General features: G+C 42.0%; 1 protein-coding gene across 7 annotated transcripts; it reads left to right on the forward strand.

The window, feature by feature from the left end:
* Positions 1–22,903: 22,903 nt before the first annotated feature.
* Positions 22,904–72,933, forward strand: ELAVL4 (ELAV like RNA binding protein 4). Of its 7 annotated transcripts, XM_075616301.1 has the most exons (9): positions 27,677–27,809; positions 28,284–28,496; positions 54,843–55,083; positions 60,573–60,659; positions 64,533–64,636; positions 65,594–65,747; positions 66,803–67,028; positions 70,201–70,239; positions 71,961–72,933. In XM_075616301.1, exons 2-9 carry the CDS (start codon positions 28,473–28,475, stop codon positions 72,286–72,288), a joined length of 1,203 nt encoding a protein of 400 aa, XP_075472416.1. In that variant the 5' UTR covers positions 27,677–27,809; positions 28,284–28,472; the 3' UTR covers positions 72,289–72,933. The 7 variants fall into 7 exon arrangements, with proteins under 7 accessions (XP_075472415.1, XP_075472419.1, XP_075472421.1 ...); XM_075616300.1 differs by lacking the exons at positions 27,677–27,809; positions 28,284–28,496 and adding an exon at positions 22,904–23,166; XM_075616303.1 differs by lacking the exon at positions 28,284–28,496 and having other exon boundaries at positions 27,652–27,809.
* Positions 72,934–124,705: the final 51,772 nt, after the last annotated feature.

Genomic DNA, 124,705 nt, shown 5'->3' on the forward strand with positions numbered 1-124,705 from the left:
TAAAGGCGTTTTGCATCTCTGGCTATCTTATATATTGGAGGATTTTTTACACCCCTTTTTTAATCATCATAATAATTTTGTGTCTGACTTTGGACCCACATTTTTAAAGCCACTGTGAAAGAAACATTAGTGAGTTTGTGTAAATGTCCACACACAAAATCTTGGTATCTACAGTTTAAACTCAATATTACACTACGTAAAAGAGACCCTTGAAACATTTTTTGTGGCAAGAGACGATAAAACTTGTAGTTCTGGGGACAAGGTCAATGTATGTAAACTACTGTAGAATGAGGAAGACTCCCATGGACTCCAAGTACTGTACATAAAAACCATATCCAGATCGAGAGTGGCTTCCCATGGTTGCAACTGCACAGCTAAATAGACTATACCAGTGTTTTTGAACCTTTTTGTAATTGAGGAAACCTACAATTAGATTGTAAAATTCTTAGGAACCCCAACCCTCTGTAATAGCATGTCTGAGATCAGATGCATTGTAAGGAACCCCAACCCTCTCTAATAGCGTATCTGAGATCAGATGTATTGTAAGGAACCCCAACCCTCTCTAATAGCGTATCTGAGATCAGATGTATTGTAAATTCTTCTGTATTTGGTACAATTTTCAAATTGCTCGGAACCCTTTAGGGATGCCTGGGGAACTCACAGGTTCTTAGGAACCCCTGTTGAAAAACACTGGACTATATTAATATATGAAATCTCCTATGACCAAGATAATGGAGGAAAGTGACAAATATTGTCTATGTCTGCATATGAGTAAGAACCTACAGTATGAGCAGGGAGAAGGAAAATAGATGTTTTTTCAGAGTTTCATGAAATGTCCCAGATAATTAGGAGTGTTGGTCAATATGACAGGTTCCAATATAATGCACACAGGAAATCATATCTCCAGAAAGTGTCCCTACTGTATTTAATTGAAGACTTTGTAATTATTTTAAGTATATAAATCATATCTTTATAGTTTGGTCAATGACACTAGTTCAAACTCCAAAAAATAGATTTTCTGCAGTAGTTGCCAATTAGACCTGTTGGTTTTTCAGGATTACTGACTATAAATCAGTGTTTTTGATCTTAAGAGGATTTTCACTACTCAGTTCTCCTAGAAAGAATTTAAGTGTTTTTAAAGCTGATTTAAACCACGATAATTTAAACTAATTAAATACCAAGATGGTTTGGACAGATTTGTTTTTTTTTAAATGTATCCCTTGGTTTAAAACATTATCTTAAAAACAACCTTAATCATGGTATTTATAATGTTTGTTTCTTTCTTTGAAAATCAGAGTTTTCTTGCCTGTTTTGCAAATTTGAGAAAGTGTAAACAATAGGAAGTTTTCAAAATATCTGCCCCCTGAATCCAGATCCTCAATAAAGATACTGTGAAACCCTTGAATAGTTGGTATGCTAAAATCATTGATTGATGATGCCAGCCGAAATGATTGTAAGTCCCTGCTTTGGAATAAAATAAAACGTATTAAGTATGACATTATAGGGAAGTTTTTTATTTCCATATACAGGATTAAAATGTATTAGGAGGGACTACAGTAAGTTATTTTACGGAAAATACATGTTTTGTGCAAAGAAAAATTCTTAAGGATATCCACCAAGCTTATTTTAGGAGTGTGTTCTATATACATTCTAGGGAAGCAGTAAGTTGGTTTTCCATCTCAAGAATGGCAAACACACAAGCAGACCTGTGTAAGGGTTACAACAAACAGAGAAAGAGATGTGCACTCTAGCAGAGTTTGTGAGGATCAGCTGTCCAGCCTAAAGATGACCAGGCATATAGGGGCACTCCCTCCTAGGACCAAAGTGAACTCGTGGCAGGTTTAGTAGAATAAATGTAAGGGATTTGTGCCTTTTAAATTTTTTTATAATAAGTCTAAGTATTTTAAAACATTGTTTAATGTTTCCATGGTACAAAAGAATGCTGTAAATGATTTTTACAACCTGTATCTAATCTCTTGGTGATAAAACTGTTTGTCAGTCCTACAATCTATAGGTCAATAGTTTGTTTCTCTTCTGTAAAGTAACAATGATGTCATCCTTAGTCAAACAGATACAAATGAAGAGCAAGAAGTATGTGACAATTTCTGTGCAGCCAAAGAAAAGGAAAAATATAAAATTTCACCCGGCATAAATAAGTAAAACTTTAGTTTTAAGAGAGTCAATCACACTGAAAAGTTGTTTCTTGTATTTGGCACTGTGACTCACCCTTTAAATACTAGTAACTAAGCCACTAATTGAGCCCCCTGTGCTGAAGCAGGAATATAATGAAAATCTGACTTGTTTAAGGTGGGGGGGAGGGGGGTGGGCGGGGGTCTTGAGGACTGGAGTTGAGAACCCCTGCATTAGTCAATCAGGAGTAGAATCCAGGGGCCAGTGAGACAGAGATACAGCTTTACGCTGTCCAATGTACTGAAAAGGCTTTCTGAAGAGAACTTATCATGTTACCTTCTCCAAACCATTCTTAAAATATAATATGTTGATAATAACTACTAACATTTTGCATATTCTACTTGAAATGATGTTGCTTGTTAACCTTTTTCCTTCTCAAAAAAGGCCAGAAGAAATAAACTAAAATATTTGCTCAGTGCAGGCAACTCTAAGGCAGGGGGTGCTCAACGCCAGTCCACAAGCCCCCCCCCCCCCCCCCCCCAATCCCCCAAACTGGTCAATTTTTCAGGATTTCCCTGCTTCAGCAAAGGTGGCTCAGAGGCTCAGTCGAAGATATCCTAAAAATTTGACCTGTTGGGGGGTGCGATAGGGGGGGGCCTGGGGGCCAGAGTTGAGCACTCCTGCGGTAAGGTACATTTCAATAATCTCCCAAGTGGCTGATCTGACCATGATAGGCCAAACACTCCCATTGACTTCAGTTTGGGGTTTTCTACTGATAACAGTATGTCTGGTAACAGTGAAAAAAAAAACTCCCTAAGGGCTAACATTTCAGGAGGCCTCACAGTTCAGGTTCATGTGGGCTTTCGGCTTGAACCTAATTAACTTACTTACCCACAACACAAAATAATTTAATAAAAGTAACTTATTTGCACAAACATGCCAATATTTCAAAACTTTTCCTGGATTTACATTTTTTTCATTAATTAAGAAGTAAGAATGCAAGAAGCAAATTGTCTGTTTGTTTTATTTAATGACCCCAGGAGATGATGTAAAGTTTATGTGGCTGCAATAGCCAAGTCAATTAAAGTCGGCATTAGGGGTGCGTGGCTTAGAGCTGGAGTTCTAAAAATGTTTATTGCATATTTACTATTTGCATTGTTGCACTGTTACTGAATGATTAATTCCTATGCCGTCCTGACTTTGCTCTTGTTGAACATCTCTGGTCTAGCTCACTTCATGTCTCCTTTATCATGTATTTATCATTTACTTGGCTTTTTGATTTAAGCCGATCTGTAAAGCTAACCCCTTTTGTTTTCCCTATGTCCCCTACACCATCTAATCCAGTTGTAAATCTAAGCGGTCTCACAATGGTTATGTTACATCACTTGCAGGAACACAAGTGTATTTACACTCGTAGAGGAGGGCGCTGCTATTGCCCTAGGACAAAGATGACCAGGGCTAATTTTAACATTTATGCTGTTCACAGCGATATTATAATAATAGCATGTTCTTGTATAGCGCTGCTAGTTTTACGTAGCGCTTTACAGCGACATTTTGCAGGCACAAGTCCCTGCCCCATGCAGCATACAATCTATGTTTTTGGTGCCTGAGACACAGGGAGATAAGGTTACTTGCCCAAGGTCACAAGGAGTCGACACTGGGAATTGAACCAGGCTCCCCTGCTTCAAACTCTCAGTGATATTAAGATAATCTTACGAGTTTATACATTTTATCAAATAATACCAAATGGTTTAAACAGCTCACAAAATCACAGATCAGCATTAATTGATTACAAAAAACAAGAAGCAGACATAGTCTTACTCCAAGAGACCCACTTTTCCAGAAAAGTAGCTCCAAAATACTGGGATGAACGTTACCCGCAAGTGTACTTATCTTCAAACCCTATGAAAAAAAGAGGAATTGCTATCCTCATAAGTAAACAAGTATATTTTATTGCTGATCGAGTAAAGCATGACAAGGAGGGTCCCTTCCTTAAAATCAGAGGTAGAATAACTAATTTAGAGATCACCCTAGCCAATGTGTACTCTTCGAAGGATCATAGTTCTGCTTTCTTCGAACACGTCTTCAATGTCCTGATGGAAACACAGAAAGGGAACATAATATTAGGGGGAGATTTTAATTTGACACTTGACCCTAATTTGGATAATTCCAAACTGAATAAGACCAATGCAGCTAGATCCAAAGCTACACAAACGTTACAGAGCAGACTGAGAGAATTAGGATTTATAGATGTTTGGAGGATGCAAAATCCCACTAGCAAAGATTGCACCTTTTATTCTACACCCCATAAATTTTACTCGTGGATAGTGGATAGATCTATTATTGACTGACCCCCATACAGCCTCCTCAGTACATGTTACAAAAATCTACAATATAATTTGGTTAGACCTAGTCATAATTGAGATTCAGATAACTCTCTCACTTTTGCTCCTTGTAAGCAAACATCAGGAAGACTGAATGATTCCCTGCTGATTATTCCTGAGATAATGGCAGATTATTTCACCCTAAACAAGTCCTTAACCTCTTCAACTTCTATTTTATGGGCAGCTCAGAAAGTGGTAATATAGGGATATCTAAGGAAAGTAGCTTCCTTTGGAAAGAGGCGACTGGAAAAATGTAAGGATCTTACTTCCCAATTAGAGAAGCTGGAACCCCAACGCAAGGCAAACCCCAAAAATAAACTGCTCACAGAGATTAATAGGTTTAGCGGGGAAATTAGACTCTGTATATATGACAAAACAGAGAAGGCGATGAAATGAACAAAGCAAATGTTTTTTGAAAAAGGCAACAACAATATCCAGTCTGTTCGCCAGAAATCTGGTTATTTGACAAAACCAATTTTCAAAACCAATTTTCAAGGAATTCCATGACTACTACTTCTCTCTGTACGATGGCCTTAATACCACAAACACCAATCTATGTGGACATCTCCATTTCTGAGGACGAGCAGTCTGCCCTCCATTTCCAAAACAGAATTAGATAAACTAAACGAGCCCATTACGACAGGGCGGTAATAGAGGTGATCAAATCTCTAAAAGCCTTAAAAAAAAAAACAGAACCCGACGGGTTTGCTAACCTATATTATAAAAAATGTAAAGAAATCCACTTATTTAGCTAAAATGTTTAATGCCATTTTAGAAGGGAAACTAATCTTAACAGAAATGCTCTAGACAAAAATAGCTCTGATACAGAAACCAGACATGGACCCAACACTGTTACAGGCCAATATCCTAAGTCAACACAGATATTAAGCTCTTCACAAAGATACTGGCGAACAGACTGAATGGGCTTTTACCTGACCTGATTCATCCGGATCAGGTGTGATTTATACCGCATAGACAAGTACCCGATAATATATGAAGGACTATCAACATAATCCATAATGCTAAGGTCAGCCATAACCCTCTCATGGTACTTACGCTCAACGCTGAGAAAACATTTGAAAGGGTAGACTGTCAATACTTAAAGCTCACCCTAGAAACATTTGGCTGTGGTGGCAACTTCATGAAAGCAATAGACGCTCTATTTAAAGACCCCCCAAGCCAGAATATGTAGCAGGGGGTACATGTCAGACTTGGTGCAAGTTAAAAACGGCACTACATAGGGATGCTTGTTATTTCCGCTTCTTTTTGGTCTGTGCATTGAGCCACTAGCCAATGCCCTCAGACGTAACACAAACATACCAAGGGAAAAAAGGATCATTATCTTATTTGCCAATGATATCCTCCTTTCTCTAACTAAACCAATTATCTTTCTACCACATTTGGGGACTATCAGGGTTCAAAAGGAACAATTCTGAGTCCGAAGCATTAAGTATAAATATACCACAGCTAGTGACTAAACTAATCTCCCTCAATTTTGATCTCTCCTGGCAAAGACACTCTTTACCATACTTAGGAGTAAAATTGAGGAGTAAAATTTAGCAAAGCGGTAGACCCTTTGTACAAATACAACTATCCCTCATTATTAAGAACCCTGCGGGAGGATCTAATCAAGTGGGCTATGTACCCAATCTCTTGGATAGGCAGGATGCACTCGGTTAAAATTAACTTGCTTCCTAGACTGCTATATTTGTATCATTCTCTCCCAATCCCAATCAATTCAAAGAACTGGAAAATCTCCAGAAGAGAATATCAGTCTTTATCTCGGAAAATAAAAAACCTTGAATTAAAAGGACCACTCTATACAGGCATACCCCGGTTTAAGGACACTCACTTTAAATACACTCGCGAGTAGGGACATATTTTCAATAGCACCATACCTCTATGTCCATATGCTCGCTTCGTGAGTACGGACATTTATTCTGCCCTACAGACCACCATAGTAGTGACGCGCTGATTCCCCTCGCTCAATAGGCAAACAGCAGCTTGCGCATGCGCCTGTCAGCATGTTCTGAACAGCAATACCTGCTCCCTACCTGTACGCAGCATCGATAAGTGGGAAAAGGTAGCGCTTCACTGTAATTACATTTTCGCTTTACATACATGCTCTGGACTCATTGCGTACGTTAATGCGGGGTATGCCTGTATAGATCAATATCTGCTGGAGGACTGGCACTACCAAACCTTCTAGCTTATGATAGGGGTGCCAGAATTAGCCAACTCACTCTATGGCATTTATCTGACAAAAAATACAGATGGGTAGAAATAAAAGTCAAGGAGGTAAAACCCCAGACCATGAAATGCTTATTCTGGTTACTCCCTGAACACAGACTACCAATTATCAAAGTACACCCTATATTGACATAGTCTCTGGGATACACTCAAATGTAAATAGAAGTTGACCACAAAGGAAACAAATATGAACTCCTGTGACAGTCATGGACTCTGTATGTTAGCAAGTTGCATTATGCAGGCTTTTCCAGGGTTCTGGATGTTAATTTCTCTGGAGAGGCAGTCTGCAGGTCCACCCAATTCAGAGTGAACTCCTGATTGCTCTAAGGTCTGCTGTACGCAGGGCCTCCTGGGACCGCCTGGGACCCACACAGCCTGCTGAAGTAGCAGAGCTGCCTTTTCTGCATGGTGTCAGTTCCAGAGGAATTTCCTGGAGACCCCTGGGATGGATTCCCAGCACCACATTTAAGGACTTTTGTATTGTGGTTTCCTGATATTTAAGGTATAATGTTTAGACTGTAACTAGCCTAGCTAGCCAGTCAATTAGGTAGATTCTGGTACTGTATGTCTCGTAAGCCACCCTAATGTGGAATAGGCTTTTGCTTTATAATTTGATTTCGCCTGAAAGGGACAGTGTGCCTATATTATCTGATGTTGACGTGAAGAAATAAACCAACCAAAAGTTTTTTAAAACCTAAAATGCTCTGTGTGGACTCTTTCTGACCCTACTGCCATACCCTCTTATCCAAGCACCCAGCCTTTAAACCAGGAATGACAGACCTCGTGGTGGAAAGAAAGGAGGCTCGCAAGAATAGGAGACCTACATGTACATTTGCAGAAAACATATAGCACCTAGAAGAGATACTTTCAACTAAAGCACGTTGCCCCCTCCTACTTCTTGGGCTCCTCCAAACACATACTTTGCAATCATATGTAATTCTGACCCATATGTGAAAGGTATGATCTCAACCCTATACCAAACTTTTCTATTAACAGAGCTAGACAACAAACTGTTCTATATAAGACAGTGAGAGGAGTTGCTGGGAGAGTCTCTGGAGAGGGAGAACTGGGAAGAAATATGGGAATCCATCCAAATGGTCTCTTTGCGCTAGGAAAATAGCTATAAGGTTCTCTTTCACTGGTATCTTACCCCGGCAAAGCTAAACAAGATGTACCAGACCTCCTCCCCGCTGTATTTCAGAAAGTGTGGAGAGGTGGGGGGCATGTTGCACACACGGTGGGAATGCGAGAAGATTTAAAAAAAAAAATCTATGGACCCAAATCTATACCATCATAAACAGAATTTTAGGACCGAGTCTAGCCCCGGACCTCTGGGAAGCACTGCTGAATAGACCAATCCTGGGAATTTCTAAATGCCAAGGAAAAAATGAAAAAATCACTTGTGAGCAGATTCACATCTCAGACATATCTGCAACCCTGTTTTTCACCGTTATCTCATAGCATACAATGCTTCCACTGCAGAATGTTGTGAAAATTGTAGTATATAACAGGTTATGTGACTTTTATTACTTGATGAACTGTTTGCAATATTTTCTGTGAAAAAGGTGCACATTTCATCTGGCTTCAGAACTTCACAGAAATTGTGCACATCTCTAATGAGAACTCAGTTGCTGTGATATAAGAATGCATTTACTGAAGTTAATGATGCACCTGCTGGAAGGAGATGTCGGGTTTATCCACTCAATGCATCAACATTGATCTGAGAAGATACTGCATCTCACCAGTGCCAGAGCAAAGCAGAGGTCAGTGGGGAAAGGTAAACTATTTATGCATAATATCTACCATCACATGAAACATTTTCCAAGGGGAAACTGCAACAAGCACCCTCAAGCAGAACTGAAAAACCAGGACCAGATGATTCTGACCCTAGTAATCTGGAAGTCGATGGTTACCTCATCCACTCCAACTTTCAGGTAGTATAAATGGAAGAAAATGAATAAAACACAATATATTACAATTTCTGATTGGAAGAGAAGTAGGTTTCTATAGATACTTTAATTTAAAAAAAGAAAGATAATGCATGGTTGTTTTCTACTTCTGACTAATAAAGTATTAAGTTCATCATGAAATGGCATAAACCCATAATTGGTTTTATGGCTTATTTGCTGCAAACAGTCTATTAAGACAAAGATAGAAAGGCGCCCAAGGAGATTTTTGCATAGATTGGTAGCTCCATTAAAGGAGCCAAATAAGACATTAAGAAAGTTACCAGTGAACGCCTGCGAGATTCATTCTAGCAAAACAAAATAAATGACTCTTGGGAAGCTAAAAAAAATTATTTTGCTTTGGTTGAGTGAGCTGCGATTTGTATTTTCCTGTCAATCATCACATGTTTATATCTAAAGGGTTGTGTCCAAGTGTTAAAATGTAATGCGTAATTTCAAACTTGTGGCATGAGCAGATAGTGACAATCACATGACCCTGGAGACAAAATAACTGTGGTACTTTGTGTCACATACTATGTGAAGAATACGTTGTTAGTTCAACGTGATTTTAACCTCCATTGGCTTGGCCCTAAAAACAATAAAATCTGGACTCAATTCAAGTCATTAAATTCAACCCAACTAATTCCCCAACCCACACGGGCAAACCTAAAAGCTGGCAGCCATTCCTAGCTAGATTAGATCCTATCTTATTGTCCCAACAGAATCCAAACCTCTGCCCTAAAGCTCTCTACTCTCTAGAACATTTAGAAACTTTAACTGACAATGATTTCTGTCTGATCTTACCAACTGCAATATTTTCTAGCCTTCTAGCCATCAACAACTATCTAATATCAAAAAGGATGGTACTACTCTGACAAAACAGAGTAACATTGCAAACGCATTCAATGAATACTTTGCAGGGTGTGCTACTTTCCTACTATCAAAGTGCAACCCTAACTACATTCATGAAGCCCTACCTGTGAGAGCCCCTATATTTCCACCCCTCCCAACAGTGCTCACAATTTTCAATTTGTCCCAGAATCTGAAGAGGAGATTACACACGTGCTCCTAATATTACAATTAAACAGCCAATGTGGGCCTGAACTAGTGTAATCAACGTTCCAATGAGTCGGTGCCCCAGCCATTGCCAAGCCACTTACCTCCCTAATAAACTCTATTTTGTCTTCAGGCCATATCCCACAGACCTGGAAAACTGCTAGAGTTGTCCCAGTCTGCAAAAGTGGAGACAAACAAATGGTCTCCAACTGCGGACCAACCTCTCTTCTCCCAATACTATCCAAAGTCATGGAAAAATGTGTCCCAATTAACTATTACTGTACCAGGAAAAATTTCCTTAGCCAACTTCAATCTGGCTTTTGCCCAAACCACTCCACAGTAACAACCCTCTTAAAAGTTGGCAGTGAGATTCAGTGTGGAATGGAACTTGGACAACTAACTGGTGCAATATTCCTAGATTTTGCAAAGGCTTTTGATACTGTTGACAATGTTATTGTGTCAAAAAGCTTCAGTGCTCTGGAATAAGGGAACACACCTTATTTCACTCCTATCTAATCGGGTAGACCCCAGTATGTGTCTATCTCGGGCTCTAACTCCAACCCATTGAATATCACCTGTGGGGTCTCCCAAGGCTCTGTTCTGGGGCCTCTACTCTTTTCAATCTTCATTAATTATTCAAGACTGGATTTCCCAAAACAATCTCTTTTTAAACACTGACTAAATTGTAATGATGGTATTTGGGACTAAGGCTATATTTCTAAAGCTACCAATAACAGGGCTTCAGATCAGAACCAACTCTAGCACCTTTCTGGCCCGGTCTTTCTATTACCATAGACTGGAACAACCTACCAAAGACTCTCAAAGCAGCCTCCAGTTTAAGTTCTTTCAAAACTTCAGCTGTCACACATTTTAATCTGGTCTGTAACTGTTAATTGTCTATTAAATATGCCCATAACCTAACTCCATGAAATGTCTGTAAATATAACGTGTAACGATATATTGTTATTATAAGTGCCCAGGACATACTTGAAACTGGGAGGTAACTCTCAATGTATTATTTCATGGTAAAACATTTTATAAATTAAATACTAGACATGTTGGATATTAAAGGGTTACATTTTTTTTGGTGTGATTTTCAAAACATTTTCAGCTAGGATTCTAAATAAAAGTTCCATCTGTTCCACGCTCAGGTGATTTTGCATTTTGCTTGGCCCCCATAATTGCATTGTTTCAATCAGTTACCATCCCCTTTTCCTGTCAGAGACGCAAACAGGAGAATGAGAAGGAGTTGGCGTTTCACTTGGGAAGGGCAGGTCCTGTTGTGACACAACATACGTAGCATTTGCCAAACGTGTTCATGTCATCCCGGGATTCAATTCTGTTCCTGGGTTTCCATGTCTCCATTTTTTCATAGGAATGCAGCACTGTGGGGAATAAAAAAGCTTTATAGAGACATATGTTTACACTCTCACAATGATAAAGGGGCTCCATGTTCTTAATACTGCTGAATAGTATGAAACATTGAGCAATACAGCAAGTTTCCTAACTTTTTTCAGTCAGAATCAGCCACCAAGAAGGAACCCGGTAAACATATTACTGCCATTGCACTGGTACTAACATACATGCCAACTAACTCCAGGTCAGCATCGGGATCCAGTCTTGATTTTGTATTTCCACTTACTGATTGGTTTATTAGCACCTTTGGTATAATAGCGTAAGATGTGATAATAAAAAAACCTGGCCTGGGTCATCATTGTATAGTATGTCTTTATTTATATAGTGCCAAAAGTGTACTCAGCGCTTCACAAAGAATACAGTACAGAGAATTATAATAATACAATAAGTGCAGCAAAATCAGACAATAGGAAAGGAAATCCCTGCACCGAAGAGCTTACAATCTAAGATGTTTGATGGGAGACTTACAGAGACAGCAGGTGAGGGAATAAGTGCTGTGTATGGCAGTGCTTGGCCACAATGGGTGGTAGGAGTGGCCGAGTGTGGGGTAGTAACCATGAGTGCAGGCTGTTGGGATGCTTAACTAGTGGGGTCATTACACTGTGACCCGGAGTGAGTTGCTATGCTGGACTTGGACCTTTACCAAGTTTAGAAATACTGCATAGCCTTTACCGTAATTACGGTCTCATTGGTGATTTTTTACATCTGCGTATAACACGACTCTTGTTATTTGCAGACAGTCAAGAAGTCCCAGGTACAGAGTCAAGCAAAACCGGCAACTGAGCGTGAAAAATAACAACAACTGCGTTTAAACACCCGCACATTTTTAGACTCTTTGCCTAACGTTTAGTATTAGCACGAGAGTTTTATTGTTGGGAGTATTCCATGTAATGTATAAGCCATGATTCTAATGCATGTCATTATAAATAAAATAAAAAAACAATCACAAAACTACTTTTCTAATCTTGACAGTCACTCAATAAAGGAACCTACCCTGTATAATCAGAATTTTATACCACCCGCCTATAATTTATAAAGTGTCTCCAGGCATAAAGGGCCCATAATTTGCTTTTGAGCAATAATTGCATAATTAAAATGTATTTGTGTCTGAGATGCATGTTTTGTAAACCATTCACCTCCTGCATTTTATAATTGAATAGCAATTCTCACTCGTTGGTGGGTGGAAATCTTTCTGTCTTCAAAATGTTCCACTGATCAGGTTTAATATGGGCAAGTCTCGTTAGTAATTAGTCCTCCTGTGAAGAAATGTGGTTGTTTTCCCCAGGGAGTATATTGTTTATGCATAAAGGATATTTAGCAGTAGTAAATATAAGGTGAAAGAGGTAAGATTTTGATAGATTGCAGTTAACCCTCTCAGTGCAGGAAGTTTCTGGAAGGCATCTAGCGGAGTTAAAACCACATGTGCCGAAGAAGTCTACCCGGCATTGCAACATTGTCTTATCAAGTGTATTAACTTGATTTCCTGGGTCTTCATCTTAATTGCTGAACTAGGTGAATATATATATACAGTGGTTGACAAATCACAAAAAAATCTACTCGCCACCTAGTACCAAACGTGTGCTGCTTGGGCCAATATTTACTCGCCCGGGGGTTAAATCCACTCGCCCGGGGCGAGCAAATGTATAGGTTTGTCGAACACTGTATATATATATATATATATATATATATATATATATATATATATGTGTATATATATATATATATATACATTCGTTCATTTATGGCCTTTATTATGGACATTTTCAATTATCACTGTATTGCACAGTTTATGAATGTTTGTCACATCTAAATTGCTACATTCACTAGTTCATTTAAAGTTTTTTATTTTTATGTTTATATTTTTGTTCACATTATAACACCATTGATATTCCTTACGTCACATTTCACTTTTATTCACTAAATATCACTTTTTTAGTCCCTATTGGTATTCATTAACAAGAGCTAACTTATTTTGTTCTTATAGATATATACATACACATTTTAAGTTATGGTGGGTGAAAAAGGCGACAAAAAAAACCTCCACCGTTAGCATATAGCCAATAAAGAATATCACTTGTGAGCACATTCACATATCTTAGACAGGTCTGCAACCCAGCCTTTCACTATTATCACTTAGCACAAGGGAGCGCAATCTTTTTCCCCTGCGCCCACCTGCCGGCTGTCCTGCTTTCCGCGCGCCCCCCTCCCTCCCTCCTCCTTACCGTGTTTCCTGATATCTGGGCGTCACGGCACAAGACCCCGCAGCATCATTTGACGCTGCGTTGCCATGGTGATGCATCTCCGGATGCCGGCTGAACCACGGTAAATAAGGTTTATGAGGCCTTTGCCGCTTCCCCAGCACTTCATTTATGTGCCTTCGGGAAGCGCTCGTGGCCTCTGTAAACACCGCGCCCCCTGCAGTTAATCTGCAGCAAGGGATTCTGGGACATGACATACAAATGAGCACACAATGTGTAACCTTTTGCCTGAAATCCATTTTTACATGGAACCCTTATAAGCAGATGCTCTGCTGTTCATACAGTTTTTAAACACAGCATGGGATTAGATGCAAAGCCAGTCAAACCACTCACAGACACCTTTAAAAAAAATGTATTCCCTCCCCTGTGAACTCAAGTCGCTTCAGCGGCTTTGGTGCTCTTGCTTGAGACTGTCCTCCTGAAGTCAAACAAGTCCTGTTATTGCTCCAAAGGATCTTCAGCCTGATGGCCAGGAAGTTCTGAGGGTTTCTTGACGACATTCTCTTCTTCTTTTCTTTGGCCAGAAGGCCCGCAAGAAAGTCCAAGTCTTTGGTTTTCGTCCGGAGCCTACTCACCCAGGTCGTTTTCTCTCCGAAGAGAGATGGTGACTAACCGTGCATCACTGCATCTCCTCCACACACACAAACGCAAAGTGCTATGTGTAAAGTGGGTGCTACAGCGACCATAGCAGGACACTGAGTGCTGCATATCTGTGCCGGAGCACCCCAGCTCTTATGGGCCGGGCGGGTTAAAAAATGTCGTCCCCCTTAGCTAGAAGACACAGAAACAACATGAATGAGGGAAGTAAATCTGTAGAATCCAAGGTCTGATGCTGGGAACTGTTCAACGCACCAGTGTGTCACTGCAGAAGGGCATAACCTTGCCCACAGTGAGCTTCACACAGACTGTTCTCTACTAAGAACCCCCCTCCCCCCTCGGAATTTCTCCTGCCAGGGTGCATGGACCCAAGAAATCTTGGGCTCATCCCACCTCTCAACCAGGCCAGAGGACCAAATGTGTGCCACTATCCATCCTACTCCTGCCATAGGTAGGATAGTCACTACACTTTACCTTAGCCAAAAAGCCAAGAGACCACTCAGCTGTTTTGACCTTTATGGGTCTCATCAGTGTGAGGTTGGTTGTACTGGCTTTGCAATTTTCAAGGCTGGGTAGGTTTACCATATACATTTTAAGTTATGGTGGGTGAAAAAGACGACAAAAAACCTCCACCGTTAGCATGTAGCCAATAAATAATATCACTTGTGAGCACATTCACATGTCTTAGACAAGTCTGCAACTCTGCCTTTCACCATTATCACCTAGCATACAGTGCTTTCACTCCAGCAAGGGATTCTGGGAAATGACATGCAAATGGCCACATATCGTTGTCACCTTTTGCCTGAAATCCATTTTTATATTGAACCATTTCACATTATTATATATAATACAACTAATGTTTACTATAAATAGGTGTGCCTTCAAACAATGAAATAACAAACAGCACAATTGTAGAATTGTTATCATGAGAAATCCTGTCTATTTTACACAACATGCTTAGTTGTAATTTTGAATCCACACATTTCGTTTTTATCAAGTTTGACAGCACCACCGCACCTCTGCATCATTTGACCGCACCTGGAGCAGTCACATGAGCCAACTGGTGCCCGGATGGCGTCAATGGAAGTGGAAGGGGCCTCAATTGTTGGATTGCCCTGGAAGCTCTGTCAGATCTGCCACTAGAAAACCTTGCCTTACCTGGCTGGCAGGTGATTAGGCGAAGGTTGCTGATCCTTTTCAATACACCTTTGTATTTTGCTCTACAGTATTTGCGGTTTTCCTGCCAAATATTTTTTTATTGTGTAATATTGGCTCAGCGCAGAAAAAAAAAGACAAGATTGGATGGATTGACCCTTTCTGGTCACAGCTGTCAGAGAGGCAAGCAGCATATTCACAATCTACTGTAATCTACTGAATTACTGATGTATATAGTCCTGCATGTAGCATAACATTAAGACATGATGAAGATATTGTTCTCTTCCTGTTTTAGTGCATGAGCAATGACAAACTCCTGTGTGCCAAACGCACACAACATATGCCTGACTTCATATTCTTAATCACATCACTGAGCTATCTGCTAATGTAATTCAATAACAGATTATGAGGCCAGGCTAATAAGATTATTTTTTTGAATTCACATGCATTAGGTAAAAAACAGAAAAATCGCTTGAAATTAGCTGCGGTTCACAAGGATTTCTGAGGTTTGCGAAGCGCTTTTTTTGTGCTAACCGTGAAGCTGGAATTAAAAAATAAATAAACACACATTTTAAATCTTGGTTTGTTGTGTAAAGGGATTCTTATGTATCAATTTCCCATAGTGACACTTGCTGCCGCATTAAAAAAATATTTGAAACCAGTGATTTCAAATATTTTACAGAGGGTTAGTGTGTAATCCCAACACTGACTCATAAGAGCAGAACAATCAATATATTCGAGCAGTCAAAAACAATATGAGGTGCATACACAGAACATGATTTAGGCTTACAGAATACATCTTATTATCATGCAGTACCTATTACACTGGCAATTCTACCATTTAAAAAAACTGAATAGAAAATTAAATGAAAGCAACAAAGAAACCAGAACAATAGTAATATCTCTCCTGGGGACTGCCCCAGGACTGGCAGTGGACACCACCATGAAAATGTTTGAGTCCTCTATTCCTCTCTTAAAGCTGCAGACCAATCAATATCCTACATTTTTTTATTTAAACAAATCAGTTCTGTACTAAGAGAATATACTTGTAGCATTTTTTTTAAAAAACAATTCAATTAAATGTTTAATGTATTATAATTTAACAAGCATTTTTTGTTTCTATAGCAACCATTTAGAAACTTACATCCCCTTCCTCTTCTGAAACAAGCTATGACACACCCCTTTTTGAGCCCTTCTCTCTCTCTAGCAGTGCACCAATTGTATCTAGTGACTGCCCGGTCACATGATCTTCCCCACAGAACTTTGCATCTTTGGTCCTCTTCTGTTGCACTGACAGCCATTTAGTGAACCCCCGAGCCGAATCATCATCAATCGGTCACAGGAGAACAGATTAGTCGGAAATTTGGCTAATTACTTATCATTGTGTGGATTGTATTGATGCACGTATTAAAGGATTTTTTTTTTTAAATACGACAGCTTGAACTGCTGCTTTAAAAAGAAGGTTTAGAAAGAAGCTTTCAGGTACCCTGAAGTGAGTTAAAATTAGTCAAGAACTTTCTCCTGGATGTATGAAGCTTGTTAATATATTGTCCCCACTTAAGTTCTAATTTTTGTATATGTCCAATCGCATCTGCCATTCATTTGTACAATTCTGCCTGTAAGCAAAATAGTTGGAAGAGTCCTCTTCTATAGCCCAAGAATCAGAAGATTATTTTTGAGCAACTTAAGTGACTTCAAATAATGTATTCTTTTATTATAAAAGCATAAAACATCCACGACTGAGACACTGATTGAGCCACCTGTGCTGAAGCAGGGATATCCTGAAAACCTGACCTGTTGGTGGCCCTTGAGGACTAGAGTGGGCCACCCCTAGAACATTTATTTTCCTTTTTTTCACCAGGACTCCGCGTTCTTCCATCCAGGCTGATATTGTAACCCTACGGAATATCACCTACCTACAAATATGTAGTCAGATGTATAGCACAGTTAATATTAGAAGTGACACATTATTTCCTTTGTTTCCCCATACAGCTGAGATCCATTCTGGGTAAAAACAAAAAAACATGTCCCATGTGTATTGGGAATGAGATAGAAAGTGCAGCTATTTATTCTAATTTGTTGGAGAGAAGGCTATTGACTTCCTTGTTACAACACAGATACGCTGTTATTATCATGCACAAGGTACACCGTCAACATTACCCCTGCAGAGCCACCAGTGGAAGATGAGTCCAGGAAAGCGGTTAACTCCATTATAATGATACATTGCGGCTATTGTGATAAAAAGTTCACCAAGTCTACAAATACTGGAGCTAATACACAAAAGTTAGGCAAAATTCTTCTTATGATGCTAGTCAAATATTATTCATCAGTGATGTAATTTTATACATGTGATCTGCACTCAGCGCTGGAGGCTTTTTAATGCTATGCAAATTAAAATGAGGCATGTTTTATGCAGATCTGGGGATCCCCCCGGACCGGCAATTAAAAATTAAGGCATTGTACATGAAGTAAGAGATTTGCCTTGGTTTTTTTTTAGAAGGATATGTTGGTAAAAGCTCATTCTGATCAATCTGTCCAGCTACTGTACAAAAATGGGCAAAATATGGCATTAGATGAATCAAAGAAGATTTTAATAAATAGCCACATCCATGAAAAAGTCTATTTGTGAAAGTCCCCCAGATGCTCAGATTTTCTTTTAAAAGGAATCCACTGAGATCAATGGAATTCTGTCCCTATGATAATTTTGGCGCAGTTTTTCATGCACTGGTATTGACGCAGTTTTGCACACAAGGAGACTTTTAAGAAATAGACTCACGAATTCTTAGCAAAAGAAGGGTAAGTGCAACTTTCAATCCTACATTTTAAATGCTAATAAGCACTTTATATTCTGAAACAAACATTAGAACAGTTGTAGTCATGTACTAAAGGAAGACATGGCGTAAAGGAAAATATGAATTGAAGTTTCCCCATCGTGATGGACTTCCCAAAAGATGCGTTTTGCACATTTGGAGATCTAGATCCAAGGTAACAAATAACAAAAATGTATAAGACCAATGGGATTCCAGTAGTTTGATAACGGGGGTGCCATGGATTTGCCCCGTCTTTTTTAGACAGGAGATATCTGACACCCTTTATTATACCTCAAAATATTAAATGGTCTTAAAAGCAGCACAGGCTTCTCAAGTTGCTTTAATTTGCCCTCAAAATTGAAAAACAATAATAAAAAAAGAAAGAAAGAAAGAAAGAAAAGAAAAGGGGGGGGGGGCTTTCTGTAACTGGAACATTAGTCAATGATCCCCACTGTCAGTGGAAGGAATCCTTTCAGTCTGATGAACCTTTAGTACACTTTGCTAAGTGGGGCTGTGGCTTTAAGAGGCTGAGAAAAGTCTCTTTACAACAGTTCTGTTGCACTTAGCACTGCAGCGAGGCAGATGGTGCAATGTCAAAGGGGAATTGTTATTATTGATCAGCTAAAGCATCCTGAGAGCGGATGGGTGAGGAGTAGTGGAATAGATTCGTTTTCGTGGCTTCCTTGTGTCCTTGGCCTCCACTGATACATTAACCCCTTTGCTACCATAGAGGAGACTAATGCATTGTGCTACAAAGTGTCACAGGCACCGCTGCTCTGTCATCAAAGAGCTTCAACTGGGTAGAATAAATTTAATTACGTTTTACTCCCACAAAGGGAGATAGGTGGTGACCACACGCTACTTCTTTAAATCATTTCCATTTTTAACATGGGCAAAACATTTGCTTTGTAGTTTTTAATAAAATAATTTGGTGCCCCCATCGCTTCCTCTGCCTCTCCCTAGTAACTGTGAAAGAGACAGACTTTCTATTACTGAGAGTCTCACTATCAATGGGAAAGGGTCTAAAAGAGGTGGGCAATTCCAGTCGTCAAAGGGCCACCAACAGGTCAGGTTTTCACGTTATCCTTGCTTCAGCACAGGTGGCTCAATCAGTGACTCAGTCTTTGGCCGAGCCACTAATTGAGCCACCTGTGCTGAAGCAGGGATATCCTGAAAACTTGATCTGTTGGTGGCCCTTGAGGACTGGAGTTCCCCATCCCTGGTCTAAAAGGTGGTGTTGCAAGGAACATGTCCGCCTCTGCCATTCCCAGACTGGTTCTTTACTAACTGTATAAGTTGAAGCTCCCTCTTCTGAGCCTTTTATTCATAGCGCAGATGGAACAATACAGTATGTATTTATAGGCGATAAGTGAAATCCCATTGGAATTTTGGAGGCTGTATACTGTACCAAGCTCCAGAATGGCACATCTTGATGCGTATTAAACGTTTATTATTGTTTCTCAAATGTAGGAAATGTATTTCATATCTCTCTGATACAGATCTGTTTACAAGAGACATTTATGCCACCTTAGACCTGGTGGGGAAGAAAGATGTAAACCTCAACATATCTCACTATGATATTCCTTCTAGTGCTCCATATAACCTCTCACTATAATTCTTCCTTCATATAACTGCTCCCTATAACTCCCCCTATTGCTCCATATAACTGTTCCCTAAATTCCTCCTATTACACCATATAATAGCTCCCAATAACTCCTCCTTTTACCCCATGTAACTGCTCCTTATAACATCCTATTACCCATATAACTGCTCCTTATAACTCCTCCTATTCCTCCATATAACTGCTCCCTATAACTCCATAACTCCTCCTTTTACACCTTATAACCACTCCCTATAACCCCTCCTTTTGCTCCATATAACCGCTCCCTATAACTCCTCCTTTTACGCCTTATAACTCCTCCTTTTGCTCCATATAACCACTCCCTATAATTCTTCCGGTTGCTTCACATACCACTCCTCAAAGTGTTTACCAATGTGATCAGAATAAGATCACATTACCTGGGTATTTCCGTGCTGGGAGAGCTGCGCCTTGCCTTTTAGTATTAAATAATCCCTGTGTTTTTATTTTCATACATCGCCCCTGTAGTGCTAACTAAACCTGAACAAAACCTGCGCTGCTGCTTTCCAAGCAGCAGCGTTACGCTGGTGATGGCGTCCTCTGCATGTACCCACGAACCCGTGACTTGTTCTATAACCAACTTCGTTTCCTGTAGGAAAACCTGCATGTTTTCCTAAGCACACTTACAGGATTTATCTTTCAATTAACTGTTCCATTAAAGTGAAGTGGTAAAATATATGGTTTCATCTCTGAGCTTTGTTTATTCCCTTTGTGATACAAACTTGGTATTTTTTGAGCATCATTTTGAAGGAGCACTTCAACTGTTTCACTAAACATTGCCGCAGAATGCGTTACAGGCCCCTCTGGCTAAGTCGGGGTTTTATAGTAATATCTGTATATATGTAACATTGCATCTATACAGCACCGATCCATGGGGTAGATCCTCAGGAGTTTGTTAATTTTTTACTAATGAAGATAATTACCTAAATAGGTAACGTCCGTTATTTTTCATAAGTTTACCGGGCATCCTCAGAGATAATGCTATGCAAAAGATAACGTTCGTCAGCATAAGTACTGTAACAGCGTTATGTTAGCAGCGTTAAGAGTGATTTGTTTTCATTGTGGAGAGACCCAAGACCCCCCAACAGGTCAGGTTTGAAGGATATCCCAGCTTTAGCATGGGGGGCTCAAATGAAGAAGCAGGAACATCATAAGTTTCATAACTTTATTTCATATATCGCTTTTCTCCCAATGGGACATAAGCGCTTCACCATTACAGTATAGCGCGCGGTATGCAGCACATAGGATTATTACAGCCCCTGAACTTACAATCTATGTTTTTGGTTTTTAGGAAGATAAAGTGACTTGTCCAAGGTCACGAGGAGCTGACACCGGGATTTGAACCAGGGTCCCCTGATTCAAACTCAGGACTGGAGTGGGGAACCCCTGAATTAACTAATACACTGCGCGTGCGCATTGGCAAAACTTTAACGTGCATTGCAATTACCGCATGTGTTAAAGACATGTTACGCTTGTGCGTTACCTGAAGCTAATGCAATTATTGTTATGATAGGGATCATTTTGAAAAATCTCAAACTTTTTAACTTTTTTCATTATTTATAGTTTCCTTCATTTATTTTCATTGTACATTATTAAAAGTGAATTATTAATTATTATTGTAGCGGTTCATCAAGAGTGCTTATAACAGGGATTCTTTTGTATCCCAGTTTTTTTTATATGGACAAACATTATTGTACATACATACATACATTAAAGATTATAAACCACATTAGGTCACACAAGCATATCCTACACTCACTTTAATCACTAAAAACCATACTATAGTTTATGATGTGTTTCAGACATTTATACGATCCATAATATATATTTTTGTCTGACACAACTTTGTTTAAAGAGAAGGTTAAGTCCTATGCTCAGTACAGTCAGGTCCGGACCCAGACAGTACCGTGCCCTGGGCAAGCTAAAAATGTGCCGCCCCTCCTCCTGCCATGACAACATAATATCACACGATGACCTGTTAACATGGAAACACGTTGCCACGTGACATTGGGACGCTCTGACCCCAGCGCCATCTTTAAATGTCTAAGTCCTGCGCAGCCTCGTCACTATCAAGGGACCTTTAAAAATGGTGTGTTGGAGCAGCGGGTGCGGGCACTCCGTCAGTGTCCCACGTGGCCATGCGCCCTTATTGCTGATGCCATTCCGAGTCCAGGACGTGCCCGCCACTTTGAAGCTCCATCTTTAAATGTCCTTTGACATTGATGAGGTTGAGCAGGACTTGGACATTTAAAGATGGCGTCGGGTTGGGAGCGCACTGTTCCCCTTTTCTGTTGGCACCCCGGGCAGGTGCCCAGCCAGCCTGTCCCTTAATCCGGCCCTGAGTACATTGCTTGTAGGCTATTCGCAGAAATAACCCTATGATAATCATGGATCGGGATGTGAGTAACGGCAGGTTTTGATGTGACCTAATTATCGTAACGTTATTTCCTTGCGCTAGCATGGATGGATGTTTGAGGATATGCAATGTTAGGTTAACAGCTCCCTAGGTTACGATTTGCTTGCGCGTAAGCCAGATGCCCATTAACATTTACGAACGCGATATTTTTCACGTTAACGCGCGGCATCGTAATGCAAAACACCTTTGTGGACTTGTGTTACGGGTATCGATACTCTAAGTGGTGGAAACATAGCGATAAAACATTTAACGGACTGCTGACTCATCTATGTGAGCAGCAAAGGCAGGGAGCTCCAGTACAACAGCTTCATCACACCACAATGTACACGCTAATAAAATTAATCCCTGCTCCGAAGAGCTTACAATCTAAGAGCTGTATTGGGAAACTTCCTGCGACATTGTGTTTTTTTTTTGTAGGCTAGCTAAAGGGCCACAATGGCTATGGTGTAAATGGGGCGTGAGGCGGGTGTAGCAGGACTTGATGTCTCCGGCAGTGGGGCAAGTTGCGAGACTACGGCTGCCCCAGTGCGGGAGGAAGCATGGACTCCCCTCCACAGCGATGTTGTGGCAGCACTGTCTCCTGAGCTGCAACATTTTGCTTTTTCAGCTGCAGCTCTGGAGTCCTGCTTCGTCTGGCTGCTGTACAGATGTTTGCAGGACTCCGGAGCCGCAGCTGAAAAAGCAAAGAAGGCCAGGCTATTAATACACCTGTTTCAGCACATCCCACCAACAAACTCCAGGTCTTCTTCTGCTCAAGGTTATTTGCATCTGTGCGCACCGAGCACCTGGTGGTGACGCTTTGAATTGTTACTTTGAAAGAATACTTTTAATACCAGCCATGTTTGTGGCAGTGTAGCCTTGCAAGAGAGCAGTCCGTGCTGCTGGTTCCATCCCTACTCTGTGTGTGTCTGATCAGGGAGAAAATCGAGTGCACTGAATAGATGCTCTAATGTGTGAACTCTAGGGAAACCTCGTATTGACTATCTCGGAAAGAAACAGTCGGGCAGACCCTTTTGCAGACGGAGCTTAGCAAAGGCTCCTTTTTGTTTCTCTCTGGCAAGATGTTTGAAATCACCAGGACCCTTAATGCTGCTTTATTAAATAACGAGGTAACATTTTACTTTTTACGCGAGCCTAACATTTTTGCTGCTGTTCAATTTACTGTCGTATTGAAGAATCCTTTTCATATTTTTCCCACGGAAGACCAAATAACCTGGTATTTATATTTAAATTGTTTATTTTCATTTTTCATGCTTTTGGGGAAAATCAAGATATATATATATATTTTTTTTGCTTTCATGCGCTTTTAACCCTTTCGATGCCAGAGGGGCCAGCAACGTATTCTGTAATTGCCCCCTCTGGCAACAAAGGGATTGATGAGTGTTTCAACCAACTGCTGTTGCCTATGATGGTACCGAGTAAGGCTTGCAAGCTGCCAAAAGTAGGTAGTTATTAATGCTGAATTGGCTTGTGATGTAGCCCGTCTGGACTATAAGTGAGCGATGCTGCCGACTGCTTTTGATGTTAACATACCCTTAACCTTTGGGAAGGATGTGTGCTGGAGGAAGGTTGTGTGATACTTTTTAACCCCATCCCTTTTACATGCATCTGCCGCTAGTGGGTTGCAAGGTTGCTCATTTAGGGTAAGCAAATCTAATCACCCCTCTTGTTTCATTTTGGCTGCTTGGCTTTGGACACGTTCTGTCTCCTTTTGTGTTTCCTGTACAGTATGTGTATTGTATAGTGCATTGTTTTCTTAACACGGGGGGTCCTGGCAAGCTTGGGAAGGTTCATGTTTTCCACATCTCACCCTCTCTGGTGTAGATTACAGTGTAGAACAGGGGCGCCGCTCAACTCCAGTCAAAGGCTGAGCCACTGATTGAGCCACCTGGGCGGTAGCAGGGACCGATTGAGCCACCTGTGCTGTAGCAGGGACTGATTGAGTCACCTGTGCTGAAGCAGGGACTGATTGGGCCACCTGTGCTGAAGCTGGGATATCCTTAAAACCTGACCTGTTGTGGGGGGATCTTGAGGACTGGAGTTGAACACGCCTGGTGTAGAAAATGCAGCACTAAGCTTGATGTTATCTTCAGCGATGGGCACTCTACTTATCATTTTGCAACTACTGTGTCATTTAATAATATGCAAGTTTAGGAAAAGTTAGGAAATGTGCATTATTTGTATGAGCTGTGCAGTAGACTAGTAAAGGTGTGCCAGATGTGAGGTGCAGTGTAAGTTGCTTTTGCAGACAAAGCAGAAATATCTCATTGATTCACAGCGATTTCTGGTTTTGCACACCTGGTTTTTGAACATTTATTCGTAGTGGTTGAGAAAGTTCTGAATTGCAGAGAAACTGGAAGCATGTGATGTTACTGGCTCCCATTCTCCTCCAGTGTTAACACAGGCAGCAAAAGACACCTTCTCTGGTTGTGTAATAACACTGAAAAACAATACTACTCCTCCATTTGCAGCTAACCACCTACTGCTGGAGGGGGCTTCAAGAATTTCAGGGCCCCTCCTGTAACCAAAATGGTGAAAAGAACCAGTAAAAACACTGGCAAGAAATGTTTCAGCTTCACAAAGGACACTACGCTTCCATATACATTAACTTCCAATTAGTACTAGGAATGTTTCACAAGTATCAATACAGCTTTGCAGCACATATTTATAAATACATACGGGTTACATGCAGATTTTACATGGCAAAATATATCAATGTTATATATATATTCAAACAGATGTATGTGTGGGTATGTGTATACATACAAGACAAAGGCTGTTAAAGTTAATGGATGAGTAAAAATGTAATTGTTTGTTATCTGCCAATAAATTACGTGTGCATTACATACAAATTGATATTACTGTATATGGTGTTTCTTGTAGTTTTAGGTGTTTTTTATCCTCAGCTGCATGTCACTGGAATGTTCAGAGGCTGACTGTGTGTCTTCTGGTGTTATATTGGTCAAATCTCAGAGTTTTTTGCCATTAAGAGCAGATTCAGCAGAAATGATAGATTTTGCAAATGTATATGTGTTGATGATGTACTAAATAAGTAAATAAAATGTAGACATGCAGTAGGACAAAATATCTGTTGCAGAAAGAAGCTATCCCGATTAATATACAATAAACACACGCAATAGTTGTGATAGCATGTACATATATATTATATATCACATTGCATTGCAGGTCGCCCAAGTGGTTAATTAGTAGCTTTAGACTGGACACACAGCGCCACCACTGTATGTACAGATATGATACAGGCACCTAACCCCACAACATCCCACGATATACCCAGTTTCCTTTTCTTAAAGGCCACCTGAGGCCCCCTGAAAATGAATATACCGTAAAATGAAGCAATTCTGAGTATGACTGTGCACTCATTCTCCTCAGAAAACTGACACCGAATAATATTTTCTGAAGATCTCCAAAAATGTTGACATTGATCCCCACTGTTCCCACACTAAATCCTTCTGCTCGAGCCGCAGAGTCCCATGGTGTATATTAATTGGACATTCTTTTTAATCTATGAAGGAGGGAAGAAGTACTGTATATGAAGATACTCATCACCATTATATAAAGCACCATGTTTGTTGTTGGTGGGAGGGCAACATTCCCCCCCCCTCCCTCTCCAAATTATCAATGCCCGTGTAAGTTTCTCATACACCATCCACATAACTCTTTCCACATTGACTGGGAATGATCTTCAGAAGGAGCTTTGTTCTAATGATGACTGGGAAGTGTATCTGTCCTGAGCCCCCCTTCCCCCCTCCCCACTCCTCTCCTCACTCCCCAGTGATGCTTTGGTGCTGGAGTACAATACACTGCTACTTTATTATTGGAATGCATTAAACAGTCTTCTTCCTATCACATCTGGCTCACCCATTCTGTTGAGGCAGTTTGTCCTCCTCAGCATTTCTGCAGAACGCCGGTTGAAGTAGCAGCTCAATCGGGACAGAGAATCCCTTATACTGCAGATGTTTTTGCACATTACACTGCTCCTGTTACATCTCTGAGCCCGCAGGCAAGTTATTAAATATAAATGTGTCCAGAAATCAAAGTCATGGAATGAAAGCAGGGGAAAAGGTACTCAACATCTTAACCCTTTGCGGCCAGATGCACGGCAAGGGGTTACATCGACCTTGAAAAAGAAAAGAGGTTTCCCAGAAAATCGCCAGGAGTTTCCAACTGATAACCAGATTGACTGCAACACATCGCAATCCAAGTTGCTTTTAATGATTGCTTTTTATTGCATACTTTCCCTATATAATCATTTCACTCACATTCAATCCTCTAGCAACACAGCCTCTTGTTTATGTACAGGAGCAAACTGCTGCATTTTATTTTTACCTATCAAATACAGGCAGCTCAGAACAGAAAGGCCGGGGTCACCATAGACAGCAAAACAGTGTTTATTATCAGGAGACATAGAACATCTGCTTCTTCAAACCAAATCTCTTTTTATTCATCTTTACAGTTTCAACCGCAGTTATTTGGTCCTAAAGGAAGTGGTCCTACTCGTTACCTCACCGTCAAATCGCCCCACATCATTTTTTTTTTAATCCCTGCTATTGTCCAGAATAAACTGTTGAAATGTTATTTTTTTCTGCAGCCCCCTACGGCAGTGATGTAGTTAAGGAAATAAGGCTCCCTCTATAAAATCCGTTCCCCAGCATGTTGTTTCTAAACTCCCGTCGTTCAGAGTTAGACTTTGGGCCTACATTTGGAAACCATATATTGAATGAACATCTCCATCAAATCGCCACGCAGCGCAATGCTGTCAGCATAGACACGGGCAAAAAAATAGATTAAAATGGTAGTATGAGTGCCGCTTAAGTTCAGGTCATCAGTATGGCTAGGATCCAAGCCGGTCTTTCTTCAGACAGTGATACCAAAGTTGCTAACAAAGCAGAAAATGGAAATATATAATGCCACCCAGACCTTCTTTTCCTCCCCTCCCACCCCGGCGGCGGCGGCTGCAGCAGCAAAGAGGTTTATTTTTCCTTTGGTACAACTCCAGTATTGTATGCTAGGTTGTATTAGTACAGTTTGCATGCTGGATGTGACCTGTGAACCGGTTTTCCGCAGATAATTGGAACGTGTGCACATTTCCCCAGCTGGTCCTTAATTACAAGACACAAGGAACATTTCAGCGACAGTCACCAAGTCATTAACCCCCCAGAGTCTGCCAGCCAACATATGTCAAAGCAACGTGGTATAAGCCCCTGTCACAGCAAACAAAGAGTTAATCTCTCCAGTCTGGCAGCAGCCAATTTCAATAGCACCTTGTGTGACACCGCCTTCTTCAGGCCAAACAGCCAATCAGATGCCGGCTTCATCTGACAGATAGTCCCATAAATGCATGCAAGCATCTAGCCAATTTTCAAGCAAGGCTCTATTCAATTTTCCTATCTACACCTTAGTTACGAGAGGCATCAGCACAGTTGTTCTCTCTCTTTTTTTTTTTTTTTTTTTCTTTCTTTTTTTTTTTCCTTTCGTTTTTTTTTATTGACATTTTTCTTTGGTTGTCTTTAATTTTTAAAAAATATATATATATATATTTTTTTTTTTAAGATTTCGTGTTTTTTTTTTTTTTTTTCCTGGAGGTTTGTGGATTCGAAACAAACAGAATATAACAAAAAAAAAAAAACTAAAAACAAAAAAAAAAAAACGCCTCAAAATTTTGGTTGAGTGTTTTTGAGGAGAAAATCCGAAGCCCGGCGAGACTCCATATAATCCTTTAAGAATGGTGATGGTAGGTTATCAAAGCTTGCGTTGAAGTTCCATTCAGTTTTTAAATATCTGTTGTTCCTGTGTCTGCACCTTTTGTTAATACAGTTGTGTTCTGTTGCTTTTGGAATAGAATTGGCTTGTGCAAGGGATTTGTGGTGTGCCAAAATGCTGTATTAGAATGCATTTATTTTTTCAAGGTCATTTCTGTGTCACTCGATAAAATCAGCTCTGTGACCGAAAACTATAGCATGCATATAGTGTGTTCTCTGTTTCTCTGTCTCCGGCTAATCTGCGGTGCTGTGAGGGTTGGTTTGTGCCATTGCATTCCGCACAAAGACTCTCAAAATACCGGGGGGGGAAAAAATGTAGAAAGACCGAACCCTTCTGAAAGGATCTCGCCCGCGCTGCTAATTTCAGTTGCTCTGCGCAGTCGTATGGTAATCTTTCATGAGAGTGATTTATAGGGGTTCGGTAAATGCTGCATATTGTATTTCAGAGAGTTTCCTGCCGTGACCTCATAAAAAGAGGAGGAGGCTCGCGTTTGTTTGAGCGCGCACTGTGTGTGTGTGTCGTTCGTAGCATCGTTTGCAAGCAGTACAGTAAGAAGGAATGTCAGACTTCACATAACGCTCTTTTTGCTTTTGACACTGTGACAAGCTGCAGGGCTCCATCTCTATAGTCACAGATGGAGTGGAACGGCTTGAAGATGGTAAGTGACTTCTAGTGCATTGTACTGTATATATTTTCTTTCTTTTGCAGAATTTCGCCACCTTTTTTTTTTTTTTTTTAATTTCAAACTGCGAGCAATTTTTTATTTTTTTTTAAATTTCAAGTCTGTTTTTTTTTTTGCGTGGATACTCATGCACTCGCACGCCGAAACGCCTCACTGCCGCTTCCGAGGTGTGTTTCAGCCAATCTAGGAGGGTACCTTGACGACTATGCTGTCAATGCATGTCCATCAGGGCATTACTTGATGTTGTGTAATCTTCATTTGAATTACATGTGTCTTAAGACGTATCCGTTTTTTTTCCCAGACTGCTGCTGAAACCTTTGTGCCTTAGAGCCAAAAACGTCTGCCGCAGAAAGCACATATGTTAAATAAGTACAGCTGTCCTTTTTTCTCTTTCTCCCCAACATACACCATGAAACTACTTGACGTTCCTTTTGTGTGGGTTTCTCACAATGGGTGTAAAGTGGCACGCTTGAATCTTGCAACCGTGACAGGCTTGGCATGTCATTGAACACGGCGGGGACACGGAATAATATACCCCCCCCCCCACCACCACCACCACCACCCCCACCCCACCATTCCTACCCCTTAAACCTGTGAGAGACTTTCACCACAAAACACTTTCTCGTTTCTGGAAAACGAGGCTCCCTGCTCCCCATCCAGCCCTCCACCCCCTCCCCCCCCCCCTTTTTTTCTTAAGGAATCGTCTTTGTCTCTCTGCTTGTTTTGATGGGTGTAAAACAAACAAGATTAGACGAGCAACCGAACTGAAAGCTATAGCTGCAAGGGAAAGCTACTGAAAGGTTGCCCGGGAAACAACCAGAGCGGGAGCAGAGATAGGGGAGCAGGTGGCAATCATTTGGGAATATTGCAAGCGGCGTCAAAAAAAGACTGGGGCTACCTCTATTATCTCCTCTCTTCTTTGTGGTAGTCACAACTTTAATTATTCTTTACAGATAGGTGCTAATTACATCTCTGGCACAGATGTACAGTGATTCACAGAACACTATTTTTAAGCATCTGTCCCTTAGTTTAAAAAAAAAAAAAAAAGGGTGTATCTTTTTTTTCTTTCTTTCGCTTTAACCCTACACAACAACTGTCCATTGACAGAATAGAGACATTGTAAGTATTATTACTTTACCCCCCCCCCCCCCAAAAAAATTTTTTTGTGGGGCGAAACACTGGAAATTACAATATTATGTGATTTGGTATTTTGCGATAGGTAGACTTTTATGGGCCAAATCATCACCATCGGCAGTTGATTTTAATGTAATAACAAAGCAGCCGTACGGAGCATTACAAAATAAATGTAATGAAACATTTCTGTGAATTTTTTCTGCAAATGTTGCTTTTAAGAGGAGTCAAAAATGTGAGTTTAGCTTCAACAATGATTTGGGATATATGGATATTCCCGATAGTTTCTAACCAGATAGTTCAGCTGAACGTTTCAATGAAATTGTCACGTTATTTAATCAGGCTTTTCACAACGAACATTTATTATCAAAATTCAACTTTTTTTTCCTCTTTTTTTTTGCCTGACAGTTTGGGGTTTTGAAATGACACTCTAAATCCCAATGAATCCTATCTGTCTTTATGTGGAACTGTCACTTGTCTGCTGTATGAATTTTTGTACAGGGGGATAAATAATAATTGTATTTAATTATGTTGTGGCAGACGTGTTAGAGACAGATTACGCACATGAGATAAAACAACAATACATTTGATCATAACTCATGGTGGGGATTAAAAAAATAATAAACTTTAAAAAATTATTTTCGATATCTTGCCCTTATTTTTATATGTAATAAATAAAGACATGTTCTCGTTTTCTCTAACCATTTGGATTATAATACCTGTTAGTGTTTTGTAGCATCTTGCACATTGACAGTGATAAGAGACTCTGCCCCAATCTGCTCCCTTTGTTAAATGGAGAAATACAGAGAGACATCAGTATAGGGTAACAGTTATCCTATACAGTAATCAAAAGATATATTGCACTTTGCTGCACACAAAACCTCATCCTTTTCATCCTGCCTACTAAATGAATAATGTTATAGAGGATGAAGCTTGTTTTGAAATATGCAGCCAGTTCAAAGAAATGATAATGAATACATTTCTGCTGAATTTCTCCTTTTATTTTAAAATGTATTCTCCTAACACAGACTCTGTCATTTCTGACTTTGTTTCATACCGCAAGACGTATTTGTAAGCATCTCAACATACATATCGCTCTGAAATTTCTAGTGTACAAACTTTATGAATGATTGAAAATGCTAAATTCCTGGCTTATGGAAATGTCAATCCCCGAAAGTGTGTTAAAGGGACAAATTGTGATGAAAAAAGTAAAAAAAAAAAAAAAAAAAACAGCCAGATATGTTGATGCAATGTTGAACCATTTAATTTAGCAAGAATTCTGTGGAATATATACAGCTGATATTTGGGCATTGTTTATTTTTTTTAATTAGGAGATTTATTGCATTTTAACACAAAATTCACAATTGTATAGTATTTCGTTTCCATTTCCTCCTGCCTCAGTCAACACTTCCTGTTCGGCTTTTATAACCACACTGGTCCTTGCGAGCCTGACACTAAACTGACAAAATGTACAATTTTTCTGCTACCTCTCTGATACAAATTCCCTCTGCCCAACCCAGGCCGATAGGTGATTAAATCATACAAGTTATCCCCCCCCCCCCAAATGCTTCAATAAGGAATGCTTAACTTCACTACCTTTGGATTGGGTACATTTCTCACCATAGGGATGTCTCTTATTCTCCCTTTGCCCCAAGCATCAAAAATTAGATTATAAACAGGGATTTTGCTCCCTGATAGAAGCTTTCATGTTTTGGAGAGTAGATTTGTAACCATGTTTCATTGTCTTGACAAAGGACGCTCAATGACAGCCTCTGAAGCGTCTACAGCAGTGTATTTGAGATTACAGGAGGAGAAAGTTGTTAAAAAGGGCACATTATGCAGTGTACTGGAGCACAGGCAGACGAGGCCGATGTCATTGTCTTGGTGTATTGTGATTTGCTCGCAATATACTGTGCAAGTATTACTACGGCGCCCTGGGGGAACAGCTGTAAAACGGGGAGATATATTGTGATAGACGATGCAGGTTTTACAGCTGAAGCCCATGGTAGATTTGAGTTGACTCTGAGATTGTTGTGATACATCATTACCATATCATTGCATGGAAATCACAGAGGTTGTGATATATTGTACAAGCATTGCCGCCGAGATCTATGAAAAATGTGAAAGATATTGTGATATACTGTCGTCTTCCATTGAAACCTTTAGTATATATGTGCACTGTGTATAGATTACTTTGTGTCTCACAGACACTTATAGAGCAATGTTCCATGTACTGTATCCTTCCTGAGGCTGATTAACTACTGGTAAAACTGTAATAGTGCTGTGCACGAGTTGGGTTAGTGTTAGAAAAGCATTCCTGTGTGGGCCCAGATGGACCCTGACCGTTGATATCAGCTGTGTGCCCCGGATGTAGATGTCCTGGTTCCAAGGATGGAATCTGCTCTTTTTTTGTGAAATTAAATCCAATTCCTCTCTGTTTCTTTGTTTCCGAAGAGCTCTGAGTCTTTCAGCAGCCGTTAATTTACATAGTTACCCCCCCATTCCTCCTTTATCTCTTTGTTCATCAAATGCAGGGAGTATCAGCCCCATGATCTTTACATGTCCTGCGTACAACCCATGGTCCGTTTTCCTTGTGACTCGTGGATTGCCATCTTCAGAAGGTGTCCTCTTGAGGCTGCAGGCACACTGTGTGTTTTAGCCAGCTAGGCACATAGAGAAATTACATATAGGGAATTACAGGGCACAGCCCGAAACCTGTCTTTGAATCTGTGGACATCTGCCAAACTGTTCCCTTGCAGGACGTGTACGCTTAAGCATTTGTTTGTCTATGGGATAGCTGTGTATATACGACAGTGGGATGGGTACTGCAATGCAGTATTTTTTCAATGTCATTAGGATGTTTAGGGGTAGGCAGAGTTTGCACCTTACTGGGCGCCATTTCTAAGTGCATGGCAAATTGCCAGTGGCATGTTAGATGGGACGACCAATCCGAAAAGATAAGATGGCTCCGCCCACTTTTATAATGAACCTCAACCATTGACAAGGTTGAATAATTAACCACAAAGGTTGGAAGGGTTAAATGAAGGACCATACCCGGGACTGTTGGGAAGTTCAGCTATTAGTGGTAAAGGTTTTTTTTTTTAGGGTGGGGGATCATTAAAATATCAGTGAGTGAGGTGTGCAAATAGTTGTGCCGTGGATATATAGGGCTCAGCATTATCTCCTGGTTGTTGTTTTTTTACTAACACAAACTCCTTAGAACATGAGATAAAGCTGCTGAATTTTTTTTTCTCAAAGCAATTAACAAATGAATTAAAAATGGCATCGTTATAGGGACGACAATATCTCAACCACTCCGCTTATATCCAAAATATTATATGTGTGTGTGTTCCTCAGTCTAACTAAAGATAATATATAAAGTATTTCTATGCTATAAATCAACGTATCCTACAGAGAACACTGAGACTAATTTACCACCCAGGAAATCACAATATATATATATACTATAGTGACACTGGCGTAGGGGGTGACATTGTAAAGTGTATGATCTTCCTATTGGATAGAAACCATCCCATTGGTTTGAACCTAAATTGATTACATAAAGAGAAAGCTTTCATGTTTAAACTTGTAGTTATTTATTCTGTTAGAACATTAAAGGAGAAATGCTTTTTTTTAAAATAAAGATCCTTTTTTCTTTTTAAACAAGTGCAAGTTTGCTAGTGGTCCTGTGAAGTTTCTAACTGCCCCGAATTAGCCGACTTCAGTCAACGGTTCTGCTATATTTCTCCAGCAGGAAGACTTCCCTTGCTGTAAATATGTTGATGCCAGTGAGATAAAACAGTGCGGCTCTTGTAGGTCAGAGCTCTACATTAAAGATTTAATACATGTTCTGCCACATTGTCCCTATGACAACAAATGTATTAAATTGAGATAAACATGGCATGTTGTATTTTATCAACCTCTCATTACAACCTCAGCTTCCTAGAGCAGATTCTTATAGTAGATGATTTAGGTAATGATTTGGGGGAAACATTCCCCTGTTCCCTAAGGAGAAAAGGATTTACATCCAGTATTACATCCGTTCTTCTTGATGCTTTTGATTTGATGGGACTTTTGTACATGCATTTCTGCATTGACCTATGACGCAGGTGTTTGTCACATTTACAGCAAGTTAAAGGAGTACAGAAAATAAGTGTTCAAAATCAGCCATCTAGGAAACGCAGAAGGACTCGTGTGGAGAGAAGTGATTAGGATGCAAACATTACAGCTTCGTGTCAGTCAATAGCAGAACAAAATCTGCATGAAAATAATAGACTTTGGTGATGTATTGCTTGTCAATGGAGAGAACAAAACTGTGTGCGTATAAGTAATGCATTTTAATTTGTCAGCAGATTTGCTCTTGATTTTCTGGACCTTCCAAACACCCAGAAGCTTAAATATTAACCATCTTAATTCATTATTCTTCTTATATTCACAATCTTAAAGCCCATCATTGCCAAAGGGACCTGCAGGGAGAAGTTGTAGCCTTGAATGAGTTGGCCTTTGTAGAAGAAGACCAGCCTCAAGCATGTGTGTGTGTGGCTCTTTGGAGGTCATCTACACACACTTATTATATATTGACCCCCTGAATAACTAAATTAGCAAGCGACACACGGCTATTCTACCCTGGTTGTGAGAGTCCTTGGTTTCCTGTGCAGATGATAATCTGACCAGTTTGCCCTGAACGTACATACTGTAGAGATCTATGTATCAAAGCCAGTAACTGCGTCTGGTATTTAAATTGACGGCAACAGCAGCATTTTCATGCAGCATCTCCTAGGTCACTGTATCACGTTACTCTGCGGTGTGCTTCTGCCTGCCACTGTCAACAGCAGGAGTTAGAAATGAGTTAGGCAACACACACATGTATTATAAAGGGGGTCAGAAGTAGGGGGGACATTATCTGATTCAAGGAGAGACCGGTTTCTGATAAAGCCCAAGCTATTCTGACCCACAGTCTGGAAGATAAAATAGTACAAGAACAGGAAAGTAGTAGCAAAGGGAAAAGTTACATTGTAAACTAAAAAAAATACACCATTGTCAAATCCTGTGTTAACCCCTTGTTCTGCCATCTGTTTCTGGCCATAGAAGTAGTTAGACACTAAACAGGCGACCGTTGTCCAGCCGTTCCCCCATGATATACACCCAACCTGTAGGACCCCATACAGAGTGGTCCGCACTGAGATCCGAGAGGTGGATCAGGGATGAAGGCTAAGGAAGTGTTTGGAAGCAGCGCAGAATGTGTAATTACATTGGACGGAGGCCCGGTGAGGGTGTGTGAGAAATAAGGTCAGCTAAATGGATGTGCACGCACATTTCCAAACATCTGAAGGCAGCAAAAGGCAGAGGTAATCTGCTTAACCCATTCAGTACCACAAGATGCCTACGTTGCTTTTCTATGAGGGGGTGACTCTTCAGGCTGATGCTTCATTTAAACGTGCTTAACCCCTTCAGTGCTTCATTGCATCTTACGCCCTTATCCTGCTGGTCACATACGTTATTGGGAACATTTTTTGGAGTGCTTTCTACTGTTAAAAAAAAAAAGTGATGTTTGCGTTGAGGTGTCCTGTGCATTCGCACATGTTCTGTATCCTTGGTGCAAAACTGGCATCAAATAGCACCAGATTTATCTGATAAATCTGTTCTCCGTAATTGATCCAGTTTTGCAGCCTGCCGTGCCGGATAAGGCTATGGCCCCAGTGCCTGCGCTGCACGCGCGCCTGCGAGGCTGGTGGCGCATGCAGCCGAATTCCCCGGTCTGCAGAGAGCTGCAGGGGAAAAGACAGGGGTGTGGCCGTGACGTCACCCGGCAGGTTTGCCCTCATTGGCTGAGCCACCGGGGGGCGTGGCCTAGTGCTCCATCACTAGTTCCCCTCACAATTTTCTTGCAGGCTGGAAAAAAACCCTCACAGCAGGCCCGACCCCATTGAGGAGCGGCTCTTGTCCCTGCAGCGTCCGCCACAGCGGGCGCTGCAGTAGCCAGCGGGGACCTGGCCTTAGATACATAAATCCAATATTAATATTTACAGGGTTCCTCAAGCAACACTCGCATCCAAAATTGTTGTGTTTCTTAATCGAACCAGAACTGGATCACCCAGGGGTAATATCCCCCCTCCAACATCTGGGGAACCCCTGTTACCAAAATATTTGTGGGGGCAGGGGGCTTTGTGTTGGCTGTGACCGAAAAAACTACAAACATGGCTGCCAGGACTACACACATGGCTGCCAGGGCTACAAATATGTCTGCTAGGACTACAAACATGGCTGCCAGGGCTACAAATATGTCTGCTAGGACTACAAACATGGCCACGGGGTCAGCAATGTCTTCTGCTGATGACATTGCCGCTTTCTTTTGACCACCGGCCCCACCTTGACACTACAGCCACCTTAAGTCTGCTAGTTTGCCGGTGGACGCCCAGCTCGCCACTCTCGAAATGGGTGGGGAAAGGGGGGGAAGGGGAGGGAAAGGAGGGGGGGGTCCTAGGATGTTGGGAGACCATAGATAAGCTCCTGGGAACCCCCTACTTCCGGTAGGTGCAACTGATGCTTTAAAGATATCTGGCGCAGTGGCTGTTGCTTTTGTGTAAATGTTATCTTTGTTTGAAATGATACATAACAGGTGTTAGGAGGGAGTGGCTCAGTTTGTGTCCATTAATGTTTCTGCATGTTTCTGTTCAGAAATCCAAGGCACTGAGTCTCATCCAGTTTGTTGTTCTGTTGCATTTAGTTGTGCCATCTATTGTTGGGGTCTATAATATGGATTATATTTGAATGCCTCTATATCTTCTCCCTCAGTAATATTTTCTGCCCCTCTCCAGTTTTACCATCACTGGTTTTTTTTTGGTGCTACAGGACAGCGAATTCACTTTCCCATTGTCACAAAGAGTTGACACTGAGCTTCAAACTAGATTCACTCACTTAAAAAGCAATCGTATCACTGGAGTGCTCTGAGCTGCAGGACTTGCTGGGGATCCTGGGCCTATGTGCCACGAAATTCCTTTAAGCTTGAATTAATATTGCACCAGGTTCACACAACAAACAAATGCATTTTTAACTCACAAATGTCACTTTATTCACCAACGTACTATATCTATCTTCAAATAAATGACGGCGAGTATTGTGATCATTGATGTCACAGTTAAAAAATGGAGTTCCAATGAAGTTCAAATCCCACTTGAGGGGTACAGTATGTCACAGGATTTCTTAGAAAACAATTGAACGCGAAAAACACCCACCATCAGCGCACATCCACTTTCACCAAAACCCCAAATTTCATCTGTATTAACCCCTTCTTATTTCTTGTATATCATGCTGTGTCAAAAATCTGCACATCTTTAACTATTTCTAATGATAATCTTGCCCTCCAAGACGACGTGACCCTGGACGAAGCAAGTCCTAACCTCTAATTTAATTAGCATACTGTGACGAACCAATGTAATTAAAACCCTAATTTGTTTGTAAGAAATACATACGTGTAGACTTTTTTTGCAGCATGATATAAATAATAAGTGTTAATGATGATGATATCTTAGGTTATAATTTAAAAGAAAAGTATTGTTTACACCGGGGGGGATCTTAGCATAATACAGTACATGGGGGGGGGGGGGGGGGGGAGAATTAACCCTTAGGATGCCAGAGACTACCAGGTAATTACAAAAACATCCATATCTGCAAATATTATGTTTTATTTAGTTTTCAGGTGTCTGGTGGCCATTTTACGTTTTCGACCTTCAGGTGGGCCTGGTTTCTTTAATCTCCGTTTCTGAGATTTCAGCTCTAATTTGTGAGAAACCGGGTGCCACCCAATCAAAGAGGGGGTCTTCCCCTAGCGAATTTCGTATTTGTGGAGGTTTATATTAATTTATTTTCGTCGTTTATTCCCCCTTATCTAATCCTTTGGGACGGAGCTCTACTGCTGCACGTCCGTCTCCTTTTTGGCGTCATATCTGCAAATATTAAACCCTCAGTTGCCCAAGTGGCCCTCTAGTCATGGGTTGGCAACTTTATACTTTAAAATGTTCTATGTTGGCTAGTCTTATATTGCCGATGTTAGCGGCCATTATAGAAATAGGCAAGATCAGGCCTACATCCAGCCTGGGAGAGGAGTTAAAATGGCGTTATATTGTGGTGGTAGACTGATATCTGATTGAGCAAGGAAAGGGAGAGAGAGGGGAAAATGGTCCTGCTCAGCTGCCAATTTACGGCAAAAGAGTGGTGCTATCTATTTATCTATTTATTTATAAAATGTGTTTCCAGGAAGTAATACGTTGAGAGTTACCACTCGTTTTCAACTATGTCCTGGGCACAGAGTTAAGACAAATAATTATCTGGGATAAGATATATAAGTGTATATAAAAAGAGAAAGATCCATGTGACGCACTCATCTCCATTAAATGTAAAATAACAAAATTGTTGTTTTTTTCTATATATATATATATAGAAAACAAACTCAATTAAAACCTAAAGAATAGCGTTTGCCATGCTATGCTACCAAGTATGTGAAATAGCTGTATAGGGAAAGTTCACTACAATAATAGAAGTACAGGGACCTCTCCCACTGCCATAAATCGTGTGCTTACTGTATAATACACGTAACTATACTAATGTCTAAAAGACATATGTCTGTTGGTGATATGTGGTATTCAATTGCAATATCACCAAAGGGAATATGGAACCAGGGTGAGTGCAGCCGATGCTAATGATTATAACCCCCACTGTACAAATTACACTGGATGGTGAGCTAGAGGGAAATAAATGCACTCTACTATGGTAGACTGATATCGCCAGATATGACAATGTAGTAAATAGCATGTGAATTAGTAATTTGGCATTAATTAGTCCTTTCCAATGTACCATTAAATTTAACTCGTGTCAGTAAAATAGGCGTTGTTTTATGCTATAGCAATTTCCCGGTAAAACTAACACTTATTGATATTCTTTAGCGCATATTTTTATCCTTATCAGAGTTTATTAAATCCAGCCGTGGTATCAATCTGTCTTTAAAACTGAACCATGGGAAGTCTTAAACTGGGGCAGGAACAAGAGATGTACATGGTTTGGGGTGGGGGGTGGGGGGCAGGGCTGAATCTTATGTAGACCCCCAAAGCAGCTACATATTGGTATGTGCCCAGTGCCCCTTCTAGTTTACAACCCCCATCCAATCATGCTCATGGTTCCACCATGATGTTCTGTTTTAAAGTACATGACCTACGTACCAATGTAGATTGGAATTGAAATGAAATAGAAGCAATCAGCCACGTAATACCTTTGCTGCCACGTTCCGACATTGTTTAATAATGTAAGATGTATTTCATAACGCTAACGGTCTCTGAGAAAGGCGACCTATAAATAACTGAAGAAGGAATGCAGAGTGGTTTTTGTTCGAGCTCTTTAGAAAATCACTATAAAGAGGACCAACAAAAAAATAATGTTACATCTGGGTTTCCACAAAACCCAAATCTCTCAGGGTTTCTCACCTTTTACAGTACATGTTTTTAAGCAATCCAAGTTGGAGTGCAGTATCGGTAGTAGTACCTGTGTGTTAGAGTATCAGTACTAACCTGTGTGTTGGAGTATCGGTAGTGCCTGTATGTTGGAGTATTGGTAGTGCCTGTGTGTTGGAGTAGCAGTGCATGTGTATATACTGTATACCCTGTTCACTTATGTAACTGTATTTGTAACCATGTATTATTTGTCATTTTAACTCCTATGCCCAGGACATACTTGAAAATGAGAGGTAACTCTCAATGTATTACTTCCTGGTAAAATATTTTATAAATAAATAAATGTGTGTTGTGGTAACGTTAGTGCCTGTGTATTGGAGTATCGGTAGTGCCTATGTGTTGGAGTAACGGTGCCTGTGTGTTGGAGTAACGGTAGTACCTGTGTGTTGTAGTAACGGTAGTACCTGTGTGTTGGAGTATCGGTAGTGCCTGTGTGTTGGAGTATCGGTAGTGCCTGTGTGTGGGAGTACCGGTCGTGCCTGTGTGTGGGAGTATCGGTAGTGCCTGTGTGTGGGAGTATCGGTAGTACCTGTGTATTGGAGTATCGGTAGTGCCTATGTGTTGGCGAAACGGTGCATGTGTGCTGGAGTAACGGTGCCTGTGTGTTGGAGTATTGGTAGTGCCTGTGTGTTGGAGTATTGGTAGTGCCTGTGTGTTGGAGTATTGGTAGTGCCTGTGTGTTGGAGTATTGGTAGTGCCTGTGTGTTGGAGTATTGGTAGTGCCTTTGTGTTGGAGTATTGGTAGTGCATGTGTGCTGGAGTAACGGTGCCTGTGTGTTGGAGTATTGGTAGTGCCTGTGTGTTGGAGTATTGGTAGTGCCTGTGTGTTGGAGTATTGGTAGTGCCTGTGTGTTGGAGTATTGGTAGTGCCTGTGTGTTGGAGTATTGGTAGTGCCTTTGTGTTGGAGTAACGGTGCCTGTGTGTTAGAGTATTGGTAGTGCCTGTGTGTTGGAGTATTGGTAGTGCCTGTGTGTTGGAGTATTGGTAGTACCTGTGTGTTGGAGTATTGGTAGTGCCTGTGTGTTGGAGTATTGGTAGTACCTGTGTGTTGGAGTATTGGTAGTACCTGTGTGTTGGAGTAACAGTAGTGCCTGTTTGTTTATGTGGCTAACAACCCTCACTGTTTTACTTGAAACAATAATTTTTATTTTTCACAAGATGTGTTTATATCGCTGTTTCTGGTGGGCATACATAAAATGTCTGCTATTCATCTCATGGCAAATAATAATTTACTGAATTAGACCGCAATGTAAAATAGCAATGTAAAGGATATAAAGAATTTGACCATGGAGAATCCTTAGGAGTACTCCGATTTCTAGTCTTTTCTCTACATACATAACCTTCAGTAAGATTCAGTAAGATTTTTGACCCATAGCTCGTCCTGATGGAAATGCGAAGCTGCAGTGTTGGAATTGTGCGTGTGTGTGTGTATATATAAATATATGCTTATCTGCATGTCATTACCCAGAATCCCTGGCTGCAGTGTATGATAACTGTATGAGCACTGTATGATAATCGAGAAGAAATACCGAAACACATTTGAATAATTATTTATTGGTTATATTGTGTGTATATATGTGCAGGTATTTTTGTGTATTTAGAGTACCCGTTTATTGTTTAGAACACACACCATCGGTAGTCACTTTTGCCATATATATTTTTTATTATTCAATATACTACCTTAATATCACAAACACATATGTGCAATCTATAGCGTTACTTTATTGTTTTTGTATATGTATATATGTATGTGTAGATATGTGTGTGTATATATATATATATATATATATATATATATATATATATATATATATATATATATACACCATATTGGCCCAAATATAGTGCTATGTTTTTTCTCCTAAAAATGTCCTTCCGAAAACTGGACTTGTATTATATGCGCAGCACAACGCCTTTTTATTTTTCATGTAGACCACCGTCAAAACGTTAGGGTCGTATTATGTGCGAGGCGTACTATATTCGGGCAATACGGTATATATACCGTATACTAAAACAAAATCTGTGTTAAATAATTTTCAAAACAATAAAATTCCAGTCCAATTGGTTCCTTTCATCACGTGAGAGAAAATAGGGTGTCCTATTATCTTCTGCAAGTGACAATGTCTCAGATTAGCCCACTTCATTTGCAGATATCTTATGCATCGAGCATCCTCTTAGCCCATAAAACGTGCGCTCCATTCACTTTATCAGTTTCAATTTCCTGTTGGAGGTTCAGATGCATTTATGCTATAAGTAATCCTTGGATCCATTCAGTCACTGGCTGCCTTATGCTTCCATAAGTACTCCTTAATTCCCTTTTATTTGTGCAACAATTGTCTGACACCCCATTTTTAACCTACACGGCCCTTTCACGATCCTTTTTATGCTGTCTGCCGGGATGTATGCCTTTCCTTTACTATTACTCCACCGAGACGATTTTCTCAGATTAAATGCCGGCTTAATGTTTTGGGGAGTTTTAAGGCTATGTAGCCTTAATTTTAACGTATTTCTAAACTGTCAGTGCAGAGACTTTTTTTTAAAGATCCCTCCCTCACCCTCATTCATTTAGAAGTATCATTTTTCATTCAAAGAATATCTTTAGATGTAAAAGGAACTGAGGCGGCATATGAAAATTATATGTGTGTTATTAGAACATGTCAAAACACAGAGCCTGAGATAAGATTCTTAGCTGTGATATTGTGTCTAGCGGTGGCTGTGACAAGCACATTCTCTCTCATTTCTCAGAATATTCTGAGTTACATCCAGTTATTCAGAGGCTTACAACTTTGGGAATAAATCTCCGGATCCAGATGAAAGTTGGCAGTTTTGTAAAGATTGCAGATCTGAGTCACCTCCTGGAGCATCCTACCAACTCCTTCTGTAGCTCCAGAAATATCATTATCCTGTAGTAAAACAAAGATTATTATTTTTTTTGATTCTGTGGGAATAAATATCAGAAAAGTTGTTGAAAAGGTTTCTTGCAGACTTTGGCAAATGGCTATACAGTAACTGCATGACCATGTATGCCAGGTGAGGTTTTAAGGATACCCCTGCTTCAGCACAGGCGGTTCAGTCATTATGACTGAGCCACTGATTGAGCCACCTGTGCTGAAGCAGGGACATCCTGAAAACTTGTGCCTTGAGGACTGGAGTTGGCCACCCATGGTTTTAACCACTTCCTTGCCAGAGATGACTAGAATGCTTTTCAGACCCTTCTAGCAGCATGGAGGTTAAAATTAGATTTCTACTGTACTTAGTTAGTTACAAAAACGGGTTGGTCTTGATCTCTTTACAACATCATTTTAACCCCATTACTGCCCAAAGGGGTCTACAATGCAGTGCTTTGCATATTATAGGTGTATTGCGTTGCACTGCATTGTAAACTCCTCTGGCAGCAAAGGCTTTAAGGAATTAATTGACCATCATTGTGAATTTCCCTAACCTTGAGCTAAGCAGATTGGGAAATGCGGCAGTATTATTTTCTTTATCTACTGTAGGTTAAAGAGACAATACTTCCTAAAATAATCTCTTTGTTTGTTTTTTCTCTCTCCTAATACGGGCTGTTTCCCCCGGAACTCACCCAATGTTCCCCAATGTCCAGGGAGCCCCCAGTTCCTGAGTGGCATGTCCGGGGTTCTACAAAAAAACTAGTAGACCGATAATAGCCGCACGGTTAGGGCTTGCCCCAGCGGTCAGTAGAAAAGCTATAGCGTTATCGGGAGATGACGTGGCGGCTTTTCTATTGGTGACCACTGTGCCATATTTATCATTTTTGTAGTGCCAAGACCGATTAAAAAAACAAAAACTGCAAACTTTTAAAAAATATATATTTTTGTAGAAGTCGGTGGCAATTAAAACCCTTCCAAATATTTGTGGATGGTAAAAAAAACCTGCCTGTTGATATTCAGCGCGGGTTCTTTCTAAGGAGAATTTTGTAACCGATTAAAACTAGGGTGCTGAATATTTTGGAGAACACCCTTCGCTCACTCACTTTACTCCCTCTCAATCATTGTCATTGGGAAGGCTTGGCCAGTGGGTTCTGGTACAGGGGGGTACAGAGAGCCCCCAATTTATTTCTACTTCTGCAGTTTGTTTTAAAATAAGGTCACTTCCAATTTCTGTCTAGAAAGCAGAAATATTGTATGAAACGGGAACCAGGGAGGAGCTTCACAGTGATTCATGGGTTTTAGAATATTGGGGGCCGTGGTACATTACCACTACAGCACTTTAATTTCCGTTGACTGCGATCTGTTGGGCATTGTGTGTAAGTTTGTTGGTGGGAGGTTACAGACCTAAATGCTGAACATGATTCATATCTCAAATAAATTGTGACAACTTGGTGTCACCATAACAGTGGCCGATGTCAGGTCCAAGAATTGGTGACCGAGTTAGTCATGTGACCAGAAAGCGGAAGATGTCCTCAGTACTCAGATAATTATAACTCAGTTACTCTCACTACTAGCCATTTATAGTATTGTGGTATTGTGTTTGGTGCACATCCCATTCTTATGACCTTGGGCACTGTGTCTCCCTGTGGTTTGTACACCGACCGTAGAATGTAAGCTCTCTGGGGCAAGTGCATGTAAATGCTCCTTTAAATGACAAACCAGGTAGTGTTAGTAGCTGTCTCCTTATTATATGAGAAGTGGAGGTTTGGTACAGACAAGCGATCATTTCCTCAGTCCTATGACTGACTTTTGAGAATCCTGCTTAGATTTACAGGCCATTTGATATCCCGATTGCTGTAGTATTGGATTAATAGACACTTATTTTCGGATATCATTAGACACTTCCGTGTGATTATAAAAACACATAGGGGCCTATGTACAACGATTATATTTTAAACTCTTTTGCTAGTTAACATTCCAGTGCTAAAAAAAAGGTGAGGTAGTGACACTGGGTCTGTGCTGTAGCCTATCATGGTGCAGACCCTGTGCCCTCCCCTTTTGCATTAGGGAGGATGTTCTAAATTATAGGAGTCAGTTCTCCTCCTCTCCTCCTGGGGAGAGGAGTGTGTGTGTTGGAGTTCCCTTCAGCCCCTCATGGGTGGAGGAGCGAAGATCTGTGCTTAGCACAGGGCCTCATCACATTATCTGCTGGCTAGCACCTTCCAAGGGCCTGAAACCCCTACTCTACTATATGCAATGCTTTTATACCATCCTGCAGTGGCTTCATCAAATAAAGATCCCGTTTATATACTTCTGGCTGAGTTGAGGTCTATTAGCCTGAAGTATAGAAGTAAGACTGTCATGTTAGGGACTGTCTGCAGTTATACTGCATCCTGCTGTGACTGGAGGTCCTGTCACGCATGGAAAGAACCTAAGGATCACCTAAAGCCTGTCCTGTTACCCCACAACATCGCGGACACTCAGCTCTCATGGACCCTCACAGGTATGACCGCATCACAGACATCAGAAGTAGCAACATGCTTCCAGAGAGGCGGGGAAACAGGGCTACAAATTCAAACTTTCATAAAATGTGCATTATAAGTATGAAAATAAAACATTTTGTTAACTTATGTAATAAAACGTGTTGTGGCAAATAGATGTTTGGATTGATACATAACTTAATTCTGCGATAACACTATTAAGTCTTTTTAGGGTCTATCCCAAGTTGAACTTAGTGTATGATTTTAAAACTCAATTGAAACTGAGTTTTCCGTGCCTCAATTTTGCTATAAAAAAAAATCTGTATGCGACATTTAGTATATAGGGGGGGGGGGAGCCTATGTAGATGGTATTGCACTTTTAGTGTGAGTACGGTGTTTTTGATGTGTGATTCTAGCAGCTGTGCTTTGAGTAGCTGATGCTGGAGCTGGGAGGCAGAGAGGTCACGGAGTGGAAGGTTACACTAGCTTAAGTGGGAAAGAAACGGGTATGCATTGTGTGTGAATAGCTGTATTGAGATAATTCTCTGCATTTGAATGGCCAAAGCACATCATTTTAAAGTCCTCTATTTCCAGTGTTAAAATGAACAACTGTCACAGGCAGCAGCTAAAGGGACTGTTTTATTTAGATAAAGTTAGACTTTTGCATTATGTATTAAAATGGCTCTCTTTATGGTGGGATGTAACGCATGTTTTCATTAATGAACAGCAGAAATAATATGAAATCAGAGCTCATGAATACTTCATGAGGTGCAATTTACCACAATCTCTTTTCCTGGCACTTCGGTGCAGTGAACAGTTTCTTATGCATAGATAATATTTTGGACTTCTTCACGCTGCTAGGAATAGCAATCTGTTCTCCGAATCGGATGGTAACAGCATGTTTGCTGTCTTCCCCCCTAATATTTTAGTATTCTAGAATGCTGTTGGGTTGATATTTTCTAAACAAACGGCACTTGGGCATTTGTAGACTTCTTCTTGTCATGGTGGTGATGGAACTGCAGGTTTGCCTTTGGTGGCACAAATAAAACAGAAGCACTGTGAGTAATAAAGGATCAGATCAAGATGAAAAAGGCAACGATGTAGTACAATGGGAAGCAGCTTACTGTATGTTAACCCCCTTTGCTGACAGAGTTTGCATGTTGCAGGGACATTGATCTGCAATGTGATGCCGGCCAAGCCACATGCAATCATCTTAACCAGTTGAAATCTCCATATGGTAAAGCTGAGATGTCTCAGTTCTTCCCTGATTTAAAACTGATTTAAAGACATTATTTTTTTTAAAGGAAACAAAAGCTGTAACATTGACCTTTACCTAATATTCTGTAAAGCTGTCTTCTCCGTGCCGCATAATATTTGAGTTCCATTCATTGGAACGGAGTTTATCTCCAGCACGTCTCCACAGTACAGGCATACCCCGCATTAACATACGCAATGGGACCCGAGCATGTATGTAAAGCGAAAAAGTACTTAAAGTGAAGCGCTACCCTTTTCCCACTTATCAATGCGTATACTGTACTGCAATCATCATATACGTGCATAACTGATGTAAATAACGCATGTGTAACAGGCTCTATAGTCTCCCCGCTTGCGCACAGCTTCGGTACAGGTAGGGAGACAGTATTGCTGTTCAGGACGTGCAGACAGGCGCATGCGTGAGCTGCCGTTTGCCTATTGGGCAATATGTCCTTACTCGCGAGTGTACTTAAAGTGAGTGTCCTTAAACCGGGGTATGCCTGTATCTTGAATAGGGGTAAATGAATCTTTAAATATGGGACTGATCTTCTATTAACTCGTGTCAACCAACCGCCTGGCTGCCATTGCGATGTGTCCCCCTCCGATGTTGTCCGTGTTTTTTCATACTGGGCATTGCCGGATGTACGCATAAGATAACTAAGCCACAGCTAAGGGCCTCACAATATGAGGAGCCTCAAACATAGGAAACAATGTGTGAATGCCAAGTTTTAAAATCGGATGATAAATAAAGAAGATATGGGGGAAAAAGACTATAAATATGGGCATATTTGTTCAAATATGTAAGCATCATGTGCATCGAAAGTGAAAAACGTTGTCGCTTGTCATTTGAAGACACATCAATGACTTTACAATCCAAAAATCATGACAGAAAATGTTTTAATATTAAAATAAATGTGTTGTGCAAACACTGTTTCATTTTAGCTTCACACCGTCATCTTTGTTTATAACAATGCTAGTACAATGCTTTCATTCATTTCAGTTTCAGCTTTATATGTTCAGTGCTTCCCTTCAGTCAGAATAATACATCTAGTTCTAATTTTTGGGGCCTCTTAAACTTGACATAGATTAGGGCCTCACAAGTTCAAAGTCCAGCCATGTCTATGGGATTTTATCTTTCTGCTCATGGTGCAGATAATTCTCCTGCTTTGCATGTTCCATCTTTCCATGCAAGCTGCAGAAATGGCAAAAGATAAAACACAGCCAAGATGCACTAGGCTCCATTAAGTCAGGACGAATACTGTGACATTTTCTAAAACAGCAACGGACGTCATTTTTCTGGAGTTTAACGTGTGTATGCAAAAAAAAAAAACGCCCGTTCTACAGCTCATTAGCATAGGCTTGATGTCACGTTCTTTTAGCACAAGATTGCGTTATCTGCCACTAACATCAAGTCTGAGAGAGCGAGAGAGAGGCCTATTTCGGGGTCTGGATGGGAGTAACGCCACCTTTAGAGATGACGTGAATAAAACACCGTTAATTCCCTGTGGTAACCTGAACGGCTTTTAGTGAATGTGCACTGTTGGGATAACGCCTAATTTGCATATGTTTTGTAGCTCATTATCGCTAATGTAATTTAATTACAACATTAACGCTACACTATTTAAATGATTAAACTGGGTTATTCGCTTTAAACATTATTATTAACATGACAATTGTTAAATGTCTTTTTACATCTCTTCTATAGATTAGTAATTTAGGTTAATATTACGTTAAATAGCTTAACGGAAATTGGCTTCCTACCCTGCAACTTATTTAGCAGGAACTGTACCTATTAAAACCAGCTGTACTTATCCCCTTCTATTTGATGTATATACAAACAAATCCAGTGCTTCCTCGATAAACTGATTTTTGCATATAATCTATTGCATTTGTGAAGGCTCCTTCATCAGGTCCGACATGTATGCTCCTATATCCCACATTGACAGAGGAACTACAATGTACCTATTTTCATGTACCAATGAGAGAGGGTCATAGACACAGCTGATGGAACTATGGAACGGTGTAACCTGGGTCCTGGGGGCAGAGATTATGGCTCCGGTTCTGTTCTAGGTAAAATGTTCTGTTCTTTGTTTACATTTTTCTTTTCCTCGCTGTTGAAGCTTCCTTCGATCATGACCTAGGGTTGCCGGGTGGGCTCTCCAAAAAATATTGGACACAATGGTGAAAGGTGTGACGCGCTCCACACCCGCTCTCACCTCTCCACTCCTTCCTCCTCTCCTTGACCCCACGACTCCCGATACCTCCTCCTGATTGGCTGCATTAAGCAGCAGCCATTCAGATTGAAGGAAGCTGCCCAGCCCCCTAGGAACAGCCCTACTCTCTCCCTGCTCGGGGAAATCCCGCGCCCAAAACCCGCCTCCCCCCAAGCCGGTCACATCACTATGTCCAGAGAGGTAATACCCGTATTTACATACATGTTCAGTATTGCCTCAATTTTTTTTACTGAACAGTGTCCAAATACAGGACTGTCCGGTTCAATACTGGACACCTGGCAGCCCTACACATGACAGGAATTCCGCGTGGGAATGTATTTATTCAGGCACACTTCCCCCCCCCCCCTCCTGCACTACCAGGGAAACCCCCTGTGGAAGCTAATTGTGGGTATCCCTCCAGATGCATGCGGCCCGATAGACCAGAATGCCTCCCTTCCCATGGCCTCGTCTCCAATGACATCACTGACTCCACCCTAAGTGAATACTAACCCTGGCTGCATAACCACTAGCCCCACCCACTCTCTGCCTGCTGTAGCACTCAGTGGCGCCCTGGAGATCCTCTGAAGGCATTATTCTGAGGCCCTGCAACCTTGGGGACGGAGATACATTGATTTTCATTGTTTTGAGTTGGGAGATGCAGGGGAGGGACTGATGGAGGAATATTGGGTGTATCCGAACCTTTCCCGCTTGTGTGAGGGATCTGCGTCATGTGACCACTGTCACAATCACATGATGCTGACACCACCGTGTCTGTGACACGATTCATTTTGGCATTAAAACAGTTAATCATATCTAGAGCTACAGAACGTTAAGTAAAATTGCTAGTAGATAAGTTCTAGTTCTTTCATTTATTTAGGAATGGCATAGATGGAGCTGTGTGAGACTGGGAAACAACATGTTACAGCGATACTGCAATTTATTTGCACACCAATGTTTGCAGGGGCTCTTAAAATGGCCTCCCCTGTGATCTGAAAATGTATATACAGTACTTGGTATGAGCTTCTCACGTAGCACTTCGTAACGTTTATCGCGTGTTCTATTTCTGTGACTTTCGGTCCTAAATGTGCAGAGATAGTAAACATAATTTGAATTAGAATCATGAACAGTTGATAAGGCGTTACATGACTGAGAGCTTACACTTACCGCTACACTGGCGTGGCATCTGCTGCTGTCATCCACGTTTAAATGCACAAATAAAAATATGCTTCTTGTTTTCTGAAACTGAAATTGCCAACAACCAAATTATAATTACAGATAAATGTAACTTTGTTATCCTTCTGTATTTATCTTAATTAATCATCACCCTAGCATTTTAAGTTGCAAAAAGGTATGATTCAGATTTCCTGACACTGCTGTTTCCTGGATAAATAATTCAAGTGTAAACGAGAGATAGGGGTCATGCCACAATTTAAATCATTAGCTGCTAGAATTAATTTGCTTTTTTTTTTTAAAGCGTTCAGAAACAGAATAATTTGTCTTGCGGTCTAAAATGCAGCGTTCTGCAGGCAATTGGAGAGAAGGGAATAGAAATTACAGTAGGTGCCACACAGGCTTACGTGCTCACATACTGCTAACAGAAATAAAGGATTTGGCCAAATGAATCATAGTTCGATGAGAGGATGTAGCTTTTTCACCATGCAGGGACATCAAACTGGTTTCTCTAAGGCAGGGGTGGCCAACTCCAGTCCTCAAGAGCTACCAACAGGTCAGGTTTTCAGGATATCCCTGCTCCAGCACAGGTGGCTCAATCAGTGGCTCAGTCAAAGGTTGATCCACCTGTGCTGAAGCAGGGACCAATTAAGCCACCTGTGCTTAAGCACAGATCGATTGAGCCAGCTGTGCAGAAGCAGGGATATCCTGAAAACCTGACCTGTTGGTAGCTTTTGAGGACTAAAGTTGGCCACCCCTGCTCTAAAGCCTTTCTCTTTTTGGGAAACCACGACTATTTCTAAAGATGAAGCCAAAACAATGTATTCACGTGTTGCTATTTTTGTGCATGAACCGATTTGCTGATGGAGGGAAATGCAGCACTGTTCTGCCTCATTCTTGGGGGAAACCTTGTATGATAACTGACACATGGTTACTGACCCCTGTGGGAGCCAAGGGGCCACAGGAAACGATAACCACTTTGCCAATCTCCATTGATGTTAATGCTGGCCTGTCTTGTGGTATTGTGAACAGATCAACAAGGCCACACTACATCTGCAGCATCAAACTAATGCTAGATCTAGACCAAGAAATGATTTGATTTCAATGTAATCTCTTTAACAACCTTCCTGCTACAATACAGTACATCTAACTGAGGAAGTTCATAAATTCATTGCAGTGGCCTGGAAAAAATTAGAAGCATGTCACCAAATAAACCCTTTTATCCAGAAAACAGTACTGTCTCGGTTCACTTCACTCCAGATTCAACAGAGAGAAGCGGGGATGGGATTTCTTGATAAACATAGATACAGTATAGACTAAAAACGCTTACATTTAAATTTCCAAAATTCAAAAACATTCCTTTAATGAACAGAATATGCATGTTATTATGTGTGTGTGTGTGTGTGTGTGTGTGTGTGTGTGTGTGTGTGTGTGTGTGTGTGTGTATATATATATATATAATGCATGACAGATACAGTGTATAGGATCAGCTGACCTGTGCTGTTATATACAGCGGGTATTTTTATGCCCTCACGCTGTTTGTGAGGATTTCTGATATGAAGCAGCAAGCGTAAAATTAGCAGCTCCTCAGAGCAGGTGCAAAGTGGCGCCACATGTCACGGACTGTTTGAAGGATTTCTTTTTCCGCGCTAATGGACACAGCTTCACAAAGTGCCAGTAACCAGTACTGTCCACAAGCAGCAGTGATCAGGAGGGGAGGAGAGGGTTAGGGGTTACAGCACTGCCTTATACAGTAAGCAGGTTTAAATCTGTGCCAGCTCCCTGTAACCTCGAGGTGAGTCACAAAGTCACTTTTGGGGGTTATTTATCTAAGTCTACCAGCTGCCACAATGTAAGCAACAAAGCAACAGATTGTCTGCCATAAATATTGTGCTTAAATTATGCAGCCAGAAAACGGATAAATAACGCCCTATATCTCACTGTACTTCACGTATGAATAATTAGATTGTATACTCTATGATGCTGCACTAGTTACACAGCAGCACCAGCATACAGTACAGTATATACAAAATATACAGTATCTACTGTTGTGAATTTGTGTTGCTATATAGCAGGGATGGGCAACACCAGTCATCAAGGGCCATCAACAGGTCTGGTTTTATGGATATCCCTGCTTCAGCACAGGTGGCTCAGTCAGAATGACTGAGCCACTGATTGAGCTACCTGTGCTGAAGCAGGGATATCCCAAATACCTTGCCTGTTGGTGGCCCTTGAGGACTGGAGTAGGCCACCCCTACAGTATAGTAATACAGAACATCACCACTCACTCATTTAAAGCTTTTCCTTCTGGGACATTCTCCAAAACATTTTCTATATTTTTATACCGGTGTGCCGATAACATGTAACATTTTTGGGGCAGGGATTAAATGGAAGAATGAACTGCTGTGATATATTATGAAGGAGACTTCAATGTGAACATCCAGATCCTCAACTCACACAGATACATTTCCATATATGGAGTGTAAGCTCTTCAGGTCAGTGGTACCCTCACATGATGTTTTACTGGTATCTCTGCTGCTCCCCCGTGTTGTATCAGCATTGTACAGCACATTGCCTGTATGGCTATTTTCATAAGCACCGCACAAACAAAAAAGCCTACATAACTGCACAAACCCACTTCACATAGCAGATTGCAAGGTAGGCATCCAGCATGGTACCTGTTTATTTTTGTCACAGAGAAGGGCAAGGGCAGCAGAAAATAAATGTGTGTCCTTTAGTTCTGGTAATATTAATGCTGTATTTGCTGTTTCAACTTCAACTCGTTCTCTGAGCTGCCCTTCTGACGATACTTTGAAGTCAGCAATTCTCGCTGCCTGTAGTGTAAATACACCACGTTCCTTTAAAGATGTGCATCCACCTAGCAGCATGTACAATGAAGGGTTATGACTCTCTTAATGTTAATTAACGAACGCTGTTTGCATCACTTCTGCCCCTTTTTGCTTCATCAATAATTATGGGAAATTGTTATATGGAGCAATAAGAGGCGTCAGCGAGTGGTTATATGGGGCAATAGGAGTTATAGGGAGAATGATATGGGTTATAGGGAGCAGTTATATGGGGTAATAGGAGGAGCTATAGGGACAGGTTATATGAGGCGATGGGAGGAGTTATGGGTAGAGGTTATATGGGGCAATAGGAGGAGCTACAGGGAGCAGTTTATAGGGTAATAGGAGGAGTTATAGGGAGCAGTTATATTGGACAATAGAAGGAGTTATAGGGAGCAGTTATATGGAACAACGAGAGGAGTTATAGGGACAGGTTATATGGGGTTACAGGGAGCAGATACAGTATATGGGGCAATAGGAGGAGTTATATGGAGCAGTTATATGAGGCAACAGGAGGAGTTATAGGAAGCAGTTATATGGGGTAATAGGAGGAGTTAAAGGGATCAGTGATATGGAGGAATAGGAGGACGTTTCGTGAGTAGTTATATGCGGCAATAGGAGGATTTGTATGGAAGGTTTATATGGGGTAATAGGAGTTACAGGGTGCAGTTATATGGGGCAATAGAAGGAGTTACAGGGAGCAGTTATATGGAACAAGAGGAGTTATAGAGAGCAGGGGTGCCAGCAGATTTCCTGGGGCCCAGGACTTGAGTTTCCCCACACCCCCATCGGTGGTCTTGCAAGTCCCCCCCACCCTTCACACCTCCTTGTTCTCCCTCACTTCTATTCCTCTCATGTATTTCTCTCATGTATTTCTCTCCCCCCATGCCTCATTCTCACCCCCTCTTTTTCTCATTCACTATCCCCCCCTCACCCCACTCTCTCTCTTCCTTGCTCCCTCTCTTACACCCCCTATCTCCTCTCACTCTCTCCCTCTGCTATCACTAAATTGCCCCCCCCCCCCGGTAACTTAATCTGCCCTATATCACACTCATTTCCTTATCCCCCCCTGGCCACGCACATACATGCTAACAACCCCGCCAAATATGCATAGGATTCCCCCACACAATGCTCACACAATACCACCCCACAATAATTACCCCACACAATACACACAATAATTCCCCTCATACAGTACAATACATACACAAACACTACCCCCATCCCCAAATACATACACAAACACTGCTCCATCCCCAAATATATACACAAACACAACCCCCAAATACATACACAAACACAACCCCCATCTCCAAATACATACACAAACACAACCCCCATCTCCAAATACATACACAAACACTGCTCCATCCCCAAATACATACACAAACACAACCCCCAAATACATACACAAACACTGCTCCATCCCCAAATACATACACAAACACAACCCCCAAATACATACACAAACACAACCCCAATCCCCAAATACATACACAACCCCGATCCCCAAATACATACTTACACTTACCTTTGGGATGGTCTAAGGCCTCTGGTGCCCCGGCACACAGCAGCGAGACAGAGAGGCGCCTGGTGTGGGAGATAGGCAGATTCGGCACGAGGCCAGGCGTGGATCAGGGGCCCACAGAAACTGGGGAGAGCCGGGGCCTGGCAGCAAACAGGGGCCCAGCAGCCAGCCGCAGAAGTTGGGCCCGGCCTCTAGCCACTGGGCCCGGGACACTTGTCCCAGCTCTTCCCCCTTGTTGGCGGCCCTGGTAAGGAACAGTTGAATAGAGTAATAGGAATTCTAGGAAGCAATTATATGGTTCGGTAGAAGTTATATGGAGTAATAGGAGGAGTTATAGGGATTGTTTATATGGACCAATAAGCAGAGTTATATGGAGCAATAGGAGGAGTTATAGTTAACAGAAGTGCCAGACTACAATTTCCATTTTCCATTTATTAAAGTCAATGTATGTAACATGTGCTTGTGATATGGAGGGTGTCAGTGTGAGGAGTTAAGTGATTCACAATCAGCAAGGCCCCGCTTCTCGGCGCCCCACTTTTCGGCGATCCGCCGATATGGCGGTACCGAGAAGGGGGCCGCCATGTCTACGCATGCGCAGAATGTTTTTTTTGCTGATGTTGTGCATGCGTAGGATGGTGCATTGCCGGACTGCGAATGCGCACATAACGAAAATCGCTTTCGCTTTGCGGCGGGTCCTTAGAACGGAACCCGCCGCATGACTGGGGCCCTCCTGTATTACAAAAGGGTGTATATATTATATATATATATATATACTTATTTTATATTCCTCTATGTACAATTTTTTTTAATTTCGTTTTACTAACACCCAGAAACATGAACATGTCATGCCTATAATTTGTGTTGGGAGCTGGGATAGGACTTTGTTATGGAGGCCAACAGACCATAGAACAGCAGCCAAAAGTTCTAGGAGATGAAGCCGAGAGCAGGGAGAAGAATGGAGTTCATTGGATACCTGGTATCCACAGATAGGAGCCTGATTACAGCTTGTGTAGATGAGCTGGGAGCTGACACAGAGAGTACAAGCAGTTTATCAAGGAACCAAGTGAAGCTTCTATTACAGTACCAATGGGTCAATAAGTGGCTTTTTACTTGAAAAACCTTGATTAATATAAATGTGCTTTTGGAGGATTTCGCAATTTGCATAAACCTCACCTCCTGTTGCACTTCCATATTATTAATAATTCCCAGTGCAACGAAGTCCGGTTTCCTATAGTAACCAACTACTCCATCCTCTGCCTTACTTTTGCTGCCAGTAACCCTCTTTTATATGCATCTTCTTACTTGCAGATAATTAGCACCATGGAACCTCAGGTGTCAAATGGCCCCACTTCCAATACGAGCAATGGTCCATCCAGCAACAGTAGGAACTGTCCTTCCCCCATGCAGACAGGGGCAGCCACAGACGACAGCAAAACCAACCTCATAGTCAACTACTTGCCACAGAACATGACGCAGGAGGAGTTCAGGAGCCTCTTTGGCAGCATCGGAGAGATCGAGTCCTGCAAGCTGGTGCGGGACAAAATCACAGGTGCGTGCTATGCCCTTTAATGTCACTAAGGTGCATTCAGTCCTTCCCATTGGGGAAAACACTATTACAAATGTCATACATTTCAGATATCTGCAGTTAGTATAGCCAAGACCAGCTTAAGGCGCTACTAGGCCAGAAACACACTCAGGAGCAGCTGTTTTTAGTTTTTCACTATCTTTTCATAATCCCCTTTATGCTTCCTGCAGTCATTCTTGTAATAGGACTTTTATCTGAATTCTTTTGTCTGCCACGATAAAGATGGTCACTGCTTTCTCCCACTGAAGTAGTAAGAGTGCAACTGGTGGGACTGGATGCTTATTTTCTCATTTCAAAGAATAACGGCAATAAAGTATTTTCTGAGTCCCAAGGATGTACCTTCCAGACGGACTGACCTTGTTCATAAGTAAAATAATAATGCCCAAATGCATACACGTTACTGATTAGGAGGCAATGGCTGGCCAATGCTGCACGTTCTATTTTTTATACATAATAAAAACTATTAAGGGGAGAGAGTAAATTCGGAGATCCTGCGAAATAGCCTTTCTCACTAACCCTTTTGCTGCCAAGGGGCCTGCAATGCATCCCTCTACAATGTGTTGCCTAGTCTGGTAGCCAGGATGTTAATCCGGATTGTCCAGTAGCTGGCTTTAACTGATTCAGGCCAGGAGGAGCTACTGGGCACTGAAGGGGTTAAGCTGAAGGTGAGGGAGAGACAGTGGGGCTGAGCAAGTTAAAAGCAACATGAGTTCAGAACATGTCCCTGTCAGGGTGCTGTGCAGAGAGGGGCTTTACTGAGACACGCCGCTTCTGAAGTTAATATGTGCTGGGAAATCCCATACCCAGCCACGTGATATCGTCCAGAACTTGACAACAACTTTCCACTTTATCTTATAACTCGCTCTCCCAGTGACCCTCCGGGACATCTTTTCCTGTCCTCCTCCCCAGTCTAGCATGGGGGCCATTTGGAAGTGTCAGGCTTTAATGAACACAGATTTTATTTAGTCGAAAAGCAATTGGTGTCATTTAAAGATCACCGCTTTTATTTTTGTAGACGTTTTATGAGAACTGTAAAAGCAGAATTCTCTGACTGTGTCCCACTCAGGACCAGCCACTCTCTGTTCCACTTCTATCCTTCCTTCTAGACTTGTGTAAATTCTTCCGATCCTTGTAGAAGTTCCTTCATCGCCTGGATGTTTCCTGGCACTGACTTTGCGTCTCTTAAGAAGTTTGTATCACATATACCCAGCTCACATAAACTATGACATTGAGAGGAAGCAGCATCATTAAACGTAGGGGCTGCAGTACAGGGGGCTGGCAGAATATCTATTATTCACGTGCCAAGATGCTGAGCTGAAATTAGGAAACGGGGGGGGGTAAAAAAAATGATGTAGTCGTAAAGTGAGCTTATTATACATTCCAGTTCACAACGTAATTAATTCTGGCTTTTTAAATTAACAGCAAAACTGGTCCCTGTTGAGTCATTGCAGCTACATTGAGGTCAGAAAAGAGGCTGATAACGTTTCTTACCTGTTCAGCAGAATAAAAATGATAAAATGAAGCTACAGTGGTATGAATGGGTCCTGGGTGCTTTGCTCTTCAGATACCTGCTGTGTGATGCTTTTGGGAAGTTTGGCTCTAAATGCTGATGAGTTTAGTTTCCGTATCAGCCACTTTTACTAGTTCTTTTATCTTGAGAACATCACTTCAGCTGCCCAACTGGTACCTGGGGGGTAATTGTATGAGGGTTCTTTTTCTTTTGGAGTCTGCTTCTTCTGCAGAGTATCTCATACGTGCAGCTATCAAGCTCATACTGAACAAAACAAAGGTTGCCGCAGCCACGCCAGTGATGCACAGACTGTGCTGGGGCAGTAACACAGTTTTTAGAGAGATCAGAGAGGCCGCACCTTTTAGGAGAAGTTTCCATGAACATTTCCTATCGTGCAAAACTAGTGAGACATTTCCCAATATATTGCAGGCTGCATGAAAAAAGGGAATGCACGTTCAAAACACTATGTAATTCTCTTTATCACTGTGTGGCCTTGCGCACACTCATGCATATCAATAAGCTTCTCTGCCAATAGGAATCTCTATTTCCCTAGTGGGCTTTGTAAATGGGTACAGAGCGCAGCCCAAGCTGAGCCTGTGCTTAGATCAGTTGAGGTGAGGCAGTGAACAATGTGTATCAGCCCAGCATCAGTTCCAAACAAGGGGTGGGGCTGGCAGCTGTTCAAGTCCCCAGCTCCCAGTACTATCCCCCCCCCCCCCCGTAACAACACACACACACACACACACACACACACACACACACCTTAGATGGAAAGCTTCTCCTTGCAGATGCTAGTAAACAGGCTGCAGTACTAAAGTGAGAGCACTTAGCCATGCAGCATCCTTTCTAGTATATCAAAAGGGTTGCACGACTCCTGTGACTAGACCAGCTGACAATTGCCTATTATCTTTGTAATAACTGTGCTGCTTCAATGAGGTCTTATTCGCCTCTTATATGAGGTCTTATCCCTCACTGTTCTGCTTTCCTTGCTCAGTCCCTATAAAGCAGGAGGGGCCATCCGCCGTCAAAGACTGAGCCACCTGATTGATATCCTTAAAACCTGACCTGTTGGTGGCCCTTGAGGACTTGAGTTAACCACCATTGCTATAAAGCGATGCACAGATCAGACAGAGCGATCAGACACTGAGGCCAGGACTGAACCCAATTTCACGTTATCCTGTGACTCACTGTGCCCATTTATCCAAAAAGCAAAATATCTCAGGGGATCTTGACTATAAGGGATCTGCTTTTATTTCTGTCATATTTTGAAAATGGGCACCACCATTCTTTAAAAGAACGAAACGAGCCATATTTCTAAGAATAGGACCTAGAAGTAGCCACTGCCCAAGATCAGTAGTCCCATCTGTTCCAATGGGGCCCTCTATGTGGGTGCCCATGTCTGCTAAATTGGTCTTTGAATTTGCCAATTTTATCAAATGTAATGCTAAACAAATGCCATAAAAAAACAACTCTGATAGTCAGAAGTGTCTGCATTACTAAAGTGCCTTTTATAAACAGAAGTACTCTTTTCAAAAATAGAAATAGCCGTGTTAGTCCAGGTGCAATAGTGCAGAATAACTACAAACTTCAGTATTAAGTGATACCTTTTTTATTTGGACTAATAATTGACATTATAAGACAAGCTTTTAGAGTTCCCTGCTCCTCATTGCTGGGGGAGAACTCTTGGAAGCTTGTCTTATAATATCAATTGTGAGTCCAAATAATAAAGGTACGTATTACCTAATGTTGACGTACTCTTTTAAATAACCTATTCCCCACCCCCTCATTTTGGCTTGTTATGATCTATGCATCTACAACTGAACCAATGCAAACCCATGAATGATGCTTTCAGGTTAATGTCACAACAAAACAATCATTTGTTTTCCTTGCAGTTTTTATGGCTCCGATATAAAATCCTTATCTATGTGAGGGACCCCACAGACAAACCCTGTGCTAAAATGTGCAGTTCCTGCCACTGCATATACCCTGAGTTGTTAGTCATGTTCATGTATAGGGATAGAGCCAGTGGCACTTGTGCATGTATATTATGTATATTAAATGACAAAATGTTGTAACCACCACTGGGATGGAGCTGAAAGTAGCACATTGGTAGCTCCAGTACCATGATAACATTCAGCCATCTTTATTCATCCCATGCATTTTTCACAATGCAGAATCTGTTTAATAACTACCAGTACAGCAACAAATACCAATTGAAACAGAGTACAGTACGTGCTGAGGTAGATGAGGTCTCATTCATGTACTTTGTCTAACTGGCAGCTCACCTGAAACGCAGCTCTAGTTCCAAATGATGTAGTGATTAGTGATGGGTCATAAAGTGGTATTTAACCCCTTTGCTGCCAGAGGGGCCAGCAATTCCCATTTTACACCTCCTAAAATATGTCGCGTTCAATATTTCTACAGTATGGTAAATAAAATGCTGAGTCACAATGAAATATGCAATCATTAGAATTGATGGAAAGGAAAGGTCATTTTTACAGAAAAGTACAGGTTATATGGAACCATAGAAAGAGTTGTAGGGAGCGGATATATGGGGCAATAGGAGGAGTTATAGGGAGCGATTATATGGGGCAATAGGAGGAGTTATAGGGATCGATTATATGGGACAATAGGAGGAGTTATAGGGAGTGATTATATGGGGCAATAGGAAGAGTTATAGGGAGCGGGTATATGGAGGAATAGGAGGAGTTATAGAGAGCGGTTATATGGGGCAATAGGAAGAGTTATAGGGAGCGGGTATATGGAGGAATAGGAGGAGTTATAGGGAGCGATTATATGGAGCAATAAGAGGAGTTATAGGGAGCGGTTATATGGAGCAATAGGAGGAGTTATAGGGAGCGGTTATATGGAGGAATAGGAAGAGTTATAAGGAGTGGTTATATTGAGCAACAGAATAGTTAACTAGAAGTGAAATAATACACATCTTTTTTTATAGGATGCATAAAGTTCTCCATCACTTACCATTATTTTTCTTTTTTTCTCTGAGGTGGCAAAACAATCTGTGTTAAATTTAAGAAACTCAATTAGGCAGCTACAAGCAGAGAAAACAATACTTAATGTCTAGCAGTATCAAGAGCTGCTTTCTAACTAATGACTGATCATAACAACATTGTAATCCCTGCAACGTTCTTTCTTTAATTATATATGAACCCCTAATGAATGCAGTCTGTGTTGAACAGTAAATGTCATTCTTTTTATTGTGCTTTATTCAGTTAGACTTTGGAGATTCAGTTTTGTACTTCAAAGTTGTAGTAGCTGAACTGTTCCTGGAGAAATGTAGATTGATTGTGTTAATACCTTTTACGGGAGAAAAATGTGAGTTCTTTATAGATGAGATTATTGTGTATAGAGCTTTTCAAACCTCACAGGTCTCTTCTTCAAATGTACAGAGCTTTCCAAACCTCACAGGTCTTTTCTTCATGTGTACAGACATTTCCAAACCTCATACGTCTCTTCTTCACATGTACAGAGCTTTCCAAACCTCACAGGTCTCTTCTTCATGTGTATAGAGCTTTCTCAGCCTCACAGGTCTCTTCTTCATGTGTACAGGGCTTTCTCAACCTCACAGGTCTCTTCTTCACATGTACAGGGCTTTCCAAACATCACAGGTTGCATCTTAACGTGTATAGAGAGCTATATACACCTGGCAGGTGTCTTGTTCGTGGGTACTGTAGCAGTAGGGGGGGGGAGCGGGGGAGGGAGCATATCTGTAAATATAAATACAACTTTAAACATCAAACAAATGTTAAACATTTTAAATATGTAGTTTCACTGCCAACTGCTCACACTATATATATATATATTTGCTAGTGGGATTGCACTCTTTACTGACCAAATTTCATATTGTACATGTGTGATATATAATTTATATACAGAGTGATAACTTGTATTGGGCCCTATTCACTAAGGATTTTTGCCATAGGCACACAATTCGAGGAAAACTTCAAGGATTTAGCCACTGGCACAAAATGGAAACCCCTTACTGAAGAGGGCCCTATCTTTGGGAAAGGTTAGTAGTGTTTGTTACTGCTTTTTGGTATAAATTAGGACTGTATTAGTGAGCACTGGTTTGCAGGTTCCCTGGCACTTAAGTGGTTAGAGGACCATTATGTGCTTGGGGAGGGGGAATACTGTTATCCTCTGAAAATGAGCATGGTGCATTGTATAATGGGAATAAGTATCTGTAGACACTTCAAACCTCTAATATTATCAACTTATATGAATATGATCATAGCCTCCAGATAATTTGGATAATTTCCACCAATCCTGTTGTTTTTTAATCTCCCATTTTCAGTACGAAAAACACTTATGTAAATCCCAGAAAATTTTGAGAGAGAAGCAAAAACAGAACGTTTCAGTCTGCCCCAAGTATACAGAGTACGGCCATGCCTCTACCCCGTAGTAGTATTAGTAACTAACGGAATGTTTAGAGGGGGTTACAGGGCATTAGGGGAGGCAGTGCGGAGTCTCCGGGTACAACTTTTGAGAAGAGCTCCAATAATACATTTGGGGTCTCTGTCTAGAGAAGTTAGAAATCACGCTTAGTATTGCTTTCTATTGCAGAATAGTCATTTTTAGGGAGGTCATAAACCATTAACTGCTTTAACCCTCTGGTTCTAGAATGCAGTGCACTGGGATACATATGTTGCAGGAAATACAGTATAATATTCCCCTATATTATTTTTATGTTGTTGGCTAAAGACCTGAAACTCATATTGCTAAATAGTTTCAGAGAACAAAACATTGTTACAGAGTAGATCTCCTGCAACATCTGCCTGAATTGTTTGGGGTTTTGGTTGCAGGACGTCCCACTGTTTGATGAATAAATGTGTTTAACATGATTTCTACATTGCAATGAAGTAAAGTAAAGCTATTAAGGAAAAACTAAGACTACTGTTGTAAACACTGTACCCAAGCAAAGATAACCAAATCTCTCTCCCCTATTTATTATTGTGCAAATCCGTTAACGCAGGGGTGGCCAACTCCAGTCCTCAAGGGGCACCAACAGATCAGGTCTTAAGGCTATCCCTACTTCAGCACAGGTGGCACAACGACTGAGCCACCTGTGCTGAAGCAGGGATAACCTTAAAACCTGACCAGTTGGTGGCTCTTGCGGACTGGAGTTGGCCACCCCTGCGTTAGCGTATCAATTAAATTGAGTTTCGTACATTGCTAACACGTCATTACTCACCCCCCACTATATTGAATAGAGTCCCCTCCCTGCCTCACAACTTCTCTGGCTTCTATTCAATATGTGGTAAAGCCACCTTCCCCTTGTCAGTGAAGAGCTTTCCTCTATTTAGGTAACATCTTCACATCATATTGAATAGATGCCTTTGTCTGAGGTCAGCAGGGACGAATGAGGATGTATTGTTATAAGGGTACATTATAATATTTAGTGGAGCGTGTGCTATGTTTGCTACAGTATATTTGCTTTTATCAATGTGATGAGTACAACTTAAAAAGTTGCCTTTTATCTGTGACATTTTATTACCACTGTTATCAGCGTACAGCAAAATATATGTAACCAGCAGAATTCTTATAGCTGTGGTCTCCGTGTTGGAGCATAGTTATTTTTACCTTTTCATCCCTGTGGATTGCATTATTTTAACCTTAGAATTACACTGCTGACTCCTCTCTATGCACATCTGCTTCTGCCTCCCTCTGCATGACATACTCTGTGCATTATTCATGCAGAGCAGCTAACATTTGTGTAGTAGACATTCTGTAATGGCTCCTTTGCAGGATAAAGACACTCAAAAGCTTATACTGTAGGAATGCAAATGAACATTATGGGGCATATGTATGCTGACATTCCGAGCAAAACAAACTGCACCAGAGGTATCAAAGGACAACTCCTATTGATTTGGTTTCTTGTACTTAGATACATACAGTATGGTGCAAATATTTTGCCCCATAAATGCATCCCTTTTGCCTTGATACTTGTGCCCCAGTGTGTAACCTTCAGCATCCTGTCCATTCACAGGGTCCCCAGAAGAGCAGCTGATTTACAATATTTAACATCTGCATCTTGGTAGAGAAAATATAAACCATACTGTAAATGTCTGAGTTCAATGTCCAAAATGAGAGAGGCGTTGGGATTTGGCGCAAAAACTACATCTTTATGGCTTGTGAGACTCCACTGATGTCTACGAGATTGCTTATGCTAGAGGTTATTCATTGAGTGAGTTTTAGTCCGGATGAGGACGGTTTGGTGTGACGGATAGAACCAAGGATCAGTAAACTTTTGCTTTGGCATTTTGGTTCAGCAATCTGGCCTGATTACATAATAAAGGTGCAATCCTACATAGCCAGCACAAACAACAACAAAAAAGATTGTTATGCTCTAGTTGTTTTCTAAAACAAATCTAACCGTGCTAAAAGCAAAAAAAAATAAAGACTGATTTTGTTTATTATTTACGGATTGCATTTCTTACAAGCTTTATATTGTGGAGTTTTTGTTGTCAATCAAGTGTTTTTTTTACCCTTGGCTCACCCTATCTTTATCATAAAGCCACTATAGATAAGGGGGCGAGAGGAGGGGGTACGACAGGGGTTTTGCTTGTGAAAACGTTTGTTGAACACAGTTAAATCAGACAAAAAAGGAGCAGCCAGCGGAAATCAAACCCCTCCCATGTCTCGGCTCACCATGTTTACAGACTCTCAGGGTTGGGAATCTCCAGTCCTCAAGGGCCACTAACAGGTCAGGTTTTCAGGACATCCCTGGCTCAATCACTGGTTTACTGTTTAACCGATTGATCCACCTGTGCAGAAGCAGGGATATCCTGAAAACCTCACCTGTCGGTGGTCCTTGAGGACTGGAGTTGACCACCCCTGGACTTATTTATATAGGTGTCAGATATTAGTCAAAAAGACCAGGTGTGACCCTTTAAAAATATCACTGCCGTCAGCATACTTTGGTCCTAGGAGGGAGTGACCCCTTTGACAGGTCACTTCCATTCGTTTATCGTTCTTAGGAAGGTTTGCCCCCGGAAGCTGGTTACATTCTATAAAAACTCTGGTGTTTAACAAGGTTAAGAACCCAATACATTTGTACAGCTGTAGTGTTGCACTGTAGGAGGTATCTCAGCCCAGAAGAGCTTACAGTCAAAGCAGGGAGACAGGGACTGGACATGATATACCATTGAATGTGTAGGAAGGATAAAAGCAGGGAGTTGCATTAAGGGTAAGCAGTGACATCAATTGGGCTCCCTTCCACATAACTGATACACTAAACACCAAATTTGTAAAATAAATAAATAAATAAAAACAACGGGGGTTGTCTGATAAATCTAATGCTGTTTTTGCATTGATTAAGACTTTGATAAATTACCCCCTAATCCAGCTTTATCCACCTTAAACTATAATGCTGTGTTATACACCGCAGAGACTCGTGTTCTCGCAGTGAAAATGGGCGCAGGACATGTCTTATGAGTTCTGTAACATATAATGGTGACAATTAGCTGGAGTCCAGTTTTGGACAATCGATATCACAAAGCAGCTACAGCGAGTATCTGTGTGTCAGGGAAAGCGTAGGAAGACTGAACCTTCAAAAAAGCAGAGAATCACCATGATAAAGAAGTATCATTGGACATTGTGTGTGGTACTGTAGTTTCCTTCTATTTCATTTTAGGGTAAAAAGCCCTGTGTGAAACAAAAGGTAAAAAAATGACTTCCTCTTTGGAATATTGTTATTAAATATAAACACAGTATATCCCTGCCTGTCCAACCCATAATATAAAAAGAATCCTGAACACTGTGAGATGCGCCCAGTTACCCTCCGAGCAGCCACGCACCTTGTTCAATCTGGTAGATCAAAGAAATGTGAACCTACTGAAAAGATGACCGGTTCCTCAATTTGTCCATTTTTATTCCCCACCAGGGCAGAGCCTAGGCTACGGATTCGTTAACTACATTGATCCAAAGGATGCAGAGAAAGCCATCAACACTTTAAATGGACTCAGACTACAGACCAAAACCATCAAGGTGAGGGAATGAATGTTGATGTGTGATCTCTGCAGATACAGTACTGTAGATCAGCTTGTGGGTTGTCTCTCATTGCAGCCCAGTGACTTCTCAGCTATGCAAGCTGCTGCACAGTGCACACACCAGCAGCTTGTATTCTTCAAACGAACTGTGCTTTCCCCCCCCCCCTCCCCCTATTTTTTTGCCATAAAAAGATTTGTAGTGATTGCTCTTAACAAGCATCGTGTTCGGTTACAATGAGCAGTGAATTGCAAGACACACATTCAGCCAATGACAGACATGCAAGTGTGGCTTTCCTACACTCAGACTGCAGAGGCTGACAGTCCCATCTTCTGCGATGCGGCAACAGCTCATTTGTTTGTGGCTGGTAATCTGTGCGTGTTGTAGGTTAGGGGCTGTCCTGTGCCTCACGTTCTCAACACAAACCCGCAGAAAAAAACTAATCTCTCATAGTCCTTGGGAAACTTGGATGTGTACCTGTTAGGGCCTACATACAACAGCCATCTCACAGGGCCACTGGAGGTCTATGCTGGTAAAGCAGCAGTTGCACTTGGCAAGGCATTTTGTTAGTGCACTCAACTGTGAAACATCCATCATTGTCATAGATTCAGAACCTTTCCAAATGAAGGCACAAAAGTCTCCGTTTAGGTTAATGCGATTTCTGTAGGGGGCCGGTAGTTTGAAAGGGTTCCAAAAATCTATTTTGATCAGATTGCATTTTTTAATAAATAATTATTCCAAAAATGTTCTCTGCCTGTACAGAATCCCAGCTTGCTTATACTGCATACTGTACTGTACTGTCCAGACTGACCCAGCTTGGGTTATTCCCTAAATATATGTCACGTCCCCCCTAAATTTGAGACCAGCTTGCAACCTTCTGTAACATGTTTCACATGTCTGGGCTCCTCTTACTACAAAATGGGTTGTTTCAAGCATCTGCCCCTCCCCCTTTTTTAGGTTTCTTACGCCCGTCCCAGCTCCGCATCGATCCGAGATGCTAACTTGTATGTTAGTGGCCTTCCAAAAACTATGACACAGAAGGAGCTGGAACAGTTATTCTCACAGTACGGACGCATTATCACCTCAAGAATTTTAGTGGATCAAGTTACAGGTAAGAACCAATTTTTTGTTACGGATACATACAGTGACATCTTACAGGTGCAGATCCTTAAATATATGGAACATGCAAAAAGCTTGGACAGCGGCCATATTGAAGGAACAGGATCTCCTTTCATATGGTGATGTTATTGGTGTCAATAACAAGAAGATAAGCATGAACCATGCATTCTTCCATAGCTGTCAATTGGAAAGGTCCACACCCTGAAGAGCTTCCAATCTAAAAGCAGAATACCAGTTCATGTTACTAAACTGGTGTAACCATTTCAAAAGACCCTACCAATCTACATTAAAGGTTGAGTCCTTCCTAGAAGCACAGGGTGTGACTAGGTAATATAGTAGGTATGTGAATCTGGTGCTCAGACAAACATCCAACTGGTACTGAGGGCTTCAAACATGATAAAATAGTAAGGAACCTCCTTATAAATCCTTCAATTAATGTCCATACAATGGTGCATGGAGAATAGTGCTTACTGTATCCTGTCGACATAACACATGAAGCCAAGGCTGGCACAAACTATAATCTCTCCCAATAAGCACACTTCCTGATACAGTAATAGGGTAAAGGAAGGACTCACTCATTTAGAAGTCTTGGATCCAGTCCTTGGAGGTTCTCTGATGTGCAATCCGCTGTAAATGGCAGCTAGTGACTAGGTTATAGTTTGCTAATTGATTTAACTCTTTCGCTGCCATTTTTTTCTCAATGAGTCTATACATTTGTAAGCTGAAACTTGGGAGAGTTTCTCTTTCTTTAACTCTTCCCTTCGGTGTGATGTCACTTGACCCCCCCCCACAGGCACATTGCTCCCGTCTCCTATATTTGCTTGTTCCTCTGACACAGAAGATGCATAACTGTGATGTTATAGCAGAGGTCAAATAAGGCAAGGGTGGAGGATACAACTGACAAATATTCAGGGGGAAAAACATACTTATTTTCAAAGATGCCATAAAAGTGAGGATGATTTACACAGTTTAACTGCTGAGGTGTGTGCAGAATACTTGTTGTGAGCTATACAGGTTGCCCCCTTAAGATGCCCCTTCTCTTCCCAGGTGTATCTCGGGGAGTTGGGTTCATCCGTTTTGACAAGAGGATAGAGGCAGAAGAAGCCATAAAGGGGCTGAATGGACAGAAGCCGAGCGGAGCCACCGAACCAATTACTGTGAAATTCGCCAACAACCCCAGCCAGAAAACCAGCCAGGCGCTGCTCTCCCAACTCTATCAGTCTCCCAACAGGCGCTACCCAGGCCCCCTTCACCACCAGGCGCAACGTTTCAGGTAAATATCAGCATGTGGCAGGAGCCAAGCACAACACTTCATTGACAAAAGGTTACACACTCTATTAGTAAACGAGGCACCTCCAGCGGTCGGATAATAATCATCTCAGCATAAAGTAAGCTGATTGGTTACGACTTGTTGTCATGGATACACTGAACATGCCTCCCCTCATCTATCAAAACAGCTCTTGGGATGTTCCATTGATCCGGATTTTCGCGGGGGAGTTACGTCCAAACACTGACTGATTTTGCCTTCTTTTTTTTCCGACTATGGCCATTTGTTATAATAAGTTAACCCCTTTCCTGCCAGAGGAGCGAGTAACACATTGCTTTTCGGGTTCTGTTGATTAATGGCTAATGGAACATCCCCTCTAAAGAGAGATAATGGGCTGTCTCCTGGAAAGGAAAGGGCCTGCATGTGGCCTCCTCAGGACCATGAATCGTGGGCATGGGGCAATCTCTTCACATGTGAGGGGGGCTTACACTCGCCCTATTCATTTAAAGATTGGGGCATTCTCCAAAAGGGGTAGGCAACTCCAGTCCTCAAGGGCCACCAACAGACCAGGTTTTAGGGATATCCCCGCTTTACCACAAGTCCAGCACAGGTGACGCAGTCAAAGACTTAACCACTGATTGAGCAACCTGTGCTGAAGCAGGGATATCCTGAAAACCTCTCCTGTTGATGGCCCTTGAGGACTGGAATTGCCACCCCTGCTATAGCTGTAACTGATGTTTATGTCGATGTCTGTTTCATTGTGTTATTTTCTTGTATGTGCTACTGTATAAATCTCTGTGTCATCCCAGGTAACGTATTTCTAAATTATACGAGGGCAGAAAAATATGTAAATAATAACCAGACAGTAATTCATACCATTTCCTAATGGAGTGCAATGCAGTGCAAGATTAGTCTGATATTCAAAAGAAGAAAACAAGACTACGGCAATTTTTTAATTATTGAAAGACTGTAATTTCTGCAGCTGCTGGCATGCAACTCAGTACCAAATGTATAGATTGGGGTGCCCTGCAGCACTTAAAGAGTTAACTGCCTTGATGCCGAAGGGACCAGCGTCTCATTGCAATGTGTTGCAGGCACCTCGGTCAATGGAAGTGGTGGAATAAACTAGGCTGGCTCCTTCTCTCCGTGTCAGGGAAATCGATTTCTCACTCAACTGCTCAATGGCCTCTTTTTTTTTTCCAAGGCTGAGAACTAATCTTCTTGCCAAGTTTCATGGGGTATTGATCACTGTTCCTCCGATATTCTCTGGTGGCGCTTGAGAAAGCCGACGGGCTGAGCTGGAAAGCTGAAATCCTTCACTTGCCATCATTTTTGTAATGTCTGTGCGTGCAGAAGATGTTTGGGGGGGGCGGAGGGGAGGGAAGAGATTAATTATTGTTTGCCTTTCATTTTAAATGCAGTTATTTGTTCTGCAATTTAAAGCGGTGCAAGGCTTGTACCAACCGTCCAGCCTCCTCAATCTTCAGCTTGACAAAAAGTTCCCCCAAATCACTGATAACCACTAACCCCTAATGCAGGAGTGGCCAACCCCAGTCATCAAGGGCCACCAAAGAGTCAGGTCAATGACTAAGCCACTGATTGAGTCATCTGTGCTGAAGCAGGGATATCTTTAAAATCTGACCTGTTGGTGGCCCTTGAGGCCTGCCGTTGTCACCCCTGCGCTAATGTGTGTCCCCAACATCCTCTCTGTCGGCCAAACACCAACAGAAGAATCTCTAGTGGGGAGAGACGCGCCTGTTAGACAAGTGCTAGTAGCTGTATTGACCCGGTGGAAATGTGGGTTTATTGCAGATGTGTGCTACCTTTGAATGGACTGACACAGTTATTTTACTGCAGTATTTATATATTAGATACTTGGTTATAAGGTCTTGAAAGCTCATAAAATACATATATGTGAGGACTGAGGAGCTATATTGTAGATCCATTAAATGGTATCACAATTTACAACAACTCTGGCTGATTTCTACTGTGGGTCAAAGCATTGCACAAAATTCCCTTCCCACCAACACAAAGAAACCTTAAAATGAATGGCAGATAAGAGGCACGTCGCCTGCCCATATTCCAAATCTATGCACACTGCGCCTACTCTCTGTCCTATTTTCTCTAAGTAGCTGAACGTGTCTAAATGTACCACCGACTAACTATGCCAGGGCCACTGATTGAGCCACCTATGCTGAAGCAGGGATACCCTGAACACCGGACCTGTTGGTGGCCCTTGGGGACTAGAATTGCCCACCCCTGAACTATGCCATTCACCATGCTTACTTTTTAGCACTTCTCCCCCCCTTCCCCTCCCCCCAATGAGCAATTCCCCTTTTATAGAATGTGGACCCAGAACTGGACATTGTAATTGCCACTTAAATTAAATATTTCCATGACATACAGAGCAGGAAAAGGAAAGAGCTCCAACCAGCTAAATATTCTACTGCTAATTGCGAAGAAAGCCTCTTTTTGTTCCTCTCTCTACCTTTTCTCTCCACTTACTATAGTTTTAACCCTTTGTTGGATGGTTGGGTATATTACTGTGTAGTATTGCTCACCCCTCCACTGCCCCTGCTCTGTACTGCATTTCGGGCCCCTCTGGCAGATAAGGGGGGGGGGGTTTAAAAAATGCAGCATATTAATTGCCCCGGAGGCTTTGTAGCACTAAAGATGGACACAAAATCTCATAAAGGAAAATGTTGAATATTTGACAAAACACAGGAGTTTGAAAATAACCGCGGCTAAGGGTTTACAAATGAAAAAAATAAATGCATATATTCAATGAAAAATGCGATAAATTGAAAATAAAGTGCTGACTGCCGCCATGACATTTTTTTAAAAAATAGCCTTGCAAAATGTGACAATTTCACTTGAATTTTTGACTCTGAAAGTTCTTTCGACATATTCGCATCATTTCAAAGTTTTCACAAATTTTAAGAGGAAAAAAAAGGTGGGAGGGTAGGGGGTAGGAAACGATTTTTTGACACATTCGCCTTCCTCTATTCAGAGCATGAAATGCTGCTTGATTGACTCCTACACGCTGACGCTCTCGCAGCCTAATCAAGTGGTAGAACATTTTGCCTTTCTGTTGAAGAGGCGCGTCATTATTAACGGCTCCATTGAGCGCTCTTACCATCTGTGAGACATTAACCCAAAGACACTCCTTCTCTTTCAGGCTGGACAATTTGCTTAATATGGCCTATGGCGTTAAGAGGTAATTAGAATTTCACAGATTGCCAGATGTCCACGTTGGCACAGATTGGTGCTGCAAATTTATTTATTTATTTATTTTTTGGTTCGTTTTATTAATTATTTATTTTCAAGTCACTAACTTTCTCTTTTTGTTTTTAATTGCGCCGAAAAAAAACCCGCCCCTCCCCCTCCACCCCCCACAGCATGTGAGATTCTGTTATTTTGAGTTCGGACGCAAACACATTGTGCATTTTGTCACCTTTTTTTTTATTTTGTTTTTGTTTTTATTCACAGGTGGACTCCTGCCGGTGTTACGGTGCAACAGCTACATTGGTTTACATCAAGGATGGGCAACTACAGTCCTCAAGGGCCAGCAACAGGTCAGGTTTTCAGGATATCCCCGCTTCGAAGATTGAGCCACCTGTGCTTCAACCAGTCGAAGACTCAGCCACTGATTGAGCCACCTGTGCTGAAGCAGGGATATCCTTAAAACCTGACCTGTTGGTGGCTCTTGTGGACTGGAGTTGGCCACCCCTTCCATAGTCAGTAGTAAGGTTTAATGCAGCATATTCCTGGAGTTCTGCTTCATTAAACTGAAATATTTACTCCTCGCAGAAACATCTTTCTTGGTAGAAGCAGACCTTTAAACCTCTCTGTCCCTCCTGGCAAGGTGCTGAAAATAAGCTTCCCATTGGATTTTTCAATCCTTTGTTTTGATTAAATCATTAACAGTGTAGCTGCGTGCACCTTAAATGGCCAGGGGCTGTCTTTTATTTGCAGGTTTAATAACTGTTACAATTATATCGTGATTTATTTATTTATTTTGGTTCCTTGCAAAGTCGTTGAAGTTTCTCACATAAGACTGCATTGCATAGAGTAAGTCCATGACTTGTGCATCATACATGTGTCACTGTCATATGGAGCAGAGATTAAAGCATATAAATAAAAAGGGTATTTTCTACGCCCCCCCCTCCCCCACCCCGATAGAAACCGTTTCAGTTGTCTTAACCCTTTAGTTGCCAGCTGGATACATTTATTCCTTCTTAATGAGTCCATGATTTCCAAAAGCAATCGGAAATTTAGCAAAAATGTGTAATTTTCCAGCTCCAACGAGGCTGTAACAACCAAGGACAACCTCTCCCCAAACAAACACACAACTACGGGTCTTAATGTTTAAGACTCCGCTTTTATTACTCTCAAGGAGGATCTGAAAATATGCATAATTCAAACCTTCTTTATCATTTAAATATAAGTATGCAGAATACAGTTCATTTCATGCAGTTAAGTGTGAAATATGAGAGGAATGCCATTGGTAAACTGAACACCAAGTTGAAGACCTAAATGTGGTCAGTGTGAGCTTCTAATACCTTAGTAAAAGCCACTTGAAAATGTACTGTCAATTTTGGGTATTAAATTATATCTGCAGTTTAATCACTGTTGAGATACTCTGTTTACAGTATATCACAGGCTGCCCTTTGGTAATGATGTCACATTATTACAATTTATAGCATACCAGACAATTGGGTAGCCTGTATTATGTTTGAAATGCTTGACCAGACTTGGGATACTGTTTGAGACGTGTGACTCTTGAGTTATCTTTGTGTTTTTCGTTTTCTTCTTTGGAATAAAAGTTCCCATCACCAGAACCGTTCAATGCATCATTTATTTTCCTTTCCCCCACTTTCTCCCCATCTCGTGCTGTTGTCACACTGCTGATATCCTCTGCTCTCTGTCTTCTCTCAGGTTCTCTCCAATCACAATCGATGGAATGACGAGCCTGGTAGGAATGAACATACCCGGCCACACGGGTACCGGCTGGTGCATCTTCGTTTACAACCTCTCACCCGACTCAGACGAGAGTGTCCTGTGGCAGCTCTTCGGGCCGTTTGGTGCCGTCAACAACGTGAAGGTCATCCGCGACTTCAACACCAACAAGTGCAAGGGATTTGGCTTTGTCACTATGACCAATTATGACGAAGCTGCCATGGCTATCGCCAGCCTTAACGGATACCGCCTGGGAGACCGAGTTTTGCAAGTTTCCTTTAAAACCAACAAAACCCACAAGTCTTGAATTTCTTGCCTACCAACGTCAACCTGACAAATCTATTCACGAACAAAACGAAGACGAAAAACAAAACAAACAAAAAAATACTCAATGGCTTATAACCAACCATGGACTTTATAAGCCGGCGTTGCCTAAGTATTACCATTGGATATCCTGGGATAAACCGGAAAGGATTTTATAATGCTTAGAAACAAAATAACGAAAACAAAAAAACTTTGATGCATTGAATGTTCTTTCATAGCTGTCGTCGTTGAATATAATATACATAGATAACAATGAGCAGGGCTTTTTTAACCCAGCCGGCTAGTTTTACTGCCTTCTTTGAAGGTGGCTCTTTTTAAGATGACCATGAGTTCATTTGAAAAAAGTAAAAAAATAAAAAAATGAATTAAAAAAAAAAACAAACTTGAAAAAATAAACAAGCAAACAATTTTTACAAATGTAACACGATAAAGAAAAGAAAAAAGAAAAATACGTTTTTCTTTTCTTTTTCAGCTTTCTTTTCTGTTCACAAAATGAGTCCTTTCAGATTGGTGACACCCTCCCCCCCTCCTTTCGCTGTCACCCCTTCAGTGCCGGAAAGCACATTCTCTGCAAAAAAAAAAAAAAAAAACCTCCAGCACTGAAAGGGTCATATGAAAAAAGGAACAATATGTTGGTGCAAAAAGGGAACAAAAGTGATTACTTTTGCACCCAATTGTATTGTTTGGTGATGAAAGGAGCAGTCTGAGCTGTTCCAGGAGGGGATCACAGGAGTCAGAATACCTGATGACGCAAAACAATTTAAATAAACGAACAATGTTGCCAAAGAGTTGGTCTCTTTGCTGAAAATGGGTTTCCAGAAAAATCTATTTTTATAAAATATAAAGAATTTTTACAAGAGAATCTGGATTTGAGAAAAAAAAATAAAATAATATTTTGACTGGCTAATTTAGGGAGAAATTGACAACTTTGTCATTCATACTGCACTGGTAACTTTTTAGAGAACAAGACATGTTTTAAATTGGATTAGTAGAATGTTTTTTGAAAGATGGGTTACAAACAGTTGATCTTCGTACCTTTTCATAGCATGTTACAAAAAAAAAAAAAATAATATTGAGTAAGGGAGTGTTCACAGTTCCCCAAACCACAGTCAAAACCCAAAAGCAAGGAGGTGCATTGCAAGACAATTTCTTTCTTTAAGTCATCAGTACGGGATATCAGCAGAACAAAAGAAAAACTAATTTTTTGGGGGGGTCAAAAACGTCCTTAGTTTGAGCAGTAGGTGCTACAGAGTTCTTTACATATCTTAGTATCATAGTTAAATGTAATGTGTTTTGAAAGAATAAACATTTGCTTTAAATCTGTTAAGAATTTTCGAATTCACTATACAGCCCTTTCCAATATAACTGGGCTGCGTTGGCACATTTTAAAACACTGTTTTTATGTTGCTTGCAACACTTATTTATTTAATTGCTGATGTAATGCATTTGGCCAATATCAAATATAACAGGTTTGGCTAGTCTATTTATTTGTTTACTTAAACTATGGGAAGAAGCATATTATTGTGTCATTTCTTGTGTGTGTACGTGTATATATAATATAAATATATATATATAAAGTTATTTTTTTTCTTTCTGTTAATTTATTATTAAGTTGTAACACTTTGCTAGTTCTGTTTGTATATGTCTTAAAATGTTTTCTTATGATACTTGATTGACAAGCGTATCAAGGTAACTTGTGTAGAAATATTGTTTGATATGTTGTCATGTTTGTCGTGAATATTTTTTTCTTACTGCACAGTAGAAACAAAAAAAAAACTGGGTCTTTATTTTAATGTTATTCTGATCAAAAAAAAAACAAACAAAAAATAAATAAAAAAAAGAGAACAGAGCTAAGGGAACAAAAGACAGAATGAGCAGCTCCCCACATTCAGTGCACTGATAATTTTAGGATGTTTGTGCTTTGTACCGTTGCATATTTTAAAAAAATAAAATGGAATAAAAAACAGTCTGCTCTTCCCTGGGTACTAGGACAGTTAACTCGCTATGCATAATCTAGTTGATAGTTAAAATTTGCTATTGCTTTTCTTGTCTTGTTATATCAAATCTTTTCAATACAAGTTTAGTCTTAATGGTAATAAAACGTTGTTATGGTTATATATAACTTGTGCTCATTTTGTGAATTTAGTTTTTGCCATGTTCCACCCACTAAATGTGTGGAAATGTTTTCCCGTCACGGGGTAAACATTTCTACATAGAAGACATAAACAAACAAAAAACGAAAACATTCCGTGTTCTATATTTTCTGTCCGGTAGCATGTGATGTATATGTTCAGGGCAGGAGAGTATTTGGGGTGATGGGAGAAGGTATCAAAAGTGGTTTTGTTCTGTTAAATTGCAAAGTTAGATTTGAAATACTCCAAAGGCTTGCAAAACGTGGGGGGGAAACACTGAACTACATTTATGAACTAAAAATCTTCCCACTTAAATATAGGTGGTCATTTATCAAAGTCTCCCAGGTGCAATACCGGAGAACAATACAGCACCAAATTTATCAAGGGAATATTTCCCATTGACACCAACGTGTTTCTCCTCTGATAAATCTGGGGCAGTGTCCGAGTATTAGGGTACTTTGCTCCAGTTCAGCCTACATCAGCAAGTGACATGGGAAGTGATTATATGTAGTGGCAGGGAGTGTTAGTGGAGGGGTGTTTGATGTGCCTGTTGTAATTGGATCAATTCATTTTTGTGTGTTGTCACTTTTTATGTTTTTTATTTGTTTGTATGAGATAAAAGGGGATCACTCCCTAAACTGCCATTAAATTCACCATCTGGGAATCTTTAGCCAAATGTATTAAATTTGAAAGCACATTATTGCCTTAGCTGCAGATATGTCTAAAGAACAGAATGTTGAAATAATCCCTTTCCTGGCGTTAAGACTGTCTCTTTGATACGATACAGAGACTTGTTACCCAAGTGCAAAAAAATCCACACCAAATGTATTTTTTTTTTAAAGTACAAACTCATTTTCAATAAATACATTTACTTACACAGTAATCTAGACTACACACTCAAATTATAGTCTCTGACCTCTATGCTTGGTCACAAGGTTACTGCAGACAGAAATTGTCTCTGACCTCTATGCTGGGTCACAAGGTTACTGCAGATGCAAATTATAGTCTCTGACCTCTATGCTGTGTCACAAGGTTACTGCAGACACAAATAATAGTCTCTGACCTCTATGCTTTGTCACAAGGTTACTGCAGACACAAATAGTCTCTGACCTCTATGCTGGGTCACAAGGTTACTGCAGACACAAATAATAGTATCTGACCTCTATGCTTGGTCACAAGGTTACTGCAGATGCAAATTATAGTCTCTGACCTCTACGCTGTGTCACAAGGTTACTGCAGACACAAATAGTGTCTGACCTCTATGCTGGGTCACAAGGTTACTGCAGACACAAATAATAGTCTCTGACCTCTATGCTTGGTCACAAGGTTACTGCAGACACACATTGTCTCTGACCTCTGACACCTTTATAAGTTTATTAGCTCTGTTTATTCTCAGTCATTTTTTTTTAAGTGTGGAAGTTTCTCTCTGATCAGCTACACTATGAAATTATAAAATATCAGCAAACATTTTACAAAGTCCACACAATGGTTCAAGTGAAAATAAATATTAATAAAATAAGATATGTACTGCTGTGAGTTGTTGTAATTTTGTCTATTTATTCATGAAAGGCTCTCCCCAAAAAATGTCACTTACACCAGTGTGCAGACGTTTTTGTTTGCTGTTTTTGCAGGTTTAAAATGGAAACTATTCATAATAACAAGGAATTTCTGTCATTATCGCTGTTTTCCAGACAGTGATATATATTGTATACTGTGTGTGCTTTGTCATTTTAACGTAAAGACGTATAGTGGTTCCCAATAACTTATAACAAGGGCCCATGTGAGCCCATTCTCTGGGGAAAGTTACTGTACATGCAAAGAAGCTTTTACAAATATTTGAAGCCCCATTTAGATTGTGACTGGGAATAGAGAGAGTTATTGTGGGCAAATCGATCATAAATGTGTTAACTTCAAATTTGCAATGTGTCGCTGGTGAAAGGGTTATGCTGAAATATTAGAATGGGTGTGTATCCAGCACGCTTTAATAAGACCGTCATGCTTCATTCATTAATATTCTGAACCCTTTGCATTTTTGTCAAATAATTTTTGAATTTTATTTTTCAAATAACTCACATTTCTTAGGCTGACAAAGTTATATTCAGCTGAGATGTAGCTGTTTAACCGTTTCACTGCCAGCGACAACGAATGCAGTTCTGGCAGCAAAGGAGTTAAATGACACATTTGGGGAGTTATCTGTCAAAGTCTTCCAGCTTCAAAAACGTCATAATACTATTGCAAAGAAACAGCATCAGATTTCCCAAACACAAGAGTCTCATTGTTTTCAACAATATCTCCAATACATTTCACGGAGTTTTACATCATTTGAGCGCCAGATTAACAAACACGGATACCCAGTCTCCATTCTGCAGAGGAAAATGAAACAAGATGAACTAAAACTGATACATAGAATGTGTGGCTCAAGTAACTTATTCCTTGATCCCTCCTGAGCCTATGGGAACTCTGCATACAATTCACTAAAGCCAGGCCACACTCACACAAAGTACATTATCAAACTAACATTATTACAAAATCAGGGAACACTTTTGTTAAAATGTCAATGTTGTGACAACACAGGCAATGTCACATCTTGATACATTGCCAACTAAATTGAGAAAGAAACAGCGCTACGGCTTTCATTAGGGTAAGTAAAACTGACTGTCTCCTAAAAGGGGAATTGAAGTCAGATTCACCAATTGAGCCACCTGTGCTGAAGCAGGGATATCCTGAAAACCTGAACTGTTGGTGGCCTTTGAGGACTGGAGTTGGCCACCCCTGCAATAAAGCGATGCACAGATCAGACAGAGTGATCACTAAGGCCAGGACTAAGCCCAATATCACATAATCCTGTGACTCGCTGTGCCCATTTATCCAAAAGCTAAATATCTCGGGGGATCTTGATTATAAGGGATCTGCTTTTATTTCTGTCATATTTTGAAAATGGGCGCCACCATTCTTTAAAAAAAACGATACGAGCCATATTTCTAAGAATAGGACCCAGAAGTAGCCACTGCCCAGGACCAGTATTCTCTGCTGTTCCAATGGGGCTTCTATGTGGGTGGCCATGTCTGCTGAGACCCAACTACAACACGAGGCACACACTGAAAGAGAATATATCATTTTTATACTGTCTCTCTGAAACAAAGTTCCCTCAATCCAATGGAAGTCAACATTTTGCTTCCAACCGTCTCAGAATGTTTTTTTTATTTTTATTTTATACAAATGTTGGCCAGTAGGTGAGGCAGGAGTATGGCAGAAGCCAATTCTGGTCCTAGAAATGTCATACATAATTATTTATTGCAATTAAATACAGATACAGTGGCTTGGAGTGGAGGATGATCCAAGTGTGAAGATGATCCAATGCTGATTTTATATTAACATTTGCTTGCCTTCTAGCAACCTTGGTATAATAAAATAAGATAAGTTATAAAAACTAAATTAAAAAAAAAAAAAAGAATAAAATCAACAAACCTGGAATATTTCCACACTGACCAGAATACTGATCTTTTCCATAACTTTGCTGCATTTATATTATTTTTACTTGTAGGGTGGCACCTTATACAGTAAGTGTGTTTCTGATTCACATTTATTTTAAAGAGTTGTAATCAAGATAAACATAAGGTGTACAACAAAGAAAGTAAAACATGGAAGGGGCTCTGCTAAAAAAAAAAAAAAAGAGTAGCATTTCGTTACGAAACGCGTTGGAAAACGCACCTGTGGACTTTGGGCTGTTCCTGGATTCTGGACACTGAAATCTGAGTGAGGTGACAATCCCCAATTAGGTTCCTCCAGTGACACCATCAGTCAGTGCCTTGGAGATCACACGTGGAGCGAGTGCCGATGGAGACGGTCGCGTTTTTGCTTCCTTGTGATCCAGCGATTTAGTGACGATTTTACTGCGTTTTAGGATCAGAGGTTCTGCTGCCTGATGCCGCTTCAAGACGTTGACTTGTGCCCGGCGGTAAGAGACCCCATTGCCGTTTGAAGCAGTTCGATGTGTGACTGATGTGCCGTTGCAGAACCCCAGATCCAGTGAAAAGAGCATTCACGATAAGCCTGATTTTATTTATCATCTTGTACAGTACGTGTGATACTCACCTTTATAACAACCAATACAATTTTTTACACACTACACTATGATAGTCATGCACTTTTCCCTTTTATGTTTATCTAATGTTCTGTGCGTTACCTGTGAAAAGAAAGTGCTACACATGTTTGGCAACAGATGCATGTCTGGAAGTACTTTTAACATCAAATTGCACAAAATATGATCTGCATCAAGCAGCATGTCACTTTGTTTCAAGTTTTGCTGTGTAAACCTTTGCGTCAGCAAGTAATATTGAGAATAAATACATTGAGCCGTGCAAGACAAGCTCCACCCAAACAAAGCGAAAATGTAATCTAAAGGTTATTGTGAAGGTTCATCACTGTGAGGTTGAACAGTGAAGGGGAAAAGCAAATACACTGATCAAGAAAAAAAAACTATTGAGAGTAATAACATTTTTTAATTGATACAAGTGGGGCTATTTTGTTACCCCAGAATGACTCCAGTTTTGTTTTTTTTCCGGATATACAGAACCAAATGTGTGTTTCAAATATCAATAAAATGACTAATCAGAATTAGTTGAGTATCCTGCTTCTCTCTACTGCCCAGCTGTGATTTCATTTATGATTGTAAGAGGAACCACTTGGCAACAGGAAGGAGTGTTTGAAAGTCAGTGTTGGACTCATTTTAGTCTAAAGTTTCCCTTTGGGACGGAGTTGCTTTAACAATGATGTATACCCAGTATTATTGGCATCACTGGTTCTTGTTGGGTCGGTACATTTTACCTTCCTACAGTCTTTGGAGAATTGGAAGGACTATGTACATATTAAATGGTATGCATCAATTTCCTTACACCTGTCCTTTTATGGACAGCTGTTTCATTAACCTGCCAGGAAACGTGTATCACATGCTATATAATTGTCAGCTTGCATCGGATTACTGTAAGTGTGAAATATAGTGCACATGTTCACCTTCTACAAGAATAGTCACAGGTGTCAGTAACCTGAAGACAATATGAACATACCCTGCAGCACATACAAGAAACTGCCCACTGTCCTTACATGAATCTCAGATTTACTGAGCCTGTCTGGCAGGTAAGATCCTTGACCTTTATGCAGCATTTAATAAGGTCACGGGTCTTTCTAGAAGTGAAAGAGTTAACATGTATGTATTACTGTGCCTATCCATGAGATGGAATACATAAAACACATTTTATCTTCCTTCTTGACCAGTTTATTGGTTGCATTAAGGCACTGGAGTGTGTCAGCCACAGGTCTATTGCCTGTACTGAGATGATTAATGGTATTTAAACTGCTTCATGACAGGCCTGTGAATGCACAGATATATCAGTCATCTACCAGCATTACTGCGGGAAAATAAATACTTTTATTTGTAGGGCTGATTTTATCTCTGCTGAATACACACTTGTTTAACTCATCTACTGCCAGAGAAGCCTAGAAAACATTCACCTGATCTTCATTAAAAAAAAAAATATTGGGGTGCTGAGCTAGACAGCCCCCCGATAGCTCGGATTCGATAGTGAAAGGAGATAAAAAGCAACTGAGGATCTGAGCCATAATCCTCAAGTACTGTACTACTTATCGCCAGGGGGATGGAAGATCCCTGGATCCGGAACAATGCCAAAGAATAAAAAAATAAATAATAAGGAGGCAGCTTTCTTTATAAAACGAATCAGCACAGTTTGGCCAACTGAAAATGGCGCCTTGTCCCTTGGCAAGGCAGGGTCGGAATCACAGGCTGGTCTGTAGGGCCTACTCTCAACAAAAAAAATTGTATTCATGAGCTATACTTAAATATTAGGACCTTACTACAAGCAGAGCTACAGGGAGCATTGTGGGAGGTCAATCAAGACCCAAAGAACAGAAGCTCTGGAGATAAAATATTATAAAATGGTCACCAACAAAAACAAGATGGATCAAGTATTCTTGTCCCTCAAAGACCAAATTAAAGGTATTTATAGAAGGCCTTGAAAATAAGTCCCACTGCAAAAATCTAAGAGTCAGAAGGATCCACAAGATAATCTTCCACTACCTGCATTGCCTATTCCGATTGTTGTTTCCGGACACAGACACCGATTGTTTCTTGTTGGATAGATCCCACAAAGTTCTGCGTGGGAAACCTAAAACATCAGAGACACCAGAGACGGAATAGTCCGGCAAAATGAATATAGTATAAAAGAGGAGCTGATGTCTGCTGCCAGAAATAACTATGATAAAACTGGACGAGAATCAGATACAAAACTATGCAGACCTCTCACCAATTACTCTTCAGAAATGGAGATAACTCAATCTGATAAGAGAATTAATCTGCCAAAACAACATTATTCATATACATATATATATATATATATATATATATATAAAAAACAACATTACCATTCTCTCGTCCGGTAAAGAAAGACTGCACTCGGTTCAGTAATCATGAAAAACTGTATTGGGCATCTGAATAAAAAAGATAAGTCACCCAATCCGACGTTTCGGTCCTGGAATAGGACCTTTCTCAAGGGGGTGTAATAAATGGTTATACTTGTCCCTGAAGAAGCTCCTTTGCTGGAGGGAAACGCGCGTTGGACGCGCAATGTTAGTCTCCTACTTGGAGCTGTTTTTAATGTAGTGTTTGCAGTATCCTGGGTGTAACTGTGAAGACCATATGAGTTAACCATTTATTAATCAATTTATGGTCAGTGAGCCTGCTATCCTTGCACCCTATGTGAGGTGTCTTTACATCAAATTGCTGTGTATTCAAGCCAGCACCGCTGTGTTTGGAAGATCTATAATACAGCTATTATACTATCACATGCCAGCGTTATTGTTCAGACTAATCTCTATGTTAATGTGCAAGGGAGCTATATTTAGCAGTAATAGGATATCAAATCCTGTGGCCACCTACCTGAATATATTTATACACAACTCTACAATTGGTCTCATCGTTGCCCCAGAGGGGTTAATACCCTACTCATAGCATTCCCTGTCTCTAACATCCCATCCTATCAACTGGTACTGGGATAGTATGAATAACTTACGACACGATTGCTTGATAGCTATGATTTAATACATTTTTAATTCACATCACACGTTACTTTGGTAATATATGTTTTAAGGATTTATTAAAAGTTAATTTTTACACTTGGGTGGTGTGCATTTAAGTGAATTCTTTTGGGGGCACATTCATTTTGTGTTTCCCCTTCCCCTTTTCTGATGCACTAGTTTGCATACTTATTTACTGGGGAGGTACTAGAGATTGGTTTACTCTTTGTGTGTTCATTTTGTTGTATTTATTAATATATTTATATAATTTTGAATACCTGAGTGTTTTTTGAGGGATACTCTTTTCTTCTTTTGTTCACATAAAAAAAATATATATATATATATATATATATTCCAGAACAATACTTTCTAAAGTTGATCTTAATCATTTGAGATTGAATTAAGAGTAAATGCACTTTTCCCACACTTTTTCATGACCCTTCTACAAAAGCAATAATAAAAACCCATTTCTTTGACAAATCCTCTGTCTTTCCAGATAAGGGAGAAGATTTCGCCTCCGTAGAAAGCATGATTCGCATCGAAGTCAGCACATGAGGTACATAATTAACTTTTTAAGCATAGGAATCTGTCTGAAAGACGCCGCGAGACTCCCACACACCACCATCTGCCGCTGAGAATGAAATGTCCACCTCGCAAAGGAATTCCTGCAGACTTAGTGCAGAAAAAGGTTCCTCTGTGTATTTGAAAGAGGAGCCTGAAAACAGCATACTGCAACCAATCTGGGAGGGACGGAGCCCAACCCCACAGACCTCTACTGAATTTGCCATCATGTAAAAGCACTTAGGCTGCGGCCCCGCTGCCTGCGCTGCACGTGCATCTGCGAGGCAGGCGGCGCGTGCGGCCGAGTCCCCCGGTCTGCAGAGAGCTGCAGGGGGAAAGGCAGGGGGGGGGAGTTATAGTGTGTTACTCGGGCGCTAGCTCTAACCGTCACTTGGTAAATGGATATGTATTTTAAGCATAGAAAGGGTATAATACAACCTTATTTGGAGTTCAAGCAGGGGGGGGGAGTGATGGGGGCGCGGCCATGACATCAACCGGCAGGTTCGCCCCCATTGGCTGAACCGCCGGGGGGCGTGGCCTAGCGCTCCGTCGCGACTCCTGCTCTCAATTTTCTTGAGAGCAGGAGTTTCTGTCAGCGCGGCACCCCCCCCCCCCCTCGCAGCGGGCCCAGTCCCATTGTGGGGCGGATCTTGTCCCTGCAGCATCCGCCACAGCGGGCGCTGCAGTAGCCAGCGGGGACCTGGCCATAGGCATGTGACACCAGAGATGTGCGATTTGTTTGCTCTGAAGTTTGCTGACGAGTGAATGGAATCTGCTGAAATGTTTACGTGAACAATTCCCCAAAGCATGTTTGAAGACATTAGCACAGCTCGGTGAGATGGCCCTTTATCTGTATATACTGCCATTTTGCTAAATGCTGTTGAAAAAGTCACAAAATTTCGCAGTAATCTGGCAAAAAAGTTGCATTTTTGGGCATGGCTAAGGAATTTGAAATAGAAAAACACTACATTAAGGAGAAGATCGAAAAAAACAACGACAAAGCCAATTTGAGCACATGCACATAACAAGTGGTCGACAAATCACCAAAAAATCTACTCGCCGAACAAAAAAATCTACTCGCCACCTAGTACCACACGTGTGCTGCTTGGGCCAATAGGAGCTCGCCACGATGTTAAATCCACTCGCCCGGGGCGTGCAAATGTATAGGTTTGTCGAACACTGCACATAACGATATGTGACACCTTATATTACAGATGCATCATTTAGTGTTCCATGTTCAGGCCCCAAATGATATCAGTAAAAATCACAACAAATTAATGATATGCAATAAATACACACAGCCTCTGTCAGGGCCTAGATGTAGGGTCGTTTATAAGGTTATGTGTTATGATTTTTCCTCGTGCGCATTGAAATAAATGGGAGAAAAATCTTTGCGGCATGATAAATAGGGGCCTACATGAAGGTTTGATTCTGCAGCGATTTCCACTGTGTGGATTTCTCATATTGCCAGTTAAAAATGGTTATGCATTTTAAAAGCTATTTATCTTGAAAATGTTACATAAGGTGTTGCATGTCTGAGTACTTTCACATATCCTACATATATTACTACATGGGACTCGTTTTGCATTCAATGGACATTTCCATGTGTAAACCGATGGTCTACTGAAATAAAATATTACTTAAGCTATGCTGTTTTTTATCCCAGCCCAGAGAATTACTGCTGTTGATTTCCAGCATCTTGCAAAAGTAGCAGTTTTTAAATATTGATTGCTCCTCTTTTATCCCCAAAAGATATATTTTGTGACTTATTTGTTTGACCATACATTTAATATATGAAATGTTTATTTTCGGTATCGCCAAGAGAGAAATTTGCTAGTCATAGTTTCTTTGTAATAGGTTTTGTATGATTCCGACATTAATATTTTATGTTCAGTTATGGGGTTTTTGGTTTTGTAAAGAAAGATCAGAAGAATTTTTTTTATTTTCTCCCTTTCTAATTAAACAAACTTTGCAAAGCTAAAATTACCATTATTACAATTTCATTTTTACACTGAGCTCATAGTGTATGCAATGGTTTACAGGACACTGACAAAATTAATTTACAGAATAATAATTGGAGATGGGCGAATTGTAGCGAATTCGGTGAAGTTTGCCAAAAAAAAAAAAAAATTAAAAAAAAAACACGAGCGGGTTTTTGTTTCTCTAATGGAATACTGGAAAATGCGAAAATTTGCGAATGTTAACAAGTTTCCACGGATAACTTTAGCTTACAGGCAAAAATTCTCATGGAGGAAAAAAACGGGAAAACATTTTCACCGTGTCCACACATTTTTTTTTCGTCCCAAAAATCAAAGGGGAAAAAAACTCTGCGAATCGAATTTCAACAGATTTGTCCATCTCTACCAATTATACAGGGGCGTAAATGTTGGGGACAGTGATAGGGTTAATATTGGAGCAGAGGGATACTAGTAATAAATAGACACATTTACACTATGTACCATGTCACAAGCAAACCATGTTACCTCACACTCTAATTGCTGCTAATTCCACTAGTTGTCCAACAACTCCTACAAAATGCCTAAACAAAACCAACCAGTTCTACAGCCAAATACAGACAAATTATTGATATGAAAATACTCAGCATACAGAGTTATGCGTCAATGTCTGGAATCCGAGCCCGATTTCCCAATACGCGTGTCAGGCCCCGGCCTAAGAGCCTTGAATTTTCAGGGCCCCTGGTCTGGCCTCTAGTTTTATTTTTTGCATAGCTGAACATCTGAATCTGAAATCCATCCGTTTCTCTTCCCTTCCCTACATTCTGGCGCTAGACATGTGCGCCGCCAGAAAATTAGCGGCAGCTGCATGTTGAGCGTAAATTATCGACGGAGGCGGAGTAATTCGGATAACGCTGTGTAACCGTCGGGGTCGGTTTGTCAATGGCATAATTGGCGCATTGTTTTTAATTGCTGCAGGCTGCCGTTATCAGAAGCTTTTCATTAAACCCTGACTTGAAACGGACTTTAAACCCTAATTTTAATCCCTGACGGGTGGCGGTGTGTGGTGTGAGCTGGTAAGGGCTCTTTGTAAATAATGGCGCAGCGGCGCTGTCATTTAGATGCGGCAGCGTGGGTGACAAAAGTGTATTTTTGGAGTGGGGGTCGAGGTGCCCTGGTTCCCGGCCTAGGGCCCCCATTTGGGCAAATAGGGCTCTATACAGGTAGACAGAGGCACACCAATTGCCAAAAAATAATCAGGGTTTAAATTCTGGTGCATGCTAACCCATCAAATCCCCAATTTTCCAACTGAGGGCATAGACATAGTCCGCCTCTACGTGGGGTAGACTCCGGCCGGAGGGTCCCACCGAGAAGAGAGTCTTTAGATCTTGCGGTGGTGGTCTTGTCCCGAACCACAGGCCTCAAATACTGTGCGGTATCTTGCTGTGTCCTTCACACTATACAACTACAGGGGCAATGTCCCTATCTGAGGGGTCTGTCCCTGAAGCACCCACAATCTTATGGGTTCTCAGGGCCTACTTGGGGCGTAAGGGGGTAAAGTTGGCCTAGTTCAGGGAAGCACTGCTCCCTGGACACTACATGTTCTTGCTCAGCTCCCCTTCGACTGGCGTGGTGTGCAGAGCGCGCCAAATGTATCCAACTGCCTGGCAGGTATCCCTGCAGCATGATTGGCTGCTGCGCATCACATGATCGCAGCCCTAGAGGTTGCTGGGGATTGTAGTTCCCCTGCGGAGCTCAGCATGTAATGGCTGCCGCACATTGCTTGCTACTGCACATGCGCCGAGCACTAAGATGGGCGCCGCGACCTCGCCACTCACTGTACACACGCAAGTGGCTTCTGCGCATGTGCACGCAATCCAACATGGCGGCCCCTGCTGTCGGGTGCGCCGCGGACCTCTGGGGACCCACTCGCCCGATAGCAACCTCCCTAATAGCCCGCCACTCTCCCAGCGCCACGGAGGGGAGGGGAGCCAAGGGGAGCCCTGAGGGGGACCTGGCCACATTAATATCAAGTTAACACTGACGGTTTATCTACAAAGGACAGTAATGTGAAATGGTTTTCTCCTGTACAGAATATAGCGTTAACTAAAACGCACATCAGTGAGAATGACAGGAAAATCATATGCAAATGAAGCATTATCATAACATTGCCTACACACTAAAGCCTGTTAAGGTTAACGCGGGGACTTACCATTGTGGTAATGAAGTGATAGCTAAACTTGACATTACTCCCACCCAGACTCTGACAAAATCTGGATGGGTCTAACACCAAAGTTAGGTCTGATTTAACTAACAGGGCGTTATTTCTCTGTGTTATTTCCCTCTCCTCTCCTCAACTCGAGCTAAAGACCTGTTTCAGGGTCTGGATCGAAGTAACGCTAAGACATACTTAATGTCATGTTTCTGTATGATAACGCAATATTGTGAATTCAAGTAACTTTTATGAAGATGCCAAATGATTACTCAAAAAGGACCTAAGTAGAACGAATGACAGAGCACAAACCGGCCCAGTGAATAATACGTGCAGCGCAATACCAGGGGAATGAATGTGTTAAACACAGATGGTGCTCAAAACAGGGAATGAGGACCTACTCACAGGTGTTTGCTGAATGAATCCCTTTTACTCTACGGTACACACGTTGTGTTATTTTGAGAATACACTTTTATGAATAAATAATGTTTTTGCAACATGTGCTGAACTGTGGAGTTTTCACGAATACACAAACGATCTAGACCCAACTTAATAACCCCCCACCCCCAAAATCCATTTCTTCTTGATAAACATTTTCTCCAAAACAAAAGATATCTGAATTCTGATCAAAGAAACCGTATGAAAGACAAAAGGAAATTAAACTAGGCGAGGATTAAACACAGCCTCACAGCAGCCACATAATGAAAAGACCTCTCAGGCAGGGCACCTGACACGCAGGAAGGGACTCCCCGAGTCCCAGCATAAGAAAAACATCTCTCTTACAGAAATAAATTGTCCTGTTATTGAGTAAGGAAACAGTGGCAGGATCAGTGCGACAGGATTTATGTTCTTGGAGATATCTCGGAATTGAATTTCCTTGGTTACAAACCAACCAAATGAAAGGCCAGTGCCTGCTCCGTCTTAGGAAATGAAGCTCGACTGATTAATAAAACTCATGCGGGTGCATATCTAGGGTGCACTGACTGTATCATTAGAGGTGAAATATCTGCAAGGAGAAGTGAGCAACACACAGTATTGGTCTTTACACAGGCAGACTGCTGACGTACAGTATGCAGAATGAGGCAAATCTATGTGACTGGAGTCTACAATCAACTAGAGTATCTGCTTTCCAGACATAGGCTGTGAAAAAAGCTACAATGCAACACTTTTTTGCCAATTTTGTTGGGGGGGGGTCAATCTATTTTATTTTTTTTTGCACTGGATTCACGCACATTTTACAGCCAGAGGAATTTCATAAATAACATTTGAAGTGAATTATGAGGACTGTGGAGACTATGGTCCTTATTCTGTAAGGTGTAATAAGCGCCGATGAATGGCTATCACAGAAAAAGCCCTATTAAGATAAATGGGGCTTTTCATGCGATAGCCCGTCAACTGCGCTATCGCAGTTTACAGAATAAGGGCCAATGTATCAAGGCAAAGAAAATTATACATTGTACTATATTTGTGTTAAATGGCCAAATGTCTCCAATGGTCTCTATGCATCTGGGGCAGAAGTAAGTCTGAAAGTGTCCATCACTTCACTGGCAGAATTTGGGGAGAAGAAAAAAAACGAGAAACAAAATGATGTGAAGCCACTCAGAATTAAATACATCCCCATTATATTTGCATCAGAAAACTCCTCGAACCACAAGCTTGTGTACAAAGGGTCAAATTGGAGAGAATTATCTTTATACACTGGAAAAACATGAAAATATCTCTGTCAGTCAATTTCTTAAATACAGTATGTGCATTGCTTTAATTCTACCCAACTCCTCCTATTGACTCTCGTGAAATCACACGGTGCAATGGTGTTGTAAAGTATCTTGATATATACTGACACACTGAGTCACATGCGTGAAAAGCATCTTACCCGACACCCATGGGCCAGGTGTCTCCCTTGATAATACACCCACCTACCAATGCAACAAAAAAAGCAAGTGTATTAAACGGATTGTAAAAGTATCATTTTGATCCTGCTTCTTCTCGTCGATATTTATCAAGCTCATAAAACAACCTTTAAATCAGGACACAGAGAATCCTTTTGAATGTGTTTCTCAGCATCACTGTGTCAAGCTTTTTTGCATGTATTTTTCAGGAGAGATGCAGGATGAAAACGTCTCCTAGGGATGTATTTTATATCCGCCAAAGTGGGCAATTGGGACGTTTCCCGTCGATATTCCCCTTTGACTTCAATGAGGATTTCCGTTCGAAAACAGTCATAACTGCCACTTTGGTGGATGTTGGAACAAGCCCCTTAATGTCAAGTTAAAGGTAAAATTACATTGATACACCAAACAGTTCCAAACCGTTAAACTGTCCCTAGTGACAGATGAAAACATAAAGGGGGCTATGCACTAAGCTCCGTGCTTTTGCGTCCAGCTGAAACAAAAACGCACGCCCGATAAAAAGTGAAGCCGGAGACGCGATTCACTAAGGCCTTGAGCCCATTTTCTATCCTACGGGCTCAAAACAGCCACATCGTACGTGTTGGTTTTTTCCCCCCTGCTAGCGTTCTTAAACTTTACGTACGCTAGCTGATAGAAAAAAAAGCCGCTTGGAACATTTGCATGGAGATTTGCCATCTCCATGCAAGGCTGTTACAGGCGATCGTACACAAAACAAATACATTTTAATAATAGTGTACATGAGCAGGAGGTCTCTGAAGCTGAACCGCATTGGTTTCAGGTCCGGGGACCCCCTACTTCAGGAGATACAGGCCCCGTTATGAGGTGCCGGTATCACATGAACTTTCAAAGCTTCCGCGTCATGTGACAGGGACATTTACATTCTGCAGGGGATACCGGCACCCCATAAAGGGGCCTGTATCTCCTGAAGTAGGGGGTCCCCGGACCTGAAACCAATGCGGTTCAGCTCCGGAGACCCCCTACACATCTACACTACTGTCAAAACACACATATCAATAAACAATAATTCCTTACCTTAGCGGCTATCCGCTATGGTAATGAAGCTGCATTAATGTACATTTTAATAATAGTGTGCGGGAGCAGGGGGTCCCCTGAGCTGAGCCACATTGATTTCTGCCTCCGAGACCCCCTGCTTCCGGAGTTACAGGCCCCGGTATGGGGCATCGGAGGCCAATGTCGCTGCCATCTTTATAGCGTCCAAGACGCGCCGTGGGCTCAATAAAGATGGCGGCGACACTTGCACCGATGCCCCAAACCGGTGCCTTTAACTCGGGAAGCAGGTGGTCCCTAAGGCAGAAATCAAAGCGGTTCAGCTCAGGGGACCCCCTGCTCCCGCACACTATTAATAAAAATACATTAAAGCGGCTTCATTACCTTAGCGGCTATCCGCTAAGGCAATGAAGGGGTTAAGGCACAATAGCATGTTTATTGGGGACAATTGCCCCCAATAAACATAGCAAAATACAACACACATCCCTCCCGCCCCCTAACACATACAATACAGTAATGGGTAAAATAACTATTATCCAGATATGGATAATAGATTATTTGCCCATTATGAAACACATAAAACATGCATAAATAAAAACATGAAATCTTAATCTGAAAATCATCACATTGCATCTTACAATTAAACCAGCAGCTAGACAAATGTATATCAAATGTCACACAATTTCATTGAGTGTCTACATGATGCAATTAATCTGTGCATCATGTAACACTATGCAAAATCAATTTCAAAATAAAATACACTATGAACAATGTCCCCGAACCACCAATGCCATCCACAAAATCAAATAGAAAGTAAGCAACATAAATAAATTTACCATCAATTTCCTAAACCAATTACAATCCAAATCAATTATACAATTCCCTATTCAATTCCTAAAGCCAAACCATTGCCAAATTAATTCTAATTGAAAGTAACCACCATCATTCAAATCTAACTACCAGAAATAAGCCTTTAAAAATAACATGTAACTAAATAAAAATTACATTACACACACCAATGTATAAATAAAGCTGCTAAATACATTAGAAATTCATGAGATACATAAACATTAGCAAAACAATCATTTATTATCCCTGTATGTATATCCATATAGATATACATAACATACAGGGGCAATAAAAGAGCATAATAAACAATGCATTTACATCCCAAAATCACATACAATACACCCATTTAGTGTCCGTGAATGTATGTATGTATATCCATAGGGACATAGATCAATTCAGGGGCATTAAATGGAAATTTAAAAAAATACACATGAATAAAAAATCAAAAAAACCTGTAAGAGTTAAAATAATAAACGTTTCTTTTGTTTACTTACCATTAGATGCCCACTCACCGAAATCCAGGGGAACCGTAAGCTCTCGGACCAAATCCAAAAGGTAACCATGAAATAAAAAACCATTACAATCCATGTCTGTGTCTTCTTTCTTCTATTTGTAATCCTTTTCGTCAGTCTTGGGGTCTTCTTTTCTTCTTTGGGATCTTCTCCGTCTTCTTCCGTCTTCTTCCATCTTCTTATGCCACGCCCTTCTTCTCTTCTTAGGGGGGAGGTCTTCCCTCGTCGGCGTCTGGCTTCAAAATGAGATGACATAGGCTTTTATAGGCCTTAGACGTCACATTTTCATCAAATGGTTCCCACGGCACTGATTGGGCCGTGAAAACCATGTGATTTGGGGGGGATTTTTTTTTTGATGACGTCATTTAAAGGCAATGACGCTAGCCAATCAGAATGGCTGAGCTTCAATTGCCTTTAAGATGACGTCATCAAAACAAAGATGGCCGGCGACACATGGTACGGTAGCCAATCAGAGCGTGGGAACGAAATCCCAACTCCGATTGGCTTTGGTAGACCATGTGACACAGACTTTGCTTCAGCCAATCAGAGTTGGGATGACGTTCCAACGCTCTGATTGGCTACCGTACCATGTGTCACCGGCCATCTTTGTTTTGATGACGTCATCTTAAAGGCAATTGAAGCTCAGCCATTCTGATTGGCTGGCATCATTGCCTTTAAATGACATCCTCAAAAAAAAAATTCCCCCCCAAATCACATGGTTTTCACGGCCAATCAGGGCCGTGGGAACCATTTGACGAAAATGTGACGTCATAGGCCTATAAAAGCCTATGTCGTCTCATTTTGAAGATGCAATGTGGTGATTTTCAGATTAAGATTTCATGTTTTTATTTATGCATGTTTTATGTGTTTCATAATGGGCAAATAATCTATTATCAATATCTGGATAATAGTTATTCTGCACATTATTGTACTGTATGTGTTGGGGGGTGGGGGGGGATTGATGTATTTAATGTATAGGTCAGGTTTAGTTTTTTTACATACAGGGTTGGTTCCTTTTGGTCTGCGGGGGACCCCTGAAGATCACCCTCGGGCTTTCCACGGGTACCAGGCTGGAGGTGTCCATGGGGGATACCTGCGGGGAAGAACCGGTGGCCCCACGTCTGTTGGGGGCACCACATACCCCGTGGGAACCATCCGAGGCCCCTCAGACACCTGTGGGTCTGACCCGGGGCCCCCCAGACAGCTGCAGACCTACCCGTGGTGACCCGTGAAGACCACCTGGTGGACCACGGCGCCTAGCAGGGACCACACGTAGGCCTCCAGACCCTGTTTGAAACATGGTGCTGGGCTACAGTGAGGTCTACGGACACCCGTCAGGGCCACCGTGGACACGGGGTATTAACCCTGTATGTAAAATAATAAATCATGTATTTATGGGGGGCACAGGGGGTGGGTTATGTATTGAATAAATATAATGATGTTTATTGTGGGGCTGTGTATTGTTTTTCTTGTGGGTACTGGGGGTGGGGGAAGGGGTATTGGCCCCAAGGGTATGTGGGTAGGCCTCCCGCCTGGGTTAGTGGGTGAGGGTGGTTAGGCCTCATAGGATGGGTAGTGGGGGATGGTATTTAGGCCTCCCGAGTGGTGGGTGACAGTGGCTTAACCCCTTAATGACTGTAGCGGTTAATGACCGCTAAGGTGATTAAGGGTTTAGGGGACATTACATTGGCTATTTTTATTCTTGTGTATGTTTTGCAGCACCGGAAGGACATGGGCAGGATGAAGATGAGGATGAAGACGGCCTTCATCGTGGGTGCCTGGAAAAGGTAAGTGTAATATGTATTTACTGTATTTATTGTAATTTATATGTATTTAAAATGGGCAAATGCATTATTATCCATATGTGGATAATAGTAATTTTGCCCATTACTGTATTGTATGTGTTAGGGGGGTGTATTTAGTTATAAATATTGTTTATTATTTTTGGAGGCACAACATTGGCACTGCAGGCCCGCGGGTACCCCAGGAATCCCGCGGGGACCCCCGCTTGGTGAGCCAGGGACACCCGGACCCCACGGGGTCAGCCGGGGACACTCGCGGGACCTCCAGCCTCCCTCAGGTCCCCAGCCAGGGACACCCGCCGGCCTGTTGTATGGGTGTTGCGCACGCAAAAATATAAACAAAGAAATGTTTCAAAGTCCAGCTTTTTTATCACCTGCCTTTAGCTGGCGAGCTTTTTTGAACGCATCTTTCGCGTACGATAACTTTGCGTAGCTTAGTCAATCCCGGAGAAGGGCAGAATTGCACACAAACAGGTTATCGTGCGAGCAAAGTTGGACTTTGAAAAATTTCCAGGAAAAAGTCAGTTTAAGAACGCAAAGTGCCTGTTTGCGTGGCTTAGTGAATCGTGTTCGGCGGAACATCACGTTCTAAGAGCGCTTTGCGTTTTTAAAATTACTTATCACTGCTTAGTGCATAGCCCCCAAAGACACTGTTCTATGTCATAATATTCCCATGGACCTATCCTAGAACAGAGATCTACAGTACATAAGGAAGAAGTGTAACAAGAAAAGGTGCTGTCGGTGGTTTCCTCCCCTCTCCATACAGTACTTCCTAAACTGAGAGATGGTTAGCACAGTAGTTGTATTAAAACTCTTCCAGCCTGGAGATAAGGGCCATGGCGGACAATTAATCTGCCTTTTATTTTTGCTGGATTAATATTTTCTGGAGAGATGTGTTTAATTAGCGCTGCTCTCCTCCAATGATGATTTGACTTAAGACAAATTAATGGTACAGTAAGATCTGTAGTCCTACTTAGCAGCTGATAAAGCGAAAGCTACAATTTATAATGGTCCCCCCCTCCCCCCATCCTAATGTAAGACGTGATTAACCCTTTCACAATGCATCGCAGGCCAGTCTGGCAGTGGATAGGGTTAACCCCTATGTTTCCAGAAATAGGGCAGTGCATTGCTTGAAGTCTACTGCAAGTCTCACTGGCAAAAAAGCATTTAGAAGATTTGGGCCATACATCCTAATTGACCAAAAATACAATACTAAATGTCTGGTGCTGGCATTGCAGGTACCACTGTCCGCGACATTTTGAAAGGGGAAGTATCCGTCTTAGAAAGTGTTAATTGCTCCCATCCTAATTTAAAGAACAATGCAGGAAATCAAAGCATCGCATCAATATTCAGCACACAGAAATATATCTGTAGAAATTATATAACGGTTATGATATACGAGTCAGACGTCTCTGTGACTCCTCTTGCAATCACCCCCATATCACAAGCGGGTGTTGCTCCCAGGATAAAAGATATGGGAACATTTTTTATTAACACCAGATTGGAGGCTTTGCTGCTCTTTATACAGTACATAGCCCCTTTGTGTTTGCAGGCAAATACATGTGACTGTTCTCCAGACAAAAAGATGTTTGTATCTATAACCGTTTTCAGAAATACCAACGCTGACAACCTCAAAGGGATCATTTGCTGCCTTCGATCAGAGAGGAGAGCTGGAATTGTATGGAGAAGGGTGATTTAATCATTTTATTCTCTGGAAATCCTTCTAATCTAAAGATTAATCTACAAGTTTTTGTTTTTTTTCAGCCCATAGTTTTCCCTGTATGGAGGGGGAAGCAATGGAAGGATGTGCAGAGGTAAATAAAGCTGCATTCATTTGTACTGATGAGATGAATGTAAATAAACCTTTCTCTTTATAGATAAGTAATCCAGATAAAGGTGCACTCACGGTACCAGGTTATAAAAATGCCTCGGGTGCACAGCAACCATAGTCCTGCTGGAAGCAGAACCAACGGTGCCATAGGAATAGAAATAGAGGCACTCCACTGGTCTCCAAAGGTAATACATTTTGCTGCGCACCTGTGGCATTTCTGTAACCTGGTACCATGAGTGCACCTTTATCTGGATTACTATAATGTGCTTCTCAATTCTTTTGCTGAATGCATTTGGACTGCACCCGAAATCTTTATGATCATTTTTATATTCTTTTGTCTGTGTATATATATACTCTTTCGCAAGCAGAGCGAAACGTTGAACCTTGTTTAATAAATGTATTACCTTTGGAAGATCAGTGGAGTGCTTCTATTTCTCTTCTTTACAGATAAGGACATACAGTAGGTTTACTCAGAGATGCCGACAGGGTTGGACAGCGGGAATGCTGTCCCGGGCCTAGCCAGGCCCGGCCTCTCTGCTGGCAACCCTGCAGTTCTCTCTCTGCAGGCAAGCTGGGCCCTCCCCTTTTATGGGGCCGCTCCATTGGTCCATTCCCTCCACTTCCTGCAGGACTGCTGCCGTCTCTTCTCCCCCCCCCCCTTCCCCTGGCAAGCCCCATCAGTCCCTCCCTTTGGCCACCGCAAGGCCTCAGGGCTCTCCTGTGCACTGGCCATGTGTCTCTAGCAGGCCCATCAAAGGGCCCTAGGTAAGCCCACATGCCCAAGGCCCCCTCTTAAACCACCTTGTATTTGGGGAGGGAACATATTGTGTGTGCTTGTGTGTCTGTATTTGTGGAGGGGGGCCTATTGTGTGTGTGTGTCTGTATTTGGGGAGGGGGGCCTAGTGTGTGTGTGTGTATCTATATTTGGGAAGGGGGATTATTGTGTCTATATTTAGGGAGGGGGCATATTGGGGGTGTGTGTATTTGGGAGGGGGCCTATTGGGTGTGTGTGTATTTAGGGAGGGGGGGCCATTGGGTGTGTGTATTTGGGGAAGGGGGGTTATTGTTTGTGTGTCGGTATTTGGGGAGGGGGATTATTGTGTGTGTATTTGGAGAGGGGGGAATATTGGGTATGTGTGTGTATTTGAGGAGGGGTGCCTATTGGGTGTGTGTATTTGGGGAGGAGGGCTTATTGTTTGTTTGTGTGTACATTGACAGTGTAAGAGGGGGGTGAGAGCAAGGAGGTGCGTGAGAAGGTGGGTGTAAGAGAAAATGGGGGGGAAGGTTCTCGCAAGGCCGCCGACACGTTGGTGGGGGCCCCAGTGGAAACTTTAGTCCTGGGTCCTGGGTCCCGGGAAAGCTGTCTGTGGCCCTGGGGAAACTAACTCTGAAATTCTATGGCCCAGAGCCACAAAAGGGTGCTAAACCTTTGCACATATTTTCCCATTTACATAAAGGAGAGCTGAGGCGTGCTAAAGCTTGCCACATTTTAGTGGAGCTGGGCCTATGGCAGTGATACAATAACCTCCATTACAAGTGAACGCATTGCGATCTTGCATTCATTCAATCAATGGCGTTAACGCGGGTTTACAGTGTTATGTCAAAGGATTCTAAATCTCCATAACACCACGCGTGGCAACAATGGAAATTACGTGAGAGTACCACTTTGTGGTATGTGTTCTGAACTAAGGCTGTGTCCATGGAAGGACATGCAGCGCGTAGCCATGCGGACGCTCCAAGCTGAGCCCCGGCATCCTCAATGAGGATGTCTTTAGAGGGGGCTCACGCGAGCGTCCGCAGGCGTGCTGAGGAGTTGGGTTTCTCAGCCGACAGCCAATGCTGTTTTTCAGCGCGCTGTCGGCTGAAAACCTCCTATCACAGCAAAACAGTGTCAACGTCAAGGCGCCGTGACGTCTGCGCCGTGACGTTGATGTCGGTGCGTCACGGGTTATTGGCCCAGCAACGTCACTGCCCCGCCTCCCTCTGCCTCCCCCCGCCTCCCGATCGCGCCCGCTGACTCGCCTGCCAGTCCATGGGATCGCTGCTGACTGGGCAGGCGAGCCTCAGCGTCAGTGCGGAGGAGCGCGGGCTGAGGCTCTATGGACGCAGCCTAATGCTAAACATGGGAGTCCCTGAGAGATCAGAACGCTGTTATCCATTGCCGTGTAATGTTGTATCTTGTTATGAATCCTCTTGGTTTCCACAAAGGCCTAATTGCAGAATCACTTACCGCAAAACAATTAACGAATTTCCATCTTTGGAGTTGTTTTATAGACATAAATGGGATGGGAAATAAAAGAGGTTAAAGTGAAGTCTTTCTCTTTACTAAGGGACTTCACTTCGCCATCCAGGTTATTTATTTTAACATGTTTAGGTTTTGAGGTGCTTGTATAGTACCTTCATGTTTTTGTATTAAACCCAGAAAAAGGACACTTCTGCCCTCAATCAAAATGTCACGGGCTGCTTCAAAATACCCAAATGAAACATGGACAGGGCAGGATAATCTGTCTTGAAACTGTACTGCAAAACAAAAATGGATTTCAGGTCAAACATTAAATAAAACTACAAAAGTCTACAAATGTGGTGTTTTCTTTTACAGAGGTCACTAAATGGAAAATGCTGAAACTCTGTCAGTTTGGGGTAAGTCTGCCCGGCTCTATATTTTTCTGGACAGAGAACAAAATGCTGAGATTTTTCCCAATGTTGGCACACACATACTTCTGTTTAGGAACACTGGAACTGTAAATTACAGCAATAAGTAATAATTGGGTACCTCATTTCAGTTTCTAACGAGTTTCATGGGAACTAGCATATGAATAGCACTGCGGATAATACTGGACACATGATATAAAGCTTAGCCCCCTGCAGACGCACTTACCAGAATGCCATCCTACTGTCTCTGTACGTTCTCCCTATCTAGCAATTAGACTGTAAGCTCCTCGGAGCAGGGACTCCTCTTCCTTAATGTTACTTTTATGTCTGAAGCACTTATTCCCATGATCTGTTATTTATATTATCTGTTATTTATTTGATTACCACGTGTATTACTGCAGTGAAGCGCTATGTACATTAATGGCGCTATATAAATAAAGACATACAATACAATACAACTTTAACCTTTTCACTGCTAGAACTTTGTCACACCTCCGGGATTTGTGACCATGTGATTGCTTCGGCAGTGACGCGACCTCCTCCCATTGACGTAAACAGAAGTGACCGGTCCTCTCCTTCACATGTCGGGATCAGATCGAGCCTGACTTAACCCCTAGAAAACAAGCATATTAATGATGCTCTACCAAGAAGGTCAACAGGGCGCTCTAATTAACTTAACTATTGATCAACTCATGGTGGCCACTGAGATTGTTTTTCTTCCAAAACTTTGAGGAACACGGTTGTCAAAAGTAAAAACAAAGTTGTATTCATTGTTCCTAAAGCTGTAAGGGTGATCCTGTAATGGACGTGTCCTAGAAGCTATAATGAGAAATAATCCATACTTCTTTAGATCACTGACTCATTCCTGCTGGAGTTAAAGTGCTGAGCCCTGGATGAAGTGTTTCAGTTACATTTAGGCTGCAAAATCAGTTTGTAGCACACTGTGTCTATCTGACTTTACCATCACCGAGGGACCCAACCAGCTCCGGTTATCAAGGCTTCAGTTCCTTCATTAGCTTGATTTAAATGGCGGCTTCCTCGCGTAAGGTTTTTTTTCTGCAGCTTGTTCCTGCAATGAAGACATATTCAAATCCATACAGATGTACACAGCTACATACAAATGAATACAGAAGAGACACGTCTATTTATAAATATACATATATAGACAGAGAGATACAGTATCTGTAACCCATCTATTTCCACAGTCTATATGTCCTGTGGCAGGGCCCGAGTCCATCCTCCCTTAGTACACCAGAATTGGACCCCTTGAATAAAACCAGACAAGACTTGTGCATGTATTAACCAGTGCTTTATGTCCCCTGGGCAACCTTAATCCGGTGGCCCGTACTCTTAAACACTCGATACTTAACGCAAAATATATATTGTATATACATATGCAATACACAGTAAATGAGGATGCTGAGCTCTTGTCCCTCATCTTAGTCCCAGTGTCCAATGTGGAAGCCACTTAGGCCAATTTAATTACCAGCACTGTGTTTGAGCTCTTATCTCAAAATGGCGTGTCATTGTGTTGCAGGCCTGTTAAAGGTGAGAGATCTGTGAGGTGTGTGTGTGTGTGTGTGTGTGTGTGTGTGTGTGTGTGTGTGTGTGTGTGTGTGTGTGTGTGTGTGTGTGTGTGTGTGTGTGTGTGATACACAAAGGATACTGGAAAGTTGTGGGAAAGGGCCTCTCAGCTGTCTGTTATCCAGTTGCACTTTAACGGCCCAGCAAATACCTAGATCTTTCTTGCTGTGGGTTCTTGTCCTCTCTCGTTCTCTGTGTGTTGGGGATGTGTTTCTGCTGCTGTCTCTCCCTTTCTCTCTCCTTGACTAGCAGTCTCCTACAAGCCACCTCTTTCACCTCTGAGAGTGTCAGACTGTCTCTCTTAGGCTGTGTTTATAGTAGGCACGATGGTGCGTGCGATTTCGCACGCTGCGCGAACAAAATGCAGAAGCTCTATCAGGCCGGACATTGTGTGCGCGAGCGCGGGCGTGATGAAGTGACCACGCGGTCAATTTTTAAAAAGACAATTTCGTTTTTTCGCGTGGCGGCTGCGTCACATGAGCAGTTCAGCCAATGAGGGTGAACCAGCCTGGTGACGCGTCCGCCATGCCTCCACCACGCCTCCCCATCGCCTCATTGCCTCCAGCCTTAGTGCAAACATCGCTTGGGAAACACGCGTGCGCCTACTATAAGCTCCACCTTAAGCTCCTCTCACTGTCACCTGGGCTGTCTCTCTATGTGCCTCTCAGTCTGTCACTACCTGTCTCTGTCTCAGACTGACAGTTGGTCTACAGATTCTGAACAAAAAAGAAATCGTGGGGCCCAGGACAAACATTTTAAGCAGGACCCCCCCCCCCCCCCGTGTCGGCAGTATTGCGAGCCGCCCCCCCTCCCAATACCCCCAATACATATATAAATTCTCCCAAGCTCCCCAATACATATAAAAATACCCCCTAGGGTGGGGTACATTGGATATTGGTGCCTCCCCCATAATAATTGAATTTAAGTATTGCCTATTACCAATACCTCTTTATTTGTGTCTATTTTTCTCAGTCGATGGACTGAGTACATGCACTGGAGGACTTCCTCCTTTGTATTTGATATATACCATGGGAAAAGTATGGGAGGGGTGGGAAAGGATAGTAAACCTCTGCTCAGCTAACAGGTAAGTTTTTAATGGTGTAGATAAGGTGCTTGTCTGAGAATTGTATTTGCAATAAACCGAAAGAGAAAGAACTCAGTTGAAGTAGTACTCAATTATCAATGATGATTAGTGTATTGATTAAAAAATAATCTTTATTATTCAATTTAAATGTTAAAATAAATGGTGTACAAAGAAAAAATAATAATCTTGACATGAATATGTCAGATATCTGGGGCTGTGCCAGTAGTAGCGGATCGCTACATAAGGATAGACCCCTATTGTCGGTCTAAGAGTAGCAGTGTCTAGTTGCTTAAGTTGGTAAAAGTAAGTAATTACACTCCCCCTTGGCCAAGGTGAGGAGTATAGTGATGTGGAACTACAGATGATAAATCTCGTCAGCTGCTTGTATGATATAGTTTAACACAGCAATTTGTGCTGTAGTGATATGGTTTGTTGTAGTTTAACGCCACGTTGCTATGCAGATGGAGGAGCAATAGAGTGCAGCCTTGATGCTTGTCCTCAGTATATAGATGTATAGGGCCGTAATTTAAGGATTATGTGTATGGTACCTGGGGCTCCTGGGGTCTCAAAGGATCGGAACTGCCTGAAGGGGACTACAACATGACTATCCACAAATTGTACTTGAACTGTATGTGAGTGTGGGGTTCCAAGGGGGGCTCTCTCATGCGAGGGACCCAATCGCTCAAGAAAGGAAGCTGCAGCATGTATGATAGCGGTTCCCGACAAAACGGGAGAACCGCGTGGTAAGCTTTGCAAGATGCAAGCTTTTTCTGTAGCAAAATATCTGGGATCAGCGCAAAAACGAAGCCACACCCATAACTAGTGCTTGGTTCAGCGCAAAAATGAAGCCACACCCATAACTAGTGCTTGGTTCAGCGCAAAAACGAAGCCACACCCATAACTAGTGCTTGGTTCAGCGCAAAAACAAAGCTACACCCATAGGTAGTGCTTGGTTCGGCATGAAAACCGAAGCCACACCCATATTTTGTGTCTGAGCCCTGAATCCACCAGGGGGAGGAGGCAATGATTGAAGAGTCACCACTAGGGGCATAGCCGTATGGGTCTACCGCACCCTCAGATGCCTGTGGTGACTGGAAGAAGCAAGTCTTATTCTAGTTGTACTCTTCTAATATGGCTGAGAAAACCATTGTGCAGTATGCGCTACCAGGAGGACTCCTGGTAGGGCAGATCAATGGAGAGGACTGGCTCCTGTGTGTCTGCTCGAACTGTGAATACCCTGGCGGGGAAGTGACCGTCAATTCCTGTTTCAAGAGGTGTGGAACACCCCACCTTCAGCCAATATTGCCGTCACAACCTGTGCCTGGCCAGAAGGAAGTACAGGCCTTCTATACTATTATCTTTAAAGCTACCAAGGCTCATGGAGCAAGCCTCCCCCAGGGAATAGAAGAGTTCCCTGATGGCTCTCTATGATTTATGCCACCCGGAACGGAGAGGTCTGAAATGGAACGATCTTCGAAACTATGTTGCATGTAATGACGAATCGGAGGCAGATGCTCAGAGGGAACTGTGTGTCAATGATCAGAACTTTAAATGTGACTTACCTGGTGAGATGACCGCTGAAGAGGAGTCTGGTTCTCTTCTGCTGGTGGTGCAGGAGTGGGCCCGCTACTTGCAAGCTGCTGCCAGCATTGCCGAGGTGTTCCAGCCATCCTCTTCATTCAAGGTATCGACGCTGTGCTGGAGGAATCGAGGCTGAAGGCTCCATCGCGATGTTCCTGCCGAAGTGTCATCCCATCGTTCCCGGAGTAGTGGTAACAGCCTTCCAGAGCGAGAGGGAGCTTCATCCAATGTCCATGACATAATCGAAGGCGACCCCACCAGAGCGGAAGTCATCCGAGACCCCAGAAGATCTTTGCGAGGCGTCGGAGGCGCCTGTTCCTGGACAGGAGAACCACATGGATACAACAGCCCAGCAGAGAGGCCAGGATACGTTCGATCTCCAGGCTCCTATGATGACTACAGCCCTGCTGAACGGCGCGGGTGCATCGGCCCAGCTGGTTCCCGTGAAGGAATCCATCTTGGAAGTACCGCCGGTGATGCCTGAACAAATTCCTAATGAGCCACTGTTTTGGGTGCTGCCAGGGCAAGCCTGTGGGCAGAATTTAATTAAAAATAGGCACATAGGCAATAGGGCACATAGAATTTTAGTTCAAAGTTACAGGAAGTCTCATGGATTCGATTATCCATGCGTGCCTGAGCCTTTAATGCGGGAAGCAGAAGCCCATAGAGAAGAATGGGTTAGGGATGCCGTGCTGGATTATCTGGCTGCCCGGTGTAACCTACCCTGCTATTATAATGAGGAGAAAGTATCCTACCTCATAAGGGTATGGGAAAGTGGGTAGAAATATCTACTTAGACAGGGTGGAGTACCTCTCAGAAAGGGGCGAGAAAAGGTGTTAGTAACAGTACCTGATGATGAGGGTAGGTTAGTTCGCAAACCTGATCCAAAACATTACTACTGTATAGGTATAGATTCTCCAGTTAGGAAAGATCCTGTTGTACCCATAAGGAAAGATCCTGTTGTACCCATAAGTACTAATTTTATGTTGTTCTTATGTTTTTCCTGTTCTCCAATTTAGGGATGACAGGTAAATTGGGTGTCTCAGTGGGGGCGTGAGAGTTCCACCAGGTGGAGCATGTAGCCAGGTACCCCCTAGGCTACTAAATTCCTCTCCCTAACATATAAGTCCTGGTACCACCGCAGGCAGTGTTGGGGTTAATCTTCACTCTTGCTGCAGTGAACAACTCCATAGAGTGATAGGGGAGGTGGACCCAAGGCCTAGGTACCGCCCACTACTGGGGCTTAGACCTGGGACTCTTCCCTGGTAACCAAAAAGGGGCGGCAGCTTAAAGTTAGTATCTCTCACCTCAGGATGAAGAGAGGGTGTGTGTTCCAGGAGTCCTCTGGACAGAGGGTCTCCACGGTCCTGATCCTTTAGGGGAGTAGGTGAAGGGAGCAAAGGAGAGCCTCTTGGGGCCTCAAGCCCCTTGGGTTCTGCTCCAGGGTTAGGAGAAGATCCAGTGTTATGAGCTGTTCATTCTCCTATCCAATAAAGTTCCTGTTATTATTTTATCCCATCTGGCGTATGACTTATTCAGGGGGATACAGTGAGAGAGTTTTCCTGCAAGGACCATCCCTATCTATGATAGGGCCTTGCTGGATGGAGGCGCTGCACCGAGAAAGATGTTGAGCAAACCCCAAAAACTGTCCTGTTTATCCCCAACACCATTGGCGGATGCTCAGGCCCCTTCTGTAAACCTGCAGGTGAGCACCCAAATACCAGGTAGCAGTGAATCTCCCTTAGGGTGGGGGAACACCGGTTACATTACATGTTACAATATACTGTAGTCCTAAAATAATGTTAGATTATATTACATGTTTCATACATATGCATCCCATCTCATCCTGTGTACATCTTGTGTTCTTGAAGGGTTCAATGCATCATTCAGGTCTTCCCTCTGGGACTTCTTTCTGGAACTCCTGCCCCCTCCAAATGACAGGCTTCAATTCTTACAATACTTAGTATTGCTTTACACTGCAGCATGTTTATCCGCCCCCCCCCCCCCCCCCGCACACTCCTCATTCCTTCCCCTCCTCACCCCTGGGGTAAAGCAGAAGTTGCAGAGTAAGCAGAGCCACGAGGTTTAAAGAAATCCTTCCACGTCAGCCCCAGGGTTCAGCCTCCTGCTGAGATTGTATCTAATTCTGAAAATCTTCACACTTTTGCCCTGCCATCATGTGTAATCTTTTATGCATGGGTACCCTCACTGCTGCTGAGGTGGTTGCTATGCAACAGATGATCTGGCACCATAGGGCCCTGACATTAGTAAAAGCAAATTGGCCACAGGAGCACTAATCTAGCATGAAAAGCAGTTGGTTCTGCGCTTTTTCCTTGAGAAAGATAACCTAGTCAATAAGTACAACATCCTCCGAATGTGTCCACAATTCCCTGGGCCATAGGTGGGCGAGAGAGGAACATTCGCACTTAATGGGCCCCCCAATACAATCATACTTTTTGTTTTAAAGATTGCCTTTCCTACTCTTGTCCACTTTGCTCACGTGATTCATTGTGAACCCTCCAATAGTTTTCTCTTTCAAGAGCAATAATTCTGTTGTTTCTCCAAAGAATGGCCAATGGGATGAAATTGCTTCACAGGTCAGCCCTGCTCAGTGCAGCATTGTAATTACTGCAGCACTCTCCTCACTAAAGTATGAGCTGCTGGTTTAATCCATGTGTAATGGTATTTGCTGTTGTTCTGACTGCCATAGTGTGTCAAATGGCTGAGGCCTTTTTACGTTATTGCAACTTCCTTAAGTGTTCCTAAATGGGACTTTTCCATTTGGGTTCATGGGGTTGTATTATATGTGTGAATATGTGATATATTTAGGCTGCAATGCCAGCAATGCTGAGCACACTGGGGGTTAGAGTCCAGGACTTTGTGTCACATTGACATAGATCTAGACTGTGACACTGACCAATCAGAACGTTCAATTCAGAAAAGCTCCAGACTCAATCATGTGGTGTATCAGGAACCTCACGGGCAACACTTTCAGAAATGAAGCACTATGATTGGCTAAGGCTGTTGTCGTGGGTACACAAAAAGTCACATGTAACAACCGGTCTTAGAACGTCTCTTTCCCCTACAGTTCATTATTATCATTAATTTATAAGAAGCACGGGGCAATAACGTGTGAAATACAAGGAAGTTAAACAATACACATAAGATACAATATATAAAAAGGTATGTGCTCAGAGAATGTAACAAACAAAAGAAAACATGGCGGAGTTCTGTTTTACATTTTGCCAGGTTTTATCTGTATTTAGTACCGCCCTTTCAGGAATGCTGGGTGTTCCTCACATAATAACTTTCTAGGACTACATACGAAGCACAGGAAGTAAAACATAAGAAAATGTTTAATCTATTGTGTAGCGCACAGTCAAGCCGTGAGATTTCCAGCAAGTCAGACCTGAGGGGGGGGTTTGACACAAAGGAAAGGAATAAAAATGACATGATAATGTATCTTATAATGTATCCATGCCAGCAGCTCAACCAATGATCACAGATTTCCCGTCACTGCGCATCCTAGCATCGGACAGAGGGGGGAGAGGGGGTGGCAAACTGGTGATATATGGAGCTCTCCCTGTCAAATTAGATAAAAAAACATCATAAATAGTGGAATATGATCATATTGAATAAACTCCATGGCTGAGTTTTCCTAAGCTCCTGTATAATGGGCATCAGAGTTGGGATCCGCAATTATTGCCATTGGCATGAATAGCAGTTAATGCGGGATCAAGCTCTGATACCCCTTATGGGCGCTTCTCAATCTCCCCATTTGATCTGCATAAAAATACAAAAACAATTCCCCTGTTTAGAACGTTGAATTCCCAATGTTTACAGCCATTTAGTCTCCTACTGTATATGATTCAGGGTCCCATAGATCATCGAGAAAGGATTCCAGTTCATTAGAATAACCCTTCTGAGAAGCCCAGACACTGATCCTTTGCAGGAATAATAGCTGCACCTTCAAACAGAAATAACACGTCTCAGTTTCTGTAATGACTAAAATCCTTTGTTGCAATACTTCACTCTCGTTCCTGTAGCTGTGTAAGTTAAACAACGCTACTGTGAAGCCACACAGTGAAATATTAAATTAGCAGATATGCCTGGAGTACGTGCTTTTAGAAAGCAAAGGAACAAATAGCTAAGAATAGTTCAATAGTTGCTTGACGGTAAAAAAAAAAGAAGCTTTTTCTATAACACTATTCTTTGCCATTGTATTAACCAACGGGTTTTCAACTCCAGTCCTCAAAGCTCCCAGGTAGGTCAGGTTGTCAGGGTATCCTTGCTTCAGCACAGGTGGCTCAATCTGTCGCTGCTTCAGCACAAGGGTCTCAATCACTCCCTGCTTCAGCACAGGTGGCTCAATCAATGGCTCAGTCGACTGAGCCATTGATTGAGCCACCTGTGCTGAAGCAGGGATATTCTTTAAACCTGACCTGTTGTGGGCGTCTTGAGGACTGGAGTTGAAACGCCCTGTATTGACCCCTGCAGCTGGGGCTGCCTGCAACACATTTCAACAGTACATGCCTCCCCCAGCATGGATAAACCCCAAGCCTGCTCTAGATGCATCCACAGAATTAATCAGGAAGGGGTTAACATTTTAACTATGTGAAATAATACCAGCGTTGCTAATTAATTGCAAGGTTATGGCACCTTAATCTAAACAAACCTAAACAAGAGCCTAAACGCCAGCAGCTCCCGGAAAATATATACCCTAATTATAAAATCACAATGTACGTTCCTTCATTTTCAGTAATTGTTTATATCCCTGTTTAAGTACATTTGCCCTTTTCAGAAACTAATAAGCAAAGTTATTGAAGCCTGACTTCTACAAAGGTTTTTTTAATCTGTTTGGAAATTCGAACGAAAGAGAAATGTTTCTTCAGCAGAATATGAATCATATGTCTGGGGAAGTGAGTTTTTTTTAATTTATTTATTTATTGCTACTAACTATAAATATAAAATGATTAATACAGCAAAGGAGCCTTATCCGTATCTTCTTTGTGTTACATGGCATGTGTGTACTATACATAAGGGGTGCTCAAATCCAGCCCCCCCCCTCCCCCCCCTCCTAACAGGTCAGGTTTTCAGGATATCCCAGATTCAGCACAGGTGGCTCAATCAGAGGCAGGGACTGATTGAGCCACCTGTGCTAAAGCTGGGATATCCAGAAAACCTGACCAGTTGGGGGGGAGGGGGGTGGCTTGAGGACTGGAGTTGAGCTCCCCTGCTATAGATCACAGAGTAATACAGTGGAATTCTTGAAATACAAGTTATGGAGGGCGGCACAGCCTCTTCGTCAGAAACATTGGCCACCAATCACCTCTCCCCCCATTGGCAATGCCCCATTTATATGTAGTATAGGAAATAATTGTATAATTACCCACAAAACCCTCCACCAATTCGTGCACCCGGATCCGGGGTTGATCCACGCCATTGGGTGTGTGTGCTTAGTCATGGCCTAGTGACATCTGTGTTGTATCGATGTCGCTGCGTCAATGTCGATAGGCAACCAGAATCAAAAATGTGATTCTAAAGAATATGGGAAGCCAGTGTAGGGATGTGCATAGTGAAGCAGCAGAAGTGGGCCCATGAGTGAGGTAGTAGAGTCTAGCAGCAGCATTTTGGATGGATTGGAGTTGGGATAGGTGGACAAGGGTAAGCCAACTAAGAGAAGGTTGCAGTAGTCATGGCGGGTGAGTCAATTAGGATTGTAGTTGCATCCCGAGTGAGAAAAGGGCGTAGCTTGGAAATGTTTTCGGAGTTGGGGAAGGCAGAACTTCAAGAGGAAAAGAAAAAAATAAGAAGCGCTTATGTGAAATATCAAGTGAGATCCCCAATAAAATAAAACGGTACCTTGGTGAATAGTAATTTATGTGGAAATCGTCTTTCTGCAGCCGGAGTATATGGGGTTCTCGAATCCCCTATGAATATAATGAAAACAGGAAAAACCCGGCGCATGAAGTTAGCCAGGTTTTTCCTATTTTCAGAACTTCAGGAGGGACTGAATGGGAGGAATGCAGGAGAGATCATAGTGAAAGATGACCCCTAGACAGCAGACTCGAGGGGTTGTTGAGATTGTGGTGTTCTTGACAGTGAGGGAGAGTGTGGTTGTGGCGGTGGCAGTGGAAGAGGGAGAGAGTATTGGTTCTGTTCTGGGCATGTTAAAACTTCAGATAACAGTGAGGCATCCAGGAGGAGATTACAGTGACACAGTTCGAGACACGGGATAAGAGAGAGGGGGAGAGGTCATGGAAGAAGAGATAAATGTGAGTGGCATTGGCATATGGATGATACTGTAAGCCAAGCAGTTAATGTAGAGTTAGAGAGAAGGGGTGCAAGGACAGAGCCCTGTGGGACCCCAACAGAAAGAAGGAGTGAAGATGAGGAGACTCCAGAGAAGGAGTTACCACACAGTGTTTGTGAACAGTGGAATGTCACTGTTAGGGTGATAAAAAAAAATTTAGGTCCTGTTTTGCAACTGAGAGCTATGTATTGCTTTTTTTCACAGCTTTAGCATAAGTTACCCCAAAGTCAAGGTAGCTGAGGGAACACGTCCTTTGACTGTCTACTTACCTGAGCTTAAATGGACAGTGTCTGACAGTGCTACATTTTTCGGGATTGAAAATGTAAAGTTGGAATTCCAGTTTTTTTCAATGTATAACATTTACCCTTTTTCAAAATGATCATAGCATTTACTGTGGAATTATTCAGTGCCTTTCTGGTTTTGAGTGATATTGATGGAAATTCATTGTTTTGTTCAACTGTTGAAAAAGCCTGGGTTGTGATTTTGTGACAGCTGTATTTAAACCTCTGCCCTAATCAGTACAATTCTGGAATAATGTGTCTGAATCTATAAAATCAACAAGAGTGAAGGTGTGTTTACTAAAGTATGATAGATATCAGCTGTTAGTAGCTACTCAGCTAAATAGCCTTTAATTATCAATAAAGGCTATTTTAAGTACCAGCACTTTCTGAAGATGCCATTTAACACAGAGCCAATATTTCTAATGTAAGATGTCCATCTAACTTCACGTTGTCTCCTCTCTCGTCATTTGCATTGGACATAAGACCCTGCAGGGTTTATTTGTTGTACAAAACTGAAAGCTAGAAATGCAGAATATTGATGCATTAGCACTGCCTGCACACATGCATGGCATGTCACAGCAGTAAAACTGCAAGAGATACACATTTGTAATAAATGGCCTGTAGTTTGTAAAATGTAACCGTGATTAAGCACCTGCTTTCAATTATAAGCTTTGAAGTAATTTATAAGACTGCTGGAAGGGGCAGTTGAATATATAGCATATACAGTAGTCTGGTAAATGGAGAGAAGAGTTTTCCATCAATGTAGAACAGTCAGAAGCATAAAGATTATACGAGAGAGTGTGGGAGACAGACACTTTTGAGAGAGATATTTTTTTATATATATATATATATATATATATATCAAAAGTGTCTGTATACACACACACACACACACACACAGTTGTGTGAAAAAGCAAGTACACCCTCTTTGAATTCTATGGTTTTACATATCAGGGCATAATAACAATCTTCTATTCCTTAGCAGGTCTTAAAATTAGGTAAATACAACCTCAGATGAACAACAACACATGACATATTACACCGTGTCATGATTTATTTTACAAAAATAAAGCCAAAATGGAGAAGCCATGTGTGAAAAACTAAGTATATACAGCGTTTTACAAAATGTGTGTGTGGAGTGGGAGTGTATATCAATGCTGTAGGTAGGTGAGGAAATGTAAGAGGCTATAGCATTACTAAAAATGTTTGTAGATATATATATATATATATATATATATATCATATATCTATATTATATATGTGTGTGTATATATATATATATACACATACACACACACACACACACACACACACACACACAAATATATATATACTGTGACAAACGGCTTACTCCGGGGCTCCGCCGTCTGTCCGGGACTGTTAGAACACGGTCTTTTAGGGTAGGTTAAATGATGAGACGTCACGTACTGTTCCTTTAAACAGGCTATGCCTGATTTATTCAGTCCCAGGCACTGAGACTGCCACAGTTTAAACAGAAAACAAAGCCAAACAAAAAGCTGCTCGTCTGAGCGATAACTTAAACTTAAATGTCCCTGACTCAGAGTTGGAAGTGGCTTGTCCACTTCCACCAACAAAATAAGTACCTTTGCAGTCTTTAGACAAACTAACAGAATGAATGAAGCGATTTGGGAAAGAGGCTTTCTCACCCCTCTGCAGTTCAGCAGCCTTCCAGGCTCTTGGGCGGGGCTCAGAGGAAACAGGAAACAGGTCTTATATACCTGAACTCTAATCAGCATGACAGGTGACAGAAAACAGGCAGCAGACAAACTGTGGAATGGAGTGCCTGTACCACGAGGCTGCCCTGTTCAGCTTAGACAGGACAGAAACTGTTCAGTATCCTGGGAGCCCTGTATATGGAGTTTATTACCAACCCCTGGTTTCTGTCACATATCCTCCCCCCCAGCTCAGACCTCGAGGGGTGAGCGACCATGGATATTAGGGAGTGCATCCTTGACAACCCGTCGGCATTGCCATGTTTGTGCCCCGACCTGTGTTCCACAGAAAATTTAAAGGGCTGTAGGCTTAGGAACCACCTGGTCACCCTAGCGTTCTTCTCCCTATTTTGACACATCCAGGTAAGGGGTGCATGATCTGTGACCAATCGGAACTTTCTCCCCAACAGATAATACTTGAGTGTCTCTACAGCCCACTTTATTGCGAGACACTCTTTCTCGACTATGGAGTAATTTTTCTCCTGGGGATTTAGTTTCCTACTTAAATAAAGGATGGGGTGCTCCTCCCCTTGAGACTCCTGGGAGAGTACCGCCCCCAGCCCTACCTCAGATGCGTCGGTTTGGACTACGAACTCTTTGGAGAAGTCAGGTGTGACCAACACTGGTTGGGCACAGAGAGCTTCTTTCAGGCTTCTAAAGGCCTGTTCGGCTTCGGGGGACCACTTTACCATTAGCGGTCCTCTTGCTTTTGTGAGGTCGGTTAGTGGGGTTGCCTTAGTTGCAAAATTGGGAATAAACCTCCTATAGTAGCCAATTAACCCCAAAAAGGTCCTTACTTGTTTTTTTGTGACTGACCTTGGCCAATTTTGTATCGCCTCTACTTTGAGTGTTTGTGGTTTGAGTAACCCTCTACCAATAGAATACCCCAGATACTTGGCCTCCTCCAGACCAATAGTGCATTTAGCGGGGTTAGCAGTTAGTCCAGCAGACCGAACTGCGTCGAGCACAGCTTGGACCTTTGGAAGGTGGGACTGCCAATCTTCACTATGGATTACCACATCATCCAGGTAGGCGGCAGCGTACCGAACATGTGGTTTTAAAATTTTATCCATCATTCTTTGGAATGTGGCGGGAGCTCCATGTAAGCCAAAAGGCAGCACCTTATATTGAAAGAGGCCGTCTGGGGTTGAGAAGGCTGTTTTTTCTTTTGCCCTTTCTGTGAGGGGAACCTGCCAGTACCCTTTTGTTAGGTCTAGGGTTGTGAGATATCGGGCTTTGCCCAGTCTCTCTACAAGTTCATCCACCCTGGGCATAGGATAAGTATCAAATTTTGACACCGCGTTTAGTTTCCGGTAGTCATTACAAAACCTTGTTGTACCGTCTGGCTTTGGGACTAAAACTATAGGGCTGTTCCACCCACTTTGGGATTCCTCAATTACGCCTAGTTTTAGCATTTTTTTAACCTCTAAACTTATAGCCTCTCTCTTGGCCTCTGGGATTCGGTACGGTTTAAGGTTAACTCGGACCCCCGGTTCAGAGACTATGTCATGTTTAATTACGTTAGTTTTACCTGGCTGTGTAGAGAAGATTTCTTTGTTCCTTCTCACTAAACTCTGGACCTCTCGTTTCTGATGCACGGACAGTGTTTCAGCTATGCTAACCTCTGGGTCAGTTTCTTGATTCTCTGACGGACCTGGGGGTACTAGGGTTAACAAGACCTCTCTATCTTTCCAGGGCTTGAGTAGGTTTATATGGTAAATTTGCTCAGGTTTCCTCCTACCTGGCTGTCTTACCCTATAATTTACTTCTCCCACTCTTTCCAAGACCTCATATGGCCCATGCCATTTAGCAAGGAATTTACTCTCCACGGTGGGAACCAGAACTAGTACCCTATCACCTGGAAAAAAAATTCTGACCCTAGCACCCTTATTATACGTATTCCTTTGTGCTTCTTGAGCTTTCTCCATGTGTTCCCTCACTATGGGTAGGACTGCAGCAATGCGGTCCTGCATTTGGGCAACATGCTCTATTACACTTCTGTAAGGGGTAACCTCGTGTTCCCAAGTTTCTTTGGCTATATCCAGTAAGCCCCTTGGATGTCAGCCATACAATAGTTCAAACGGGGAGAAGCCTGTGGATGACTGGGGAACTTCCCTAATGGCAAATAACAGGTATGGTAACAAACAGTCCCAGTTTTTCCCATCCTTATCGACCGCCCGGCGTAACATGCTCTTTAAGGTTTTATTGAACCTTTCCACTAAACCATCTGTTTGTGGATGATAGACTGAGGTTCTGAGATGCTTGATTTTTAGGAGTTTACATAGCTCTTTTGTTACTTGGGACATAAATGGTGTTCCCTGGTCAGATAAGATCTCTTTAGGAATTCCGACCCGGGAAAACAGAAGTACTAACTCTTTTGCTATGTTTTTAGCAGAGGTGCTACGTAGGGGAACTGCCTCCGGATATCGGGTAGCATAATCTAATATTACCAATATATGCTGATGTCCCCTAGCAGACTTTATTAGGGGTCCTACTAGATCCATAGCAATCCGGTCAAATGGTACCTCTATTATGGGAAGGGGTACCAATGGGCTGCGGTATGCTTTGAACGGGGCGGTGATCTGACATTCTGGGCATGAGGAACAATAGTTTGTAATTTCTGCCAGAACCCCAGGCCAATAAAAGCTTCGGAGAACCTTTTCTATTGTCTTTTCCACCCCTAGGTGTCCCCCCAATGGATGACTATGTGCGAGGTGTAATACTACGTTACGGAATGTCCGTGGTACCAACAATTGTTTAGTTGTAACTGATTTTCTTTTATCAACCCGATATACTAGGTCGTTCTCTACCTCGAAGTAGGGGTAAGCAAGTGACCTATCTGGTTGGCCATGAGTACTATTCTGGTCCCGTATATTTCCCCTTGCTACCGCTAATGTGGGGTCCTCCCACTGGGCCTTCTTAAAACTCCCAGGACTGACCTCTAGGTCAGCGAGGGTCTTATCCTGTACTGGGGTGGTAAGTGCCTGATCAACATCTTGATTTGGGGTATTCCCTACCAAAGTAGTGATGGGGAAGGGAATTTCACAGCACTCCTCCTTTTCCCCCTTCTTATTTGGGCCCTCGTCAACCTCCATTTCTGAAAAAGGGAAAGGATTTGTTTCTTCTAACACTTCGTTATGGTCTGCTATTGAACTCTGGGCGCTATTCTGAGCTGGGGACCACATTTTTAGAAAATGGGGAAAGTCGGTCCCTATTAACACATCATGTGCCAGTTTGGGTACAACACCCACCTTGAACTCTAAAGAACCAAATTCTGTTTCAAAAAAAACATCAACAGTGGAATATTCATGATTATCCCCATGTATACAACAAATTGCCACTCTTTGTGAACTGTTTACCTGTTTCTTCTTAATGGGCAATAGGTATTCGGACACTAGTGTGACCATACTCCCAGAGTCAAGAAGTGCCCGAACCCTCTTACCATTAACCTTTACAAATGCCCACAGATGGTTATTCAAGGGGTCCTCTGGGCTAGGGCCCATACATTGGGACAACAGCGAATAAGGTTCCACGCTGTTGCATTGCATGGGCTCATCATTTAGTGGGCAGATTTTTGCTGTGTGGCCCCTCTCATGACAATTTACACATTTAGGTACATAGTCTGTGTCCCACTTAGAGCCTTTTCCCGGCTCCCCATGTTGGCTATTGCCCTTAGTGTGCGAACCACTGTTGCTGGAGCGGCGTGAAGGTGGTCGCCGCTCTTCAGCGCCCCTTAACCCCGGTACCCTTTTACCGTCTCTGGAAGAGTCCTGGAACCTCGGATAGTGGGGTTGCTCCACGACTGTGGGTTGCGGGTGCTCTTCTGCTGCACTGTACCTTTCTACAAGGGCCACAAGCTCATCCGCATTGTGGGGGTCACTCCTCAAGAACTGGTCCATGACCAACCGTTCCACGATGTGGCTTGCTGAGTTGATCTCGGGTTGTAGCCACTTCCGGGCGAGGTGGATGAGGTCATACATCTGGCTTCGGGTGGCTTTATCCATCGTGAAGGACCATGCGTGAAACCTTTGGGCACGAACAGCCGTGGTTACGCCGAGGCGGGCGAGGATCTCGAACTTCAATTTTGCATAGACGTTAGCTTCGGCTGGCTCTAGATCAAAGTAAGCCTTCTGGGGTTCGCCGCTTAGGAAGGGTGCGATTAGACCAGCCCACTCAGCTTCTGGCCATCCCTCTCTCTGTGCCGTGCGTTCAAACGTGAGAAGATAGGCTTCCACATCATCCGCGGGTCCCATCTTCTGAAGGTAGTGGCTTGCCCTGGTCATTTTCGGAACTGGGGCTGCCTCTGCCAGTGGAAGGTTACTGATAGTCCCCCTCAGGATCTCGAGTTCCTGCTGTAAGCCCTGAGCGAACCGCTTTTGCTCCTCTCTCAGCAGGCGGTTTGTCTCTTGCTGGTTTGCATTAGTCTCTTGCTGGGCTATTAACAGCTGTCGCTGGGTTTCACTCGCCTGTTGCTGGGCTTCATTCGCGTCTTTCTGGACAGCGACATTGCGTACCAGCGCACTCACCACATCTTCCATCTTGTTTGGAGAGAGAGAAAAAAAAACCTTCTTTTTTTTTTTTTTTTTTAAAGTTCTTTAACCCCCAGACCTTTCAGTGTTCTGCCCGCATTCTCCACCATATGTGACAAACTGCTTACTCCGGGGCTCCGCCGTCTGTCCGGGACTGTTAGAACACGGTCTTTTAGGGTAGGTTAAATGATGAGACGTCACGTACTGTTCCTTTAAACAGGCTATGCCTGGTTTATTCAGTCCCAGGCACTGAGACTGCCACAGTTTAAACAGAAAACAAAGCCAAACAAAAAGCTGCTCGTCTGAGCGATAACTTAAACTTAGATGTCCCTGACTCAGAGTTGGAAGTGGCTTGTCCACTTCCACCAACAAAATAAGTACCTTTGCAGTCTTTAGACAAACTAACAGAATGAATGAAGCGATTTGGGAAAGAGGCTTTCTCACCCCTCTGCAGTTCAGCAGCCTTCCAGGCTCTTGGGCGGGGCTCAGAGGAAACAGGAAACAGGTCTTATATACCTGAACTCTAATCAGCATGACAGGTGACAGAAAACAGGCAGCAGACAAACTGTGGAATGGAGTGCCTGTACCACGAGGCTGCCCTGTTCAGCTTAGACAGGACAGAAACTGTTCAGTATCCTGGGAGCCCTGTATATGGAGTTTATTACCAACCCCTGGTTTCTGTCACAATACACACACATACATACACACACACATACATACATATACATATACACATATATACACACACACATATATACACACACACAGAGTGCCGGTACTCAGAGCCGCAGACAGCTTTCACAAGGCCTAGGCATGTTCACTGGGCCGTGCCCCCCCCCCCCCCCCCCCCACCTCTGATTTACATTTAATTTTTCTATAGAACATATAAGATTTCACGTTTTGCTGCTTTACAACATTTTGGCCAAAATTTTAAACTAAAAGACCATTTTATTAAATAGATATCTATACATATATATTTAGGTACTGTACCGTGTATAAGTTTCACTGGATGTGCACTGAGCTCTGTCTGTGTTTCATGTTCTGTCTCTGGTTTTAAATTTGTTAATAAAGACTCAGAAAGTAAAATAACAAACCTGATAATAAAATGTTGATGTTGTACCTCTCTCCTAGCCTGTATGGCACACTGGGAACAAACATGAGCACCCTTCTTTAAAGCTGGTGTTTTCCAGTCGTTTTTGGGAGAGAGTTACATTGCAGCAGCGTGCGCTTCCGTGATCATTAGTTTATGCCAGTTACATTGTTTGAGCACCTGAACTTTATGAAGAAAACACATTGTTCTATTAGGCTGTAATTAAAGCTAGACACACAAGAGTCAAGATAACTGCAACTTGGGATGCTCCAACTCTATGGGAACAAGAGCAACAAACAGGAATAGTAGTGGGTGCTGCAAGCAGAAAAAAAACTAGCCAGGGTAACTGCATGTAGTACAGAAGGGAAGATGAGCACACCAAAAGAAATGCAATAATTTATAAAAAAAAAAAAGTTCATATAATTGACTGATTACAGTCACAAACCATCTGACATTTCGATGTACAAACACCTTCTTCAGGGCTGTAGTCATAATGAAACACATGGAATAAAGATTTGTGATGTCACTGTCTATTAAGTGGAAAAATAGTTTAAATGATGTTGCCATCTTCTTGTGAACCTAGACAAGTCACTTTATCTCTCTGATCCTCAGACCTCAAATAGAATGGTAAGCTCGGAGTGTGCACATGAAATTCTATGTATTGTACAGTGTTAGTAATCTGTGAATAAAAATAAAATGCGCTGGCTTCATTTCTATGAAGCAATTCGGTATCATCCTTCCCATACACGGCTGACACGAGCACTAACAACTGATTATTTTGAATGTTTGGTAAACAGAGCTTCTCTGATTTGGCTTTGATAGCTCAGATTGTCCTCATTAATAGTGAGGTATCAAAGCCAGTCGAGCATGTAAATCACCCCACAATGTGCCTGCGTTTTTCCCAGTTCTATTATATTGATACCTCGACTCCTTTTACGCTTTTATATGCAGCTTCATATGCCTGTAAAGACCAACCAAAATCTGCACAGCAAACCCTTCTGGGTCCTAATTAAGATTCTCAACTGCTGTTCTCTGTATGATAACAACCTGAAGTGCTGACACTCTACCTGTCAACAGGCAAATGAAGGCCAGCCATCTGTTCCACTACAAATTGTCTCCATTGCTCTAAATGCGGAAATTTGCTTTAAAGGCTCCCTAGTTATCTGGTAACCCCAGCCAAATAATGCAGTTATTTTAACCTCTTCACTGTCATAGAGACCTTCAAAACATTGCAAAGGGCTTAAGACCCATATTTACTAAACAGTGCTATTCCATAAAACAATTTTCTATCACCGGAGACATCTTTCAGCGTATTCTAGGTATCTGATGGAATAGCAACACTTAATAAATAGGGCTGTTAATGTGTCGCAGGCTCTCTGGAAGTGAAGTGGTACAATAGAAGTGTTCTCTTGCAATGAAATAAGACAACACATGGCTGTTTGCTAATGAGCTGGAGGGCTAACATTACTATTGGATGTGCTAGTAATTACAGGCTATATATGCAAGACTCAATGTGACATAAGTAACTCATGAAGAGAAAAAATGTTGACTCGGAGAAGGAACCAATGAGATGCCAAGCAAGAAGCCTGGAAAGTTACTAGTTATCAGGGACTAGTTATTACAGGACCCTGGACAGCTTCTCTTCAGGGTTTGGCCAGCAACTTTGTATACTGGGCTGGGCCTTTCTGTGTTTGTTTGTATATTTTGCCACACTCATTAGCACTGCTTTTTGCCACTAATATATATGCTGTATATATGATGTGAAGGTGGGGTTTGGGGTTCTGAAGCTTTCTGGGTTATTGCAACTGTTGTTGTTTGGAGGTGTGGCCCCTCCTCCCCAGGGTGTATAGCTCACCCACCCCACTTTCCAATTAGCAGTTTTATCGTGTCCCTGTGTATCACAGACCCAGTATGGTCTTTCTCCCTCCAGCAAAAAATAGAGGTACATGAGAATTTTACCAGGTAGTGTTAGGACCTGCACATTGGTCGTGCCTTGATGTTGGCTGCAGGCTTATAACACTTTGGCCAAAGTGTTTAACTAAATGACCCTTACTCATGAGCAGATTAGCACTGACGTATTGTACTATATGTTGTGTCACTTTGTATGTTGCGCTGGGCCTTTCTGTTTTTGTAGGTGTAACGGGTATTCCACCTCACCCAATCGCAGATATAGTGTGGGTGCCGAGAACATACAGTGTTACCAGGTGTGGTGCGTTACCTGTTGGCTCACAGGAGGGCTGAGCTTCCACCACGGGGAACCTGGGGCAATTATATTATGAGTAACCCTGTCTCGGTGCAGCGCCTCCACCTGCGATGGTTCCTGGCAGAGCAGGAATTGTTCCTCGCAGGACACATATAATAACCACATACACTGTATGTATAATAACCAATACATTTACTGGGGAACAGCATACAACGCAAATACTGTCAACATATAATAACGGGTGTCCCTCTCTAGAGGCGACACTGACTATGGCGTCACGCAGGATGCTTCGCCCAACACCAGGTGATCCCACCCAGTGTCCATAGGATCCCCACCCAATGTCTTGCACTCTTGCAGAGAAAGGATATGGGTGACTGCGCAGTCACTATTAAGCTAAGGGCCTGTTGGTGCACTTGTTGACTTAATAGTACCTGCCCGAGCACTCCCGTGCTCGGATCTCCAACTGGCTTCGCAAAGGATCCGGCGACCGAAGAACACCGGAACCACCTCCAGGATGATCCCACCCGGAGGACTGCTACAGCCGCAACGAAGAACTGCGCCCACTCGCTGCACGGTGGCGCCGCGTCCGCTGTCTCCCTAGATGGTTCCTTCTGAACTACAGTGACACGTGCTGTACTATAGGCCGTCCCTACAGCACAGCAACTTGAAATGGCTTTGGGGAAAACTCCGAGGGGCCTACGGGGTAGCCTATCCTATGCAAGTCGTCCCTGACCCCCTGCACCCGCACTACCTCCTCCCATACTGCCCAAGTCCCCTCTGCCTCACTACTAGCTAATTTGTCCCAACGCCTGCAGCAACGTACTACAACCTGCTGGGTGTTCGCAGCCAACGTGCTGCACAACACTGTGTCTTCTTGCTAGACCTCACAGCACTGACAGCCGTGACCCTGACAAGACAGCACTCACACCCTCACTAAGGGCAGCATCCCTACCTTGGACCGTCCCTTAGCAATTACCCACTAACCTGGTGGGGAGTTGGGGCCTACCTGGGATGTGGGGGACCTTACGCGGTGCAGGAGCTTCACTCGCTCCCTGCACCCTTCCTTCCCCTTCAGCTCCCCAGCTCCAACTCACGTAAGTGACAGAGCCCCTATCCTGAGGGCTGTCCCTGGCAACACTTACTCTACTGGGCGACTCAGAGCTAACTTGGGCCTTGGGGGCTGCTGGCCTAGTGCAGGGAGTCACTGACTCCTGCACCCTACCTCCTTCCCTTGGCTGCTCCTGGGTCTGACTGACTAGCGTGGGCTCAGCACGCAAAATGTATCTCCTTGCTTCTGCCAAGTCATCCTCCACCCCTATTGGCTCCCTGGGGTCATGTGGCTCTGCCCCTATGCACCCTAGGGCTGACAGTCCTGCACTGCACATGTGCGAGATGTTTGGGGGCCTCCCGCGCTAGCTGGTTCCTGCGCATGCGCAACAGCATTAACAATGGCGGCGCCCTGCTTCCCGAGCCGCCGGGACCTTCGCGACGTGACCGCGGCCTTAGCAACGGCCTGATCGCGTCCCCGACAACTGGCCCGCTCGCGTCCCCGGCAACCGTCCGCAACTCTAAGGTAACGCGCTGCTCGCGCACCTGCCCCCTCATTCCCTCGCGCGCGGTGGCTGTGCGCTGAGGCCGGAGGGGGGTCAACTCTGCAAAGGGGGATCTGGCTACATAGGTATTACAGGACCCTGGACAGCTTCTCTTCAGGGTTGGACCGGCACCTTGCTCAGTGCTTTTATAACCATTTCGCTTTTAATGTAACCTCTTCAAAAGTCTTCTGCTTTTCTTCTGTAAAATTACTTTGAGAGGTAGATCCGTCTGCGTCTGTCACAACATATCAAACTATTTTTCATCTCGTTCCCTATATTTCATCTTATTACTTGGAGAGTGTCTATAGGAGTTGGTGAGCAGTTTTCTGATGTATGTATTCTAATCATAATTTGTTCCTTCTGCTTCTTAGTGTCACATATCTGACTTGGTGTGAAGTCCTCTTACCAACAGGCTGCATTAAACCGAACACATTTATATATTTCATGCACACATCAGCATAACACAAACAGGTTTGGGGAACTTTCTGAGAACTTGCTACATATCCCCAAGAAAGGTAAACAAAATAGGAATAAGATACATAGAGCAAATGGACAAGCCCTGGGTATGTTATATCAGTTATGAAGCAGCCGGTAATCAATTTCCACATAAGACAATAAGCTTTAACGGCTTGTCTGGTATTTTCAACCCTGGTATCACATAATTAGCTTTGTTTGCTTATTTTAATGTTGTTTCTATGGAAAAATGCAGTATGAAACATTCTCTAATTAGCCAAGATGCTCCCATTAGACATTTATCAAATGTTTCTATTAATACGGGGGACTGTGAGTAACGAGGATGATGCAACATTGTTTCATTAATTAAAATCATTTGGAGGAGCAAAATATGATTTCAGAAACAAATACTCCCAACACAGCCTCTGACCCAAAAAGTAATGCCTGAGTTGGCAAATAAGTAAGCGGAGAACAGTTAATACAACATTGTGAATTACATATTATTACTAATTGCTCAGCTGAGAAATTATACAAGGACTATGGTGTAAAATATTTGTATAGTTATATTAGGGTACTATTAATATTTAACTATTAAAAGGTAGTAACAATAACTTTGCAGTGAAAACTTTAATAAGTGACTATTTGAAAGTCTGCAGAAGTGTGATGGGGGGCTTGCAAGGCCACTGACGTGGGAGGGGGACCGGTCACAACTCGAGTCCTGTGCCCCGGGAAATCTGTCTGTGGCCCTAACTGTAATCATAATTATATCTACACGCATTGTATAATAACCCTAGCTGTCTGTGGGTAACTGGGACCCACTCCCCATAAAACCTGGCCAGGGATCACACCTTCTTAAATCAATGGAGCCCAACAAATGATAAACCATTATTACATAGAACAATGTACAATTTGTGTGCCTATTTCTTATGACCTCGTTCAGAGGGATAACACATTGCTCTGCTACCTACAGCACACATTCAAATTGCTGAACTAATACTTTTTTTAATTATATTTAAATCACTTTACTAGGGGTTAGAAAGGCTGTGAGCTTGTGACCCCCTAAAGGTGCCCTATACAATGGTTGACATTATTACTGTCTAATGACCTTCATATGACACTGCTGTGTGATGTGACCCGGGTCCCCTGTAACTCCACAACATAGGAGGGTATGGTGACACTAGTCTCACATCTGTGATCTATATCCTTTTCCCAGTCACCCTGATCATTCTCCCCATTCCTACTTACTGGCCAGAAATGATTTCCAATGACCCATTGTGGATGGCCAGTGATAAATCTTCTTCTTTGCTTTGTTCATTTATATCAATCATGCCTCTGACCTCTCCGGGAGAATTCAATCATTTCCACGGGAGCAGTCTAAACCCACAGATTTAAAGAGGTAGTCCTACATAGCAGGCAACAAAATATACGTATGCAACTTGCAATTGTAATTGGCTTCCTTTAGAACATTTTAATCAAGCGGTACGTGATTATTTTAATTATGTGTTTCCTGTGGAAAAGGGGTGCTAAGCTTTAACCCACATTTACTTGAATGAGAATAAAGGTGTGCTAAAACTTAGCACACTATTCTGGATCTCGGTCAAAGAGGGGGGTATTTCAAAGATTCTAGGCTGCAAAATTAGGGTCAAGTGGATCAAATACAGCACCAGATCTCTAGCAAAACAAGAAGCTTAAGCATATGAGCATCTGTAATTTCATGTATAGAAGTAAGAATTACATAACTGTAGATACATAGAACTCTACTAAAGTAGTATCGTCAAGGGGGTCCGCTCAGCTCCCACCACCTACAATGCTTTCCTGGGCTCTTCTGGGAACTATAATATGGTTTATTCAACACACAACAAAACTGCTTCGCCTAAAAACAAACCACTGTATCAAGATATATGGGCTGATGTATCAAAGTCTTCCGGCCGCAAAAGTCGGGCAAACTGATGCAAAACACTGCACCATATTTATCAGCAAATGATCAATCCCATGCAGTTTTTTTACTCCACTTTTGCAGCCACGAGACTTTGAGACACGAAGCTGCATATGTTTAGGTGAGCTGCTCCCATGTGCTGTGCTCTGTGTACAGCGTACGAAAAGTCCAATGGCATCATGAAAATGGTAATGTCAAAGGGTATCCTATGATGTGTTAGAGGAGGTCAACAACTCTAGAACAGGGATAGCCAATTCCGCACCACCAACACCCCCCCCCCCCCACCCCAACAGGTCAGGTTTTCAGGATATCCCTGAATCAGCACAGGTGGCTCAAACAGTGGCTCAGTCAAAGACTGAGCCACCTGTGCTGAAGCAGGGACTGATTGAGCCACCTGCTCCTGAAAATCTTACCTGTTAAGAGGGGGAGGGGTGGGACGGGGCTCGAGGACTGAAGTTGAGCACCCTTGCTCTGGACCCATGAGTTTACCACCCCCTGTGAAAACATAAATATTCGCCTGATTCTCAAGCACGGTAGAGACCTTAACGCATCTCTGATTACAACAGTAATCTGAGCTTCCCTGTAACTCCAGCAACTTCCCGTAAACAGAGTGTGATTCTCCATATCTCATAGGGTGAGAAAACACACAATCTACTAGTGAGAAACATAGGTATTTCTGTGCAGACTCCCCACATGAAGGAAACCGAGAGATTACCTTGGGACCTGCAATACTGAATGCAAGCCAAGCAGAAAAATACTGCAGCAATAAAAAAAAAATCAGCTTAAAAATAATTAAGCAGCAGGGCAGCCACCCAAAATGATATTCAGTAACGCACATGAGGGAGTGTGAGGTTGAGATGCATAACACACTACTGTTTAATTAACATTGAAACGGTGGTTCCACAAGAACTAAGAAATCCTGTTAATTTATGTGTCTCTTAATGATGCTCATTTAAATACTGTCAGATTTTTACCAGCTTCATATTCATGATTCCAAGTCATTAGAGCACTCAGATTATCCTTGGCAATTCTTGTACACACGGAAAAGCACAAACCCGTATAATAGATAAGGTATTTACAATGGCGGCCACTACAGAAGTAAAATACACGTAACCCTAATCATTCTTGGTCCCCCATGACCCAAGTTAAGCCACGAGTGGTGGAGCAAAGACACTGCTGATTTACCAGAGGTCAGTGGAGACAAATGAAGATCAAAACATGACATATATTCTATTTATGGAACTGTGGCTTTCTCTTGTTTGTGATGCCCTTGTGCATTTCATTTGCTTTACTCCGCAACTCGTCAGTTAGAATATTCCAAGGACACCAATTCTCTTGGTGGAAAATTAACGGTGAGAGAAACGTTTGGATAGGATACACTAGTCACTTGTGGCAAAAATAAGAATATCATCTGCACATCGTGTCTGACTTAAGTATTCATCATTGATTTTGATACTTTTTTTCTTCCCAATTCAATGTCTTGAACAACTCTTCAAGTTAAACAGTGAAAAGCTTTGGTGACATTGTGTCTCCCTGGCGCATTGCCTGGCTGATCCTGATCTTGCTTGTATCTCTATGTAATCTAATGGTTGGTGTGGCATTACGGGAAATGTTCCTTAAAATATCAATGCACACTTCTTCAACAGTGTGTCTAATTAATGTCTTTCAAACCGCTGAGGTGTAGACCGAATCAAATGCTTTTTTGTAATCTACAAATCCTAATATGAGTGGTAGAGCGGATTCATTATTTCATGAAATCACTTCTTGTAGGACTTAGATGTTGTCCCTTGTATTGTATCCACTGCACGATCTTCACCGCTTGTTCTCTAGGCTGGGCAAAACCCAGGAAGATGTGTAGCAAAATGGTGCTCAAATATAGGTTTGTACTCGGACCACACAGACAATCCAGACGGAGATGGCGTTTCTGCTGGGCTCCTTTGCCTCACACTATCTGCTGGACAAAGTCCAGGGTCTGTTGCAGCCGATTAGTGAGTAACTTCTTAAACATCTTGGAAGTGATTGGAAGTGAACTGGTTGGTCTGTGGTTCTTGAAGTCTACTTTCTAGTGGAGGAGGATAACTATGGCATTGCTCCCTTATTCTGGAATTTTCTATATCTTAAAACTGCATGTAAAGAGTTTTTGCCAGAATTGTCTCTACTTCTTCCCCAGCTTTGTTTAAGATTTCAGTTGCAATTCCATCTTCCCCAACAACCTTCCCTTTCTTCATGGATTTTATTGCCTTTGCCACTTCTTCTGGAAGAAGTGGCATAGTACATCATTGATGGTTTCTTTTCACCCTTCCTCTGCTTGATTATGTCCTGTGTGTTGTCTGTGTTCTTGTAAAATTTCATGTACTGTAGAAGTCCCCATCTCTATCATTAGAGCACAGTGTTCTGCGTATTAAATTCTTATAACTTGGGATTGATTCATTTCTTGTCATCTCATCAGTAACTGCTTTGTCTTATCTGATATTTTCTTATCCTGTTTTTTTGTTAGCGAATCTTCCTGATTTTTTTCTGCACGTTCAACTACAATCTTCATAAGTTCTTCATAATTGTTTGTTAAAGTGTCGCCATGCATCAGGCGAGATAAAGCGATTTTGCAGCTTTAGTTTAAATTCTCAGACATTATTCTTGAGGTTTTTGATGTTGATTGTTTTTGTCTTTTTTTTAATCAGTTTTCTTCTTTCAATCTTCACATTCAGATGTAATTTGCAGTGAACCAATCTGTGATCACTCCTTTTGTCAAAACAGTTAAGGTCTGTGCAGCCTTAATCACATGTTTCTTGTTAGCTGGGATATTTAAATATTTAAATTTCATTCTTTTTTCCATTGGGTCCGCTCCATGTCCATTTTCTATTTAGATTCTTTTTTCGTGGTTCATTCCTGTTGCCAAAACCATACTTACTAACTGATGCTTCATCATTCTGCTGGACACCTACCTTTTCTCTGCCTTCATCTGTTTATACAGATTCGCCAATGATGGCCTTGGCTGACTAAGTCAATCATACATTCGCCATGAGGGGGGGGGGGGGGAGTTTGTAGATTAATTTTATTCCTTGGTGCTTCAGGACTTTGAGGGAATGTTCAGAGACACCAAAGATCCAGGGACGCTCAGAGTGATGGGATTTGTGTACATACCCTCCACCTGGTTAGGAGGTGGTAGGTTTAAAAATCTATGTAGAAACGAGTCCTATCACCTTGGTACTCTAACTCTAGGAGGTCACAATGAGTGTCTTGATACAAGTACTTTGTTTTAATTCCGTGGCCACATACGTATATGTCTCCATTTTTAGTCTTCTTTTTTTATACTGCATTTCTCTTTCGTTGATTCTCTAATAGAATTAAATTCTATTTTTTATTCTAATTTTATTATTGTTTTTATTTAGTTAGCATACATCCTCAATGTTGTTACTGTTCCTTTCCTCTTTGGTTTGGGTACTGAATTAGATTATTTGTCATTTATATTGTTGTCTTTTAAATGCTTGAATAGTGTTTTCTGTATTTT

The sequence above is a fragment of the Ascaphus truei genome, chromosome 10 (genome assembly GCF_040206685.1).
Source record: "Ascaphus truei isolate aAscTru1 chromosome 10, aAscTru1.hap1, whole genome shotgun sequence".
In the NCBI taxonomy this organism is placed as follows: domain Eukaryota; kingdom Metazoa; phylum Chordata; class Amphibia; order Anura; family Ascaphidae; genus Ascaphus; species Ascaphus truei.

Excerpts from the sequence above, each read along its gene's own strand:
- ELAVL4 (XM_075616300.1), top strand. The coding sequence starts at position 23,119 with ATGTTTGAAATCACCAGGACCCTTAATGCTGCTTTATTAAATAACGAG. Across the intron at positions 64,637-65,593 it reads TACAGACCAAAACCATCAAG|GTTTCTTACGCCCGTCCCAG; the intron begins GTGAGGGAATGA and ends CCCCTTTTTTAG. Across the intron at positions 65,748-66,802 it reads TTTAGTGGATCAAGTTACAG|GTGTATCTCGGGGAGTTGGG; the intron begins GTAAGAACCAAT and ends TTCTCTTCCCAG.